The 134,258-nt window shown below is 42.4% G+C and overlaps 1 protein-coding gene across 2 annotated transcripts; it reads left to right on the top strand.

Moving 5' to 3' along the window:
- The first annotated feature begins 17,987 nt into the window (after nucleotides 1–17,987).
- On the top strand, nucleotides 17,988–108,024 carry zfp64 (zinc finger protein 64 homolog (mouse)). Of its 2 annotated transcripts, XM_078555355.1 has the most exons (6): nucleotides 17,988–18,103; nucleotides 41,330–41,563; nucleotides 76,626–76,796; nucleotides 88,045–88,107; nucleotides 93,738–93,989; nucleotides 104,564–108,024. In XM_078555355.1, the coding sequence occupies exons 1-6, from the start codon at nucleotides 18,061–18,063 to the stop codon at nucleotides 106,186–106,188; spliced, it is 2,388 nt and encodes a 795-aa protein (XP_078411481.1). In that variant the 5' UTR covers nucleotides 17,988–18,060; the 3' UTR covers nucleotides 106,189–108,024. The 2 variants fall into 2 exon arrangements, with proteins under 2 accessions (XP_078411481.1, XP_078411482.1); XM_078555356.1 differs by lacking the exon at nucleotides 41,330–41,563 and having other exon boundaries at nucleotides 18,019–18,103.
- The last annotated feature ends 26,234 nt before the right edge of the window (nucleotides 108,025–134,258 follow it).

Genomic DNA, 134,258 nt, shown 5'->3' with positions numbered 1-134,258 from the left:
CTCTCGCCGTGTCTTCACGAATCATTTGTACAAATGTCAGCAGAATGGAAATATTAAAGACCGATCTACGATCAGAAAACTGCGAGAGCTGTAAATCTAGTTAAACACATGAGTTCCAGCTATGTTTTTTTTTAAATATATCAAAATAAGATAATGTCACTTTAGCATAGTTCAATACTCTCAGATTTGAGGCAGACAAACTCCACAGCGGGAATTGTCCACATAATCTAGACTGGCACTTCAGTAGACGGCTGACGAACTGCTGCTCTGTTGAAGGTGTCGCCTTTTGGAAGACACATTAAACAAAAGCCCCAGCCAGTTATTCAGCTGGATACAAAAGATCCCACGGCACAGTTCCAAGAAGAATGACGATTAGAGTGGTGAAGTGACGCCGGAGTTGGAGTTATCTTTCCTTCAAGCAGCACCTCCAGAACAGATGAACTGGTCACTGATCTCCCTGTTGTTTGTGGGATGCTTACTGCGGACAAGATGCTGCAGCAGTTGTTTCAACTTATTACGAGTAGTTGAGTTCTGGATGTGAGAGGTGCTTTGTAAATGAATTGCCTTCCTTCAAAATGAGTCGGATTTACACGTTTTTACACATTTGATTACCTTGTTTCTCTCTTTTCCTTCCGCTTGCTATTGTTTCCTTTGCTTTCTCTCCATATTTGCTTCTAATGCTACGATCAGTTTGTCATAGCAACGGAAACGTGAGCTTCCTTCTCCAATCTCCCCAAAAGCCGTATTGTAGACCTGTCCAGTCAGCTGGGGCTGTGAATCTATTTCTTCATATGTGCGTGTTTGGGGGGATGGGGGTTGCAGGGTGAAGACAGTAAAGGTAACCTAAGGTCTACTTCTACCCATTAGAATCAGATAACTGAGGACCTCATTTTAATCTCACCGGACCTTTATTACTTGAGGTACTCTAAGCGTGAGCGCCGTTTATCACATTGACACGTCTTTCATCTCCTGATCATACTATAGGGACTTCTCATGCCTGTCTCATATTTTATTCTGTTTCGCAAAATAGTTTTTTATGCCTTGGTTTGGCAGGATTACTCTTAGCATGTAACTGTAAGAATAATTATGTTTGAATAGATAGAAATAAAATGCAGCACATTTTAGAAATGGGTGTAAATAAATCCATTTATTGAGAAGCCTTGTCTATAGCATGTAGCACACATTGATTTTTTATGTGACAGATTAAATGTAGTCTCCCCTCCGAGTCAGAAGGTTGCAGGTTCAAATTCCAGTTTTGGAATTGAGCACAAAAATCAATGCTGACATTCCAGTGCAGTACTGAAGAAGTGCTGCACTGTTGAAGGTGCCATCTTTCAGATGAGACATTAAACTGAGGCCTCCCTCTGCCCTTTTAGGTGGACATAAAAAATCTCATAGTGCAACTTTAAAGAAGAATAGGAGTCATCTGTGGTATCTTGGCCGATATTTATTCCTCAATAAACACTTCCTTGCAAGGTCATTGGATTGTGATCAGAATCAGGAAACTTTGCTGATTTTTTTTCCTCTCTAGTTCAGGTATATTGAGACTATCTATAGTCTTCCTACAACTCAGTTAACTGAACAGGAACTGGAACAAATCTGGGACCTGCCTTAGAATGTATAGGTCTGTATCGCAGTGGATGATATATATGGTCAGGTAACATCCAGAGAATTCTTTTGAGAGTAAAAGTAATGAGGAAGGTAAGATTTCAGGATAAGTATAAACATATTGAGGGCTAAATTGGGGTGCGTAAGTGCTCATTTTTAAGTACTATGTGGCCATCTGGTGCTTGTTAACAAAGTCCAAGGTGCATTGTGCATACTTCCAAAGGAACTTCACAGGATGCCATTTTGGTAAAGGGTTTGCAAAAATGCACCTAATGACCACCAGCAGCATGTAAAACAGGCAGATTATGACACAAATCAATGTGCAAGGCTGATTTCACACCAGTGCTGCCATGTTACTGCACACATCAGTCAATGCCCTGGCTTAACATTGCACAACTAGGCACAATATTTAATGGAATGAAAGACACCCCCACCAACTCTATTTAAAAAGATTATGAACTACTTACAGGTTAGTGGCTGGTGTATTTCTTCTTGCTGCTGACCCAATTGCAAGTGTTTACGGGAAGCTTTGCTATGCTTGTCAGCGGTGCTATTTTCAGATGAGATGGGTGGTTAAAAGATCCAATGGCACTATTTTGATGAAGAGCAGGGGAGTTATCCCCATGTCCTGGCCAATATTTGTCCCTTAATTAACATCACCAAAAACAGATTACCTGGTCATTGCCACATTACTGTTTGTGGGAGCTTGCTGTGTGCAATTTGGCTGCCATGTTTCCTGTATTACAACAGTGACTACACTTCAAAAGTACTTTATTGACTGTAAGTGCTTTCTGATGTTTGGTGGTCATGAAAACCACTATATAAATGCAGATCTTTCTTTCTTTCTTCACTTGGTTAAAGTTTGAATACCCTGCAGGGAGCAGTCAGACTGGTGCTGAAACACTTTTTTGGTCATTTAAAACCTTGCGCTGAAACAAGTTGCTTCCAGACAAGGGTGGCCTGATAGGGCATTCCCTGGGAATTGATCATGACTGGGAAAATGAAGAGAGGTCACACAGAGCAGGAAAAACTGCTAGGAGATGCAGGAGGAGGAGGAGGGTAGATCTCTCAACAGGAGCTCATAACCACTGAGTCTTTCAGGAACAATTTCTTTATTTCAATTTTAGCAAATGGATTCAATTTATTTGCCTCACAAAAGAGGTTGTGATTGAAATCTGTCAAGCCACAACAGCAACTTCAAAGCAGGGAAAGAACAACTTTGCCTGTGACTGTCAAGATGACCATGGCTCTTTTGTGCATCTGGCTCCTTCCAGGCTGTTGCTACAGAAATACGCAATATTTCGCAGTAGTACACATAAGGGAGCTCACGAAAACTCTCTATACACAGAGAAACAATTTCATCGCATTCACTCTTGCCAGAGACAAGCAGGTGGAATGAGCACAAGGGTTTGCATGGATTGTAGGTTTCCCTAGAACGCAGGATGCCATCAACTACACGCACATTATTTTGCAAGCACCTCAAGTAAGCTTGGTCTTTTTCATGAACTAAAAGGGATTTCACTCCTTTGATGTATAGCTGTTTATGATCATAGGCAGCTCCTTATGCAGATGCATGCCTGTTATCCTGGCTGCAGCTGTGATTCCTTCATTCTGTGGAAATTACCTTTGCTGGCTGTATTTGACTCAGAATATCAAGTCAAAGGCTGGCCACTGGTGACAAGGGTTATCCACTCATGACATGGCTTATGACTCTGTTCTCCCTGTTCTGGAACCCATGTACATGCATGCATCAGGCTTACAATGAGAGTCATGTTGCCACATGGATTATCATAGAATATAACATCAGTGTCTCAAGCAATGCCTTTGTTGCCTGGACCACTCTGGAAGATCCCTGCAGGACACAGCATAATGGGTATCAATATTTAAAATAGTATGCTGTACAACCTCATCATTATGAGAGAAAAATCCTTGCTACCAACTATCTGTTGAGGAGCAGGAGCACAAGGAAGATGAGGAGTAGGAAGGGGAAGAAGTGGAAGTACAATAGGAAGTAAAGGAACAGGAAGAGGAGAAGAGACTATAGTGAATACAGTTCCATTCTGTCCACGTTCTACATGATAAAGTCATTCATGAGCAATGCTGGTAACTCAACCACACATCCCCATTTACCAACAGTTCCACATTTCTTACTATTCCTCTATCAATGAACATCACATCATCCTTCTTGCAACAATACAAAAATAAACACCATCAGAAACTGCACTTTGCAATCCAACTTTGTAAATTCAGTCATTACATAATGTATATAAAATTAAACTTACCACCCTTGTGCATTCCTTTAGTGCCTCTCTTTTGTGGGCCTTTACCTATCTTAGTTCTCCTACAAGATGCTTACCCAATGATTGCACCATGGCTGGTGGAAGGCTGCTGACCTTTAATGAGGGCATTGTAAATGGCTTTAAAGGATGAGCTTGAACAGCTCTCTGCCTAGAAGACTGGACTCAGACGACATTATCTTGGTCTGGGCTACAGCAATCTGGGCTGGCTAACTGACAGGCAACAGCAAGGGCATTGAAAGAGTGGTAAGGATGGGAACAGAAATGCTGTCATCCTGAGATAGGACAACAGATTTGTGTTCCATGGAGCCACAACCAATCTCCTGAGATGGTGGCTAAGCAATCCTACTGACCAATTGGAGAAGAGATTGATTGACCACTGTGACATCCTGGATTCCCCTTTGAACAATCCTGAGCCAGAATTGCCAAGGTCTGAGCTTCTAGTGCAGCATTCAGACCCTCGATGGAAACTTTTTGTGCTGCAATGGAGGCTGTGACATTGACCATCAGATGGACATCACAATGGGTCCCACAGCCATGCTGATGAAGATGACCACCAATTTTATTTGGAAAGAATGGGCACCAAGCTGTGCACCAAACTAAGTAAGAAGTTGATGGACTCCTCCATGCTCCTTGACATTGTAGTCAGTCTTTCCAGCAGACTTTCCAGTGCATCAAGTATTTGTTTATATACATCCATCAGTCTCTTTCTATAAACTGGCCAATCAAAGCTGTCATTTGAGTCCTCTGAAGCAGAACAAGTGTATGACCTTGCCCTCTGGTGAGTTGGCCCCTGTGCTATCGTTTCCCCCAGGTGTGGCACCAATACACTTGTGCTGGTGTCTCACCACATGCAGATTCCTCCTCTCTCTTAGCCTGTAAAATAAATGCAATGCCAGTCTCTGTGCTGGTGGCTTTGAGGGTAAAATCGAGTGACAGTGTCCCTTCATCTTCACTATCTTCTCCCTCTTTCTCCTCTGACTGGTAAGGTTCCGATTCATCAGTACCTGAAATGAAAAGAAAAAGGCTAGGGTTGTGGTAAGAGGAAAGTAGAAAGTAAGAATATGTGCTTACACAATTTGTAGCTTGTGAATCTCAAGGTATTGAGGGATCAGAGAAAAGTGGAAGAAAGGAGGATGATTTGGTATGTGGATAGCCTCAATGTTGGTCCCTCAAGCTCTGCCAATGGCCACAGACTTATTAATGCCTTTTCTCATGATGGCCAGCACTGTCTCCTCCATGGGAGTTAAAACATGTCCTCCTTCCGTTCTTTCCTGCTGTCTCCTGTTACACACCACTGTCTTCTGGATTTCAGTGAATGTCCTGAAATATGGTTGAATGATGTAGCTGTCATGGCTGAACAACTGCCAGTGTGTGTGAGCTGTGTGTTGTGGGTGAGATGTTTGTAATAGTGCTAAGCATGTGAGGTGAGGTATTGAATGGTGTGGAATTAAAGGATTGAATATTGATCATTAGAGATTGTTGGTAGATGGCTGAATGGAGTATGGTGAATTGGATTAATGTAGTAGCTCCAATGGTGGGATATGTCATTTGAAGATTGAACTCCATCATCTTGACAACTCATGTCAGATTGCTAAGCTTCATCCTGCACTGTTTCCATGTTCTTGAAGCTACACTCCTGATATTGAATTCCACCATTACTTTTCCAGACTGCCATCTGACCTTATGTCTGGAGCTCCTATTTACCTGCAGAAACAGCATTTCTCTCTTCTCCATGTCTTGCAGCAAGACCTCCAGTGCATTGTCAGAAACCCTGAGTGGCACAGTCTCTCACATTTTCCAGCATTCTTCAAAGTATCATAGTACCGATTCAAAACAAAGACAAAAATACCTGGAAAAACTCAGCAGGTCTGGCAGCATCTGCAGAGAGGAACACAGTTAATGTTTTGAGTCCGTATGACTCTTCAACAGAACTAAGTAAAAATAGAAGAGAGGTGAAATATAAGCTGGTTTAAGTGGGGTGGGGGGGGGTGGGGTGGAGAGCGGTGGTGGGACAGGTAGAGCTGGATAGAGGACCAGTGATAGGTGGAGATAACCAAAAGATGTCCCACCTGTCCCACCACCCCCCCTTAAACTAGCTTATATTTCAACTCTCTTCTATTTTTACTTAGTTCTGTTGAAGAGTCATATGGACTCGAAACGTTAACTGTGTTCCTCTCCACAGATGCTGCCAGACCTGCTGAGTTTTTCCAGGTATTTTTGTTTTTGTTTTGAATTTCCAGCATCCGCAGTTTTTTGCTTTTATCATAGTACCGATTCACTTGTCTAAACACTTGCACCCCTTCTTGCAGCTACACTGCGCCTCTCATTTAAGAGGTGCAGGCTGTGTTTAAGTAGCGCTAACCACTTACGAAACCAGGCCATCTGTTGATATATGCAGCCAATGAACAGTGTACATGGTACTGGCTGCACAAAGCAATCAATTAAAACAGCAGGTAATATGAATTTAACATGCAGCACACTGAATGAGCTTGGGTTAATTATGTTTTGTGATTCTCGCAATCATTTTTGGAGGTTATCCAATTTAACCCCCATTACATTTTAGTTGCACTTTCTCATAAAAGTGCCTAGAGAACATGTTGATTTGTAAAGTAATTAATTCAATGGTATGTTGGTTACTAAATGACAACAAAAATCCATATGACACTTGTGTGCTTTGACCCTTTACCTGTGGTAAGACAAAATGGATTAACAGGTTTAGGAGACGTTCAGTCAGGTCAAAACAGAGTCACTGAGTTCTTTCCAGTAAATTCTACTATCAGGAAATGTCTTTGCCAAGAGAGGTTTGTGAAACTAGTGCCAGCGTCATTACCAAAGACATAATGAACCAGATTGCCCTCCGCAGCCTAGACTTGTTCTATTTACCCACCAAATGCAATCAAAAGAATCTGATCTTTAGATTTGATCTACTACCTGCCAGTGAGTTATAAATCCCTGACCCTGGTGTATTCACACACATTAAAAAAGCTCCTGGTGAACTGAATTTCTACTTTTTTTCCCTCTTTAGTGCTGTGTCAGAAATATGATAAATAATTCAAAGACTTTGAGCTGAACTTTCAATGGCCTGTTGAGTGAGTTTGGGTGCAGGTGAGACTGGAAAATCAAACACATGGATGTTGTGACTGGTTCCTGACCCGTCACTAATGCAGTTAAATTTCAAAGGGAGAGCGGAAGGGGGGATCCAGCAATCTCCGGCAATCCGCACACCTCCGAATAATTGCTCATTGAGCTTGTTGTAGAACTCTTTCAGTATGGGGAGACAGTGGTGTAGTGATAAATGTCACTGGGCTAATAATTCAGAGGCCCAGGCTCTGGGGACATGGATTCAAATCCCACCATGGCAGCTGGCAGAATTTGAATTCAATTAATAAGTCTAATACACTAATGTCCTTTAGGGAAGGAAATCTGCCATCTGCCTTACCTGGTATGACTTACATGCCACTCCAGATGGCCAGCAAAGGAGGGTCTGACTCTGAGACATGCTTGGGCTTATCTGTCGGGAACACAGCAGAAAGCCATTAGTGCCATGACTGCAGTGTGAAAATTTGTGTAAAAGGGGAGAGTAAAATGCAATTGCTCATGCAGTGTTACAGAGTTACAATCGCTAGAGCTGCGAGGCTTGGTTTTGTGAGGAGAGATTGTTTGGACTCTTGAAAGGAATGTGAGACTGCTGGCACCCAAAACCACATATAGCCATGTGTGCTTGGTTTGCCTTGCTGGAGCTCTTCTCCCAGCTGGAGAGAAGAGTACTGCTCTCTTCTCTGCCACAGCCTCAATAAAGACCTCAAGTGAGGGAATCAGAAAAATGTGGGTCTGCCCAGGGACTGCTGCTCAAACCACTGCTGGCCCTCGGCCCTCGGCCCTCTGCCCTCTCTGCTCATTCGTTCCTAAATGCAATGGCTGTCGTTTGGCATTTAAATCATCCATCCATTCGTAGTTCCCGCCTCCTGGCCGTGCCCGACACCCGTAATTGGACAGTGAATTGGGTCAAGACCAATTAGTGCATGACACTCTGAAAATTGTGAAGCTGACATTGAAGTAGTGCTGGGTTGGGACCCGGAAATGTTCTGGGCATTAAGTTCCTGACCACAAATTGAAAATTTGGCCCTTGGGATTTGACAATGCTTAAGATATATTCATTAAAAAAGATGATTCAATGACCTCATTCAGTTTATACTGATAATCACACAACAGAATGCCTGCAAATTACACAAGAGCTATTAGGAAACTACAAGAACATAACAAACACATAATTACCCACAAAATTTACCCTACAGCAACTTACATTTATATAATACATTTTCATAATGGAATATTCCAAGGCGCTTTATAGGAGGGGGTGTTGACACTGAATAGCAAGTGTTTTGGAAGCTAGGGGAGCTGCCTGCGAGGATGTAAATATGTAAAAAGGTAAATTTTGTGGAGGGGTTTGAAAGTTAAGACAGAAGTTGCAATGGATAAGGAAAATTTGAGAGTGCTGGTGCCCTTCACTGTGGTGGAATGAAGGAAGAGGGAGTATGTGAGCCAGATTTGAAAGAGTGGAGGAAGTATGGTGGGATGTAGGGCTGCAGAATATTGCAGTATTAGACAAGAATGAGACCAAGAAGGGGTTTGAAAACCAGGAGAAAGATTTTGTAATTGATATAATACAGTACAAGCATTCAGTAGAGCCAGTGGGAATGGTGTGGTGCAGGGTTTTGTGGTGGATAGGATGAAATTTAGAGGTATTCAACAGGTGACCATGCTGGTTAAACAGGGAATTGTCGATGAAGTGAGACCACCCTTAATAACTCCATTCTATTATTACCACACTATCAAACATCCCATTCCTCCCCAAGTTCCTTGAATACATTGTTACTACCCAGTCCTTTTTTCTTCATTCATTCATGGGATGTGGGGATCGCTGGCAAGGCCAGTATTTATTGCCTGTCCCTAACTTCCCATGGGCAGGTGGTGGGGACTCACCTTCTTGTACCACTGCACGCCATGTGCTTTAGATAGGCCAGTGCCATTGGCTAGGGAGTTCCAGAATTTTGATCCAAAGATGATGAGGATGGTGTGTGATTTGGAGGGGAACTTGCTGGTTGTGGTGTTCCCATGTAGACTTGGGATATGCTGTCGAAGAAACCTAATCGAGTTGCTGTAGTCTACCTTGTATATGGTACACACTACAGCCATGGTGCAGTGGCGGTGAAAGCAGTAAATGGTTAAAGTTTGGCAATGCGTGAGATACAACCATTAAGAAAGATGATTCAATGGCCTTATTTAGTTTAAACAAATAATCGCATAAAGGAATGCTTACAAATTACACAAAATACTAGGAAGTTACGAAACACATATAATGAATGCATAACTACCCATAAAACTTACCCTGCAGCAACTTACATTTATAAATCTAGTTTCATAATGGAATATTCCAAGGCACTTTACAGGAGGGGAAGTGGATGCCAAACAGCAAGTGTTTTAGAAGTTAGAGGAACCTCCTGAAAAGATGTAAATATGTAAAAAGGTAAATTTTGTAATGGGGTTTGAAAGTTAAGACAGAGGTTGCAGGGCTTAAGAAGAAATTTTGAGAGCACTGGTGCCCTTCACTGATGGTGAAATGAAGGAAGAGGCGTGGCATGAGCCAGATTTGAAAGAGCAGAGGAAGTATGGTGGGATGTAGGGCTGGAGAATATTGCAGTATTAGACTAGAATAAGACCACAAAGGGATTTGAAAACCAGGAGCAATATCTTGAAGTTGATACAATACAGTACAAGAATTCAGTGGAGGCTAATGGGAATGATGGTGTGGTGCAGGATTTTGTGGTGGATAGGATAAAATCTTGAGATATTCAACAGGTGACCATGTTGGTTAAATAGGAAACTGTAGATGAAGTGAGACCACCCTTGATCACTCCATTCTCATACTATCATCCTATCGAACATCCTTTTCCTCTCCAAGTTCTTTGAATACATTATTACTACCAGGCTCTTTTTTCTGCATTCATTCATGGGATGTGAGTGTGGCTGGCAAGACCAGCATTTATTACCCATCCTTAATTACCCCTGAGCAGGTGTTGATTAGGCCCTTGCTTGAACTGCTGCAATCCATATGGCAAAAGTTGTTACGATCAGATAAAGAGCATCGAACAGCTCCCCTCTTTGCCCTTTCCTTGTCTGACTGCAGCGTTTTTTTTGATTGAAAAGGATATACTTGCTAATTCTTTGGGTACTTAACTGTTTACATGCTGTGATCATAAAAGAACCAATAGGACAGGTTATCTTGAGTTTAACAAAGAAAGAGGTTAGCTTTATTATACTTAAATGATCTAAGTAAAATCATAAAATACATTTCAACTTTTGTACACACGCGCACACACACACACACACACACACACACTTGAAGTTTACACACATAAACATGGATTACAGAGTGGGGAAGGAAAAGTTGGCTAAATTAGAATCCATAAAAGAAGTAAAAGAGTATTCATAGAGTCATAGAGGTCTACAGGGCAGAAAAAGACCGTTCGGCCCATCAAGTCTACGCCGGTCAAGCGAGTACCTAACTATTCTAATCCCATTTTCCAGCACCAGGCCCATAGCCTTGTATGCCATGGCATCGCAAGTGCACATCCAAATACTTCTTAAATGTTATGAGGGTTTCTGCCTCTACCGCCCTTTCAGGCAGTGAGTTCCAGATTCCCACCACCCTCTGGGTGAAAAAATTCTTCCTCACATCCCCTCTAAACCTCCTACCCCTTACCTTAAATCTATGCCCCCTGGTTATTAATCCCTCCGCCAAGCGGAAAAGTTCCTTCCTGTCTACCCTATCTATGCCCCTCATAATTTTATACACCTCAATCATGCCCCCCCCCCTCAATCTCCTCTGCTCCAGGGAAAATAACCCCAGTCTATCCAATCTCTCCTCATAACTAAAACTCTCTAGCCCAGCGTTAGGGGGAAATTAAAAATGCTAAAAGAAAATACAGTAAGAATTTACTGAAAACCCCTAAAATCTCCATGCAGACATGGCTGCTAAATATATTAAAAGTTGAAGATTACCAGATGAACATTGCATAGCCTTGAGAGCCTGATTGGGGACACAAGCAGGACATAAATCAGATTAAGTGTACCCCCCTCTCACATAGGGAAGGGGCAGATGGTTTTAGCTTAGATATGGGAGGACATACAATAGACAAAGAGGGGGCTTTGATGAAACACAGAAAGACTTGAGCTGTGAGAACCAAGGTCTTTGCGTGCGTGTTTTAATTTTGATTGGATAATATAATTATGTATACCTCCTTTAGAATAATTGGTAAGCAAAATCACATGTTTATGTACTCAATAGGATAGAGTTAGCATGGGACCGGTGTGTCGGTTACCGATTGGATGTATTCAAATGCACTCAAATGTATTATGATAAGAAAAAGTACAAAAGTAATGAAATATAATCATTCTGGGAGCTGGGTCTTCATTCTTAGGAATGATTGTGGCTCCCTTGCATATGCTTGAATAAAACGGGTTAAAGGAAGCCTGAGTCTCTGTGGTCGCGGTGTGATCGGAGAGTATAACTTTTCCTCTTCAGCTAGCCTATGTGATAGTTGCGGGATTGGAGGGTGTACCCTTCTTCACCAGACAACATCCTGGTAAATCTCCTCTGCACTGTCTCTATGCAATCACGTCCTTCCTATAATGCGGAGTCCAGAACTGCACAAATACTCTAGCTGCAGCCTAACCAACATTTTATACAGTTCCAGCATGACCTCCCTGCTCTTATATTTTATGCCTCGACTAAAAAAGGTAAGTATCCCATATGCCTTCTTAACCAGTTCTACCTGTCCCGCTACCTTAAGGGACCGGTGGACATGCACACTATGGTCCCTCTGATCTTCGGTACTTCCCAGGGTCCTACCATTCATCGTGTATTCCCGTGCCTTGTTTGTCCTGCCCAAGTGCATCACTTCACACTTATCTGGATTAAATTCCATTTGCCACTGATCAGCCCATCTGACCAGCCCGCTTATGTCCTCCTGTAATCTAAGGCTATCCTCCTCACTATTTACCACCATTATTCCTGTCATCCGCGAATTTACTGATCAATTCTCCTACATTCAAGTCTAAATCGTTTATCTGTACCACAAACAACAAGGGACCCAACAATGATCCCTGTGGAACCCTACTGGAGACAGGCATCCAGTCACAAAAACACCCCTCAACCAATTCTGGATCCAATTTGCCAAATTGCCTTGGATCCTAAGGGCTTTTACCTTCATTATCAGTCTCCCATGCGGGACCTTATCAAAAGCCTTGCTGAAGTCCAAGTAGACTACGTCAAATGCATTGCCCTCATCTACACACTTGGTCACTTCTTTGAAAAATTCAATCAAATTGGTCAGACATGACCTACCCTTAACAAAACCATGCTGACTGTCCTTGATTAATCCCTGCCTCTCCAAGTGTGGATTAATTCTGTGCCTCAGAATTGCTTCCAATAGTTTCCCCACCACTGAGGTTAGACTGACTGGCCGCTAGTTCCCTGGTTTATCCCTTCCTCCCTTCTTGAATAACAGTATCACATTGGCTGTCCTCCAGTCCTCTGGCACCTCTCCTGTGGCCAGAGAGGTATTGAAAATTATTGCCAGCACCCCTGCTATCTCTTCCCTTGCCTCACTCAACAACCTGGGATACATTTCATCTGGGCCTGGAGATTTATCTACTTTTAAGCCTGCCAGACCACTTAGAACCTCCTCCCTTTCTATGCTAATTTCTTTAATTATATCACAGTCCTTCTGCCTGATTTCCATACCCACGTCGTCCCTCTCACTTGTGAACACCGACACAAAGTATTCATTTAGAACCCTACCTATGTCTTCCGGCTCCACACACAAATTACCACTATGGTCCTTAATGGGCCCTACTCTTTTCCTCATTATCCTCTTACTCTTAATGTACTTGTAAAATAAGTTTGGATTTTCCTTTATTTTACCTATCAATGATTTTTCATGCCCCCTTTTTGCTCTCCTAACTTCCTTTTCAAATTCCCCCTTACACATTCTATTCTCCTCTAGGGCTTCTGCTGTTTTGAGCCCTCGGTATCTGCTATAAGCCTCCCTTTTTCTCTTTATCCAATCCTGTATATCCCTCGACATCCAGGGTTCCCTGGATTTGTCTTTACTGGAATATGTTGACCCTGTACTCTCCCTATTTCCTTCTTGAATGAGCCCCACTGCTCTGACGCAGATTTACCTAAAAGTGGCTGCTCCCAGTCCACTCTGGTCAAATCATATCTGATTTTATTAAAATCAGCCTTCCCCCAATTTAGAACTCTGATTTCTGGCCCATCCTTGTCTTCTTCCATAACAACCTTGAATCTAATGGAGTTATGATCACTATCTGCAAAATGCTCTCCCACTGATACCTCTACCACTTGCCCAGCTTCAATCCCTGAAATTAAGTCCAGGACCGCCCCGTCTCTTGTAGGACCTTCTACGTACTGGCTTAAAAATCTCTCCTGGATGCATTTTAAGAATTCCACTCCCCCTAAACCTATCACACTATGACTAACCCAGTTAATGTTGGGGAAGTTGAAATCCCCCACTATTACTACCCTATTATGTTCAGTCTGTAGTTTGGTGACTCGGCTGGCTTCAGGCTGAATTCGATGCTCTTGATGCTTTGATTTAAAGATGTAGATGACTGAGTTGGTTGTTCTTTGGAGACGACAGTGTTGGATTGGGTTCTTTTAAATCTGCAGCAGGATGTCCCTGGATGTTCACAGTCAGCATATAGGGCTTGGAGTTTACCAGGTAGGTTGGTGGGACCCCACTTAGATCTTCTCTCTAAGCTGCTTGTCCTCAGTTCTGCTGAGAAAACATGTGCTTAAAACATACAAAGAGTTGTCTTGTTATGTGACTTTCTTTCTCCAACTGCCAGGGGGATTTTAAAAAAGACATTATTTATGTATTCCAAAGCTCATGGTAAAAGCAAAATACTACGGATGCTGGAAATCTGAAACAGAAACAGAAAATGCTGGAAAAACTCAGTAGGTCTAACAGCATCTGTGGAGAGAAAAACAGAGTTAACAGGCGGGATTTTCCGTACCCACCTGCTGCCGGGATCTTCCAGTCCCGCTGCAAGTCAATGGACTTCTGGCTGGGGTGCCACCTCGCCCGCGGCGAGTCCCATAGAACCATAGAACACTACAGCACAGAAGACAAGCCATTCGGCCCTTCTAGTCTGTGCCGAAATATTATTCCGCTAATCCCATTGACCTGCACCCAGTCCATAACCCTCCAGACCTCTCCCATCCATGTATCTATCCAATTTATTCTTAAAACTTGAGAGCCCACATTTACCACGTCAGATGGCAGCTCGTTCCACACTCTCACCACTCTCTGAGTGAAGAAGTTCCCGCTAATGTTCCCCCTAAACCTTTCCCCTTTCTCCCTAAAGCCATGTCCTCTTGTGTTTATCTCTCCTAATCTAAGTGGAAAGAGCCTACTCGCATGTGATGGGGCCGGAAAAATCCCGGCCAATGTTTCGAGTCCGTATGACTCTCCAGATGCTGTTAGACCTGCTGAGCTTTTCCAACATTTTCTATTTTTGTTTCATTAGCTCATGTCTAGAAGCTGACTCAGCCAGTGTCCCATTGTCCAAGCGCTTAGTCTTAATGGTCCAACTCCAACAGTTGAATACCTCAGGTGATTGCCATAGATGCTTTGAGAAGTGGGCAGGAGAAGTGAGTCCTTCATACACCCTGAAGTCATTGTCTTTGATGAGTTTTGAAGACAAGACTGACTCCACACCAGTGAATTGGAACATGAAACATATAGTCATGCAAATTGGGGTTAGCCACCTTGGGGTGTGAGTTCAAGTCTCTTTCGTTGCTGGGTTTTTAAAAATTCTGTTTTTAAAAGTTCATGTTTCCAGCCAGTGGATTAAAAATCATTGGTCAGGACTTTCTTGTCGCACCTGCATCGGGAATCATTGTGGGTGGGACAGAAAATTTGATGGACCAGCCAAAGGTCCATTGGGACTGGAAGATCCCAGCCATTATTTGATGTAAAACACATCTTCATGACAAGGTACTCCCAAAATGCAATTATTTAGGGAGGTTCAGGAGTTTGGCTCAGCTATGATGAAGGAATTATGATATATTTCTAAGTCAGGATGGTGTGTGACTTGGAGGGGAACTTGCAAGTGGTGCTGATCCCACGCATCTGTTGGTGGTAAAGATTATGGCTTTGGAAGATGCTGTCAAAGAATCCTTGGTAAGTTCTTGCAGTGCATCTGGCAGAGAGTACAGACTGCAGCCACGGTGTGCCGGTGGTGGAGGAAATGATTGTCTAAAGTGGTGGATTGCGTGCCAATCAAATAGGGCGCTTTATCCTGGATGGTGTCAAGTTTTTTGAGGGTTGTTGGAACTGCACTTATTCAGGCAAGTGAAAAGTATTCCATCACTCTCCTAACTTGTACATTGTAGGTGTTGAAATGTCTTTGGGGGGTCAGGAGATGAGTCACTTGCCACAGAATATTCAGCCTCTGACTTGCTGTTGTAGCCATGGTATTTGTATGCCGGTCCAGTTAAGGTTCCGGTCATTGATTACCCCATTGTTGGGGAATTCAGTGATGGTAATGCTGTTGAATGTCAATGGTGGTAATTATATTCTCTGTTGTTGGAAACGGTCATCACTTGGCACTTGTGTAGCATGTGTGTTATTTTTGTTTACCAGCCAAAGCCTGAATATCATCCAGGTGTTGCTACATCCGGGCAGGGACTGCTTCATTTTCTGAGAAGTTCCGAATGGAACAGAACACTGTGCAATCACCAGCAAACATCTCAACTTCTGACCCTCTGTTGGAAGGTCATTGGTAAAGCAGCTGAAGTTGATTGTGCCTAGGGGACTGCCCTGGGGAGCTCCTGCAGTGACGTCCTGGAACAGGGAAGATTGGTCTCCAACAACCACAACCATCTTCCTTTATGCTAGATATACTTTTAGTCAGTGCAGAATTTTTCCCTGCTCCCCATTGACTTTAATTTTACAAGGGCTCCTTGATGTCACACTTGGTCAAATGCTGCCTTGATGTCAAGGGCAGTCACTCTCACCTCACCTTTTGAATTCAGCTATTTCATGTTTGGATTAAGGCTGTAATGAGTTCTGGAGCCAAGTGGTTCTGGCTGAACCCAAACTCAGTACCACTGAATAGGTTATTGGTGAGTAAATGCTGCTTGATAGCACTGTTGATAATACCCTCCATCACTTTGCTGATGATTGAGAGTAGACTAAGAGGGCGGTACTTGGGCAGATTGAGTTTGACCTGCTTTTTATGGAAAATCCCACTTTCCTATTTTCACTTCTCCCACAATTCTCCATTTGAATCCTTCCAGACTAATTTCTCCCTGCTCTAATGCATGGAGACTATCCGGGTCAAAGTTACCAGCAGTGATAGCAATCTTAGACATTATCAATACCTGAATTCTCTGCAAATGATGATCGTTCAATGTTCCTTCACTATCTCTTTTCCATGGTCAAACATGGGGCACTACTCTTGCCTGGTTGCACTGTTACCTATCCCAATGTAGCTAGTAAATCTGCAGCAACGAGCTGCTCTTCCCATCTCTACATGGTCACATCTGGAGTACACAAAACTCCGACCTTGGTCCTCATCTTTTCTTCTTCTACATTTCCTCTTAACAATATTATTTGTAGACACGAGTCAGTTTTTCATCCAACTTCACCTCTTCACCGTCACCCAGTTCTTCTTCTAGTTGAATATTGGGAAGAAAAAACTATCCTTATTCAGCTCTGCACAACAACTTTGCCCCAGTAGCATCTGCTCTCTCAATTGAACTAGACTTTTGTAACCTTGGTCCTCTTTGACCCTGAACTGAACTTCAAAGCCCACTGATCCTTCACCAAGCAGGCTTACTTTCACTATCAGAGCATTGCCTGTCTCTTCCCTTACCTCACTCACTCAGCCCTTTATCCATTATTTTATTATTGAATTCTTCAAACTCTAATGGCTCCAACACTCTATTGCCCACATTTTATTGTCTACTTGTTCAGTGATTGCTGACTTCCATTGGCTATCTGAACCTTAAAGTACCAAATCTAAATCATCATTCTCATTCATAAGTCCATGGCATCCATGGCCTTCCCCTACCACTACCCGCACCCCCGCCTCCCCACACCACCCCCAAAACCCACATTCCTCTGGAACCAATTCCAGTACAGAGCCTATAGCCACCTTGGTTCCATTTTTTTGCAACTCTTCCCTCCCTTAATTCCCTTTGCTTTGCTACTTCTCCTTTTGCCTTTAACAGCCTTTTCAATACCTACCTGTTCAACCATTAATTCTGAATCTTGTATTCTTGCTCAGTATTTATTCCTTCCCTGTGAAATGCAATGAAGCATTTTTCAATACTAAACTTATTTTGTATTTGCAGTTTATTGTTAAGAGATTGAAAGGAGTTTCATTGTTGTTTAAGGTGCAAAAAATATGGCACTTTGGCATTAGGGCCACTATCCCCCCCAGCTTAAAAAATGAAAGTAGAAACCTCTTTTTATTTTTAACAACAACGTTCTTACATACATTCCTGGTCAAAATCTGGAACTTAAACCAAAACCTGATAAGGAACCTCAATATTAGGAACAGTCTAGGTTCCTGAAAGTTTGAGAAATCATTTTCTTTTAAAATTGCATTTGTTTGTTCAACAATTTGCAGATAATTGTTTAAAGGATTGCAACTGGAGTACGTATACAAAGAAATGTATGAAATTGTACAATAGACATGTTATATATATTTTAAAAATTGGAATAAATTTAACGTAGAAAATCCAACAACAAAAAGAGTTGTGGTGACAGGGAAATTAGTTTAAAAAAAAACATTAGGTCCATATAATTTCTGCAGGTTAAAGGATATGCTATAACTATATCCCTTTGGCTCCCTTTGCCTATACTGGGATTCTCCAAACCCAGGGCCAGGCGGAAGTGTTGTACAGCCGCTTCCGCCGCGCTCAGGCGCCAGCCCGGACTTACTATCAACCCCTCATCTTGTTTGTTTGTAAATAATATTTATTTTGGGAGTGGGGTTGGGTTTGGGAGAGAGGTCGGGCCCCGGTTCTGTTTCCTTCTCCCTAGCCGGCCGTGCCATGAACGCGGGCGGACAGAGCGACGCTTTCACCCCGGTGCCGTGTGAGTATGCAGCAATCTTGTTATGCAGGGGTTGGGGCGGCGGAGGGGCCTGGGCCCAGAGCTGCGCTGCTGCATGAGCCGCCAGGGCAGCCCCGGAACCTGGCTAGTGAACACCCGGGAGCCTGGCTATGGCGGGGTGGGGTAGACACAATACTCAGGTTCCAGGGCTTTCAGTGTATGTGATATACAAAGTCAGGGGCTCTCCAAATTCATTCATCATCTGAATTAGAGGGAAATTAGGGCTTGCCAGGTTGGTGCATTTAAAAATGAAGCCCTAGAATTAATGGTAACCATTTAGCAACTTGCAGTTAGTGCACTTGAAGCACTTAAAAAGTGAGACATTAAAATGTTTCAAATTAAAAGGTGCACAGTGGTGTTAGAATGATTTCAGCCACTCTTCAGACCCATCCTGTCTTGAAAGAAAAGTTAAGACCACAAAATTCAATTGCATAGCGCTGCAGGAGCTGTTTTAGGTTCAGAATGATGTCCCCCACCATGTAGATGCACTTTTGGTGCAGCTGCCATTTTGAGTAGGTCATTAGTGCAGGCACTGGGAGCATGTGCCAGGAGTATGCAGATTGTGACCTGTCATCATGTAACACTAATTTGACTCTAGCCTGAATTTATGCCCTGCATGCTTCAGCTAATGCCCTCTTAACCTCGCGCAGCTGAACATACCTTCAAGCAGCACGAAGGACACCTCCACCAGTGCTATTTTAAGGGATCATCGTCAACAACTTTTGGTTAGTTGTTGATGAATTTCTGCTAGCTCTTGTTGTAAGTTTATACTGCTACTTAAAGTTGGTGAAGTTGACAGGATGTGGACTGTCACATGGTGAAGGCATTGGTTCTCACTTCAAGGATTCCGCTTAGCTTACTTTTCCCCAGTCATTGGGTGCTGTAGTTTCTATTCTCCTCAGTCTGCAGCATGGTGAAGAATGAGTGGAGGTGACCCAGAAGAGGACAAGCTGCATAAAGAGGGAGAAAGAAGGGGAAGGTCACTCAGTGGGGGCCATATCCATCCAGGATCTTCAGGGAGCACTTCTCATATCACTACTTCAGTGAGGAATGACATGTGCGACCTCTGTTGCTAATTACTAAATCAGACCGCTTCTTGCAGGCAGATCCACAGTCTCAGAGTAGGGCGAGGACATTACTAGTGGCTGTAGAGGCAGCAAAGTCCTTGAAGCTCTTTGTGTCATGCTCCTTACATGCTGGAGCAGGCAACATTTTGATATTTACTGTGCACTGCTGTACAGGAGAAGTCCCTGACTGTGCAAAGAGAATGGAATTAATTGCATTCTCTCTTTCCCAGAAGCGCATAGCTTCACCAGGATAGTGGTCTTCCTCATGCTGCAGGATGCCATTGATGCATGTTGCTTTGCAGACTTGGCATGCAAATTAAGAGATGTATCACAACCGCAAAAAGTTCCATTCTCTTAATGTCCAGCTGGTGTGCTCACTGAATCATGCAACTCAATGCTCCGAGCAGCAGTCATGACACCTTTATTCTACACCAATCCGTTGTACCATCAGCATTTCAGCCACCATGAGAAACCAGAGGGTAGCTACTATGCAATAAGGGCTATCTGCTGGGAGAGTGGCTCATGACTCTGGTGTACAACCCATGCAGACATGGGCAGCATGTGTATAACAAGAGCCATGCTGCCACACAAAATGTAATTGAGCAGACAATTGGGGTGCTTAAGCAATGCCTTCCGTTTCCTGGGCCATTCAGTAGGAACCCTACAGAACTTTCCAGGGTATGTGTTACAATTTGTCGTGGTCATCAGTATCCTGCACAACTTGGCCACCATCAGGGCATAGCCCTTACCACTAGATATACTGCAAGCAGTTGAGGAGAAGAAAACAGAAGAGGCAACCAATACAGCCCCTTTCCAGCTGAGCTGTCAGTGATCAGCTCATCTAACTTTCGTACCAGTGAACGCAATCCGACTTCCCCGTTCAGCACCAATCACACACCTTCCCTCCGATACTTTCCCTCCGATACTGACCATCAGAGTGTCCTCTTGGCCATAATGCCGAAATAAAAACCACTACAAAACAAACATTCCAAACTGACTTTATTGTTCAAACCATTTGATATTCATTTCAAAACTCAACTAATCACCCTTGTGCGTTCCCTTGGTTCCTGTCTTTTTTGTGCCTTTGCGTGTCCTGGTGCTTCTACACAGCTATCCTAGTGACAGCAGCATGGCTGGTGGAAGGCTGCTGACTTTCACTGGAGGAGATTGCAGATAGTGTTGCGGAATGACCTCACAGATCTAGGCCCCCCCAGCTTTGGACTGCACTATCATAGGATGGGTGGCAGCTGGCTGGCTGGCTGACGAGTGGCTGTGGTGGGAGGATAAACACTGTCATCGTGAGAGAGGACAGTTGGTCTGTGCTCTTTGGAGTCATTGCCACTCCCCCAGGGTGGCACCTCAGCAATCCTAGCTATGTGTTGGAGGGGAGATTGCTGGACTCCTGAGAGAGCTTGCCAAGGCCTTTTCAGCACTGATCTATGATGGCAGCTGTCTGAACATTCGTAACAGCAAGCTGAACTTGTAGGACTTCAGTTTGAGCATCGGCCGTTGTACTTGTATGTTGGATGGTTTCTGCTTGTGCAATGGAATTTAGACATCAGCCATTAGCGAGCAAGTGCTCTCAATGAGATGGCTACCACTTTTACACTGGAAAGGATGGGCTTCAAAGCCCATGCACAAGGTTGGTGCCAGACCCTTCCACGCTTGACAGTGACCACAGGTTCTCTGGAAGGCTGCCATTTCAACAAGCATTTGTGTGTGCGTACCCATCAGTCTTTTGCTGTATGCTGTCACTTCAAAGTCTTCCTCCGAGTGCTGTGCAATGGAACTCCTGTGTGGTTTCCCCCTCTGGCAAGCTGGCACCTGTGCTACCCTTGTCCCTTGCCCTGGCTGCAGGCTGCTCCTGCCCAGTGTCTCACCACATGCAGAGCTCTCTAATGTACCCTCTACTGTAGACAAAGTCAGAATCTGAGCTGGTGGCTGCGAATTTGATAGTGAGCAATGGTGTTTCTTTTTCATCATATCTTTCAGCTCTTTCTCTTTCACCACTGCTGCACTGGGGTGGCAGTTCTAGGGTAGGTGGAAAGAAAAAGGCAAAAGAGTGGAGGAGGTGGGGAGAGGAAACCAAGAGATACATGTTTAGACCATCTGCAGCTTGTAAATCAGAGGAGACTGTAGGGTGCGGAGGAATTGGCATATCAGGAGGAGGATTAGGTAAGAGCATACCATGCTTCAATGCTTTCATCCTCCATTGGTCATGGACTCGGTCATGGACTCAGTCATGGCTGCTCCGATGGTGGCGACCACCATCTCCTCCATTGGGGTGAGGATATGCAGCCATCTGTCCTCCACTGGTTAAGTGCTTCTGCTGTCAGCGGTTGTGCGCCACCTTGTCATGCAAGTAGAAGGGAACTGTTCACTGAGGATGATGTGCCAGTCATGGTTGAATAACCAACAGTGTGAAAACTGAGAGATGTGGGTGTGAGGCTTGTAGCAGGGCTATGTATGTGAGGATGTGGTGAAGCTATCAGTCATGTTTGTTCGAGATTATTGGTAGGTGAATAATGCATTGAGCAAAGTGTGAGGCCAGTGGTACTGTTAGTGAAATATGGCATTTGAAGATGCATCCTTTGACCTTGAACATTCATCTGAGGTCATTAAACTTCTTGCAGCACTGCATTCAGGTACAGTGGGTTATACTCCTGGCACTGACTGATACCTAACTGCCGCCACCACCTTCACAGTGTCTGTCCTATGGACCTCCTGATCCCCCTCGCCCTTGGGATAGAGTTCCTTTCTCCTCCTGTCCACCAGCACTAATGCCTCCAATACTGCATTGGAGAACCTTGGAGCCCACTCTCTTCCTTGTTGCACCATAGAAATTGCAGAGGCACTGGCCATAATTTTCCAAACTCCCTTAGACTCGGGTAATGCCAGAGGTCTGGAGAATTGCAAATCTTACACCCATGTTTTAAAAAGGGTGTAAAGGTAAGCCCAGCAACTACTGGCCAGTCAGTTTATCTTCATCAGTGGGGAAATGTATCGAAACAATAATTCTGGAAAAAATTAATAGTCACATGGACAACTGCGGATTAATTAAGAAAAGCCAGCACTGATTTGTTAAGGAAAAATCATGTGTAACTAACTTGAGTTTTTTGATGAAGTACCAGAGAGGGTTGATGAGGGCAGTGCTGTTGATGTAGTGTATATGAACTTCCAAAATGCGTTTGTTACAGTGCCGCACAACAGACTTGTGAGCAAAGTTAGAGCTCATGGAATAAAAGGAACAGTAGCAATATGGATACAAAATTAGCTGAATGACAGGAAACAGAGAAGTGGTTAATAGGTGTTTTTCGGGCTGGAGGAAGGTTTGTAGTGGAGCTCTCTAGGGAACCTTGCTCTTCCTGAAATATCTTAATGATCTAGACCTTGGGGAACAGGGCACAAGTTCAAAAATTGCAGATGATACAAAACTTGGAAGCATTGTGAACTGTGAGGAGCATGGTGTAGAACTTCAAAAAGACATAGAAAAATTGGTGGAATATGTGGACAACTGGCAGATGAAGGTCAATGTGGAGAAATGTGAAATGATTAATTTTGATAGTATGAAATAAAGAGTACAATACTAAAGATGGTGCAGGAGCAGAGGGACCTGGGTGTCTCTATGCATAGGACAGTGAAGGTGGCAGGACAGATTGAGAGAGTTTTTAAAAAACATACAGCATCCTAGGTTTTATTAACAGGGACATAAGAGTTGAAGAGCAAGGTTGTGTTGAATTTGTATATAAGACTTGTATAAGTCCGGACTCAGCTGGAGTATTGTGTCCAGTTCTGGGTGCCGTTCTTTCGGAAGGTTGGGAAAGCATTGGAGAATGGCTCCAGGGATGAGGAGTGTCAGTTAGGAAGATAGATTGGAGAATTTGGGACTGTTTTCCTTGGAGAAGAGAAGGCTGAGAGGAGATTTGATAGAGGTATTGAAAATCATGAGGGGTCTGGACAGAATAGATAGGGAGAAATTGTTCCCACTTGTGAAAGGATCGAGAATGAGAGGGCACAGATTTAAAGTAAATGACAAGCAAAAGCGACACGAGGAAAAACTTTATCACGTAACGTGTGGTTAAGGTCTGGAATGCATGGTCTGAGAGTGTGGTGGAGGCAGGTTCAATCGAGGCATCCAAAAGGGAATTAGACTGTAATCTGAAAAGGAAGAACTTGCAGGGTTATGGGGAGAAGATGGGGAAATGGCAGGAGGTGGGTTGCTCATTCGGAGAGCTGGTGCAGACACGATGAGTCAAATGGCCTCCTCCTTTGGTGTAATGGTTCTGTAACAGTTGGTCTTTCTGCTTAGATGCCCTTGCACAAAGAGTTCCAGCACTTGCTGCAGTCAAAGTACATTTCCCCTGTAAGAGGTGCAGGTTGGCTTTAATTAATGCAGGCTAGCATGAATTCCTTTTCTAAAATTCATTTTATGGGATGTGGGCATTGCTGGCTGGGCCATCATTTATTGCCCATCCCTAATTGCCCTTGAGAAGGTGGTGGTGAGCTGCCTTCTTGAGCCATTATAGTCCATGTGGTGTAAGTACACCTACATTGCTGTTAGGGAGGGAGTTCCAGGATTTTGACCCAGTGACAGTGAAGGAACAGCAATATAGTTCTAAGTCAGGATGGTGAGTGGCTTGGAGGGGAACTTCCAGGTGATGGTGTTCCCATGTGTCTGCTGCCTTTGTCCTTCTAGATAGTAGCAGTCGTGGATTTGGAAGGTGCTAAGGAGCCTTGGTGAATTCCTGCAGTGCATCTTGTAGATGATACACACTGCTGCTACTGTGTGTTGGTGGTGGAGGGAATGAATGTTTGTGATGAGGTATCAATCAAGCGGGCTGCTTTGTCTTGGATGGTGTCAATCTTCTTTAGTGTTGTTGGAGCTGTACTCATCCAGGCAAATGGAGAGTATTCCATTACACTCCTGACTTGTGTCTCGTAGATGGTGTACAGTCTTTGGGGAATTAGGAGGTGAGTTACTCGCCATAGGATTCCTAGCCTTTGACCTGGTCTTGTAGCCACAGTATTTATATGGCTGGTGCAGTTCCGTTCCTGGTTAATGGTAACTCCCAGGATGTTGATAGTGGGGGATTCAACAATAGTAATGGCAATGAATGTCAAGGGGCGATGGTTATATTCTCTCTTGTTGGAGATGGTCATTGCCTGGCACTTGTGTGGCATGAATGTTACATGTCACTTGTCAGACCAAGCCTGAATATTGTCCAGGTCTTGCTGCATTTGGACATGGGCTGCTTCAGTATCTGAAGAGTTGCGAATGGTGCTGAACATGGTGCAATCATCAGCAAACATCCCCGTTTCTGACCTTATGATGGAAGGAATGTCATTGATAAAGCAGCTGAAGGTGGCTGGGCCGAGGACACAATCCTGAGTAACTCCTGCAGTGATGTCCTGGAACTGAGATGATTGACCTCCAACAAAGACAACTATCTTCCTTTGTGCTAGGTATGACTCCAGCTTATGGACTTTTCCCCCTGATTCCCACGACTTCAGTTTTGCTAGGGCTCCTTGATGCTACACTTGGGTCAAATGCTGCCTGGATGTCAATGGCAGTCACTCTCATCTCACCTCTAGAGTTTAGCTCTTTTGTCCATATTTGAACCAAGGCTGTAATGTGGTCAAGAGCTGAATGGCCCTGGCGGAACCCAAACTGAGCGTCAGTGAGCAGGTTATTGCTAAGCAAGTGTCACTTGAAAGCACTTCCATCACTCTACTGATGTTGGACAGTAGACTGATGGGGCGGTAATTGGCCGAGTTGGATTTGTCCTGCTTTTTGTGTGCAGGACATAGCTGGGCAGTTTTTCACATTGCTGGGCAGATGCCAGTGTTGTTGCTGTACTGGAACAGCTTGGCTAGAGGCATGGCAAATAATGACGCACAAGCCTTCAGTACTATTGCCGGAATATTGTCAGGGTCCATAGCCTTTGCATTACCCACTGCCTTCAGCTGTTTCTTGATATCATGTGGAGCGAATTGAATTGGCTGAAGACTGGCATCTGTGATGCTGGGGACTTCCAGAGGAGGCCGAGATGGATCATCCACTTGGCGCTGGTGCTAGCCTCTCGTGATTTTTCCCCTCCTGCTCAGGAGTGCAAGCAGTCAACAGCGCCCTTCAAGCTGACTGTTGTTGAATGGGCAACAAAGAAGCTTGCATACCACTTGCTTTGGAAGCAACACACGCACGTTAGTCACACATCATGATCCCTGCACCCATTTTTGGGCCTTGACCAATTTCACAACCTAAGAATTTAAGTTTTACACAATCAGATGTCCGTTTACTTTTGGCATTGACATGTCAACATTTCAGAAAGTTTTAGAAAAGTTTCTTGGAGCTTACATGAATTGTCATATGACAATGTACTCATTCAGTGAAACAACAGGACTGCCTAGTGGACAGACAGGTGAGTAATTATCATGAGCTTACAAGTGAACAAACCAATCTCCTGCTTGCTCAGCGAGAAGCTGTACTGTTAATTGTGCTATTGCACCAAATGGGAGGTTCCAGGTTCTAATCTTATGGCCTATTTTGAGTTAGCTGATAATTTGGGTATTAGAATTGGCCTCAATGTCTTCAAACTTTAGATGGGGAACTTTAGCCTCATTTTTCCTCTTGCAAGAAAAAGCAAGAGACCCTTGCATTTATATAGTGCCTTTCATAACTTCAGGATAACCCATGCACTTTAAAGTGATTTAAGTAATTTTGACGTGCAGTCACTCGTAATGTAGGAAATGCAGCAGGCAATTTGCACACAACAAACTACCAAAAACAGTAATTAAATAAATGATCTGCTTTAATTGTTGGTTAAGGGGTAAATATTAGCTGGGACACTGCGCTTGGAATAGTGCTGTGGAAGCTTGTGCATCCACCTAAGGAGGCAGAAGGGGCCTTGGTTTCATCCAAAAATGATACTCCTGACAGTACAGCACTCCCTTTGTGCCAAAACGAAATGTCAGTCTGGATTATGTGATCAAGTCTCTGGAACTTGAACCCATAACCTCTTGATCCAGCAGCGAGAGTGCTATCAGTGAGCCAAGGCTGATCACTATCCAATATCGTGTTGTAACATCTTTATGGTGTTTTGGAAAACTACAGTAGGATCACCACCATTTGGTTTGTTCATATGTTGCTGAATTTTGAATTAGAGCCAAGTGAACCAGTTTATGGAAAGCCTTGGCACACCATGTACTTTAAACTGAGACAATGAGAGTCAGTTGTCTTATCGCAAGCCCATTAAGCCAGGGTAGCCTCTAATATTTTGAGAATAGCAGATGTGCAATTCAGGGGTGCATTCCTGAACATAAGATGCTTGGACTACTTATTGGACTGAACAGCACTGCTATACCTAAGAGAATGTATGAAAAGCTTATAACACTTGCCCCCACCCCAAGAAAAATTGGTCATTCTTCAAATAATATCACCATATTATAAGTTTAGCCCTGACTGCAATACAAAAGTTGAGTTTAGTTTTAATTTCAACTGTTCAACCAGGGGCAGAATTTTCACCTCAGTGGGTGGGCACACGCCTGACCTGCTTGAGTGTGAAATGACGCGCGTTGACGTGGGGCGAGCGCCCCGACGTCAATGTGCAGTCGTGTGATAGTTCGGCCGGTGGCCGCGCACGGGAATCAGCAGCGTGCCTGCCGACAACTTAAAAGGCCTGTTAAGGCCATTAATGTATCAATTAAGTTAAATTTTTCACTGCCCGTCCAACCTTATGGTTGGCAGGCAGGCGAAAAGACCAAGCGGCCTTTGCATTTTTTTTGGAAGCCTCATCCACGGACGAGATGAGGTTTCCAACATCAAATAAAAATAAAATTTTTTAAATTTCATTTATAACATGTGACACAGTCACATGAGGGGACATGTTTTTTTAACATTTTTCAAATCTTTATTTTTTATTTGAAAACCCTTCATCTCCCTGAGGTATCTCTGTGCCTCAGGGAGATTCTCAAGTGCACGCATGCGCAAAGTTCACACTTGCCCTGCTCGCCCTCCTCCCCCTCCCCCAACATGGGATGTGAGCGTCGCTGGCTAGGCCAGCATTTCTTGCCCATCCCTAATTGCCCTTGAGAAGGTGGTGGTGAGCTGCCTTCTCGAACTGCTGCAGTCCATATGGTGTAGGTGTACCCACAGTGCTATTAGGGAGGGAGTTCCAGGATTTTGACCCAGCGACAGTGAAGGAATAGTGACATACTTTCAAGTCAGGATGATGAGTGGCTTGGAGGGGAACTTCCAGGTGGTGGTGTTCCCATGTTTCTGCTGCCCTTGTCCTTCTAGATGGTAGTGGTTGTAGGTTTGGGAGGTGCTGTCTAAGGAGCCTTGGTGAGTATCTGCAGTGCATCTTGTAGATGCTACACACTGCAGCCACTGTGTTGGTGGTGGAGGGAATGAATGTTTGTGGATGGGGTGCCCATCAGGTGGGGTGCTTCGTCCTGAATGGTGTCAAGCTGCTTTAGTGTTGTTGGAGTTGCACTCATCCAGGCTGTTACGACTGGTCCAGGGCGAGGACCCCCAAATTGTTAACTTCCCGAATGGGACCCCAATTTTGTTATGCTCCCGGGTGAGGAGGAATGAGCTGACTCCCTTTCTTTTATTCCACGCCCTTGGTTGGTCACAACAAAGTTAATTTAAAAGGGATCCCTTCCCTTGTGGATAACTTTTCCCAGTCCAAATGTATTTATGTTTTAGAGGGAGCCAATTTAACCGGGCTTTCTTGAGTCAAAGAAAGAGTAAGTTTACTGGTTATTGAAAACCCGAGAAAAAAATAATAAAAACGCACACACATACACACAGTTCAGAAGTGAGAAGTTGAGTCCAAAAATAAAAGTTAAAAAAGATATACGAATCATTCTTTGGCTTATCCGTCAGTAGTCGATGGTGAAACGTTGCAGCCATTAAGTTGGGTTATTCCTGTAGAGCTGACTTTGGCATTTGAGCAATTGGTTTGGAGACACTTGGTTCTGCAGGCTAGCTGACGGAACTGTCTTATTTCCTTTTTGACTGTGGCTTTGCCGACGTGCCTCCAGCAACAGAGAGAGAGACTTTTACCTGCAAGCTTCTGGGATGCCTAGTTGATGCTCTTCTGCTGTGACCCTCATAGCGCACCAGAGCTAGAGCACACAGATCAGGTTTGAGGCTGGCTTTTTAACCCCTTTTCTTGTGTATCCCTGGAAGGGAAAAACAAAATTTATTTTGCCCAGAATCTGCTTTCTTTCAAGTCAGATGATTTCCACATTCAGATATAACTCAACAGGCGATGGTTTCTGCTGAGATGTGGTAATCAGTCTCCATTGTCTCCGCAACCACAGGAGATTAAAGTTCAGTATTTTGCATTGCATCTCTTCCTTTCAAGTGTCTCTGTCTGAAGTAGGCCTTGACACCTTTTTGGTGTGATATTCCATCTTCTCTCTGGGCTAGTCGGTCAAGTATAATTCACATAGGAATTTTCCAGAAAGTGAATACATTCTCAGCCAGCTTTTGCTTGTATGTCTTTTTAAAAAAACTTGTGTCTTCCTTGACAAGTTCAGTATGCCCCTAAGTAAGTTTGGGGCTGTGATCCTCTCATGGCAAGTCAAGTGGAGAGTATTCCATCACACTCCTGACTTGTGCTTTGCAGATGGTGGACAGGCTTTGGGGAGTCAGGGGGTGAGTTACTCACCACAGGATTCCTAGCCTCTGACCTGACTGTGTGTAGGAGAGGATAATTAAAGTTGTAATTCTCTTAATTAATGCTCTCTTTTTTGGTGAGCAGTGGCATTAATTCCATGTTATTTAAGAAGGACCAATTTAAATGTGCTAGGATTCAAATTATGCAATTAAATTGTAATGATTAGGTAGAGTTAAGCAAAATATTTATATTGGCTACTTTTGCCCACAGTTCATCTTGGGACTAGACATCTCAGTGGTTGTCTTCTGCTGATGTACTCCTTTATTTTTGACATAAATCTGCCACCAAAACAATGATTTATGTATGTAAAGAAAGAGACTTATCATGAGTAATGAAAAGTAGCCTCAACTGCTAATGTAATTATTTTCTGCATGCATTAAAGTCTTCCCGTCCAATGGAAAATATTTTTAGCAGTTCACATATTGTACTTTTATCAACTAGCTGCCTGTTGTTTTAAATCTATAGCACCAAAATTATCAATATGCTCCATAAATGCAAGTAGGTATAACTGGCAGATTAAATTCAATTCAGCTTAGTACAAAGTGTTGAACGTTGGCAGAGAAAGGGGGAGACATACTTACCCAGTAAATGATGTCAGAGTAAGTGGGCAAAGTTGCCCCACAAATGGAGTGTTCAAGTGGGTTGTAGGAGATAACAGAGGGAGAGAGGAAGGGTGAGGGCATGAAAGGATTTAATCATGAGAATTTTAAGAAAACCAGTAGAGCTTACTTTTAAAGATTAAATAACAACAAAAAATGCTGGAAATGGCCAGCAGCATCTCTGTGCAGAGAGAAACAGAATTAAAAGGCAGAATTTTGCCCTCATCGGGTGGGCACAGCGGGCAGAACCCCAGGAGTGGTCGCGAAGCCGACTGCTGCCCGTGACTGAGCCTCGACATTGATTTCACGCTTGCTGGCCAATTAACAGCCAGCCAGCCTGAAATGCGTGCTGCAGCTCTTAGTGCTGCCAGGGTGGGGGCGGGAGGGGCGCGAGCACGGAAGTGTGCACATGTGCGGGGGTGCATGCAGTAAAAGCTCCCTGCAGCACAGAGCTGTCTCAGGGAGCTGAATGTTTTTAACAATAAAAACAAACATATTAAAAATAATGAAAACATGTCCCCGCTCATGTTTAATCACTGGTCGAAACCTCATCTCGCCTGTGGATGAGGTTTTGCCAAAAATGCAAAGGCCGCTTGGCCTTTTTGCTCGCCCGCCAACCGAACGGTTGGATGGGCAGTGAAAAATTCGAGTCAGTTGGGTCTTAAGGGCCTTAATAGGCTGCTTAATTAATGTAGGCCGCGGCTCCAACTCCTGTGTGCGCCCGCCGACTGAAATATTGCGCGAGTGCGCAATGACATCAGGATGCACGCCCGACATCATCGTGCATCATTTTACTTGTTCACGAGAGCTCGTTGGGCGGGCGTGTGCCTGACGAGTGGAAAATTCTGGCCAAAGTTTCAGTTTGATGATCTTTAATCGTCGACCTGAAAACTTAACTCTGTTTTTATTTGTAGATGATGCCTGATCTGCTGAGCATTTTCTGTTTTATTGCAGATTTCCAGCATCCGCAATGTTTTGTATTAATTTTAAGGCTGCTACGCTGAAGCTGTGTACTGCTCTGGTCAGGCAACAATTTGAGTACTGTGTTCAAGCCTGGTCATCTAGACACAAGCGAAAAACCCATGGTCTGGAAGTGGTGCAGAGATGGGCCATTAGGCTGATTCTTAATATCCAAGTACTGAATGATGAGGAAAAATTAGAAAATTGCAAACTCAAAAGGGCCAAATTTTCATGCTTCTGTCTGTGGAGCTGGTGACATCTAAAAACACCGAGCAAGACACAATACCAGGATTCCTGCCCCCATTTCCGTCTTGTGGGAATTTTATGGTCCCAGGATAAACAAGTCCACACATAGTGATCCCGGCCTTACCTAATCCGTTGCAAGATGGGCATTTTAGACCACCCACTACATCCATGGAGTCAGACCTGTTTCGTTAGGATACATAGTTCATGGCACTTCAGAATCATGAACCATGGGGGAAGTCTGTTGTGGAGTTGGGAACCTTCTTACAGTTAAGTTTAAAAGGTCTTGCCAACTTTAACTGTCATTAATTATTTGCTGTATGTTAAATTAATTATGTTTTTAATGCAATGTTTGATCATAAGCCTCTGCCCTTAAAAGGTAAATGACCACTAAATTGATCAACATTGTGTAAGTGTTCACATGCATTAGAGTACTTAATCTAATGGATAAAGTCCTCTTCTGCATTCAGCATTATGGAGAATCTGACTTTAATGTGTCATCTGGATGCTATGCTTTCATCTTCAGATTGATTTACAGTCCAGAGAACCTTTGAAGCACTCTTCCAGTACCCAACATGGGCAGAACTCATGAGCCCTATAATAAGACTGGGTAGTCTTTGAAATGCTCATGAAACTGTCAAAATAAACGTCCATTCAAACTCCCCTTGGAAAAAATGGCATAATCCTATTAAATGCTCATAAAACTATCAAAATAAACAAACAGGTATTAAAAAAACACTTCAAAGAAGCAACAGCATCGGGACATTGCCTGAGTTGCAATTCTGCCTCACGTATGAAAAAGGGGGCAAGTGAGAGGGAATGTTTTAGAAGTAAATAAGATATTAAGTGAGATTGAAAAGGTGAACCTGAAAATTGTTTTAAGTTGACTGCAGAAAAAGGGGACGTGGGTACAAACTGACAAAAAGCAAGTTTAGTGTTCAAGTGAAGAAGTCACTCCTTCACAAAACTAAGCTATTAATGCCTTGAGTGGTTGATTGGATTGGATTGTGGAGTTAAAAACACTGGAATAATTTGAGAGACATTTTGGTACAATGGGACAACTGGAGGCTTAGATGGAAAGTTGAATGAGCTGTGTCAAATAATCACTCTCAGTTGCACAGAGGGTGTTGTATGCAAGCACATGTAAACCACTGGGGTCATCATGCCTTTGTCTTCCAAAAGACTTTGTACAGATTGGATCAATAGGGCCTGTTCTCAGTATATTATCTTGTGAAGCAGCTAAATCTATCTGTATGTGCTACCCAGCCAATAGCTTCATCTTCAACAGAACAATCAAAATTAAAAATGTATTAAATCACTGTTAAAAGAAACAGCAAATTCATCAAGACTATACGAATCCCTGGGGTAAAATTTCAATTTGCTGCCTGTGCATAAAATTGGCATTGCAGATTAGCCACTTGTTCTGTCTCCTGCCTGATTTTCATTTAAATCTCTGTGCTCAGGCAGCAAATTGAAAACCTACCCCAGAGATTCCTATTGTCTTGATGTATCCACAGTTCACACTGCCAATGATTTTATAGATGTGTAATTTTATGTTATTTTGAAGATGAATTTATTTGTCAGATCAAGATTTTATGTTTATAGGCTGATTTTTCTGGGAGTTGTGCTTACAATGCATAGTAGCTTGATCAGCATTTTTTTGAAAAAGCTGGGTTAAAGTCCTATTATAAAATATAACTCATGCTTTCAGCACTCGTCATCCTTCCGTTAATATGCGCACTTCTGGTCTTGCATCTTGAGATAAAAGCAATTACATGCTTGGAGCTAAATTCATGCCAGTCCCGTGTCCTGCTGCATGAGTCTTCATGTCTCATAAGATCTATATTCAGTGCAGTATTTGAGCTGTTAATTGTTTTAAAAGTGCTTGTCTACTTTTGTTGGTTGTCTGATTTGGGATATATAAAGATGAAATATTAAGCTGCGGTTCCATATGCTGTGCTGGGGTTGGTTTAGGTGTATATTAAGGACCATGTAAAGCAAAGCAATGTATACTCTTGATGATCTTTCCCTAAATTCCTCCCTTAACCAATATCACCAAAAAAGAGGTTACTTATAGCTGTTTGTGGAACTTTTGGCATAGGGTTATTTAAAGTGAGTTTAAGAGAAGTAATTTTTGTGTGAAATGTTTTATGATGCAGCACTTTGATATGAAAGCTATTGTATAGCTCCAGAACCTTTTCCTTTTTTCCTTTGCACATCCACACAATTGAACTTTAAATCCAGAAAAAGGATGCCAGCCCACTAACTCTTGAAAAGCACACTAACAACCATCCCATGTTACATGGAGAAACCCCTAAGGAAGATTAATGGCTCCCTCTGCAGTTAGAATAGGGACTTGCATAATAATAATAGTGTGGAACCAGTGAAAAACTCAAGAGAAATTAGTTAAGATACAAGGTGCCACATGTGGTGTAGAGTGGAGTCCATTTCACATTTACTGTGATAGCAAAGTGACAGTTAGTTTCATTTATTTTTATTATTTTATACCTCCACTAGTAGCATGGCCATAATTAAAAGTGCTTATAGAAGGAAAAAAGTGTGGGCAGTATCAAAGTTTTTAAAGAAAGTTCTTCCCTCCATTCCTGAAAGCAGTGACTTTATTGGATATGGCTCCACTGTGGCTGCCAGCCTTTCAGTACCTTGTCCAAATTATCATGTCTTTACCTAAACAGTGAACATCAGAGTATTTGACTGGGCAGCTGAACATTATCTTGTTTTTTCTCAAAGCCCGCAAATCCAGTAGGATTCGCTAGCTAGTGTTAGTGACTGGGAACCTGGTTAATTTCTCCCACCCCAAGATAACTGGTCCAGAGTGACAGAGCCCACGTAGTTGAGTCAGGATGGGCTTAGAATCAAACATAACACCTCTGGTCTGTTTGGTTTAGTGCACAAGAAGTTTTGTGTACATACCTATTGTGGAACATTAGAATTATCTTCCTTCTGTATTATTGTTACATAAACTGCACAACAGATGACACACATTGTGAAGAACAACAATGAAGATTGCTCATTCCCATATTTTCTGAGAATATGTTTGAGAATTATGATGAGAATATTACAACTTTTTCATTTTCAAACATAATTTTACAATGAACTCTTACATGGGTATCTAAACTGTGGCATATGGATTAAAAGCCTCCCTGAACCAAGACAATCTAAGCCCAGACATTACATCCTTTTTTCTTTCATGGGATGTAAGTGTTGCTGGCATGGCCAGCATTTGTTGCCCATCCACAATTGGCGTTTTACTGAGTGTAGGCCATTTCAGGGGGCAGTTAAGTGTTAATCACATTACTGCGGTTCTGGAGTCACGTGTAGGCCAGACCAGGTAAGGATGACAGATTTCCTTCCCTAAAGGACATTAGTGGACTAGGTGGGTTTTTATGACAATCAATAATGGTTTCATGGTCATCATTACTGAGAATAGCTTTTAATTCTAGATTTATTAATTGAATTTAAATTCCACCAGTTGCCATTGTGGGATTTGAACCCATGACCCCAGAGGATTAGCTTGGGACTCTGGATTACTAGTCCAGTAACATTATTACTACACCACCGTCTCCCCCAAATCCTATTGTGATATATGTATTATATTTAAGTATGCAGTACTTGAATTTTGGGGAGGAGGAGGTTTGGAAAGGCTTTTATCTAGAGCTAATGTCTCACTGATGGATAAGTCATAACTTGGAGCACTAAGGTCTGACAATTTATTAGGAGACCTATTAGAGAGACCTTCTAACAAACTTACTTGGATCCATTCAGGGAGATAATGAGTGGTGTTAACAGTTGAAATTCTGTGTGTGCAATGTATTTGGAATTCAGCAAAACTTCTGATACTGAAACACCTGAGCAATTAGCCCACAGTAGAAAGGCACGAACAGAAGGCAAGCTTCTGAGGTAGATTGATAATTGGCCGAACAGGAGGAAATTAAATGATGACATATGTGAAGCTGCATTGATATTGTAAGGTTACACAAGCAGGGTGCCTTGGGGGTTCAGTGGATTGTTGCTTACAGTTGACATCAATGTTTCCGAGATGATGACAATGGCTGCACTCCAGGAAAGTACTTCATTGGCTGTAAAGCACTTCGGAATATCTTGTGAAAGGTGCTATATAAATGCAAGTTTTAAAATAAAAGGTGTGGCTATGAGTACCTGCATGGGCCCCAGCTATGCCTGTCTCTTTATGGGGTATGTGGAACATTCCTTGTTCCAGTCCTACTCCGGCCCCCTCTCACAACTCTTTCTCCGGTACATCGATGATTACTTCGGTGCTGCTTCATGCTCTCGTCTGGACCTGGAAAAATTTATTAATTTTGCTTCCAATTTCCACCTCTCCATCATTTTCACATGGTCCATCTCTGACACTTCCCTTCCCTTCCTTGACCTCTCTGTCTCAATTTCTGGTGATAGACTGTCCACCAATATCCATTACGAGCCTACCGACTCCCATAGCTACCTCGACTACAGCTCCTCACACCCCGCTTCCTGTAAGGACTCCATCCCATTCTCTCAGTTTTTTCGCCTCCGTCGCATCTGTTCTGATGATGCCACTTTCAAAAACAGTTCCTCTGACATGTCCTCCTTCTTCCTTAACCGAGGTTTTCCACCCACGGTGGTTGACAGGGCCCTCAACCCTGTCCGGCCCATCTCCCGCGCGTCCGCCCTCACACTACCTTCTCCCTCCAGAAACATGATAGGGTCCCCCTTGTCCTCACTTATCACCCCACCAGCCTCCGCATTCAAAGGATCATCCTCCGCCATTTCCGCCAACTCCAGCATGATGCCACCACCAAACACATCTTCCATTCACCCCCCCTGGCATCATTCCGTAGGGATCGTTCCCTCCGTGACACCCTGGTCCACTCCTCCATCACCCCCTACACCTCAACCCCCTCCCATGGCACCTTCCCATGCAACCACAGAAGATGCAACACCTCACCTGCCCCTTCACTTCCCCTCTCCTCACCGTCCAAGGGCCCAAGCATTCATTTCAAGTGAAGCAGCATTTCACTTGCACTTCCCTCAACTTAGTCTACTGCATTCGTTGCTCCCAATGCAGTTTCCTCTACATTGGAGAGACCAAACGCAGACTAGGTGACCGCTTTGCAGAACACCTTCGGTCTGTCCGCAAGCATTACCCAGACCTCCCTGTCGCTTGCCATTTCAACACTCCACCCTGCTCTTCATGCCCACATGTCTGTCCTTGGCTTGCTGCATTGTTCCAGTGAAGCAAACTGGAGGAACAGCACCTCATCTTCTGACTAGGCACTTTACAGCCTTCCGGACTGAATATTGAGTTCAATAATTTTAGATCATGAACTCTCTCCTCCATCCACACCCCCTTTCCGATTTTCCCCCTCCTTTTTGTTTTTTCCAATAATTTATATAGATTTTTCTTTTCTCACCTATTTTCATTATTTTTTAAATGTGTTTCCATCCATTGTTTTATCTCTACCTTTTAGCCTTTATCGATTCCTTCACCCCACCCCACCCCCACTAGGGCTATCTGTACCTTGCTCGTGATAAAAACATAAAACTACTGCGGATGCTGGAAATCCAAAACAAAAACAGAATTACCTGGAAAAACTCAGCAGGTCTGGCAGCATCGGCGGAGAAGAAAAGAGTCGACGTTTTGAGTCCTCATGACCCTTCAACAGAACCTGCTGAGTTTTTCCAGGTAATTCTGTTTTTGTACCTTGCTCATCCTGCTTTCTACCCTTAATTAGCACATTCCTTTAGATAATATCACCACCTTCAACATCTCTTTGTCCTTTTGTCTGTGACATCTTTTGGTTATCTCCACCTATCACTGGCCCTCTATCCAGCTCTTCTTGTCCCAACACCGCCCCCCCCTTAAACCAGCTTATATTTCACCCCTTTTCTATTTTTCCTTAGTTCTGTTGAAGAGTCATGTGGACTCGAAACGTTAACTGTGCTCCTCTCCACAGATGCTGCCTGACCTGCTGAGTTTTTCCAGGTATTTTTGTTTTTGTTTTTAAATTTCAAGTTGTGGACAGAAAGTAAATTCCTGAGTTTCTGCTTTGAGTTGAGGGGGAAAGAGTGTTTTTAAAAATGTTACATTGGGTAGAAATTCATCCTGTTAGATAACATACAAAGGACTGTATTGCTTGGGCCACCTGCCAAACTGAAGTCAATGGAACTGAATATCGGTGGGAAGTATAACAGGCAGCCTATGCGATGCCATCAGTTTTGCATTGCTAACCAATACAATTTGCTACATCACGTTCTCTGTCCTTCTTATTTCTCACCATTGAAGCAATTTTTTTTACCTTATCCACTATGTCACAATTGGAGATGTAGAACAAAAAAATATTGATTAACTGCCACTTTGCTACCATGGCAAATGTAATCCACTCTGTAGCAAAATCTTGTATTTGAACTCACTGCTCCATCTATGGGTTTTTCACTGGTGCCACATTAATACAGTACTCCAAGTTTCGTGCACAAGTACCTGTTCTAACATCCAGAAATAGTCTTTAGCGTTCCCCAGATATCTCTATCATGTCACCTACAGAGTTTTATATCTGCCATTAAATTGGGGGTGTTTCAACAATGAGGACGAAATAAAGCATATAGAAATGGACCTGGAAGGTGGACAGATATCTGGGAAATAGCATTTTATGTGGACAAAAGAAAGATAATGAGACTAAGAAAGAGAAATAAACATTGGGAATATAAATTAGATAGCTTTAATCTACAGTTTGTAGGTGGAGGAGAGGGATATGGAGGTTTGGTTGGATGCTCATAGAAACCAAAAGCTCAGTTTAAAAAAAAAGCAGACTACAACTTGGGAGGAATTGAGTGCAAATCTCAGAAAGTAATAACAAATTCATACAAGACAATGCCCTGGCCACACCTTGAGTACTGCATGCACTTCTGATTGCCTTAACAAAATCCAGATGTTGGAGGTGGTGCAGAATATGTATACTACTTGCATATTGTTAACTGAATGCTAGATGGTCCCCAGATGTTGCAAGAACATGCCATGGTCTGTCTTGTATTGCTTTTGTTTTTTTAATGGAATATTCTGGAGGGTTTGGAAATATAATCAGCTAGCTGTCACCACAACAGTTTGAGCATTTATTCAGATGTCGCGCAGAAAAAGCAACCAAACTGTTGTCTAGCTTAGGGTGGTCTGAGCTATGAGGAGAGATTGAATACTCAGGATTTGTTTACTGTGAAGATGAGTAGGCACAGGGAGATGTTATTTTATTGTATTCAAATGTTCACTACCCTTACGGGAATATATAAATTGAATCCCAATATGATGCTTCTTGAGGTTTAGAGACACAGGCTTAGGCTGGAAAGCGAGTTGTACAGAAAACTGAGATTGAATTACTTTATACCAAATCTGAGTAAACACTCAAATTGGTGAATATATGAAATGGACTGGCTATGGAGCGAGTTAGTGGAAGCATTACAGAGAGAACTGGATAAATATTTGAAGAAGCTGGCGCTAAAGAAATATTTGTTCTTGACACCAGCCAGATGGATTGCAGTTTATTCTGGTCCTGTGCTTTCAATATTCCCGTGTAAATTGAGATATTTGCAAATTAATGGGATTATTGATTTAATTTTTTTATGTGGACTCAAATTTCCGTGGCGCCTTTTTTTGTGACTCAGAAAGAGAAAAAAAACTTGGGCACTGTGTTCTCAGCTTTCAGAGGCATATTTGATTGGATGAAGATCCAGGAGTTAAAGCTTGAGTATGCACAAGGCGGAGGGAAATATGAAATGATGAATACTCTTATATCTTTACGTGAAAGTGAAAGCCAAGTGAAATATGCATACACATGAGGGCTTGCTTATTAACAGATGGAATTAAAACTGGTACTTTTTTTATGTGCAATGTAACTCCTTGATGCAAGAATTTCACCAGCATCTCTCAGAATGCTGGTCACGCTGAGTTGGAGGATATGCTGTTTCATAACACTGGGGTTGTTGTAAAAAAAAATTATTAAGCGAAAAGTGTTACAAGAAGCTAGCCTGATTATCAAAGGAAGCACATGTCATACATAAGATTTTTTAATACATTCACAGTTTTAACCCTAAGGATTTAATTTAATTGTCACAAATAAATTTTCAATGTTTTCCTAGTTCAAGGTTGAGTAAATTTGTTGGGTTAAAGTGTTGAACCAGCTACAGCTCTGATTTTAATTTCCACATGTGCCATACAAAAGTTTAATACATAAGGTAGGTTCATGAGGTTGGGGTTAATATATCAGCATGGATAGAGAATTGGTTAACAGACAGGAAGCAAAGAGTATGCATAATGGGGCATTTTCAAGTTGGCAGGCGAGAACTAGTGGAGTGCTGCAAGGATTATTGCTGGGGTCTCAGATACTTACAATCTATATTAATGACTTAGCTGAAAAGACAGAGAATAATGTATCTCTGTTTACTGATGATACAAAGCTAACTGGGAATGCAAGCTGTGAGGACACAAAGATGCTGCAAAGAGATATAGATAGGTTAAGGAGTGGGGAACAAAGTGACAGAAGATCATATTGGAACAGGCTCTACGGGCCATATGGTGTACTCCTGTTCCTATTTCTTATGTTCTTATGATTTACAAGGATAATGCCAGAACTCGGAGAACATACTCATCAGGAAAGGTTCAGCAGGATGGGACTCTTTTCTTTGGAAAAGCCAAGGCAGAGGGGTGACCTGATAGATGTCTTTGGGATTATGAAAGGGTTTGACAATAAATCTAATAGGGAATTCAGGAAAAGCTGCTTTACCCAGAGTAGTTAGAGTGTGGAACTCACTACAGGGAAAAGTTAAGGCGAATAGAGTGGATGCATTTAATGGGAAGCTAGGTAAGCAGATGAGAGGAAAAAGGAATAAAAGGATATGTTAATAGGGTCAGATGAAGAGTGGTGGGAGTAGGATTCTGTGGATCATGAATGACCTGTTTCTATGCTATAAGCTATATGCGGTCAATTTTAACCCCCAAAGAATGGGTGGGTGGTGTCAGATGAAATGCTAAATTTATAAGATCTCAACCCCCTGCCCACCTCCGCTTCTATTAAATCTGGAAAAGGGGCAGGTAGCCAACCCGGGGTATAATTTAACTATTTTAATAAGGCTGACAGCCTCAGGTTTAATCTGTTTTACAGATTAAACCCGTTTTACAAATTTTACAGATTTAATCTGGCTGACCAGGTTTTTCGGCTTCTGGAAACTCAGGAGCTCATGGGAAGTGAACACAGCTTTGGGGAGAAGGTTAACTGCCCTTTACAATACTGCCTGTGGGCCAGGAGGACAGAAGAGCTCCCCCTTGCTTAGGGGATCTGACCTCCCTCCCTCCTCCAAACTCGCACCAGCAGCTGCAAGCTCCTTACCTGCGGCGGTGGCCTACTCTGGAATGTTCCCTGCTTGACTAGAAGCCGAGCCTGTCAATTAGACTGATTCTGGCTGGAGATCCTGTTTGTATGCTGTGGAGTTAAAACTTCATAGCATGTGGGGAAATGCAGCCTGACCAATATTCCATCCCTCAGCTCACCAAACCCATCCCTGTCAATATTGGGACCCAAATAGTTCTATAGAGTGAAATGTAACCCAGCTCTCTAATATGTGCAAGTTGCAGTTCCAAATAATACAACATGCTTATTGGGTAGTGTATTCCCTTGGAACATCCTGTGATGTGTTTGCATTGGTAAACCAGAGGTTTATATCTATTTGACCTTAATAAGTTAGCATAATCTTTGTAAATTGCTAGAAACATCATTTTATCAAGTGTAAGTGGAGATATGCAACACCATGCTTGCTGATGCATAAAATAATCATGGAAGTAACTAAAAAAGTATATTTTGAAAATTTCTTTCAAAAGTTAATGACTAAACTTACCCAATTTACAAAGTAAATGTACTGTTTGATTGCACACAGCTATACAGAGAATGAAGATCCAAGGGTTAATTCTTGGTGTGTACTGATGGAGCTGGAAAGTCCAAAGTCAGTGTCTGGAATTCCCTTTCTAAACTTTTCTGCCTTCTGCTCTTCCTTTAAGACCTTCATTTAACTCCAGTTTTTTGACCAAGCTTTTGGCTAGCCGTCCTGATATCTCCTTCTTTGGCTCAATGTCCATTTTTTTCCCATTGCATCTCCTTGGGACAGCTCTCTTATATTAAAGGCACTATATAAATGCAAGTTATTGTTAATCTCAAACAGTTTGGCAATATGAGGACCGTAGTTAATCTCAGCATCCTTAGGCTAAAGATGGTAAAAGACACTGAGTTCCAGTGTCTCTTAATCCCATTAGGAAGCATGTGTGTCTAGATGTTGATTGAGAACAGGATTAGTCTTGGCTGTGTTGCATTGAATGATTAAATAGTCTGCAAGCAGTCACTGTGGAGTGATATCACAAGAAGTGTTGACGCCTCAAAGAGAAAAGGGTTGTCAAACCTGTTCATTTCATAAGTTCTATATTATACATCGTATTGTGTACTGTATTAAAGAATTCTCTGAGGAAACGTTCTGCACAAACACTTCCAGTATTCAAGATTGCTGCTTCCCAGCTTTCTACCAGGCATAGAGGAAAGCAGCTTTATAAAAGAGGAGACAAAAATTGTCCTTTGTTATGCTGTGCTCTAATTTCTTTCTGTGTAGTTTCTCCAGGGGCCACGGTGTTGGTAGAAGTAAGTGCAGATATCCACATCTGCGGTATCTGCAAACAACAGTACAACACTCTAGATACTTTTGTAGCTCACAAGCAAAATGGCTGCCATCTTGGGACGACTGCAGGCACCAGTTCCGTTCAGTTTGTGGCAGAGGCAACAACACCGGCAACCCAGACGCAGACTGCTACAAGTATGATCACCGCACAGACACAGACCATTTCAGGTATGGGGGGAGACTGGCGGACCTTTTTAGTGCATTTATTTGACTTATTAGAAGAAAAGTGATAGCCTGGTGATTGTTACTAAAACAATATTATCAGTGTGTCTGAAGTACAGTCACTGCTGTAGGCTGAACTGTTATTACATAACTGTGTGAATCTAAGAAGGAAATTAGTTAAACTAATAAAGGTCAGTTTTCCATGTAAATTAAAGTAAGGGCGCAAGGTTAATACAGTATCTAGATTTTCTTAATTGCATAATCAACCTGAAAAATTACTTTGTTACTTGATCTGTCACATTTGGGGGATGAAATTAACTTCTTAAAGGGAGGTTATTGGAAAGGAAAAATAGATTTTGAAACCCAAGCTTTTCCACATAATGTCTAGAATCACATCTTAAAATATCTCAGCCTTAGAATAAGAATTCTGGTTTTATGGTTTATATTGGTGTTTTCATTTTGTGATTATACATAAAGTATAAAACAGTTAATATTTGTTGCCTTAAATTACTGCTTAAAGTGACAGGGAGGTGCAGCTCCAGTGGCAGGCAAGAAGGCCAGCACAGCTTCATCCCTTTGCAGCAGTGATAGATTGAGTGCAATCTGCAAGTATTTTGATGTGGCTCTGGTTACCTGGAATGAGCTGACAGGAAGAAGCTACGTGTTATATACTCTAAATCAAGTTCCTGTTACACAACAGATGTAGAACAATAGAGCTCTGGCTGTGAGTTTCAAAACAGTAACTAATTTAAATACTTTGAGGTCCTAAACTGCAATATCAAGGAACGCCCTGAGACTGCATTACAACAGTAAACTCACTGGAAGTAATTTGTTATTCTCTGTATTTTACTTTTGTTATCCTAATTGAGAGAATCACACAGAATCACAGTGCAGAAGAGGCCCTTCGACCCATCGAATCTGCACCGACATGTGAGAAACACCTGACCTACCTACCTAATCCCATTTACCAGCACTTGGCCCATAGCCTTGAATGTTATGACGTGCCAAGTGCTCATCCAGATACTTTTTAAAAGATGTGAGGCAACCCGCCTCCACCACCCTCCCAGGCAGTGCATTCCAGACCGTCACCCACCCTCTGGGTAAAAAAGTTTTTCCTCACATCCCCCCCTAAACCTCCTGCCCCTCACCTTGAACTTATGTCCCCTTGTGACTGACCCTTCAACTAAGGGGAACAGCTGCTCCTTATCCACCCTGTCCATGCCCCTGATAATCTTGTACACTTCGATCAGGTCACCCCTCAGTCATCTCTGCTCCAAGGAAAACAACCCAAGTCTATCCAACCTCTCTTCATAACTTAAATGTTTCATCCCAGGCAACATCCTGGTGAATCTCCTCTGCACCCCCTCCAGTGCAATCACATCCTTCCTATAATGTGGCGACCAGAACTGCACACGGTACACCAGCTGTGGCCTTACCAAGGTTCTATACAACTCCAACATGACCTCCCTATTTTAGTAATCTATGCCTCGATTGATAAAGGCAAGTGTCCCATATGTCTTTTTCACCACCCTACTAAAATGCCCTTCTGCCTTCAGAGATCTATGGAGACACACGCCAAGGTCTCTTTGTTCCTCAGAACTTCCTAGTGTCATGCCATTCATTGAATACTTCCTTGTCAAATTACTCCTTCCAAAGTGTATCACTCACACTTTTCAGGGTTAAATTCCATCTGCCACTTATCTGCCCATTTGACCATTCTGTCTATATCTTCCTGTAGCCCAAGACACTCAGCCTCACTGTTAACCACCCGGCCAATCTTTGTGTCATCTGCAAACTTACTAATCCTTCCCCCCACATAGCCACCTATGTCATTTATATAAATGACAAATAATAGGGGACCCAGCACAGATCCCTGTGGTACGTCACTGGACACTGGCTTCCAGTCACTAAAGCATCCTTCTGTCATCACCCTCTGTCTCCTACAACAAAGCCAATTTTGAATCCGCCTTATCAAATTACCCTGTATCCCATGTGCATTTGCCTTCTTTATAAGTCTCCCATGTGGGACCTTGTCAAAGGCTTTGCTGAAATCCACATAAACTACACCAACTGCACTACCCTTATCTACACACCTGATCACCTCCTCAAAAAATTCAATCAAATTTGTTAGGCATGACCTCCCTCTGACAAACCCATGCTGACTATCTCTGATCAAACCTTGCCTCTCCAAGTGGAAATAGATTCTCTCCTTCAGAATTTTCTCCAATAGTTTCCCTACCACTGATGTGAGACTCACTGGCCTGCAGTTCCCTGGATTTTCTCTACAACCCTTCTTAAAGAGCGGAACCACATTAGCTATTCTCCAGTCCTCTGGCACCTCCCCCGTGGCCAGAGAGAAATAAAAAATTTGGGTTAGAGCCCCTGCGATCTCCTCCCTTGCCTCCCTCAGCAGTCTGGGACACAAATCATCTGGACCTGGAGATTTGTCCACTTTTAAGCCTGCCAACACCTCCAATACTTTGTCACTCCCTATATCAATTTGCTTAAGAACCTCACAGTCTCTCTCCCCGAGTTCGATATCTTCATCCTCATTCTCTTGGGTGAAGATGGATGTGAAGTATTCATTCAACACTCTAGCGACGTCCTCTGGCTCCACCCACGAGGAATGACGGTCATCAAAATAGTGGTGATGTAGGTGAAAAAAAGGTTGTCTGATAACTCAGTGATTATATGTACTACATTATGCAAAGCATATAGCCAAGAAAGTTTAATTTCTAGTCACAGCTGAGTTAGCTGATCTTGGCTAACACAGCAGTTGGGGTACTATCTTTGGCCTCAACACTTCTGGGTTGGTGAGATTGGAAATTCAGCCAGGATTCCCTTTCCTGATTGGTTGCTCTGGTGGAATGTATATAGGTAAATATTGATGAAGGCAAGATTGACACAGTAACTCACTGGGCAGTGTACTTACCTAGTCAGCCATTAAGAAACCAACTGGAGAATGTTTGATGGGGATAGGAGTGATGCCATGTTTATTCAAGCACTTTCAGAACAAATGCAACATAAATCTCTCTGTACTCTGCCCTCTTAACATACCTTTCTTTGAAAATCACCTCATTCCACCAGTGTGAATTTTTCAGTTTCCATCACCAATTATTGTTGTGTGTTCTGGGTGAGGGTAGCGCTCATCAAGAATCTTCTGTTTATTTTCCCACTGAGAGTTGCCTCTCATAGCTGTCTCTGTAGAAAACTGGTATGTGGTCACTTTTACCAGTAGCATTGGGGGAGGAGTGATCTGGAGCCAAGATATGAGTATAGAATCATAAAATGATCACAACAAGAAGGAGGCCATTTGGCTTGTCGTGTCCATGCTGGCTGTCTGCAAGAGAAACTCTACTATACCCACTCCCCTGCCTTTCCCTGTAGCCCTGTCAATTTTTCTCTTCAGGTGCTTATCCAAATTCCTTTTGAAAGCCAAAATTGAATTTGACTCCACACATTCTCAGGCAATGCATTCCAGATCCTAATGTCGTCCTCCTCCTCCTTCAGGTACCATGCCCTCTAAGAGGGCATTGGCAACCCTAGACTTCCATTGGATTGGTCCATGATTATGCTTGGCAAAGTACTCCAGTGGTTTGCCGTTGCCTTCTGCAGTATGGCTGACCAGGAAACTCTCCCACTCTTACCCCCTGCCATAAGGCACATTGGAAGGATTTACAGGCTAATAATCGACTTGAGATTCTAGCCACTTGCATGAAAATTTTTTTGCTCATTTCGTCATTGCTTCTTTTGCCAATTGCCTGTGTCCTCTGATTCTTGATTATTTCATCAATGGGAACAATTTCTTCCCATCTCCTCTGTCCAGACCTCTCAATTTTAAACGCCTTCATCAAATTTCCCCTCAATCATCTCTAATCAAAGGAGAAAAGCAAAATACTGCAGATGCTGGAAAAACTCAGCAGCCCTGACAGCATCTGTGGAGAGGAAGACAGTTAATGTTTCGAGTCCGTATGACTCTTCATCAGAACTGAAGCCTTCTGCAGTATGGCTGACCAGGAAACTCTCCCACTCTTACCCCCTGCCATAAGGTGCATTGGAAGGATTTACAGGCTAATAATCGACTTCAGATTCAAGCCACTTGCATGAAAATTTTTTTGCTCATTTCGTCTTTGCTTCTTTTGCCAATTGCCTTACATCAGTGTCCTGTGATTCTCGATCATTCCATCAATGGGAACAATTTCTTCCTATCTTCTCTGTCTTCCTCTCCACAGATGCTGTCAGACTTGCTGAGTTTTTCCAGCAATTTTTGTTTTTGTTTCTAATCTAAGGAGAACCGCCCCAGTTTCTCCAATTTATCCATATATCTGTAGTTCCTCATCCCTGGAACCATTCTTGTATAACGTTTCTGCACCCACTCTAATGCCTTCACATGCTTCCTAAGTATGGCACCCAGAATTGAACACATACTTGAGTTGAGGCTGAACCTGTGTTTTATGAAGGTTCATCATAACTTCCTTTTGTACTTTGTGCCTCTATTTATAAATCCTGGGATCCGATATGCCTTTTTAACCGCTTTCTCATCCTGCCCTGCCACCTTCACTGATTTGTGTACATGTACCCAACGTGTCTCAGTTCCTGCACCCCATTTAGAATTGTACCCTTTAGATTATATTACCTCTCCTCGTTCTTCCTACAAAAATGTATCACTTCACACTTCTCTGAACTAAATTTCATCTGCCATGTGACCGCCCATTCTACCAGCCTGTCTATCTCTTCTTGAAGTCTATCACTATCCTCTCCACAGTTTAAAATACTTCAAAGTTTGTGTCATTCGCAAATTTTTGAAATGATGCCCTGTATATCCAAGTCTAGATCATTAATATATATCAAGAAAAGCAGTGATCCCAGTATTGAACCCTAAGGAACCCAACTGCATAATTTCCTCTAGCCTGGGAAACAACTGTTCACCACTACCCTCTGTTTCCTGTCACTCAGTCAACTTTGTATCCAGGCTGTCACTGTCCATTCTATTCCATGAGCTTCAACTTTGTTGACAAACCTATATGGGGCACCTTTATCAAACACCTTTTGGAAGTCCATGTATGCCATGGCAACCATATTACCTACATCAGCCCTCTCTATTGCTGATAGTAAGCTGTACTACAGTTCTGGGTGACATATAATTTGAATAGTCACATTATTGGGTGTTTGCCAAAATATTAAAAAAAAAATCAGACGATGTAACTTGCATTGTATTTGCATTCTTGACATTAATATATTATCTGGTAGTATGACTAATGCACACAGTATGTATTTAGAAAATGATGACTCTGTTGCATGATTACCGAGCAGTAGCCTCATTGAGAGGTTATACTCAATGGAGTTTAGAAGGATGAGGGGGGGATCTGATTGAAACTTACAGAATACTGAAAGGCCTGGATAGAGTGGACGTGGGGAAGATGTTTCCATTAGTAGGAGAGACTAGGACCCGAGGGCACAGCCTCAGAGTAAAGGGAAGACCTTTTAGAACAGCGATGAGGAGAAACTTCTTTAGCCAGAGAATGGTGAATCTATGGAATTCATTGCCACAGAAGGCTGTGGAGGCCAGGTCATTGAGTGTATTTAAGACCGAGATAGATAGGTTCTTGATTGGTAGGGGGATCAAAGGTTACGGGGAGAAGGCGGGAGAATGGGGTTGAGAAACTTATCAACCGTGATTGAATGATGGAGCAGACTCGATGGGCCGAATGGCCTAATTTCTGCTCCTATGTCTTATGGTCTTACCTCATCTAGGTGAAAACAAAACTCCTGCCCTTTACAACTGTCATTAGATCTTGGAAATCCAAGAACTACCTTTTAATTGCTCATTTTTTATATAGAAACACACTGGGAATTGGAATATTATCCCATTTTCTGCCATCTCTTTGCTAGAAAGAAGGTGTCATGTTTGGCATCAGTGGCCATAACAACTCGTGCAATTGATTAACACAGATCCAAAATCAAAGGTAATGATTGTGACATAGTTATTGCAGAAGGTTAAGCATGCAGAAATTTCTGTTATGCGTTAAAATGGTGTATTTCTAACCATTTGGTGTTATTACATAGTATATGTTGATGTGAAATATCACAAATATTTTGCCTGAATAATAGACATTTGAGACTATTTCTAAAACAAATCTAATCCAGTGAGTGAGTTGGTGTCATGAAGCAGGTGCCAGTTGAGTGGTTAACTGCTATTTTGCTGGGTTAGATTACAGCCTTGAAATCCCTTCTTGGTATCTGTTAACATCTATAAGTTACTGTTTTCATTTTATGTTGTGGATTATTATGTGTTTGCCATTTTTTTGTGACATTTAACACCGAGCAAGTGGGTCTTGGTAGAATTTGTTAATAGTGCTCTTTCTGTTGTTGAAAATTCGTTCTACAGCCCTTCGAGTCTGCTCTGCCATTCAATGAGATCATGGCTGATCTGATCCTGAACTCTGATCTGATCTCTGATCTGATCTGATCCTCAACTCCACTTTCTTGCCTTTTCCCCATAACCCTTGATTCCCTTACTGATTAAAAATCTGTCTGTCTCAGCCTTGAATATACTTAACGACCCAGCCTCTACAGCCCTCTGCGGGTAAAGAATTCCACAGATTCACTACCATCTGAGAGAAGAAATTCCTCCTCATCTTTGTCGTAAATGGGTGATCCCTTACTCTGAGATTATGCCCCCTGGTCCTAGACTCTCCCACACGGGAAAACAATGTCTCCGCATCTACCCTATCAAGTTCCCTAAGAATCTTGTACGTTTCAATAAGATCGCCTCTCATTCTTCTAAACTCCAACGAGTACAGGCCCAACCTACTCAACCTCTCCTCAAAAGAAAACCCCTCCATATCCAGGATCAACCTAGTGAACCTTCTCTGAACTGCCTCCAATGCTAGTATATCTTTCCTTAGATAATGGGACCAAAGCTGTTCACGGTATTCTAGGTGTGGTCTAACTAGTGCCTTGTATAGTTTTAGCAAGACTTACCTATTTTTATACCCCATTCCCTTATAAATAAAAGCCAACATTCCATTTGCCTTCCCTATTACCTGCTGAACTTGTATGCTACCTATTTGTGATTCATGCATGAGGACCCCCAAATCCCTCTGTGCTGCAGCTTTCTGCAGTCTTTCTCCATTTAAATAATATTATCCTCTATTCTTCCTGCCAAAGTGCATAACCTCACGTTTTCCCACAGGTTTGACTGTTGCCCTTACCTGTGATTTAAAATCTAGCAAAATAAAAGCCTCATTCATATTTTCATCTTCCTCAGTTAAGATTTCTCCCGTGCTAATTGACTCAAAATATAATTGCAGCACAAATAAAATGCTGCTCATGTACGTAAACATTTATTTTAATATTATGCTTTGTAGGCTTGACATTGCATAACAAAGTATTCCTTTGAGAGGCAGTATTGTACCACTTTGTGCAATTTGCCGATATAATGATCCTGCATGTAATCAGCCAATTTATTTAATTTGAAAGTGATTCATTTATTTTATGTGCTGGCAAATTGGCACTCTATATAAATATGCACTTAAACAGAAAAAGTCGTTTTTGATCAAATTAACATTGTTAATGGTACAGATGACATTAATTCCATAATGCTAACACTGAGTAGTGTTAGAATCATTTGCTGTGCATCCCGTCCCCATCTCCCATAGATTAATGAGTTGCCAGAGCTACAACCAAAGTGAAGGCCCTTTTTTATGCTGTGGTAGTAGCACCAGGTTCCCTAATTGTAGGTTTTGTACAGCCAAATGCAAAACCCCTGAAACTAACTAAGACCAACATCTTGGTGGACCCACTAAAAACAGATCTTTCCAGCAGCCAGTATTAGTGAGTCCGAGCTGTTGAACATTAGGGTTATGTATTTGCAGCTCCCAACGTATTGCTTTCCACAGTGAGAATTTCTCTGTTACAACTATTTATGTTAACTAGAGTAAAAAGGAGAAGCTCAGGATGGGTGGGGGTGGGGGAAGAATGCGGAGGGGTAGTGGGGTGCAAAGCTATGATGCAGGAGGAAGGGTCTCCACAAGCCACTTTTATTGGCTCCAGCAGAATTGTTTCACTGTGTTAGAACAACACCAACTCAAATTCATGTGCTGCTATTGCAGAGCTTCCTAGAGTCACAAACCAAACCAGAGCCCAGATTGGGAGAGAGATGGAGCTTGCCAAAAGTGGCATTGAAAGGGGAGCCTGACCATAACTTGTACGTGCTGGAGGATTCTCGCTGTGGTTACAGAGTGAATAGCAATGCTTTGTAAGATCATTAGTAGTTCCAGGAAGGATATGGTGGCCTTCTACCTATTGCTATCAGTTATATATTGACCATCGGTGAATTACTGTTGACCCTTACAGTCATGTTTAACCAATTTATTAGAGTTCTTTGAAGGAGTAACATGTGCTGTGGATAAAGAGGAGCCTGTAGGTGTACTGTATTTGGATTTCCAGAAGGCATTTGATAAGATGCCACATCAAAAGTTATTGGGGAAAATAAAAGCTCATGGTGTAGCAGGTAACATATTAGTCTTGATAGAGGATTGGCTGACTAGCAGAAAAAAAGAGTACGCATAAATGGGCCTTTGTCTGATTGGCAGGATGTGACTAATGTGGTCCCACAGGGGTCTCAACATTTTACAATTTACATCAATGACTTAGATGAGGGGAGCAAAGGCATGGTAGCTAAATTTGCAGGCGACACAAAGGTAGGTAGGAAAGTAGTTTGTGAAGAAGACATAAGTAGTTTGCAGACATAGAGTCATAGAGGTCTGCAGCACAGAAAAAGGCCCTTTGGCCCATCAAGTCCACACTGGTCAAACAAGTACCTAACTATTCTAGTTATTGATCCCTCCACCAAGGGGAAAAGTTCCTTCCTGTCTACCCTATCTATGCCCCTCATAATTTTATACACCTCAATCACGTTCCACCTCAATCTTCTCTGCTCCAGGGAAAATAATCCCAGTCTATCCAATCTCCCCTCACAACTAAAACTCTCCAGTCTAGGCAACATCCTGGTAAATCTCCTCTGCACTCTCTCTAGAGCAATCACATCCTCCCTAAAATGCAGATTCCAGAACTGCACGCAATACTCTAGCTGTGGCCTAACCAGCGTTTTATACAGTTCCAACATACCCTCCCTGCTATTACATTCTATGCCTCGGCTAATAAAGGCAAGTATCCCATATGCCTGCTTAACCACCTTATCTACCTGTCCCGCTACCTTAAAGGACCGGTGGACATGTACACCAAGGTCCCTCTGATCCTCGGTACTTCCCAGGGTCCTACCATTCATCGTGTATTCCCAGATAGAGATAAGTTGAGTGAGTGGGCAAACATTTTTGCCTAAGGCGTAAAGCCTTTCTGTCATTACAAAAATTCTGACTTAGGGGCAGAATTTTCCATTCCAGGACTGAGTGAGCAGAGCAGGGCTGTAAAGAGCGAGACTTCAGTGAGCAGAGCAGGGCTGTAAAGAGCAAGACTTCAGTGAGCAGAGCAGGGCTGTAAAGAGCAAGACTTCAGTGAGCAGAGCAGGGCTGTAAAGAGCGAGACTTCAGTGAGCAGAGCAGGGCTGTAAAGAGCGAGACTTCAGTGAGCAGAGCAGGGCTGTAAAGAGCGAGACTTCAGTGAGCAGAGCAGGGCTGTAAAGAGCGAGACTTCAGTGAGCAGAGCAGGGCTGTAAAGAGCAAGCCTTCAGTGAGCAGAGCGGAGCTTAAATTTAAGGAAATAGTCTTTTAATTAAAAGCAAACAAAAAGTATGGCAAGGGAGCTCAGTCCTGTGTATTGTATGGCCTGCTGCACGTGGGAATTCTTAGACACCCCTTGCAGTCTGGATGACCACATGTGCAGGAAGTGCCACCGGCTTGACCAACTTGAGCAACAGGTTTCAGAGCTTGAGCATCAGCTGGAGACACAACAGTGCCTCTGCGAGGCTGAGGCTTACGTGGATAGCACGTTTTTAGATGTGGTCACTCCGTAGCTTAACGAAGTGCAGTCAGAGAGGGAATGAGTGACCACCAGTCAGAAGAAGGGAGGCAGGCAGGTAGTCAGGAAAGCCCCAAAGTGCATCTCACCTCAAAAACCGTTTTCCTTTGTTGGAAAACAATGAGGGTGAAGGTTCCTCTGGAGAGTACAGCCAGAGCCAAGTTCACGGAACTGTGGGTGGCTCAGCTGCATGAGGGGGGAGGAGTAAGAGTGCAAGAACAATGGTGGTATGAATCTCAATAGTGAGGGGTGCAGACATGCGCTTCTGCAGCCGTAGATGTGACTCCAGTGATGGTGTGTTGCCTCTTGGTGCCAGGGTCAAAGATGTCACAGAATGGCTGCAGGGCATTCTGAAGGGGGAGGGCACAGTCAGAGGTTGTGGTTCAAATTTGTACCAATGACATAGGTAGAAAGAGGGATGAGGCCCTGCAACTACTGCAACAAGAATTTAGGTAGCTAGATAGCAGATTAAAAAGCAGGACCTCAAAGGTTGTAACCTCTATGCCATGTGCTAGTGAGCATAGGAATAGGAGGATAGTGAGGATGAATGCATGGCTGAAGAGATGGTGCAAGAGGGAGGGCTTTAGTTTCCTGGATCACTGGGTCTGCGAAGGTGGGGCCTGTACAAGTCGGACGGGTTGCACCTGAACTGGAATGGGACCAAAGCCTTGTGGGGAGGTTTGCTAGTGCTGTTGTGGGGTGAGGTTTAAACTAATTTGACAGGAGGATGGGATACAGAGTGGAGGTACAGTAGGGTGTGATGCACAGCCAATTATAGAAGAGAAACTAAGTCAATCTGCAGGCAGAGCAAATATAGACCTGTTAAGGCACAAGGGAATAATGCGAGGCTGGATTGCATCTATTTTAATGCAATGAGTCTTACAAGTAAGGCAGATGAGTTGAGGGCATTGATTTAACACATAAGAATATGATATTGTTGCTATCACAGAGACATGGTTGAGGAAAGGGCAGGACTGGCAGCTCAATATTCCAGGGTATAGAATTTTCAGGCATGACAGGGGGGTGTAACCTTGAGGTGTAATCAGAGGAACCTTGGTGTGCATGTCCATAGATCCCTGAAGGCAGCAGCACAGGTAGATAAGGTGGTTAAGAAGGCATATGGGATACTTGCCTTTATTAGCCGAAGCATAGAATATAAGAGCAGGGAGGTTATGTTGGAGCTGGAAATAACGCTAGTTGGCCACAGCTGGAGTACTGTGTGCAGTTCTGGTCGCCACACTATAGAAAGGATGCGATTGCACTAGAGAGGGTGCAGAGGAGATTCACCAGGATGTTGCCTGGGCTGGAGTGTTTCAGCTCTGAAGAGAGACTGGATAGGCTAAGGTTGTTTTCATTAGAGCAGAGAAGTCGGAGGGGGGACCTGATAGAGGTATATAAAATTATGAGGGGCATAGATGGGAAGAAACTTTTCCCTTTAGCGGAGGAGTCAATAACCAGGGAACATAGATTTAAGGTAAGGGGCAGGAGGTTTAGAGGGGATTTGAGGAAAACGCAGAGGGTGGCTGGAATCTGGAACACACTGCCTGAGGGGGTGGTAGAGACATGAACTCTCACGACATTTAAGAATAATTTAGATGAATACTTGAAACATCATAGTGTACAGGGCTATGGGCCAAGTGTTGGAAAGTGGGATTAGAACAGATAGGTGCTTGATGGCCGGCATGGACACGATGGGCCGAAGGGCTTGTTTCTGTGCTGTATAACTCTTTGACTCTATGACTCTATTTGACAGACAGAGTATAATGTGGGAAAATGGGAAGTTGTTCGCTTTGGCAGGAAGAATAAAAAAGCAGAGTATCACTTAAACAGGGAACAACTGCAGAATTCAGAGGTGCAGAGGGATCTAGGTGTTCTCGTGCAGTTTACTTTTATTCACTTACAGGATGTAGGCATTGCTGGCTGGCCCAGCATTTATTGGCCATCCCTCGATGCCCTTGAGAAGGTGGTGGTGAGCTGCCTTCTTGAACAGCTGCAGTCCATGTGGTGTAGGAAGGGAGTTCCAGGATTTTGACCCAGTGACTGAAAGAATGGCGATATATTTACAAGTCAGGATGGTGAGTGACCTGGAAAGGGATTTCCAGGTGGTGGTGTTTCCATCTATTTGTTGCCCTTGTCCTTCTAGATGGTAGTGGGTTTGGAAGGTGCTGTTGAAGGAGCCTCGGTGAATCCCTGCAGTGCACCTTGTAGATGGCACACACTGCTGCTGCTGTGCATTGGTGTTGGAGGGAATGAATGTTTGTGGATGTGGTACCAATCGAGCGGGCTGCTTTGTCCTGGACATTGTCAAGTTTTTTGAGTGTTGTTGGAGCTGCACTGATCCAGGCAAGTGGAGAGTATTCCTGACTTGTGCCTTGTAGATGGTGGACAGGGTTTGGGGAGTCAGGAGGTGAGTTACTCGTCACAGGGTTCCTAGCCCCTGATCTGCTCTTATAGCCACAGTATTTATATGGCTAGTCCAGTTCAGTTTCTGGTCAATGGTAACCGCCAGGATGTTGATAGTGGAGGATTCAGTGATGATAATGCTATTGAACATCAAGGGGCGATGGTTAGATTCTCTCTTGTTAGAGATGGTCATTTCCTGGCACTTGTGTGATGTGAATGTTACTTGCCACTTGTCAGACCAAGCCTGGATATTGTCCAGGTTTTGCTGCATTTGGACATGGACTGTTTCAGTATCTGAGGAGTCGCAAATGGTGCAAATTGTGCAATCATCAGGGAATATCCCCACTTCTGACCTTATGATGGAAGGAGGGTCATTGATGAAGCAGCTGAAGATGGTTGGGCCGAGGATACCATCCTGAGGAGCTCCTGCAATGATGTCCTGGAGATGAGACGACTGACCTCCAACAACCATAACCATCTTCCTTTGTGCTAGGTATGACTCCAACCCAGCGGAGAGTTTTCCCCCTGATTCCCATTGACTCCAGTTTTGCTAGGGCTCCTTGATGCTACACTCTGTCAAATGCTGCCTTGATGTCAAAGGCAGTCACTCTCACTTCACCTCTGGAGTTCAGCTCTTTTGTCCATGTTTGAACCAAGGCTGTAATGAGGTCAGAAGCTGAGTGACTCTGATGGAACTCAAACTGGGCGTCAGTGAGCAGGCTATTGCTAAGCAAGTGCCGCTTGATAGCACTGTCGATGACCCCATTCCATTACCTTACTGATGATTGAGAGTAGACTGATGCAGGGGTAATTGTCCGGGATGGATTTGTCCTGCTTGTTGTGTACAGGACATAGCTGGGCAATTTTCCATATAGCCGGGTAGATGCCAGTGTTGTAGCTGTACAGGTACGGCTTGGCTAGGTGCAGGGCAAATTCTGGAGCACAAGTCTTCAGTACTATTGCTGGAATATTGTCAGGGCCCATAGCCTTTGCAGTATCCAGTGCCTTCAGCCATTTCTTGATATCATGTGGAGTGAATTGAATTGGCTGAAGACTGGCATCTGTGATGCTGAGGACCTCCGGAGGAGGAGGCCAAGATGGATCATTCACTTGGCACTTCTGGCTGAAGATTGTAGCAAATGCTTCAGCCTTATCTTTTCACTGATGTGCTGGGCTCCTCCACCATTGAGGATGGGGATATTTGTGGAGCCGCCTCCTCCAGTGAGTTGTTTAATTGTCCACCACCATTCACGACTGGATGTGGCAGGACTGCAGAGCTTAGATTTGATCCGTTGGCTGTGAGATTGCTTAGCCCTGTCTATCACTTGGTGCTTATGCTGTTTGGCATGCAGGTAATCCTGTGTTATAGCTTCTGCAGGTCGACACCTCATTTTTTAGGTATTCCTAGTGCTGCTCCTGGCATGCCTTCCTGCACTCTTCATTGAACCAGGGTTGATCGCCTGGCTTGGTAGTGGTAGAGTGGGGGATCTGCCAGGCCTTGAGGTTACAAATTGCGTTTGAGTACAATTCTGCTGCTGCTGATGTCCACAGCGCCTCATGGATGCCCAGTCTTGTGTTGCTAGATCTGTTTGAAATCTATCCCATTTAGCACAGTGGTAGTGCCACACAACACGATGGAGGGTATCCTCAATGAGAAGGCAGGACTTCTCCACAACAACTGTGTGCGGTGGTCACTCCTACTGATACTGTCATGGACAGATGCATCTGTGGCAGGCAGGGTGGTGAGGATGAGGTCAAGTATGTTTTTCCCTCCTATTGGTTCCTTCACCACCTGCCGCAGACCCAGCCTCGGCCAGCTTGGCCAGTAGTGGTGCTACCGAGCCACTCTTGGTGATGGACTTTGAAGTCCCGCACAAAGAGTACATTCTGTGCCCTTGCCACCCTCAGTGCTTCCTCCAAGTGGTGTTCAACATGGAGGAGCACAGATTCATCAGCTGAGGGAGGGCTGTACGTGGTAATCAGCAGGAGGTTTCCTTGCCCATGTTTGACCTGATGCCACGAGACTTCATGGGATCCGGAGTCGATGTTGAGGACTCCCAGGGCCACTCTCTCCTGACTATATACCACTGTGCGGCACCTCTGCTGGGCCTATCCTGCTGGTCGGTCATATCCAGGATGGTGATGGGACATGCCTGGGACATTATCTGTAGGGTACGAGTCTGTGAGGATGACTGTGTCAGGCTGTTGCTTGACTAGTCTGTGAGACAGCACTCCCAATTTTGGCCCTAGTCCCCTGATGTTAGTGAGGAGGACTTTGCAGGGTCGACAGGGCCTGTGCCTAGGTCAATGCCAGGTGGTCGGTCTGGCTTCATTTCGTTTTTGTGACTTTGTAGCGGTTTGTTACAACTGAGTGGCTTGCTAGGCCATTTCAGAGGGCTTTTAAGAGTCAGACACATTGCTGTGGGTCTGGAGTCACGTGCAGGCCAGACCAGGTAAGGACGACAGATTTCCTTCCCTAAAGGATATTAGTGAACCAAGTGAGTGGCAATACCAACCGGCCATTGCCTCCCCAATAGTCACAAAATGTTTGTATGGAGCTACAGCAGGTAATCAAGAAGGTTAATTGAATGTTTTCCTTTATTTCGAAAGGAATTGAACATAAATTAAGGATGTTATGTTTCAGTTATACGGGGCACTGGTGAGACTGCATCTTGAATAGTGTGTAGTTTTGGCCTCCTTGTTTAAGGAAGGATGTAAATACGTTGGAGGCAGTTCAGACGAGTTTTGCTAGATTGATACCTGGAATGCGCAGGTTGTCTTATGAGGAAAGGTTGGTCAGGTTGGGCTTGTTTCCACTGCAATTTAGAAGAGTGAGGGATGACTTGATTGAAGTATACAAGACCCTGAATAGTCTTGACAAGGTAGACGTGGTAGATCTGTTTGAAATCTTGTGGGTGATTCCATGACTAGGGGTCACTGTTTTAAAAAGGGGTTGCCCTTTTAGGACATAGATGAGGAAAAATTTTTTCTGAGGGCTGTGCGACTTTGGAACTCTGCCCCAGAAGGCAGTGGAAGCGAGGTCACTGAATATTTTTAAGGCAGAGGTGAATAGAGTCTTGTTAGGCAAGGAAACCAAAGGTTATCTGGGGTAGATGGGAATTTAATGAGGGTTTCATCAGCTTAGATGGGTGAAGTTGGGTGATGTTATGGAGGTGGAAATAGGCACGAGTATGAGAAACACTGCTGGTACAAACCACACTGCGAATTATTGTAAATACAATGAGAAGTTAAAGACTGATGATATAATGGCCCAGTTTTTACAGTCAGCGACAAAAGTGAAGGTGCTCACTTCTGACTTCAAAGAAAGCTGCCCACAAAGATATGGCAAGCTCTATGGCATGGATTTCACATTTCCTGGCATTGATTTCAATCTGGTGCCAGCTATAGGGGATTCCTGGTGTTCAGCACCAGTGATTTGATCAAGCAGGCTACAGAGCCAATCACATTGAATAATTCTTACAGGTGGGAAACCAGAATTTTATCATTAATTTTTTAATATGGTTTTACAGAAAGCAAAATAATGATTGAGTCATACACAAAGTAGAGGTTGAACAACAAATTGTGCTAAGAATTACACTGATGACCAATTTAAGATTATCAGTCAGACTCAGTGTGGCTCACCTGCACATGCTAGAAGCTGCTTATATTCACACACAGGGCCCTGTCCTTTGCATACAGAAGGAATATGTCCACACATTGCGCTTTTTTTGAACTAAACAGAAGCTTGGAGGACAGCCATTTCATGGGTCATTCTCCATTGCAATGTCTTGACCAATCAGAGTTGACTTGCCTGGTTTGAATTTAACCAAAAGCTTGGCAGTTAATTGTTCCCTGGTGCATTCTCCATGGTAATATCTCTGCGAATCAGAGTCCACTTGCCAACCAATCAGCACTCTCTTCTCATGCAGTATAATTCGTTGTTCCCTTTACAATTGGTATACTTGCGAATCTGTCCTGATGGATGCAAGACGAAAAGCTTCAACAGCATGTCTCTTTTTTTCAGCAATACTCAAGTTCTGTACTAACATACAAAAGCAGAAAATGCTGAAAATACTCAGCAGGTCAGACAGCATTTGTGGAGAGAGAAACAGAGTTGATGTTTCAGGTCTATGACCTTTCATCAGAACATAGACTTGAAATGTTAACTCTGTTTCTCTCTTTGCAGATGCAGCAGCTGAATGTTTCCAGCATTTTCTGTTTTTATTTCAGTCTTGCGGCATCTGCAGTATTTTGCTTTTGTATTGTTTTTTCACTTGCATGGCCAGGCAAAGTAAGCCTTTTTAAATCTGAGTTGCTGTTTATAATGTTAGCTGTAAAGTTCTTATGTTTGTTTCCTAGCTGGTTTCATTTACAGTTCTCATTGTGCTGTAATTTCTGCTGCTTTGCATCACTTTTTATTCAGATTTTAAGACTATTACCACACTTCTCCTGCAACAATCTTGTTTGCAGTTACAATGGCAGTGATGCACAATCCTTGACAACCCATCCAAGGAATTCTGTGCATTCTCACTTTATGAAGGGCTTTTGTTCATCCACTGACACCTAATGGCAGACAGGCCTTGTACTGTACCTCCTGGCCTATGGTCAGCTACATCCTGTTCTACCATTGACGCCTTCATTTGCTCTTCCTCTCTTGAACTGTGAATTATGCTTTGCGTATGTTTTCATTAAATTCTCTAAGTGCTTTGTCTCTGATGTTGTCTGTGTCAAGCATTGTGTGTGATAAGTATGCTGTGCAGTGTTAAGTTTGTTGGGCCTGTCGAAGCTGCCATCTCACCTTTGGGAACACTTATAAAAGGAGAAAGGTGAAAATACACTTCTGTCTTACTGAATGTTGTTAATTTAGGATTATTAACTGATACCTTCCCAGGTTCAATGGCATCAATCACTCCTTTAAGTGGCTTTCATCTTTTGTGGTAGTTGTCTTGCACTGCTCTTTATCTACTTTATGGTTATGTAACCAAGGGATGTAATGAGGATCTGGACTTGTGTCTTTTGTGCATATATTTCTTCAGTTTGTCCAAAGGTGAACTGTGCAAGCACTTGGTGAGATGAGAGTTGATATAAATTGTTAAGCAGCTTTATTTCCTATTAGAAAACAACACTTGTATTTGGATTGACACGTTTCCATTAATACAAATACTGGTAGCTTTTGCATGATATAAAAATAGTGAAGATACTGTCCTACCCTATTTCAGTGGGTCATCTTGCTTAACTTAGAAGATCATTTTCTGACTTTCTTTCCACTGTATTCCATCCTCTTGCAACTTTTTGTTGCCTGCACGGCACTGTTTCCACTAAAACCATCCTTCGGATTTGATGGTGTTTTTGTGTTTCTGGTCACCTTCATTCAGAAATCTGAATGCACAAGTAGCAGGCCTTCCAGTTCGATCTTCCGGAAGGCGTCCAACTAGGAAACTCACCGTGATCGCCCTCTTCCACCTCAAACAGCCTCAGAAAATCCTTCACCTATATTTCCAGCTGGACAGAGCCAGTAAGAAATCAAGAACTTTCCAATACAATGAACCTGAGGTGTTTATTGATTACTAGTTGAAGGTAACAAATTGCCTATTATTTGGCAGTCTCAGAGTGCTCTCATTAGCACTTTTCTACTTACTGTCTTAATCACAACCCTACCTTTCTTTTATTTACAGGGATATATCAAGTCTTACAACACGTTATATATAGTGTCTCTTTTTCCTAAATCTTTTAGGTGGATAAATGGTCAAAAAGCCCCAACTGTGACATTAAATGAATGAGTAAGGGAAACAAGGGCCCCAACATTCACGGGGAAGGAGTGGGTCAGCCTGTACTTGTAGGATGTAGCTAGAGAGTGGAGTGGAGAGGTGGGAGGGAGAGATAATGAAGGCGGGGAGGTGATAGCGGGGGCTGGGGGTGATGCAAGATTGGATCAAGGAGTGGGGGAAGGAGACCAGTCATGGGGAGAGAAACAGGTTTGCTTGGGGGCAGGGGGAAGCACTGCTGCTCCTCTTGTACTAGTAATGGTGGAACAGAAGTAGCCTGCTGGTGTAGTCATTCTTATTTTAGGTATGGACAGCAGCCAGTTTGCACATAACAGCAGCCCTTGAATAACAATGATCAGTTAATCTATTTTGGGTGGTTGTGGTTTAACAGTTGAATGTTGGCGAAGAGATCTGGAGAAATTTCCTGCCTTTTTCATTCCTTTATATCCAGCGGAAAAAGCAGATGTGACTTTGTATGGGAAATCATTGGCATGGACTTGCGTTGTACAATTCCATGGCACAGCATATTGAAACATCAATACAAGTACTGCCATAGCATTTTGTTTAATGTTTGTTAGCATATTTGGTGGCTGTAGTGTATCAAAAAAAAAGTTAAAACTTTTCCCTGATGGCACAGCAGGTAAAGACACTGCTAATAAGAACACAAGGGAAAACAAGTAGGAGTGGGCCAAATGGCACATCGAGCTGCTCTGCCATTCCGTAAGATCATGGCTAAAATTCAACATCAACTCCACTTTGCTAACCTATTCCCTCATCCCTTAGTGCCCAAAAATCAATCACTTTCAATCTTGAATTTGCCGATTCTCTGGGCATCTGGAGCCCTTTGGGGTAGAGAGTTCCAAAGATTTGCAATGCTCTGAGAAAGGGCTTGGGAGATGAGTGACGAGAGGCAGGAAGAAACCTATGGCACGAGAGAATTTTGAGTTGCAGGTTCATGGAGGTAAGCCACAAACTGGAGAGGCAGCGACCGGGAGAGTTGGGAAGCAGGAGAGACGGTACCAAAATGGCGCCGCACAGGTCACACTACCTGGTGCAAAACAGCATTAAAAGAAAACTCCTGATGTTAAACACGAATACCAACCCATTAACTGACCGACATATGGAAGCGGCTTAAAACAAGGGTGACTTAAAGCAAGGACTCACTGTATTAGGCAGTCATCCATTCTCACACTTGAAGAATGGCTCCTTGCATGAGTTTGCTGGAACTGTAGCCTAGCCAAAATTGCTGTCTTCAGGAGACACCAGGAGAAAAAGGTGAGGGAAAGTTTATTACTATTATGATAACACCACATGAGTATAAAGTAAATTACTCTAAACATTGACAATGTCTTGCATTTCTGTAGCGGTCCTTGTTCAGCGAGAGAGCTCTGAGCACATGACAGGCAGCAGGTAAATGAGTGGTGGCCACCAAGCATTTGAAAGAAATTGAAAAAGGTGTGGTTCATTGGAAGCATGCTCAAGGCGAGGAATGTTTTTTGAGCCAGGTATTGAGTTGGCTGGCAGAACAGAAGCCAGAGCAGAAGGTCATAGTGCTGGAGGAGGGACAGGAGTGCGGAAGGGACAATGATGTTTAATAAACAAGTTCTCTTCCATGATTTTACCAAAAGAGGTGGCTGTGCTTTTGGTCTCAGGTTTCCACTCCTTGTTTGCTGGCTAAATTATTTACTAGGTGCTGGACATAGCTAATCCTGGAATTGATGTTTGTTTTCTTGTCAGTGATCCTTAACAAGACAGTTTCTTCTTTTTTTTGCTGGTAAGTTTATTGCTTGGTTCCTGGTTTTAATGTTTACAAAATCAGTTCACATTAATCACAAGTTAACGTTGTTTCGGACTGTTTCGGAAATGGATTTTAGTACCAAGGTATTGTTTTCCATTAAGCTGACTGAATATACATTTGACCCTTGGGGCCCATGTCATGCATGCAAGATAAACAGAATGGTGAAGGTTGATTAGTTTGCGAAAACCCATAATGCGAGTCTGAACATCTGTACCTGAAGTCCTGAACTTCCTAAATCTTAAACCTATGGTGTCAGATATTTAATTTAGAGCATGAAGCCAAGTTTCTATTAAATACAAGTACAGATGATTTATTATTACACTTTTTTTCAAGAACACAACAAAATGATAAAATGGGCATCTGGTCAGGTGATCACAGGGATTCAGAAAACTTTTCATAGACATTGGCATTAGCACATCCATATGTCATTCAACAGAAAACAGTTTAATGAATTTACCTCATGAGTGACCTCACCCTTCATGAGTAAGTTGATCACTCAGAGAATAATCCTTCATTTGACTAACTTTAGCCTTCGGACAAGAGACAAAATTGGGAAAATATTTTGAAACCTACAGTCTACATTTCTGATAGTTATGTGATATTTTCTTAAGTGAGAAAAGGAGCTATGTACATTTTTTGCATCCTATATCCAATTTTGTCATGATTCTTAATTTATCAAAATGAAGTGATGTGGTAATGAAATAAATGCAGTGTAAAAGAAGAGCAATAATTTTACACATTAAAGCTTGGTAAATCATTACATTCAAACACTTCTTATCAAATGGGTAGACCACTGATTTATTTTCACAGTTGACCTCAGCATCCCTAGGCCAGTGAGGGAACAAACCAGGCAAGGTTTGTTCTTGGTCTCTATCCAGCAAGCCTGCTACAAGTATACTATTGTTAACTGTACTTGAGGACAGGATCAGGCTCAACTGTGAAGTTTAGTGTGGCTGTTATACTTTAAGACTCTCAGCCTAGGCGTATGTATAAGGAATGACCTCCTAGGTGAGAGTTGTTGGTAACTATAGAATGATAACCCAGTGTGAGTTATTACTTTGAGGAATGGGGGTAAAATAGAGAACAATGGGGGTGGTGATGCAAGGAACTGCTAAAATAAGAAAGATAGGGACAATTTTCTTAATATATACAAATACACACATATAAAAGCAATGGAACTGACTAAATATGTTCAAGGGTTTAGTGTACTTTGAGGATTTGGATAATTTGCACAAATGATTGATTTCAAGCTCATAGCTCTCCAAAATACTTGTAACACATTTTCAGCCATCTGCAAATGCCATTTCTATCCGCAGTGACTTTATTGGTCCTGAAGCATACATTAAAGTAAGGCTAAAAGCAAAAAACTGCAGATGCTGGAAATCCAAAACAAAAACAAAAATACCTGGAAAAACTCAGCAGGTCTGACAGCATCTGCGGAGAGGAATACAGTTAACGTTTCGAGTCCAAATGACTCTTCATCAGAACTAAGGAAAAATAGAAACGAGGTAAAATATAAGCTGGTTTAAGGGGGGTGGTGGGATAGGTAGAGTCGGATAGAGGGCCAGAGATAGTTGGAGATTGCCAAAAGATGTCATAGACAAAAGGACAAAGAGGTGTTGACGGTGGTAATATTAGCTAAGGTATGAGCTAATGGTGACGTTAAAGGTAGAAAGCAGGACGAGCAAGGTACAGATAGCCCTAGTGGGGGTGGGGTGGGGGGAAGGGATCGAAATAGGCTAAAAGGTAGAGATAAAACAATGGATGGAAATGCATTTAAAAATAATGGAAATAGGTGGGAAAAGAAAAATATATATAAATTATTGGAGAAAGGGGGTGGGGATGGAGGAGAGATTTCATGATCTAAAGTTGTTGAACTCAATATTCAGTCCGGAATGTATTTCCATCCATTGTTTTATTTCTACCTTTTAGCCTATTTTGATCCCTTCCCTCCACCCCACCCCCACTAGGGCTATCTGTACCTTAACAAAAACAGAATTACCTGGAAAAACTCAGCAGGTCTGGCAGCATCGGTGGAGAAGAAAAGAGTTGACGTTTCGAGTCCTCATGACCCTTCAGCCTAAAATTAAAAAAACGTTCCTTAGCACTTGAGAGAAAGAGAAAAAGTTTCTTGTTGAGGTGTCGGATGAGACGAAGAATAAAATGAAACTGGGGGCACGCGCAGCTTTGAAAAAGGGTGCGGCGGTGCTGCTGGAGGGAAAGGTCGAGTGTGTTCATATGGCGGCGCATGGCACTGAGTGTGGTGTACCTTGCTCGTCCTGCTTTCTACCCTTAATGTCACCATTAGTACATATCTTAGCTAATATCACCACCATCAGCACTTCTTTCTCCTTTTGTCTATGACATTTTTTTGGCAATCTCCACCTATCAATGGCCCTCTATCCAGCTCTACCTGTCCCACCCCGCCTTAAACCAGCTTATATTGCACCTCTTTTCTATTTTTCCTTAGTTCTGATGAAGAGTCATTCGGACTTGAAACGTTAACATTAAAGCAAGGCTTCTGCTTTTGCTTCTTCTGAAGACTGTAGGTTTATTGCAATATCCTGTATAGAACTCAGCTATTTCACCTTGAAGAACTGTGCTAAGTTATCTGACCTTACAAAGCCATCAGATGGCGAATATCAAATACAGAGCCATTTACAGAGACTCGGGGAAACACTTGAGATACAACAGGTTTGTGCTTGAACAAGAGAGGGGAAAAATCAGTTAAGCTTCCATCTCCTGATTGTGATCCAGTGATTATTGCTGGAAAATGTGTACATTTCTGCTCATCAAGTGAGGATAGGATTGTAATTAGGTATGATCATCCATTAAGGTTGAATAGCTTATTGACGTTCGATGTCTAAGCTGATGCAGGAATAATAAGCATTTGCGAGACATTATCATTGCCTGTGGAACCATAGCTGAGCATGTCTCATTGCCTTCAGAAAGAGAGAGAGGATTGAAAGGAAAGCAGGAAGAAAGAAAGGGAAGATCACTTGATGACACACATTTTTAGGTAATCTTATCCAGGTCTATTATGTGAACAATTAATTACACATCTGATGTGTTTGATGTAAGAAATTAATGTTTGGTTAGGAGAAAACGTAGAGAATCCCTGATGAACCTGACATTTGTTCCATATATTGTAAACCACAAAATGTCCCCTTGTCATTCAGTTTGGTTTGATTTGATTTGGGAGAGTCTCTGTAAATGGCTCTGTATTTGATATTCACCATCTGATGGCTTTGTATCTAATAATGCATTGTGCTCCATTATCATGTTAATCAACGAAAGTAGATTTGAGGTTTGGAAACAGCTCCATTATATAAAACATTCTAATCAGAGTTCAGTAACATTCTGATAAGATTGCTTTTGTTTTGCAGAATATACAGTTGAGCTTGAAAGAAATGATCTCAGCAGAGATATGAGCTTTTTCAGCAGAATCTAGGGGCAGCTTCACCTGGTAGCAACAAGACGGCACCAGGAGTCTAGACATAGATACTTGCTAAATTTATACTGAACGATGTGTTTTATATGTTTGGCATTGCTACAAAGAAGGAATCGATTCTAATCTATGGTGCATACTATGTAAAGAGAATGTGTAGTTTTTATCATTTGTATATAAACAAAATGTAATATTCAATGCAGATAAACACAAGATGCTGCATAATAGTAGGAGAAATAAATGCCACACTATACGATAGATGGTGAAAAAATAGCTAACAAAGGATCTGGATATGGTAGTAGATTTGATGCGTAATAGAATGAGTGATGTGGTCCTAGCACCTAGCATCTGGTGCATTGAAAGTGCCAAAGGATTTAGGGGACTTGACTATTGAGTGTTCGCTGCCCAAAAAGTGCTCTTATTTTTTTTGGGGACCTCCTATCAATATCCTGGGGTTACCATTGACCAGAAACTGAACTGAACCAGCCATAAAAATACTGTGACTACAAGAGCAGCTCGGAGGCTGGGAATTCTGCAGAGAGTAACTCACCTCCTGACTCCCCAAAACCTGTCCTCCATCTACAAGGCACAAGCCAAGAGTGTGCTGAAATACTTTCCATTTGGCTGGATGAGTGCAGTTCCAACAACACTCAAGAAGCTTGACACCATTCAAGACAAAGCAGCTTGCTTCTTTGGCATACCATGTACCTACCAGCTTAAACATTCACTCCTTCCACTACTGCATACAGTGGCAGCAGTGTGTACCATGTACAAGATGCATTGCAGCAACTCACCAAATCTACTTTCATTGATTAACATGATAATGGAGCACAATGCATTATTAGATAGGCTCCTTAGAGAGCATCTTCCTGCAACCTATACCATCTAGAAGGACATGGGCAGCAGATACATGGGAATACCACTACCTGCAAGTTCCCCTCCACACACCATCCTGACTTGGAACTATATCACTGTTCCTTCACTGTTGTTGGGTCCAAATCCTGGAACTCCCTCCCTAACAGTACTGTGGGTGTACCAATACCACATCGATTGAAGTGGTTCAAGAAGGCAGCTCATCACCACCTTCTCAAGGGCAATTATGGATGGGCAACACATGCTGGCTTAGCCAGTGACCTCCAAATCTTGTGAATGAATAAAAACATGCTTGGAGACAGACCTCTTTTTAAAAAAGTTTTGGTCACTGAAGACCAAAGACGTAAAGAGTGGGTGACCCTATTGCAAGGAATGAATCATGCGACACAAAAATGTGCATTTTTCTATGTCGGATTCCCATCATTGGGAATTAGCATTGAGAAACTGCAGTGTTGCTCAAGTGTTCTTGTTATATCATGGGATGGACACCCAATTTAAAGAAACAGTGTCCTTGACAAGTCTTGTGCAATGTTGGTGTGCAGGCTGCTAGTATGCTAGACATGTTCTGGCTGGCTTGGCTTAACTGAACAGTACCAATATCTGGTGCAGACTAGGCTTCAGGTTTCCAACCTTGATAATATGGGGCCCCTGCACAGTGTACTTTGAATGTCTGCTATTGCATTATCACCACCACTGTGTTAAATGAATGTGGATTAATAATAAAGTGAATATAATGCTTAATTATATTGCAAGGTCACTGGAGTGGAAATTTGGAAATGCCAGACTGAGATGTACAATAAGATAAAAGCAAAAAGCAAAATACTGCGGATGTTGGAAATCTGAAAAAAGAACAGAAAATGCTGGAAAAACTCAGCAGGTCTGACAGCATCTGTGGAGAGAGAAACAGAGTTGATGTTTTGAGTCCGTATGCCCCTTCTTCAGAGCTACAGAGAAGTAGAAATGTGATGAAATTTATACTGTTTAAGGGGGGGTGGAGCAGGTGAAACTGGATAGAAGGCCAGTGATAGGTGGGGGCAAAGGAAGAGATTGGCAAAGATGTTAGTGTCAATCAAGGACCAAGGGTCAATCAAAGATGTTAATCAAGGGCCATCTGTTACTTGTTCATGTTCTTTTCAGAGTGCTTACCCTTGTCCTGCTATTATCACATTCTGCTTTCTTACCTTAATGCCACTATCTGCACCTTTTTTAACCCTTGCCACTACCATTAACACTCCCTTTGCCCTTTGTTTATGACATCTTTGTCAATCTCTCCTTTGCCCCCAACTATCGTTGCCCTTCTATCCAGCTTCACTTGCTCCACCCCCCTTAAACAGTATAAATTTCATCACATTTCTACTTCTCTGTAGCTCTGAAGAAGGGTCATACAGACTCGAAACGTCAACTCTGTTTCTCTCTCCACAGATGCTGTCAGACCTGTTAAGACTGTACAATGATCTGTCAGATTTCAGCTTGAGCACTGTTTTCATTTTTAGTCATGACGATATAAAGGAGACTTTCAGGTCATTAAGGTGATGCTGATGGAAGCCACATTACTGATTACTGGGTGGTTTAAAGCAACTAAACTTACAACTTAGCTTGTGGAGTCACAACATTATCATCTCTGCTGGTCGACTCTCAGACTTGCAGTCCCGCTCAAATCACTCAACTCCTAGACTCCCATGCTCAGTCTCCCGCAGGCTGCCTTAGAAATCTGGGACAAAAGGTGTTCTTTAAGGGATGCGGGGCTCACAGTCAAAATATGGGACATTCCCTTAAATTACGGGACAGTTGGTTACCTTGACTGGAAAAATGGTTATGCTAGGCGAGCTTAGGATGGATATTGGCAAAAATTCGCATAAAACATGATCAGTCCTTTGGCCTTCATGAGAAGGAATTGAAGACCAAAGCCTTAAACTCATTTGGGAGACAGTTAAAGGAAGAAGAAAAAAACCTGCCTTGATATCGTGCCTTTTATGAGCTAGTGATGTCCCAAAGTGCTTTAAAGCCAAGAAGTGGAGTAGTGTGTGTTATCTACAAGATGCACTGCAGGAACTTACCAAGGTTCCTTGGACAGTGCTTTCCAAACTCTCAACCGCCATCATCTAGAAGGACAAGGGCAGCAGACACATGGGAACGCCACCACCTGGAAGTTCCCCTCCAAGCCACTCACCATCTTGGCTTGGAAATATATCGCCGTTCCTTCACTGTCGCTGGGTCAAAATCCTGGAGCTCCCTCCCTAACAGCACTGTGGGTGTACCTACACCACATGGACTGCAGTGGCTCAAGAAGGCAGCTCACCACCACCTTCTCAAGGGCAATTAGGGATGGGCAATAAATGCTGGCCTAACCAGCGATGCCCACTGTATGATCACAGAATTACTACAGCTCAGAAGGAGTCCATTCAGCCAGTTGTCTCTGTGCTCGCTCTCTGAAAGAGCAATTCACCTAAGTGCCACTCCCCCGCCATCTCATCATAGTCCTGCACATTCTTCCTTTTCAGATAATAATCCACTTCCCTTTTGAATGCCTCCACCACACTCTCAGACAGTGCATTCCAGACCTTAACCACTTGCTGTGTGAAAACGTTTCTCCCTGTGTTGCCGTTGCTTCTTTTGCCAAAGACGTTAAATCTGTGCCCAGAAGCTCTCCAATCTGTCTACATAACTGAATTTCTTCATCCCTGGAACTACTTTTTTGAATGTTTTCGTCACTCAGTGTAAGTGTGACACCCAGAACAGGATGCAATCCTTGAGTTGAGGTCATACCAGTGTTTTATACAAGTTTAACTTAACTTACTTGCCTTTGTACTCTATGCTTCTATTAATAAAGTCTAGGATACTGTATGCTTTATTAGCCACTCTCTCAACCTGTCCTGCCACCTTCAATGACTTATGCGCATATATATATACGCCAGGCCCCTCTGCTCCTGTGCCCCCTTTAGAATTGTACCCTTTATTTTATGTTGTGTCTCCCTGTTCTTCCTATCAAAATGAATCACTTCACGCTTCTCTACATTAAATTTCATCTGCTACTTTTCTGCCCATTCCATCAACTATGTCCTTTTGAAGTTCTACACTATCCTCCTCACAGTTTGCAATACTTACAAGTTTTGGATCATCCACAAATTGTGTCTCTACACCAAGATCCAGGCAATCAATATATATCAGGAAGAGCAAGGGTCCTAACACTGACCTTGGGGTACTCCAGTACAAACCTTCCTCCAGTCCAAAGAAATCCTTTAACCACTGCTCTGTTTCCTGTCACTCAACCAATTTTTTATCCATGTTGCTACAATCTCCCTTTTGTTTCTTGAGCTATAACTTTTCTGACTAGTCTGCCGTGTGGTACTATATCAAATGCCTTTTGGAAGTCCATGTAAACCAAATCAACAGCATTGCCCTCATCAATCCTCCCTGTCATCAAAAAACTCCAAGTTTGCCCTTAAGAAATCCATGCTGGCTTTCCTTAATTAACCTGCATTTGTCCTTGTGACTATTAATTTTTTCTTGAATTATTGTCTCCTGAAGCTTCCCCACCACTGAGATCAAACTGACTGGCCTGTAGTTGCTAGACTTATCTTTACACCCTTGAGTCCAAAGAAGACTGGAAGATTATGACCATTAATTTCCACACTCTGTACCCTTGGATGTGTCTCATCTGGTCCTAGTGTCTTCTCAACGTGTATGGACAGTCTATCCAGTACCTCATTATCAATGTTAAACCCTTCAAGTGTTTTAATTACCTCCTCTTTCACCACGAGCTGTGCATCTTCTTCCTTGGTAAAGATAGGTGCAAGTATTCATTTAATATAAAATGAACAAAAATAAAAATACCTGGAAAAACTCAGCAGGTCTGACAGCACCTGCGGAGAGGAACACAGTTAACGTTTCGAGTCCGTATGACTCTTCAACAGAACTAAGGAAAAATAGAAAAAGGTGAAATATAAGCTGGTTTAAGGGTGGGGTGGGACAGGTAGAGCTGGATAGAGGGCCAGTGATAGGTGGAGATAGTCAAAAGATGTCATAGACAAAAGGACAGAGAGGTGTTGAAGGTGGTGATATTATCTAAGTAATGTGCTAATAGGTGACATTAAGGGTAGAAAGCAGGACAAGCAAGGTACAGATAGCCCTATTCATTTAATACTTCAGCTATGCTCCATGCATAAATCTCATTTTTGGTCCTTCATCAGCCCCACTCCTCTTACCACCCTGTTACTATTTATGTGGCTGTAGAAGACTTGGGATTACCTTTTGTAGGAAAATGTGGCAGCAAATTTGGCACAACAAGCTCCCACAATCAGCAATTAAATAAACAACCATACAATAAAAAGTGACTTTGTTGTCCTTGACACTTCTTGACTTTGACAGTTTTTAATCCATGATGACACTCCTCACTATTTTTGTAATCTCTCCAGCTCTGCATTTCAATTTTCTCACCCCTATCATTGGCAGCCAAACCTTCAACTGTCTAGGTGCCACTTAGGAATTTCTCCTTAAACCCCTCCATTGTCTAAGTCACTCTTTTTAAGAAACTGCAAAAATTCCACATCTGTCATCAAACTGCTGGGCATCCACCCTACCGTCTCCTTCAACTAGATGTATATTTTTTTCATGGCCCTGAGTCATATTGGGATATTTTTTTCCATTAAAGACATTAGAAAAAGCAAGTTGCTGTTATCATTTATCCTGAGTAGGTGACTCACAGACCTGTAAAAATCTAGCTTTTTTTGGTTTGTGCTGATTTAGTTAATCTCAACCAGGAGATTACAAATAGCATTATGTAACCCTTGGTTTCACAGTGAAAAGCTACCCAAGGGTCTAGGTACATATCACTGTTGAATAGTCCTGCTGGAACAGGTTTACAGTGGGTGTCAAAACAGGCTAGTTTGTGATGCTCTTATGACACAATGTTGTTGAGACTCACATGTGAATGAATAATGGGTGAGGCGTTTAGCCAGTGTCTGTGAAACTGTATCCTAGCAAGTATTCAAGCAAGGTGAAGAGGCAGAGAGGGGAAAGGAATTGGTGAGCAGACCAGAAAGGAAAACAAAACAGAATTACCTGGAAAAACTCAGCAGGTCCGGCAGCATCGGAAAGATGTTTCGACTTCACCGTTCATTTACATGCTTCAGCAAATATAACTCTCGACAAGTAGTCCCTTAGCAACCAAACTACTAACAATAAAGAGGTAATTTGAAATTAAAGCAGTCCCACAAAATCAAATTGAGAGCCAAATTGGCTGCCACATTTACAACCATGACAACTGACACAAAAGGATTTTTTTTCTTTGCTGCTTTGAGGTCGTCATGCTTCTTAATATGTAATTGAATCAGGTTATTTTAATCCAGAGTAGGTTTGTCTCATTTTTTGAATGTTTTTCTGACACTTTCTAATTTAGAAAGTGTAAGCTTCTAGCGCTCTTGGCTTTGAGAGGAATTGTTGGAGGTGCTGTACCTTCGATCTGATATTAAACCAAGCTTTCTTTTACTGGCTCGGGTGAACGTAAGAGATTGTATATCATTATTCAAAGAAGAACGGAGTTTTTTTATTATTCAGTTGTAGGAAGAGGGTGTTGCTGGCAAGGTCAGCATTTACCGCCCATCATAATTGCTCTTGAAGGTGGTGGTGTGCTACTGCCTTCTTGAATTCCTGCAGTTGGTGAGATGAAAGTACTCCTGCTGGGTAGGGGGTCCCAGGATTTTGGCCCAGTTGTGATGAAGGAAGGGCAATGTATTTTCAGGTAGGGATGGTGTGTGACTTAGAGGTGGTGATGCTCCCATGCACCTGCTGCCCTTGTCCTAATAAAAATGTAGAAAAAAAAAGCAGGAGTAGGCCATTCACCCCTTCGAGTCTGCTCCGCCATTCAATATGATCATGGCTGATCCTCCAACTCAATGCCATACTCCTCTCTCCTCATACCCCTTGACACCTTTAAAGTCTAGATATCTATCTATTTCCTCCTTAAATATATTCAGTGACTTGGCGTCCAAGCCTTCTGTGGTAGAGAATTCCACAGGTTCACTACCCGCTGTATGAAGTAGTTTCTCTTCATCTCAGTCTTAAATGGCCTACCCTGTATCCTGACACTGTGGCCCTTGTTTTAGACCCCTCAGCCATCCCTGTATCCAGTTTGACCAGCCCTGTCTGAATTTTATACAGTTCAGTGAAATCCCTTCTCATTCTTCTAAACTCCATTGAATGCAGGCCTAGTCGACTCAATCTGTCCTCATATGACAATCCTGCCATTAGTCTGGTGAGCCATTAGTCTGATGAACCTTCGCTGCATTCTATGGCAAGTACATCCTTTCTTAGGTAAGGAGACCAAAACTGCGCACACTACTCCAGGTGTGGTCTCGCCAAGGCCCTGTCCAGCTGCAGTAAAGACATCCTTGCTCCTGTACTCAAGTCCTCTTGCAATGAAGGCTAACATACCATTTGCTGCCTTAACTGCTTGCTGCACTTGCATGCTTGCTTTCAGTGATTGGTGTACAAAAACAACCAGGTCCCCTTGCACATCAACATTTCCCAATCTATCACCATTTAAATAATACTCTATCATTTTTTTTCCCTACCGATGTGGGTAACTTCACACTTATCCACGTTATGCGGCATCTGCCATGTATTTGTGCACTCAACTTGTCTAAATCATCTTGAAGCCCCTTAACATCCTCTTCACCACTCGCATTCCCACCAAGCTCTGTATTGTCAGCAAACTTGGAAATATTACATTTGGTTCCCTCATCCAAATTATTGATATATGTGAATAGCTGGGGCACAAGCACTGATCCCTGCAGTATCCCACTAGTCACCACCTACCACTCTGAAAAATACCCATTTATTCCTACTCTGTTTTCTCTCTGCTAACCAATTCTCAATCCATGCCAATATATTACCGCCCCCCAATCCCATGTGCTTTAATTTTGCACACTAGCCTCTTTTGTGGGACTTTATAAAAAGCTTTCTAAAAATCCAAATGCACCACACCACTGGTCCTTCCTTATCTATTCTGCTAGTTACATCCTCAAAAAAATTCCAGTAGGTTTGTCAAACTTGATTTCCCTTTCGTAAATCCGTGTTGACTTTGTCTAATCCTATTGATGTTTTCTAAGTGTCCTGTTATCACATCCTTTATAATAGACTCTAGCATTTTCCCTAAGACTGGTATAATTCCTTGTTTTATCCCTCCCTCATTTTTTTAAATAGTGGGATTACATTTGCCACCTCTAATCCACCAGGCCTGTTCTAGAATCTACACAATTTTGGAAGATGACAACTAACCCATCCTTTAATTCCAAGGCCACCTCCTTTAATACCCTAGGATGTAGATTATCAGGCCCTGGGGATTTCAGTTTTCAATCCCATTAATTTCTCCAGCACTTTTTTAGTAATACTAATTTCCTTCAATTCCTCCTTGTCACTAGACCTTTGCTCCTTAGCATTTCTAGGAAGTTATTTGTGTTTTCCTCCGTGAAGACAGAACTGAAGTAGCTATTTAATGGCTCTGCCAATTCCTTGTTTTCTATTATAAATTCTCATGTTTCAGACAGTAAGGGACCTACATTTGCCTTCACTAATTTTTTACATTTTACACACTTATAAAAGCGTTACAGTCTGCTTTTGTGTTCCTTGCAAGATTACTCTCACTCTATTTTTCCCCTCTTAATCAATCTCTTGGTCCTCCTTTGCTGGATTCTAAACTGCTCCCAATCCTCAGGCTTGCTACTTTTTCTAGCAGCTTTATGTGACTCCTCTTTGGATCTGGGATACCACCCTTAATTTCTTTTGTGAACCATGGTTGGGCCACTTTTCCTGTTGTGTTTTTGTGCCAGAAAGGAATGTATAACTGTTGCAATGCATACATTTGTTCCTTAAATATTAGCCATTGCCTATCCACTGTCATGTCTTTTAATGAAATCCCCCAATCTATCTTAGCCAACTCACATCTCATACCTTTGTAGTTTCCCTTGTTTAGACGTAGGACCATTATGATCCCCAGCTGAGGTTCCCCTGGAATCCAGCTTGATAGATCCTAACTTTTATTTATTTGCTTAGATACATGGAGAGTAGCTAATGAACAGAGTCACAGGAGTCAGCTGATTAACTTTTTACAAAAGAATAAAACATTTATTCAACAAGAAAAGATGAACTACATTACAATATCCCTTCAGCCACGCCTATACCTTTACAGATATGTACAGATTTGTAAGGATAACATAAGTCATAAAAGCTATCTTATAATTTAATGTACACAGTAAGCACCCAGTCCATGTAAACCTATGGCACCTTGTGGTCAGACACACCACACTCTGACCTCAAGTGACAGATGCCATCTCTACCAGATGCTATGGATCTCTCCTCAACTCCCCGCTGATGCTTGTCACACCGTAAGCCAACCAGTCTCACTGAATTCTGTCCTTCACATGAGGGTTTCCAATCTCCACTCTCTAAGACCTCACCCTGGAATCTTCACCCAAACTGAGGTTTTGTCTCGGATACCTTCTGCAAGGGTTTGCCTGCATGGTTTTGAATTCCCCTTCTGATGTTCCTCTTCCCTGGGTCACAACATGCATTCAAGCTGTTTTCCATGCACTCTGTCTCAGCTGTCAACAGTACACCACTGCTTCACATGCCCATAGCAAAGATTACAAACCTTTAGCTGTCTCTTTGGACCTTCTTGCAAGCTGTTCTTGCTTTAAATCTGCTTTCTGTAGCTTTTGTCTCTTTAAATATGAAGCTTGGAGCCTCTCTGCCCCTCACTCTTAACTTCACTTAACAGGACCTTTTCCCAGGTTCCTGTCCTTCCTTTGACTACAACGTCTTTGGACTTTCCCCTCTTCCACTCCCTTGGAATTTTGGGTTTTTTCTTTAGCTTGGGACTTCTACCTGTCCCCCATGCTCCAGTCTCTCCTGGCAGCAACTCCAAAACCAGCTGAATTCCAACAGCTTCCAAATCAAACTGCTGTCAGTCTCCTTTGTGTATGTCTGTGGGAGGAACCTGCCTATCTGACCCCCTGTTGCTAGGCAACAGCACTGTTTTTCTACTGTGTGTTTACTTTTACCTTATAGCAGTCGTAAACTCCTCATTAGAAATGCAAGCAGCCTTTTAAAGTGAAACTAAAGCTCCATTTGACCCCTCTTAACACACAGATACAGAAATACAAATCAAACTTAAACTTTAAAGCTAAAACTCATTCCTAACACCCAGAAATACCAATACAATTTAGTTAAACTACCTCTGTTTCCTAACAAGGACCCTAGTTTCAGATCGGACTGCTTCAATTTCCATCCTAATGCAGAATTCTATCATGTTATGGTCACTGTTCCCTAAAGGACCCTGCACAACAAAATTATTAATTAACCCCTTCTCATTGCATAATACCAAATCTAGGATAGCCTGTTCCCTATTTGGTTCCTCGACATACTGGTCTAAAAAACCATCTTGTACATGCTCTAGGAATTCATTCACCACAGTATTGTTGCTAATTAGGTTTGCCCAGTCTATGTGTATATTAAAGTCATCCATAATTACTGTAGCACCCTTGTTACATGCATCTCTAATTTCCTGATTAATGCCATCCCCTACTTTACCACTACTGTTTGGAGGCCTATAGACAACTCTATATTTTCTGCCCCATGTTGCTTAGAAGCTCCATCCAGGCTGATTCTACATTTAGATTTTCTAGGCGAATTTTCTCTCTCACTATTGCACTGATTTCATCCTTAGCTAACAGTGCCACTCTGCCTCATTTTCCTTTTTGTCTGTCCATCCTAAATATTGAGTACCCTTAGATATTCAGTTCCCAGCCTTGGTCACGCTGCGGCCATATCTCCATAATCACAATTATTATCATACCTGTTTACATCTATTTGCGTTGTTAGTCCATCTACCTTATTACAAAAGGTCCATGGGTTCAGATACAATGCCTTTAGACTTTTTAGTATTTTTACACTTTTTTTGTACTATGGCCCTATTGCTGCTAGTCTTTGTTTCTTCTGTCTTCCACTTTTACTTTATACTTTTGTCTTTCGTTCCTATCTTAGTTTCCCTCTTTTGTGTCTCCCTACTCAGGTTCCTATCCCAATGCATCAGGAATCTAAATCCATCCCTACTACACCATCTCTCTAGCCATTCATTCATCTGGTCTATTCTCCTATTCCTGATCTCGCTAGCATGTGGCAGTGGGAGTAATCTTGAGATTACTACTTTTGAGATCCTGCTTTTTAATTAATTTCTCTACTCTCTATATTCTGCTTTCAGGACCTTGTCCCTCTTTTTACCTGTGTTGTTGGTACTGATGTGGATCACGACCCCTGGCTGTTCACCCTCTCACTTAAGAATGTCCTACAGCTGCTCAGTGACACTCTTGACCCTGGCACCAGGGAGGCAACATACCACCCTGGTGTCATGCCTGAGGCCACAGAAACATCTTCCTGTTCCCCTTATGATAGAATCCCCTATCACTATTGCTGTCCCACTTTTTCTTTTTCTCTCCCATATGCTGTGTAGCTGAGCCAGCTGTGATGTCACGAACTTAGCTTTTGCTGCATTCCCTTGAGTAACCATCTCCCCCCAGCAGTACCCAAAACAAAAAATCTGTTAGAGAGCGAGATGGACCTAGTGGACTCCTACACTACCTACCTAGTGTTTTTACTCTGTCTGGCGGTCACCCGTTCCCTTTCTGCCTGTGCACTCTTTACCTGCGGTGTGACCACTTCACTGTAAGTGCTATCTACAAAAAAATTAAAGGAATGCAGAACAGTTATTTGTGCAACAAATTAATATTACTTCTGTTTGTACAGTTCCCAGCCGGTTGTCAGAATTTGGTTTTGAACAAGGATATCAGACTTATCTACCCAGTACCAGCAGTGCAGGTCAAGTTTCTGATCTATCCCTGGGACCCACCAGATCAACTCCAAAAAAATCAAAATCAAATTCAACATCACAAAAGAAACTAACATGCTGCTATCCAGGTATGTGTAGAACTCCTCAAATGGTTAGTCATCTTCAAGAGCTCTTGTAGTACTCAGGACTTGTATAATTCCAGTTCTGCGGATAAAATAATGGGAGCTAACTGAAAACTTGATTTTGATGCTGGCTGCGTGGCTAAAATCTTCACCCCTGTGAAATTAAGAAATCTCTACACATCACAATGCAACTTTGCAGCTTGTTCAACACAAGATTAAGAAATAGAAGCTGTACAATGATAGTTGATGGAAAGTAATTCTGCCCAAATCTGTACACATTGATGAATGAGGTGGGATGTGTCTTTTTAAATTTAGTTTTTGTGTCTACAGTTCTAGATTTATGGCTGGGACCAGTGTCCTGGCGAATCGAATAACTAGGTCTGTAGAGAGGGCTTTAAACTAAATGGAGCAGGGGAGGGTTCTGGATAGGGGAAGAGGGGGAAAAATGGTAAAAAGGCAAAATTAATGGTTCTTTACATAAATGCATGTAGTATTCAGAACAAAATAAATGAATTAACAGCACAAATGGAGATTAATGGGTATGATCTTATAGCCATTACGGAGACATGGCTACAAGGAGATCAGAGCTCGGAACTAAATATTCAGGGGTATGTGACTTTTTGAAAGAACAGGCAGGAAGGAAAGAGTAGTGGGGTAGCTTTGTTAGTATGAGATGGAATAAGTATGATAGCAAGAAATGATCTTGGATTGGAAGATGTGGAATCCATATGGGTGGAGGTGAGAAATAACAAGGGGAAGAAGACACTGGTGGGAGTAGTCTGTTGGCCCCCTGACAGTAGTTATGCTGTAAGACAGAGACTAAATCAGGAGATAATGAGGGCATGTGAAAAAGGCAGCATGTTAATCATGGGTGACTTTAATCTTCATGTAGATTGGGAAAATCAAATTGGCAGAGGTAGCCATGAGCAAGAATTCATAAACTGTATTCGGGACTGTTTCCTAGAACAATATGTTGTGGATCCAACCAGGGATCAGGCTATTTTGGACCTGGTAATTTGTAATGAGGCAGGTTTAATAAGTGATCCTGGAAGAAAAGATCCCCTAGGAAACAGTGACCATAACATGGTGGAAGTTAGCACTCAGCTTGAGGATGAGAAACTTAGTTCGGAAACAACTGTGCTAAACTTAAATAAGGGTAATTACAAAGGAATGAGGGTAGAGTTGAGTGGAGTGGACTGGGAAAAGAGTTTAGCAGAGAAGACAGTTGATGAACAATGGCAGACGTTTAAGAAAATGGTTCATGACTCGCAACAAAGATATATCCCAGTGAGGAAGAAGGATTGTAGGAAAGAGATAAACCAATCATGGTTAACCAAGGAAGTTAAGGATAGTATCAAAGTGAAAGAAAAAACATACAATGTGGCAAAGATTAGTGGTAAGCCAGAGGATTGGGAAAGTTTTAAAAAACAACAGAAGATGACTAAAAAAATAATGAGGGAGAATATAAACTTTGAGGGTAAACTAGCAAATAATATAAAAATGGACAGTGAGACCTTCTTTAAATATATAAAAAGGAAGAGAGAGGCCATAGTCAATATAGGCCCCTTAGAGAATGAGGCTGGGGAAATAATAATGAGGAACCAGGAAAAGGCAGAGGAGTTGAATAAATACTTTGCATCAGTCTTCATGGTGGAAGGCACTAATAGCAAACCAAAAATACTAAATAATCATGGGGCAAAAGTGGGGGGGGGAGGAAGTAAATACAATAACTATCACTGGAGAAAAAGTACTAGGGAAACTAATGGGGCAAAGGCCAATAAGTCACCTGGACCTGATGGGTTGCATCCTAGGATATTAAAGGAAGTAGCTGCAGAGATAGTGGATACACTGGTAGTAATCTTCCAAGAATCCTTAGATTCTGGAAAAGTCCCAGAGGATTGGAAAACACTCTTATTCAAAAAGGGAGGGAGATAAAATACAGGTAACTATAGGCCAGTAAGCTTAACATCTGTCAGTGGGAAAATGTTAGAGTCTATTATAAAGGAGGTAATAGCAGAGCATTTAGAAATGCATACTATAATCAAGCAGAATCAGCATGACTTCATGAAGGGGAAATCATGCCTGACAAATTTATTAGAATTCCTTGAGGAGGTAGCAACCAGGAAAGATAATGGGGAACTAGTAGATGTAATATATTTGAATTTCCAAAAGGCTTTCGATAAGGTTCCACACATAAGGCTACTTAATAAGATAATAGCCCATGGTGTTGGGGGTAGTATATTAGCATGGATAGAGGACTGGCTAACTAATAGAAAACAGAGAGTTGGGATACAGGGGGCATTTTCAGGATGGCAGCTTGTAACTAGTGGAGTGCCACAGGGGTCAGTGCTGGGGCCACAATTATTTACAATATATATTAATGACTTGGATGAGGGAAATGAATGTACTATCGCCAAGTTTGCAGATGACACAAAAGTAGGTGGGAAGACAAGTGGTGAGGATGACACAAGGAGTCTACAGAGGGATATAGACAGGTAAGTGAGTGGGCAAAAATGTGGCAGGTGGAATATAATGTGGGAAAATGTGAGATTATGAACTTTGACAGGAAGAATAGAGGAGCTGAATATTACTTAAATGGGGAAAGACTGAAGAAAGCTGCAGTGCAGAGAGATTTGGGAGTCTTTGTGCATGAATCACAAAAAGCTAGCATACAAGTTCAGCAGGTAATAGGTAAGGCAAATGGAATGTTGGCCTTTATTTCAAAGGGAGTGGAGTATAAAAATAGGGAAGTTTTGCTAAAACTATGCAAGGCACTAGTTAGACCACACCTAGAATACTGTGAACAGTTTTGGTCCCCTTATCTAAGGAAAGATATACTGGCATTGGAGGCAGTGCAGAGAAGGTTCACAAGGCTAATCCTGGGGATGGAGGGATTTTCTTATGAGGAGAGGTTGAGTAGGTTGGGCCTGTACTTGTTGGGAGTTTAGAAGAATGAAGGGTGACCTTACTGAAACATATAAGATTCTTAGGGGGCTTGACAGGATAGATGCTGAGAGATTGTTTCCCCTTGTGGGAGAGCCTAGGACCAGAGGGCATAATCTCAGAGTAAGGGGGTGCCCACTTAAAACAGAGATGAGCAGCAATTTCTTCTCTCAGAGGGTAGTCAATCTGTGAAATTCTTTTCCACAGAGGGCTGTAGAACCTGTGTCCTTTAGTATATTGAAGGCTGAGATAGACAGATTTTTAATCAGTAAAGGAATCATGGGATATGGGGAAAAACAGGAAAGTGGAGTTGAGGATTATCAGATCAGCCATCATCTGAATGGCGGAGCAGACTCGATGCGCTGAATGCCTTACTTCTGCGCCTAGGTTTTATGGTCTAGTCTATCTACCTCTGCCTCAAAGATATTCAAGGATTCTGCCTCAACCATCTTTTGAGGAAGAGAATTCCAAAACCACACAACTCAGAGAAAAAAATGTCCTTATTTCTGTCCTAAATGGGCAACCCCTTATTTTTAAACAGTCCAATCTAGTTCTAGATTCTCCCACATGAGGAAACATCCTCTCCACATCCACCCTCTCAAGTCCCTTCAGTGTCTTATGTGTTTCAATCAAGTCACCTCTTACTCTTCTAAACTCCAGCGGATACAAACCTAACCTGTCCAGCAACCTGCCCATTCCACGTATTAATTTAGTAAACTTTCTCTGAACTGCTTCAAATGCAATTTCATCTTTCCTTAAATAAGGAGACCAATACTGTACACAGCAGTCCAGATGTGGCCTCATCAATGTCCTGTTTAGCTGAAGCATAGCCTCCCTACTCTTGTATTCAATTCCCCTTGCAGTAAATGATAACATTCTATTAGCTTCGCTAATTACTTGCTACACCTGCGTACTAAACTTTTGCGATTCATGCACTAGGGTACCCAGATCCCTATGCATCTGCAATCTTGCACTGTTTAGATAATATGCCTCTTTTTTTTATTCGTCCTGCCAAAATGGACAACCTCACATTTTCCCACATTATACTCCATTTGCCAGATCTTTGCCCACTCACTTGACCTATCTATATCCTTTTGTAGCCTCCTTATATCCTCTTCACAACGTACTTTCCTACTTATCTTTTTGCCATCAGCAAATTTAGCAATCATACCGTTGGTCCCTTCATCCAAATCATTTATATAAATTGCAAAGAGTTGAGGCCCCAGCCCTGATCCTTGTGGCAAACCATTCGGCACATCTTGCCAACCAGAAAATGACCCATTTATGCTTACTTTCTGTTTCCTGTTAGCTAGCCAATCTCCTATCTATGCTAATATATTACCCCTTACATCATGAACTTTTAGCTTCTGCAATGGGGTTCAGTTAGCTCAGTTGACTTGATAGCTGGTTTGTGGTGCAGAGTGACGCCAACAGCATGGGTTCAATTCCTGTACCGGCTGAGGTCATCCATGAAGGCCCAGCAGTCTCAACCTCTCCCCTCGCCTGAGGTGTACTGACCCTCTGGCTAAACTCACCACCAGTCGTCACACTCTAATGAGAGAGCAGCCTATGGTCCTCTGGCACTACGGCGACTTTCAGTTAGGGCAGGACTTTGAGTTTGGCGTGCGAGCACGGTTGGCAGGCCCGAGAGCGGCCAGGAAATGGGCCTCCACCCACAATCAGTCCCCTCCATGATTTTACGCTGTGATGTGTGAAAGGTGTGCAGAAATGCTCAGCACTGCAAGTGGGAGTGAGAGGAAGGCAAACGCTGAAGTCGGCACGGGGGAGCGCCCACAGAAAGCTCCCTGAAGGCAGAGAGCTGCCTCAAGAGTGCTGAAGAATTCAAAAGCCATAAATAAAGATTTTCAAATGCCGGAAAAAAAAAATGTCCATGCATCAGGATCAGTCACCTGAACATATGGCTGATGTAAATTCTGTCAAAGTTTTTATTTTTAAAAAATTAATATCAGAAACCTCACCCCGCCCTTGAATGAGGTTTCCTCAAAAAGGTAAAGGCTACCTGGCCGATTCGCCCGTCCGCCAACCATAACGTTGGACAGGCAACAAAAAATCACAGTCGACTACTACATTAGTGGCCTTAATAGGCCAGCAGTGCGCCCACCGACTGAAATATTGTGTGAATGCGCGATGACGCCGAGATGCTCGCCCGATGTCATCATATGCTATTTCTCGCTCGAGCGGGTCGGGCACGAGCCCGCACGCCGAGCAAAAAATTCTGCCCTTAGTTCCTGCAATAAACTTTGATGAGGTACCTTATCAAATGCCCTCTGAAAATCTAAGTACAGTACACCTACCGGTTCCCCTTTGTCCACAGCACCTGTTGCTCCTTCAAAAAACTCTAATAAATTGGTTAACATGATTTCACTTTCACAAAACCATGTTGACTCTGCCTGTTTATCTTAAATTTATCTAAGTGCCCTATTATAACACCTTTAATAATAGCTTCTAATATTTTCCCTATGATAGATGTTAAAGCTAACTGGCCGATAGTTTCCTGTTTTCTGTCTCCCTCCCTTTTTGAATAAAGGAGTTACATTTGCTATTTTCCAGTTTAATGGAACATTCCCTGAATCTAGTGAATTTTCAAAAATTAAAATCAACATATCAACTATCTCACTAGCCACTTCTTTTAAGACCCTAGGATGAAAACCATTAGGACCCGGGGACTTGTCAACCCGCAGTTCCAACAATTTGCTAAGCACCACTTGCCTGGTGATTGTAATTTTCATGAGTTCCTCCCTCCCTTCCAATTCCTGATTTACAGCTATTTCTGGGATGTTACTTGCATCCTCCATAGTGAAGACCAATTCAAAATACCTGTTCAATTCATCTACCATCTCCTTATTTTCCATTATTAAATCCCAGACTCGCTTTCTATAGGACCAACGCTCACTTTGTTAACTCTATTTTCTTTTTTAAATATCTATAGAAACTCTTACTATCTGTCTTTATATTTTTAGCTAGTTTTCTCTTGTACTCTAATTTCCCCCCATATTAATCTTTTGGCCATTCTTGCTGTTTTTTATATTTTGTCCAGTAGAACCATAGAAAAGTTACAGTGCAGAGAGAGGCCATTCAGCCCACCATGTCTGCGTTGACCATAAAAAGAGGAAAAAGAAACTAGCCACTCATTTTTAATCCCACTTTCCAGCACCTGGTCCATAACCTTGCAGGTTACAGCACTTCAAGTGCATATCCAGGTACCTTTTAAATGAGTTGAGTGTTTCAACCTCAATCACCAATTTAGGCAGTGAATTCCAGACACCCACCACCCTCTGGGTAAAACGCTTTTCCTCATATCCCCTCTAATCCTTCTACCAATCACCTTAAATCTATGCCCCCTGGTAATTGACCCCTCAGCTAAGGGAAACAGTTCTTTCCTGCCTACCCTATCTAGGCCCCCCCATAATTTTGTACACCTGGATTAAGTCACCCCTCAGCCTCCTCTGTTCTAAGGAAAACATTTCAAGCCTATCCAATCTTTCTTTATAGCTGTAGTTTTCAAGCCCTGGCAACATTCTTGTAAATCTCCTCTGTACTCTCTCCAGAGCAATTATGTCCTTCACACAAAGAGCAATTATGTCCTGTACACAAAATTCCAGCTGTGGCCTGACCAGCGTTTTGTACAGTTTCAGCATTGCATCCCTGCTTTTGTATTCAATATCCCAACCAATAAATGATAGCATTCCATATGCCATCTTTTACCACCTTATCCACCTGTCCTGCCACCTTCAGGGACCTGTGGACATGCACTTCAAGGTCTCTCACTTCCTCAACCCCTCTCAATATCCTCCCATTTATTGAGTATTCCTTTGCTTTGTTTGCCCTCCCCAAATGCATTACCTCACACTTCTCTGGATTGAATTCCATTTTGCCACTTCTTCGTCCACTCAACCAAGCCATTGATATCATTCTGTAGTTGACAGTTATCCTCTTCACTATCAACTCTGTGGCTAATTTTTGTGTCATCCACAAATTTCCCAATCATGCTTCCCACATTTAAGTCCAACTCATTAATGTATATGATAAACAACAAGGCCCCAATGCTGAGCCTTGTGGAAGGCCACTGGAATCCGCTTTCCACTCCAAAAACATCCATTGATCATTACCGTTTGGTTCAGGTCACCGAGCCAATTTTGGATCCAACTCGCCACCTTTCCCTGTAAACCCTGAGATCTCACTTTTCTGACCAGTCTGCCATGTAGGACCTTGTCAAATGCCTTACTAAAGTCCATGTAGACAACATCCATTGCACTACCCTTATCAATCCCCCTAGTCACTTACTCAAAAGATTCTGTGAATTTAGTACGCTCTTTATGCTTTGCCCCCTCCTCCAAGTCATAAGAAATAGGAGCAGGAGTAGGCCATTTATCCCCGCAAGCCTGCCCCACCATTCAATAAGATCATGGCTGATCTGCCCCAGGCCTCAATTCTTCTTTCACACCAGCTCCTCATAGCCTTCAACCCCTGATATATTAAAAATCTATCTACCTCTTTAAATACTTTCAGAGATCTAGCCTCTCACAACTCTCTGGGATAGAGAATTCCAGACATTCACTACCCTCTGAGAGAAGAAATTCCTTCGCATCTCAGTTTTAAATGAGTATCCCCTTATTCTGTAACTATGTCCCCTAGTTCGAGATTCTCCCACTAGTGGAAACATCTCAACATCTACCCTGTCAAGCCCCCTCAGAATTTTGTACATTTCAATAAGATCACCTCTCATTCAATAAATAAATGCCTAACCTGTTTCGCCGTTCTTGATAAATCAACCCCTTCATCCCAGGATCAGCCTAGTGAATCTCTTTTGAACTGCCTCCAATGCCAGTATATCCTTTCTTAAATACGTGGGCCAAAACTGTACACAGTACTCCAGGTGCAGTCTCACCAACACCCTGCACAGTTGTAACAAGACTTCTCTATTTTTAAACTCTAACCCCTTAGCAATACAGACCAAAATTCCATTCACCTTCTTAATTACTTGCTACACCTGTATGCTAACCTTTTGTGTTTCATGCACAAGAACACCCAGATCTCTCTCTGCTGCACTTTTTTGGAGTGTCTCTCCATTTAAATAATAGTCTGCCTTTTGATTTTTCCTACCAAGGTGCATGACTTCACACTTCCCTACATTAAACTCCATCTGCTAAGTTTTTGCCCATTCATTCAACCTGTCTCTCTCCCCTTGCATGTTCCTTATGTCCTCATCACAACATGCCCTCCCACCTATTTTTGTATCATTAGAAGATTTGGATACATTATGCTCTGCCCCCTCCTCTAAGTCATTATTATAGATAGCAAATAATTGAGGCCCAAGGAATGATCCTTGTGGCACTCCATTAGTTATGTCTTTCCAACCTGAAAAGGACCCATTAATCCCAACTCTCTGTTTTCTGTGAGTTAACTAATTCTCAATCCATGCTAATACATTATCCCAATATGTGAGCTCTTATCTTGTGCAATAACCTTTTATGTGGCACCTTATTGAATGCCTTCTGGAAACCCAAATACGCTACATCTACCAGTTCCCCTTTATCAACTCTGCTTGTTGTTTCCTCAAAGAGCTCTAGCAAATTTGTCAAACATGATTTCCTTTTCACAAAACCATATTTGACTCTGTTTGATTGTGTTAAGCTTTTCTAAATGCCCTGCTATTTCTCGCTTAATGATGGACTCTAGCATTTTCCCAACGACAGATGTTAGGCTGACTGGCCTATAGTTTCCTGCTTTTTGTCTCCCTCCATTCTTGAACAGGGGCGTCACATTAGTGATTTTCCAATCAGCTGGGACCCTCCCGGAGTCAGTGAGTTCTGGAATATTTCGACCGATGCCTCCACTATATCTGTGGCCACTTCCTTTAAAACCCTTGAATGCAGGCCATCAGGTCCTGGAGACTTGTCTTTAGCCCCATTAGATTGGATACTCTCCACGACCGCCTTTGTTAACCACGGCTGGTTCATCCTTCTCATTGAGTCCTTCTTTTTGACCGGGATAAATTTTTGCTGAGCATTATGAAATATCTGCTTAAATGTCTGCCACTGCTCATCCACTGACCTTCCCCTTAGTCTATTTTCCCAGCTTACTTTAGACAATTCTTTCTTCATACCTCTGTAACTGTCCTTATTTAAGTTGAGGACACTGGTTTGAGATCCGAGTTGCTTGCCCTCAAGCTGAGTTTGAAATTCTACCATTTTGTGATCGCTACCTCCTAAAGGATCCTTAGCTACGAGATCTCTTATTAATCCTACCTCATTACACATTCCAAAATCTAAAATAGCCTGTTCCGGGTAGGTTCTGCAACATATTGCTCTAAGAAACAATCCCTGATGCACTCTACAAATTGTCTTCCATGTTACCCCTCCCAATCTGATTTGTCCAATCAATATGCAGATTAAAATCACCCATGACAATTGTAGTGCCCTTCTCACACGCCTCCATTATTTCCCAATTTATACTTTGTTCTACAGTGAGGCAATTCTTTGGGGGGCCTGTAGACGACTCCCACCTGTGACTTCTTCCCCTTGCTATTCCTTATTTCCACCCAAACTGATTCCATATCACGATCTATTGTACCTATATCACTACTCACCACTGCACTGATACCTTCTTTTATTAACAAAGCTACCCCACCTCCTTTTCATTTTTGCCTATTTCTCCGAAACATCGACTACCCTTGAATATTGAGTTCCTAGTCTTGATCACCCTGCAACCACGTCTCTGTAACAGCTATCAAGTCATATCCATTTATTTCTATTTGTGCCGTCAACTTATCTCTCTTGTTACAAATGCTGTGTGTATTCAGATAAAGAGCCTTAAGCTTTGACTTTTTACTATTATTACTCATTCTGTTTCTAATTTCTGCTGCAGTCTTCTGCTGTACTCTTCTGCTTATATTTTCTGCCCCTTCCTGTCACACTTTGATTATTGTTCGCCTCTTCGTGACCCTGAACCTCTGCTTTCTCGTTTATTTTTGATTTTCTAAACTTCCGTTCAATTGAACCCTCCCCCTCCAAATAATTAGCTTAACGCCCTATCTACAACCCTAGTTACACGATTCGACAGCAAGACACAATCTTCCCCTAACAAAACCATGCTCTGTTCAATCCGTCCCTTTCTATGTGCCAAACTTATGACCAAAAACACTCCAGAGTATTTAGACACTTTGCAATAGAAAAAGCTCCAAAGAAATTATTTTATCTGCAATCAGTATACCTCACCCTTTAAATGATGCTACTACAAGGCCCATCTTGCAGCTTCATACTAGTTTTTTTGTTGGGTTAACCATGCAGACACTGCCTAGACATTCACTGTCTAAATTTGGGATCCTGGTATCAAATGCAACAGATCTGGCTGTGTGCTATCAGGATCAGGCCAAATCAGTGTCGTTGATGCACTTGGAACTCTGCTCCTGGGTGACGGAGGTAGGCGTCTGTAGTGCTGCTCAAAATAGTGCTACGACAACCAATTTCTATCACTAGTTTCTTTTATGCTGAAGTTCTGTAACAACAGATTCTTGTCACTGGAATTTGATGTAATGAGGTTGAGTGTGCATTAATGTTTATAGAAAGAAGATCTGTTTGTGTATATTGTGACCACTGGTGTAATTTGAGGAGCACCACTGCCCCTATAGGAAATTGAGGAAATCATATTTTCAATTTTCTTTTCACCATAAGAATTTACAGAGGATGATGGCCTCTGCCACTGAATGAATTCCTGCACGACTTCTGCAACACTTTAGGCTGTCTGACGTGACCATCAATATTCGAGGCATAATTCACCAAAGAGTTGCTTTTTGCTTTTTTGCCGCTTCTGAAGGCACAGCTTCTTGTTGGGGTACACTTTCACAGGGATCAGCAGCCACTAGCCTCCCCACATGGTCATTCATTTTATGTGAGCAGGAGATTTTACTGTAAGATGCATCACAACCAATTCAGATCCTATCCTCAATTGTTGTCTACATGTGTTCTTTCTGGGTAGGTGGGTGGTTGACTGGGGCCTGACTCAAGGCAGCAATCAAAAATGAGAACATCAGCTAACTTTTTTATCCCACTCTCAACTGCCTTGGGGCACTGAGGCCCGTTGTCTTCTCCCTGTTGCTGCCTGGGCTGAGATTGGTTAACTCCATCTGATCACAAATGAAACACAAGGTTTTTTGGTATATAGAGCTTAGAACCACACCAAACAACACTTAGCTGCTGAATCGTCAGGGGAGCCTGAGAGGATTGTTTCATGTGATGTAGAAAAGATGTACACCCTACAAAAATACTATGTTTCTTTTCTTTGCCACTAGGTTGTGTATTTAAAACATCCCATGGAAATAAAGATTTAGATCGACATTTAAGAACTCACACGGGTAAGACCAATGTGTAGTAGTACTACTACCTAAATGCTCACAAATTTAAATATGTTTTGTGATTTTCTTTTCAGGCCAAATCCAACTGGTAAGTAATAAAAATCTGCAGTTTTATTATCAGCCTTTAATTTGAGGCTGTATATAGGAAAAGGGGGAATAAGTTTCAAAGTTCACTGTTGATTCTGCCAATACTTGACTTTCCAAATAAAAATTAGAAACCCTTCTCTGTCAGCTACAATATCTGCATTTCTATACACTACAGCAGTGTTTATGGCCCCTCTGTGTCCTCCCCTGCAGATGTTGACTCAGGTTGAAAAACCATCTCATAAGCTCTGCCAACCCTTGCTGACCATTGTTAATGCTTGACCTTAGACAATGATTGTTGGTAGGTTGTTCAGCTACTGGGGTCTATCATGACTGATCTTGCTCTGTTCTCACTTAGCATTCACCAATTTTCATTTTGCAGAAGATGTCACTGAACCACAGTCATGATTGGGAACCCATCTGACTGTCATATCCCTGGATCAAGAGCACTGAAGTCAATTGTAGGACTCTTACCTACATATCAGATAGAATCAGCTAACTAAACACTAGCTAGAAATCAAACTGGGGATCCTCAGGTTTAAATGACTGAGAAACTTGTCACCTTTACTATCTGTGAATCAGTGGAGCCAAAATTCATGGTTTTAGCTAGAAGGTGGGGATATTCTTCCTAATGACATTATATCCCTTACTCCATTTTGTCATTTTTGTTGGTCATCTGAGAGTGGGAGTAGGTTACCAAAAGTGAGGTGGTTTTGCAGTGATGTGCATTCCTGATTTTTCCACATGAAATTTTGATGCAGTTACCCCCACACTATCCAGGAAAGTCCTCTCCCTTCAAGCATCTGTGCACTGCCCTCAGGGGAGCAGGTCAATGTGTGAATTTGCAGTAATAAGGGGGGAATTTGAACATGTTCGGTTTGTACTTGCTGCAGCTCTACCCGGCCCTGATGGAATGGCCATTTAACTATTCCATGCGTGGGAGGAGGGAGTGGATGATTCATGCATGAGATCATTTTTCTTTTGCATTTGCTTATTTCTTATTTTCAAAAAGTTGCTGGATCGTTCTTTCGAACTTATTGCAGATTATGCTCTTAATACTCAAAGTGACTGCTATTGCATTCTTACCGGCATATTTTCCAAATCAGAAATCAGTTGCTACAGCCAAGATGAAAATAGCCTTGAATGCAATAAAGGAACATCTGTAATTATGGGTGACTTTAATATGCATATAGATTGGGCAAATCAAATTAGTAACAATACCATAGAGGAGGAATTCCTGGAGTGTATACAGGATGTTTTTCTGGACCAATACATTAAGGAACCAACTAGAGAACAGGCCATCCTAGACTGAGTATTGTGTAATGAGAAAGGAATAATTGGCAATCTAGTTGTGCGAGGCCCCTTGGAGGTGAACGACCATAATATGATAGAATTCTTCATCAAGATGGAGAGTGACATAAAGATAAAAACAAAAAGCTAAAAGCTACTGCGGATGCTGGAAATCCAAAACAAAAACAGAATTACCTGGAAAAACTCAGCAGGTCTGGCAGCATCGGCGGAGAAGAAATCAGTTAACGTTTCGAGCCTTCATGGCCCTTCGGCAGAGCTGAAGCATAGTTAGAAGAAGGGAGAAATATAAATTGGTTTAAGGTGGTGGTGGGGGGGTGGGGTGGGGGGAGAGAGAGACATTGAGGGTGTGGTGATTGTGGAGATGAGCAGATGTGTTTGGTGGTGGCATCATGCTGGAGTTGGCGGAAATGGCGGAGGATGATCCTTTGAATGCGGAGGCTGGTGGGGTGATAAGTGAGGACAAGGGGGACCCTATCATGTTTCTGGGAAGGAGGAGAAGGCGTGAGGGAGGATGCGCGGGATATGGGCCGGACACAGTTGAGGGCCCTGTCAACGACCGGGCATCCTCCCTCACGCCTTCTCCTCCTTCCCAGAAACATGATAGGGTCTCCCTTGTCCTCACTTATCACCCCACCAGCCTCCGCATTCAAAGGATCATCCTCCGCCATTTCCGCCAACTCCAGCATGATGCCACCACCAAACACATCTTCCCTTCACCCCCCCTGACGGCATTCCATAGGGATCGTTCCCTCCGGGACACCCTGGTCCACTCCTCCATCACCCCCTACTCCTCAACCCCCACTTATGGCACCTCCCCATGCCCACGCAGAAGATGCAACACCTGCCCCTTCACTTCCTCTCTCCTCACCGTCCAAGGGCCCAAACACTCCTTTCAAGTGAAGCAGCATTTCACTTGCATTTCCCCTAACTTAGTCTACTGCATTCGTTGCTCCCAATGCGGTCTCCTCTACATTGGAGAGACCAAACGCAAACTGGGCGACCGTTTTGCGGAACACCTGCGGTCTGTCCACAAGAAAGACCCAAACCTCCCTGTCGCTTGCCATTTTAACACTCCACCCTGTTCTCTTGCCCACATGTCTGTCCTTGGCTTGCTGCATTGTTCCAGTGAAGCCCAACGCAAACTGGAGGAACAGCACCTCATCTTCCGACTAGGCACTTTACAGCCTTCCGGGCTGAATATTGAATTCAACAACTTTAGATCTTAAACTCCCCCTCCCCCCATCCCCACCCCGTTTCTTCACCCCCACCTCCCCCCCCTGCTTTTTTTTCAATAATTTATATAGATTCTTCTTTCCCCACCTATTTCCATTATTTTTAAATCTAAAACTAAAACCTTGTTAGCCTTTCCACCCCACCCCCACTAGAGCTGTACTTTGAATATCCTGTCCTCCATTCTTAATTAGCACTTTTCTCAGACAAAACACCTCTTTGACCCTTTTGTCTGTGACATCTTTTAATTATCTGCTCATCTCCACAATCACCACACCCTCAATGTCTCTCTCTCCCCCCACCCCCCCCACCTTAAACCAATTTATATTTCTCCCTTCTTCTAACTATGCTTCAGTTCTGCCGAAGGGCTATGAAGGCTCGAAACGTTAACTGATTTCTTCTCTGCCGATGCTGCCAGACCTGCTGAGTTTTTCCAGGTAATTCTGTTTTTGTTTTGGAGAGTGACATAGTTGATTCTGAGACTAGGGCCCTGAATCTTAATAAAGGAAACTACGATGGTATGAGGTGCGAGTTGGCTATGATGGATTGGGAAAGGTTACTTAAATGGATGACAGTGGATAGGCAATGGCAAACATTCAAAGAGCACATGGGTGAACTGCAACAATTGTTTATTCCTGTCTGGTGCAAAAGTAAAACGGGAAAGGTGGCCAAACCATGGCTTACAAAGGAAATTAGAGATAGTATTAGATGGAAGGAAGAGGCATACAATTGGCCAGAAAAAGCAACAGCCCTGAGGATTGGGAGCAGTTTAGAATTCAGCAAAGGAGGACCAAGGGATTGATTAAGAAGAGGAAAATAGAGTATGAGAGTAAGCTTGCGGGGAACATAAAAACTGACTGTAAAAGTTGCTATAGGTATGTGAAGAGAAAAAGATTGGTGAAGACAAATGTAGGTCCCTTACAGTCAGAAACAGGGAATTTATAATGGGGAACAAAGAAATGGCTGACCAACTAAATACATACTTTGGTTCTGTCTTCACAAAGGAGGACACAAATAACATACCAGAGATGTTGGGAACACAGGGTTTAGTGAGGGGAAGGAACTGAAAGAAATCAGTATTAGTAGGGAAATGGTGTTGGGGAAATTGATGGGATTGAAGGCCGATAAATCCCCAGGGCCTGATAATCTACATCCCAGAGTACTTAAGGAAGTGTCCCTAGAAATAGTGGATGCATTGGTGGTCATCTTCTGAGATTCTATGGACTCTGGAACACTTCCTACAGATTGGAGGGTAGCTAATGTAACCCCACTATTTAAAAAGGGAGTTAGAGAGAAAACAGGGAATTATAGACCAGTCAGCCTGACATCAGTAGTGGGGAAAATTCTAGAGCCCATTATAAAAGATTTAGTACCTGAGCACATGGAAAACAGTGGCAGAATCGGACAGAGTCAGCATGGATTTATGAAAGGGAAATCATGCTTGACAAATCGACTGGAATTTTTCGAGGTTGTAACTAGTAGAGTTGATGAGCGGGAGCCAGTGGATGTGGTTTATTTGGACTTTCAGAAGGCTTTCGACAAAGTCCCACATAAGAGATTAGCATGTAAAATTAAAGCGCATGGGATTGGGGGTAGTGTATTGAGATGGATAGAAAACTGGTTGGCAGACAGGAAATAAAGAGTAGGAATAAACGGGCCTTTTTCTGAATGGCAGGCAGTGACTAGTGGGGTACCGCAGGGATTGGTGCTGGGACCCCAGTTATTCACAATATATATTAATGATTTAGATGAGGGAACTAAAAGTAATGTCTCCAAATTTGCAGATGACACAAAGCTGGATGGGAGGGTGAGCTGTGAGGAGGATGCAGAGATGCTTCATTGTGATTTGGACAAGCTGAGTGAGTGGGCAAATGCATGGCAGATGCAGTATAATGTGGATAAATGTGAGGTTATCCACTTTGGTGGCAAAAACAGGAAGGCAGATTATTATCTGAATGGCTATAAATTGAGAGAGGGGAATGTGCAATGAGACTGGGTGTTCTCGTACACCAGTCGTTGAAGGTAAGCATGCAGGTGCAGCAGGTGGTAAAGAAGGCAAATGGTATGTTGGCCTTTGTAGCCAGAGCATTCGAGTACAGGAGCAGGGACGTCTTGCTGCAATTGTACGGGGCCTTGGTGAGACCACACCTGGAATATTGTGTGCAGTTTTGGTCTCCTTATCTGAGGAAGGATGTACTTGCTACAGAGGGGAGTGCAACGAAGGTTTACCCGACTGATTCCTGGGATGGCGGGACTGACATATGAGGAGAGATTGAGTCGGTTAGGATTATATTCGCTGGAGTTCAGAAGAATGAGGGGGGATCTCATAGAAACCTATAAAATTCTAACAGGACTAGACAGGGTAGATGCAGGAAGGATGTTCCCGATGGTGGGGGAGCCCAGAACTAGGGTCACAGTCTGAGGATACGGGGTAGACCATTTAGGACTGAGATGAGGAGAAATTTCTTCACCCAGCGAGTGGTGAGCCTGTGGAATTCGATACCACAGAAAGTAGTTGAGGCCAGAACATTGTATGTTTTCAAGAAGGATTTAGATATAGCTCTTGGGAGGTATATCTATAGCTATAGTGAAAGGGATCAAAAGATATGGGGAGAAAGCGGGAGCAGGCTATTGAGTTGGATGATCAGCCATGATCATAATGAATGGTGGAGCAGGCTCAAAGGGCCGACTGGCCTACCCTGCTCCTAGTTTCTATGAATACTCCGCCCCTTTCAACCAGTTCCCTCAAGTTCCCATTGTGCATTGATTGTCTCAAACTGTGCCCTAAGCCTGAATAGTTAATTAGTGGTCATATATATCATCAATTCTGACTTGATTCTAATAGTTACTTGAATGTTTACCTCAACCCAAGAGAAATGACTTTGCTGCAATTCAAGTAGCACACATTTATATAGGAAAATGCTAGGTCAGAAAAGACCAGTAGTGCAGTCTATCTGCACAGGCTTATATTTTTTTCAGGGTGTTTGAACTGTGCTGTTTTGTAGGTGAAAAACCCTTCAAATGTGACATTTGCAACAAGAGGTTCAGTCGTCTGGATAAGCTGAAGATGCACAATCGTTCGCACACTGGAGAGAAACCACATAAATGCCAGCACTGTAACTATGCAGCAGCAGACAGCAGCAGCTTGAAGAAGCACCTCAGGATCCATTCTGATGAGCGTCCATTTAAATGTCAGATATGCCCTTATGCTAGCCACAGCTCTAGCCAGCTCATTATTCATCTCCGTTCTCATACTGGTAAGACTGCTTACTCAGGGTGCAAATCAGATTGAAATGGCATGCATAAAGAGGTTGTTATGAATTGAATGAAGGTATAGTAAAGCAGCTTGTTACAGAAACTTAGTTGCCCAGTGATTCAAACATGCACTTTGAAGCTTGTCACATCCTAACACTCCAGAACATTCATCAAATACATGCAATGAGTTTTATTATTTCCTGTCTAGTTTTTAGGAAAGGCACCCCACCTGAGAGAAAATAATGCGCTAACAACCTAGCTGAGTTATTTTGAATGGTTTCACTTGGATGCAGATGGGACTAAAAGGTTAGACCAGAAGTAACACACTCGATCTGATTCATCAAAAAATTTAGGTGCATCTGCTTCAGATGGTTCAGAGCCATCGTCACCAACTCATTTTACATGGTGGGCCTGATGCAATATCCTGATACTTGGCATAGGCCACATTCAGCAAAAGTTATTAAAATAGATAAAGATAAACCATATTGTTATTAATTTTCATTTAGGTTTTATTTGCTTCTACTGCTGACACCTCTTAACTTGAACCATTGCATTAACATTTGGAGAAATTGACTGGGCTGAGGCTATTTTGAGGCTCTGCCTTTTTCCACATCTTAGCCTTATAAACATCTGTAGATCATGAGCTCTGAAAAGTCTCCTTTCCATGCTGAAATGCCCAAGCTTCTTCAGTCTTATCTCAAACACCTGATAGTGGAGATCAACCTCTTTCCATGGCAGCCAGAACTGGATGCAGTATTCAAAGTGTCAGCTGTGGCTCAGTCCATAGCACCCTCACCTTTGAATCAGAAGGTTGTGGGTTCATGTCCCACTCCTGGAAACCAAGAACTGTGATTGTACTCAAAAGAGTTGCAATCTGTGACTGTTGATAACTCGAAAAAAAAAATAAGGGTTCATCTTTAACTCCTCTGACTTACATTTTACCATTTTGGCTACATAGTTTCATCATCTTGTTAACTTTATTGATTGCTGCTCTGCATTGGTTGATCATGTTTACTGTTAGGTTTATTCAGGTTCACCGTTAACTATTTCAACACTATTCACATTAAATTGTGTGCCACTTTTTTTCCCTTAATGTGCGGTACTTTGATTTCTCTGCATTAAATTTTGTGTGTCATTCTTGTGTTCACTTACATATCTTTGTCCAGCTCATTTTGGAATTTCTGAGCTGCTTCTTCTGGCAGTATTGTTTCTCCTAGTTTGGTATCTTCTGTAAATCTAACCATTTTCTACTGACTTTGATGAGGTAGTTCATATAAATTACAAACCACAGTGGTTACAGTACTGAGTCTTGAGACAAACTGCTCTTTGTTTCCCCCACTTTGACATAACTCCTTCAACACGTACTTATCATTTCCTCAGCTTTAACCAGGGTTTACTCTGAATACTTCAAGTGGCCCTCAATTTAAGCGGCCAGCACTTCTGTCAGAAACAAGTAGGATCATCATAATTCAGTGCAAGTGGGGTTTAAAGATGTCATTTAGATTCCTGTATAATTTTGGTGCAATCAGTCAAGGAGCTCACTGATTTCTCAAACCACCCACTACTCAGCAGGATACAGCCTGACCAGTATTCTGGAACCAATAGAAAATCATTCATTTGGCATCTATTTGGGCAGCAAGATGAGCATAATTGCTTTCCCTTCACTTCACTGCTAATATTTCCCTTTTCGATGATGCTCTTTTACTTACTTTCTCAAATCATTTCTTTTTCTCCTTTTCATGACTCTGCTTTCCTGTTTTCTACATTTGAACCACCTCTTGCAATGCCTCATTTAAAATTCTCATCTTTGTGTTCAAATCCCTCTGAGGCCTCACCCCTCTCTCCCTCTGTAACCTCCTCAAGTCCTACAACAAACCTCTGCATTCTTAGGATTCTGGCCTGTTGCGTATCCTTGATTTCCATTGTCCCACCATTGGTGCCCTTGCCTTCAGCTGCCGAGGCCCCAGGTTCTGGAATTCCCTCCCTAAACCTCTCCACCTCTCTACACCCCACTCCCTTCTCCTTTAAGACCCTCCTTGAAACCTGCACCTTTGACTTAAGATTTTGGTCACTAACTAATGTCATGCCCAGTAAAGGCATGTCCTATTCATAACTTTAAATGTGGACTGCATTCAGTATCTAATTTTCTGGAACTGCTTTTCTTTTAAAAATGGACAGTAAACACCTCTGAGGTGCTGTGAACCACAACTCTTCAAGCCCAACTCTATGAAAATTGCAGAGGACTAGGATATGCTTATCCACACAATGGAGCAGGCCAGGTCGACAGTGCCGGGTGCCGGTTCACAATCCAAACTGGCCTGTACCCTTAAAGGGTAGTCCTGACAATTGGAAAAGCTGTGAGTGGGGTCAGGAAATCTTGAATCGGATCCTAACCCCATTTTCACCCCTTCACAGAATCTCCTCAACTCCATGAAAAATTAGCACCTAGTGTTTTGAGGTGAATGCATGAGTAAATAATCCCCTTTATTTAAACCTATGAAAGCTTGCTGCTGATTGTTTAAAAATTGGCCACACACTCGGGTTGAGAAACATACACACCTTCATTTCCAAAATTATACGGATTATGGACAGTGAGGGAAAGGGTATATGGATTTCAGTGTTTCTCCCGACCCTGTCCATAACACTTAAATTTTTGTGTCAGCCATGGCTCAGTTGGTAGCAGACTTGCCTCTGAATCACGAGGTTCCAGATTCATGTTCTGCTCTAGGTTTGAGCACAAAAATCAAGGTTGTCACACCAGTGCAGCACTGAGGGAGCATTGCACTGTTGGAGGTGCCGTCTTTCGAATGAGAAGTTAAACCAAGCCTGCTTGGGTGGAAGGAAAAGATCCAATGGTACTATTTCGAAGAAGAGCAAGGGAGTTATCTCCAGGGAGTTATCCTGGCCAATATTTATTCCTCAGTCAACATCACAACAAACAGATTATCTGACCACTATCACATTGCTATTTGTGGGAGTTTGCCACACTTCCTTCATTACAACAGTGACTACGTTTCAAAAAGTACTTTATTGGCTATAAAGCGCTTTGAGACATCTGGTGGTCTCAAAAAAGTGCTCTATAAATGCAAGTCTTTCTTTCATCAATCCTAATATCTGCCTTAATATCTATTCGTGGATCAATGTCAAATTTTGTTTGATAATGCTATGTGAAGTGCCTTGGAATGTTTTGCTATGTTAAAGGTGCTATATTAGTGCAGATGGTAGTTGTTTACTCTTATAAATGTTAATGATTCATCTACACCATTTCTCACTCTAAATCAAATTATAAACTGATGTAATGATTGGAGCATGATACTGCGTAATGCACAATACATTGGACCAGATTTTACTGTTGAAATAATAGTGAGGCTAAGGATTCTCTGCGTCATTTGTGCATAAATAATTCAGCAGGTTCAGGAACAGATGTAGTTAAGTGCTAATATGCAAGTATTGCTGTCCAAGTTGTATCCCTTTGCCATTAATTTTGACAAAATGGTATGTCATTGTCTGCCTCATCATTGAAATGCATTGAATGTCATGAAGTTGCTGTCTTGTGCAATGCTACAGAAAGTTAAGTTCGGTCATTTCAGACATGAGTACCCTTTTTTCAACTTGATAATTGTTCAGCACTACCAATCAGCCTCTCTGAAAATTAACTATTACAAGTGAGAAGTCTCATCCTTTCATGATTAATTGTTGAAGAATTTAAAGATGTTGAATTTAGAAGGTAAATGTAGTTTCCCTTTCTGTCACATTCTTTCTGCCTCTTAATCCAATCTTTCTTTCCATCTCTATTTTTTGTTCTATACTTGATCTAACATTGAATTCACCCACTCTATATACACTTCCTTCTCAGTCCTTGTGCTGTTAATTTCACAACCCTTTGATCTAATTGGTTAAGGAGGTACACCGTTGGTTGCCCTGTTCACTTGGGCTTTGGATGCCCTTTGTACTTCACTGCCCTACTATCAGCTTGCACTTTCAGTGACTTAGTGGAAAAGATGGACTGAGCTGAACGGTGCAGGAGAAAGTCTGAAGTGGGAGATGCTGTTAGATGCTTTTCTGCTGCGAAATCTTCCTCATTATTCGCTTGCTGAAATGTAGATCTATCCCTTTAAGGCTGTAAAGTTTAAATTTAAGTAAGCACAGCTTAAGGTCAGTCAGAGTTCGTTGGTTTGATGAAGGAAGTTTATAGGTTGGAAGGTGCTTAGCAATTTCTGGCTTCAGTTGTTTAAAATGTGGAATTTACCACTTTTTTTTATGTAGTTTTAACACTTTGAAGTGTGATGTATGAAAGACAGTCTCAAATTTGTTGTACAGATGTGAATAATGGCAGTTCCATAAAGAGGTGAGTTACAAATCATGTGTCATATAAAAACTGGAATGAAACCAGTATAATGTGACACCTAGTAGCTTAGCAAACCTGTCCTTGGAATCTAGGACAGGCTTCAGACACCCCAGATTTAACCTGGGGCCTATACCAAGTAAGCTAATTGCAGCTGAAGCTGTGAAAAGGGGTACAATTAGCTTCAGGACTCCTGGGAGGGTTCCATACAGGGTTCCAGTTCCTGATTTCTATCAAGTGGCAACTGCAGGAAGTGTACATTTTTGTGAGATGAGGGTGGGAAACGGGCTTGGCTGAGAGGCCTCACAGTCACGTGGTCTGCCAACATTTGTTAAAGCTCACGTGTGAATAAATAGCTGTTTGTATGAAGGATATCCTGTGTATAATGCTGTGTTACAGCAAAGTATCAGTACCTCCAGGAGGTGAAGGCAAAGAAAGAATTAAAAAGCATAAGAACCTCCTGGGGGTTAAATTTTCCCTGTACATTAGTACACACACCTGAGTATCTAGGGGATTGAAATGTTGTGATTTGCCATTGAGTGTATGTTAACTTTTGCCCATGGGCTAAGTTGAGTAATGAGTTCTATAATGCACTTGTAACACAAACCTTTTTTGCTTGTTAAAGAGTTATTAATGAGAAACTTGCAAATTCATGCAGGATTCACTTTGTTCCCATATCATTTACAGTTTTCAGTGTGAGAAGTTAAAGTTTAATTTGAGGTGCTAGTAGAATGCCAGTGGTGAGCATAGAGGGGTGGTTTTGCTCAAAGGAGAAGCTCTTTAGTGAACTTTGCATGTAAAATCTGTCAATGCTCAAACCGTAAGCGGAGCCAGAGGGGCAATAACAGGATGAGATAATGATCTGAGATGCTCAAGGACCTAGACTTGTAACCCTTCCTATTACATGATGTAGCACAAGTACTTGATTGTTGCCCCTCCCTGGATCTGACCAAGGGACAATATATGAAGAAGCTGGGCTTTGTCAGACACGTATTAGCACCTTGAAGTAACCCGACCGTCTAGGATAATGTCAGTGCATGTGAAAATAGCTGTAATGCTGCACTTCTGATTATGCATAGCATAAATTGGACAATTTGCAGGTTGCCAGTGCATCACAAAAGGAACAGAATTCCTTCCCTACACATCAAATTCGATAATAACATGCCACACTATTTAGAGACCAAATTTGATCAGTTGTGTTGCATTCTCCACATATAAGGTGCCATGTCTGGAGATGCAGGCAGTATCTTGCCTTTTATCAACAGGAGTCATTTCTTCCTATTGTATGGATGGTTTCTGGGAGATGTGGGCTATCTACTCCATAATGTGGCTGATCATATTTTTGCTGAACCTCCATAAGAATGGGCCTAAAACAAAGCACATTTGGAAGGAAAAAATGTAACAGCAGATCTTTGCCCTGCTAAAACATTCCCAATGGTTTGACCATATGGTGGTGCCTTGTGGAATGAGCTGGAGAGAGCTAGTTGCAAATGTTACACAGTGATGTCATTGAAAGGCAGACACACATTTGATGCAAACAAGCTGCAGCAAGGTTCCCCACTGCTTGTGCCTACCTGAAGCCCCTGCATCAAGCCAGCCAATGATCTTATCAACTGATCAGACATTTTTCTTTTCTTGAGACCTACGTATGGCCTTTTCCCTGCGTTGTTTTGCAACACAACTAAGTATTGTTTACCAATTATTATTCACTGAATAACTTGGTTTTTACTTTAAAGTTTACAGCAATATTTGTTCATGTTCAATATATGCTGGTATTACTATGAAAATCCATTTGTGAACTACATTTATTGCAATTACTCCTTGTGTTTTGTGAGCTAATGATTAGTGTTATTTTTAATGCATTATTCCATGTCATGACCTATTGAAAGTAGTATATATGAAGCATTCTTTTGAGATGTCTTGATAGGGTTGCCAACTTGGGCTGGACATATTCCGGGAAACATTGGTGGAAGCGACGGCATAGAAAGCAAGGGTGAATTTCTCATCCATCCCCCCATCTCACTCCACTGCCCTCGGCTGCTCTCCCAGATTCAGGTTTTTTATATTTATTTCTCTTTTTGATTTCCCTTATCCCCCGCAGCAACCATGTCAGGGTCTTTTAAATATTTAATTCTGGCTTCCAACATGACTTGTGTTCAATATTCCAAGATTAGAAGGAAACAAATGAAACAGCACTGATCTGACTGAGTTAATCATGTATCAAATTTTGCAACAACTGCAACTGATGCGATGCTAAACTTAATAAAAGTCCTCGGACTGCCCTCCCAATTCAATGATTTGAATAATTTAACCAACGCCTGCTCTCAGCATGGTTACAGAGAGCTCAGTCCGTTTATCTCACCTTCGACAAATGTAGTCGAACTGAGATGGATTTGAACTGTTGATCTTTAACTATTTAAATCTCATACCCATACTTACGGTACAAACTGCCAGAGCCACGCTCCACCCGAACATCATTTTCAGAACCCGGACGTGTTCAGCCCATGAACCAAGTCTGCAGAGCAACAATGGCTCAGAACTGAGGTTCTGTCCTGTCAGCCTACCCTGGGTCTGTCTCTGTAAGCGAGCTTGCTCATTCTTGCTGTGCAACCTTGAATTTTGGTCACATTTACAGATCTGAGATTTCCTAAGCACCGAGTGAGGTGAGTTATATTGTTTTAGAAATGTGTGTCTTTCCCAAGGTAATGTAGGAAACAATCCTATCAACTCTGATTTAAGTTTATGTGATCAATTTGTTCATTCTTCTCCTGGCGACAGGTGCAAGGAGGGATAAAAGCGAACCCTTTACCTTTTAAAATCTCCCGGATTGCTTTTATAAGCCACGGGGAGGTTGATGGCAAATCCGGTAGTGTCGTGGCCATTTTGGGAGTGTTGGTAACCCTATATTCTAGGAACCTGTTTGGAATATCAGTGTATGCCCCCATTACTGTCTACATGTTATAAGTGTGCTAGGAATAGCCTATACAGTTCCTGCTATCTGGGGCTTGCATTGCCTGAAATATCTTTCTTGTAAATTGCAAAAGCTGGCAAAAGACTGAGACTGTGACTTGAGCTACACATCACTGTGTGTCTTACTCCTGCTGCTATTGGAGGCCCAGATCAAACTTGAGCCCTTGGTCTTTCTATGCAGAGTCTATTGCTGCAAAATCTCTGAACTCATCCTTCGTGAGTCTGTGGCATGTTTCCATGCTGGCCTATTTCATTTCCTGGGCTGTGGATCTCAATTTCCTAATGTAAGCTTGAGAAATTTTGCAGCTGTGTTTATTGCCTATATAGTTGTTCTGTAGTTGTCATGCTATGCACATTGTTACTGCAGGTGAATTTTTGGCATTCTGCAGTTTGGGCAACCTTTGCTAACCAATATTGCTTGATTGGATGGTAGATCTAAGTTCAATACAGACAATGAGGTATCAATGAGGCAGGTTCCTTCATTTCACCGATAAACTTCTAAGACCTTACTCATGAAGCAACTTAACAGGGCCCACAAAACATGCTGCATGGCCACACAACAAAGATGGTCTTCATCCATCACCTGTCCCTTTTTCTATCATCGGCGATTCGTACTTGCGTCATCCAATGCTATAATACTTCCCAAATTGTCTGTGTGTCTGAACTGCCTCGACTTTGACGGATATTGGTGGTAGAATGCTGAGGTGAGAGTGACAGCCCGGGTTCCTCCTCCTGTGTTTATTATCTTCCAGTTTAAAAAGAAATGACATGGGGTGAGTAAATGGACATTGTTATCCATTTGTTGCAATAACAGCATTGATGGTTTAGAACTTTGAAAATACTGCAGTTAGATTGAAGGGGAAAAGAGACTGAACAGCACATTGGAACTTTTGATAATCAGCATTTTGCAATTCTGGTCAAAGCTACTTTGCAATTCAGCTATCCTCCTGACTGGAACTTTGCTCAGAATGTGTCCTCCATTTTTAAATATGCCATAGGTGAGCTACTTAGAATGAGCACAATTAGCTGCAGTCATGTTATTCCCCCTTCGCCACCCTGCCCACTACTGATACCACGCCTCCAATCCCCACCCCCACAGTTTTCTCCCCTTTTTGCTGATCTTTGCAAGGGTACCTTGCCCAAGCAACTATCCTTTGTGTCAGGCCATGGACAAGTTATTTGACTATAGTGGGCATCCCAACCTAGCACTATCCTATCCTCAGCATCCGTATCTTGATACTGACCACGTTTTCAATCTGAACCCCCAGATCTTCTGACTCAGTATCACACTGGGTAGGGCACTTAACAGTAAGGCATTGGAGCACTTTAATTGTAAATTACTCTGCACTGATAAACGTAGAACTCAGTTAGGATGTCAATTGTATTGTGAGCACTTGCTGGCAGTTCTGAAAAGCCACACAAGAAGCAAATAATTATACTGCAGATATGAGATTACGTTGTTCAAAGCAGCAGACTATGTTTGCACAGGAGCAACACATGCTGAAGGCAGTTTGAGTGAAATGCCAGGGCATATGCCTCCACTTGTTACTTATACAATGTAAAATATTTTAGACAAGGTCCCAAACTGTTTATGTGCAAAGCCACAGCTGGAGTTTGTCAGCTCAGGCGGAATGTGACGCTGCTACTGTATCATAATGAGGACCCATGTGCCCAAACTTCAAGCACACTTGCAAATTATATTGCAGGTATCTAATAATGAGGCAATTAGTTTAGTTGCACATCAGAATCATAATAGAATCCATTAATTGATTAAATAAATGTGAATATTATCAGTTTCTATTGAGTGCGTTGTGTTCTCTCAGGATTAGCAGGAATTCATCTGACAAAATTAAAGATGAATAGGATTTACATAACAACAATAAAAAAAGAAAGGAAAATATATCCTGAAAAAACTGATGTTGTACTTAGTATAAAACAATGATGAGCAAAAGCTACTTAAAACATCCAGCACTCCTGTAACTAAGTATTGTATTTCATTTTTAACAGATATGAATGCACTCAATATCTGCTGCACGAGGCCTATTATATGTGCAACAGACATTTGCTCAGATGTAAATTCACCTTTTAAAAGCAGGAAAACAGCTTTTTGTAGCTATTGTTCTATGTTATCTATTGATTCTAAAAGTATAAAATCTATTCATTTGCATTAAAATTGTGTTCATAGCTAACCTCTCCTGTTCTTGCTGCTATGTACTCTCATATTTCTCATCTTTGCTTTTTATTTTTTTGTGTGGTTTCTTTGCATATGTGCTGAGATATCCCACCTTGTTGTTCCCTTAACCAGAAAGTGTACGTAAATTACCACCCCTGTCTGTTCCATTATCAATGCGAATCCAACCATTTTTTCAAGGCTTAAGATATAATGTTCATCATTCACCAACTCTTACAGGGACCTGTGCTGATTTCCTGCTGTGGGCATTTGGACTCAGCTTGTACAGCATACAATTTGATTTCATTAGGACTGTTAACATTTGCGATACAACATGCATGAAACAAAAAGAGAAGAAATAACATTCCTTGGTTTTGAAATATATTATTGGTCCAGAATAATAATTCTATTGGTCACATCCAATCTTAATGCTAATGAAAATTGATTGAAAGAAATAAACCTTTTCTTCGTCAATGAGCTCTGAGTAGAATCTAAAATTGGGAAAATGGGGAAAATAATTCAAAGCAAAACATCTCTCACAGAAAGACTGCCACAAACCCTGTATAACAAAATAACTTAGCTTGCCAGTGCTGAGTAATGCACTTGTAAGCAATGAACCTGAACGACTTTAGAATGATTATTCAGTCTGTATAGTAACTGTAATAAAAATAAATTGCATTTATATATCACCTTTAACATAAACTGTTCCAAGACGCTCCAAAGGGCGTTAAAAATAACATTTGACACCAAACCACATAAGATGACCAAAAGTTTGGTCAAAGACCTAAGTTCTAAGGAGTATCTTAAAGGAGGAAGGCAAGGTAGAGAGGTGAAGAAGTTTCCAGAGAGAATCCCAGAGCTTAAAGCCTTGCCAGCTAAAGGTGGAGTTACCAGTGTGTAGTGATTAAAATTGGGGATGCGCAAGAGGCCAGAATTAGAGGAGGGCAGAAATTTCTGGAGGATTTTGGGGCTGGAGGAGGTTAGAAAGATTGGAAGGGGTGAGGCCATGGTGGAATTTGAAAGCAAGGATGAGAATTTCAATTGTAAAATGTATCAATTTTAATCTGTATTTACAATTTTTTTCTCCTCAGGTGATGCTCCTTTCCAATGTCAGTTGTGTGATGCCAAATTTAAAATCAACTCAGACCTAAAGAGACACATGCGCATCCATTCTGGTGAAAAACCCTACCAATGTGGCTTCTGTGATTACCGCTGTGCTATGAAGGGCAACCTTCGATCTCACATCCGTGTAAAGCACAGCATGGAGAACACTTTCAAGTGTCCACAGTGCGACTTCCAATGTGGGAACAAATCAACGCTGCGACAGCATACGAGGACCCATCAACCAGATAAGCCGATAAAATGCTTGCAGTGCAACTACTCCTGTGCTAGTAAAGGATCTTTGAAGGTACATGAAAGAATTCATTCTGAGGATCGACCTTTCAGGTGCAAATTTTGCTCCTTTGATTCAAAACAACGTAGCAACCTTCTTATGCACCTAAAAAAACATCATATAAGTAAGGAAAAGTTGAATGCAGGGAAGAAAGACGTTGATGGGCAAAAGCAAGGCAGTTCACGTTTAGTGGTCAAACTGGATGCCAAAAAGCCTTTCAGATGTGATATGTGTGAAGCAAGTTTTGTTAGAGAAGATTCACTCCGCAGCCATAAGAATCAACACCGTGATTTGTCCCACAGCAGTGATAACAGTGCACTAGCAGTTTTACAGCTGCAGATGCATCATGGGAACCAAACCAATGTTCCTTCTGTGTCTAATCTTCAACCAAGATCAGTCACATCCTTTAGCAAAGGAGAGGTGAAGATTATAGTTAGTCACCAATTGAATCCAGCCGACAGCATTGTTCAAGCAGCAACAAATGAAGATCATACAATAAGAGATACTGTGGTATCTGATTCAAGCCATCAGAACAGGGATGATGTAACCTCTAGTAACCAGTTGCAACTGTTACAGCAGGTCAGTTTGATTGCTCCAACCCAACAAACAATATCACAGAATGAAGCTGAAACTAACTCATCTTTAGAGCAGGAAGCCACTTTACTTAGCTCTATCGATTCGAGTGCTACTGACAGTCTCCATCAGGCGCTAATGCAAACCACAGCTGTTGCTAACCAAGCATCTTCAAACAGCCAGTCATTCATCACTGCTTCTACAATCAACTGCTCGGACCTGGATGGCTTAAATGCCCTTATTCAAGAGGAAAGCAGGGAAGTCACTGTAGTTAGTGATGCTAGCCAGACTGTTGCAACCTCCTCCTCCTCCTCATCCTCAGCATCGCCCATCTTCTCTTCCCCATCTCCTCAGTTGCAGGCACCTAAACAAACTTATCCAATTGTTCCAGCAGGGGCTCCATCCAGTGTTACCTGCTCAGTATTACAGATTCCATCTCATAATTCTTCAGCTACAGGATTTCCCTCACAGTCTGAGGAAACAAACAGTCTTTTGGTATCCAGCATTGGCATTAGCACTTCAGGAGTGATTATACAGAGTCTTCCAATGGTTGTTTCAACAGCGCAGCAACAACAAACTGATGATCCGCTCTCTGAGCGGGCTTTCTACTCTGATTCCAGTGCTCCCACAACCTTAGTGCTACAGGATACTTCACAGCTTTCTGACAGACAAACAATGCACCTTACCTCTGGTGGAGACAGCACACAATCTTCCTGTTCTGTAACTGAAACCCAAGAGTGGACAATGTGAACTTATTATCTTGTCGATCTGGATTCTGAATGTGATTCTGATTGACTGAAATGCAGTGATGAAGCAGAATCTAATGTTTGTGAGTTCTGTAGACAGCTTTGGAATTTTATTTGGGCATGATTGTCTTACATAGTAGATCATTAAGATGAAATTATTGCAAGAAAACTTATTTCATTCATAGCCATCTGTGATTTTGAACTAGCTTCATAGCTTTGGTGATAGTTAACAGAGATCAGATTTCAGCCTGAACCTTAATTAATGTTTGAAAATGTTAACCACTGTGTGCTTGGGTGCTTCAACATCTTAAGTACCTTATGGTAAAGGTACATTGCAAACAATTATTAGTGAATCACATCCTGAACTATGAAGAATCTCTCTTGGTTTTCCAATGATTGAATAGCTCATTGTTGAAACAAACCATTCTGATTGGGGGAAGGAGGAAGATGGAGTGTGGGACAACAGAGTTGTGATTTTAGTTTGTATGGAGTCATCTGGGCTTGATTGAATCAGCAACTTTGGACTCTAGAAGAGTTCTGATCCAGATTGCTATCTTCAGGTAAGGTTATGTGTGTGGCTATCACTGGTGTCATTACTTTATGCATACGAGGAACACAAAAAGTTAGCCTGCAGGTTCAGCAGACAAATAAGAAGGAAAGTGGCATGTTGGCTTTTATTGCAAGGGGATTGGAGTACAAGAATAAGGGAACCTTGCTACAATTGTGCAGGGCTTTGATGAGACCACATCTGGAGTACAGTGCACAGTTTCGGTCTCCATATCTAAGGAAGGATATACTTGGCTTGGAAGTGGCACAGTGAAGGTTTACTAGTTTGGTCCCTGGGATGAGAGGGTTGCCCTATGATGAGAGGTTGAGTAAATAGGGTCTGTACCCTCTGGAGTTTAGAAGAATGAGAGATTATCTCATTGAAACATACAAGATTCTAGAGGGCTGAAGAATCTAGAAGATGAGGTCACAGCCTCAGGGTAAAGGGTTGATCATTTAGGACTGAGAAGAAGAGAAATTTCTTCACTCAGAGGGTTGTGAACTTTGGGAATTGTTCACCCCAGAGGTTTCTGAATGCTCTGCTGTTGAGTATATGTAAGACTGGGATGGACAGATTTTTGATCTCTCAGAGAATCAGGGGATATGGGGAGCTGTCAGGGAAGTGAAGTTGAGGTGGAAGATCAGCCATGATCATATTGAGTGGTGAAGCAGGCATGAGGGACCAAATGGTCTACTGCTCCTATTTCTTATGTTCTTATGAACTTACAGCCATGGGCTGATGATGTTTACTGTCTAGGCTCACAGATGCAGAATGGTCATGTAGGCAAAGAACTGTAGATTGGTCTTCATCTGGCATGAGTTAGTTGCATTAGAAGGGGAAAGAGATTTACGGAAGAACAACAGTAGTCTTTGTTGGATCTTATTAGATTGGCTTATCTGACATTCGACGGGCTGCACCAGAGTAAGCAGTACAAACTATATCACCTGGAGGGAAGCAGCATTGAAGTATGAAGGGGAAAAGGATGTAATGTATCCCCTAAATGATGTATTTCAATCTTTAACTGAATTGAAGAATACAGTTGCCCACAATCATTCTCTAGTTATCTAATCCAGTAAATTATAGCAACCAAATATTTGACTGTCCTCGAGACAAGAGATCAAGTATTGAATTGATTAATAAGCTGGTCTCAAAATCAGTAAGCCTAACCAATTAACGTTGTAATTTAATTGAGGAGCATCTTGTATATTTTTAAGCTGGCATTTTGTATAATTTCTATGAGCAAATCAGCAGAACAGCACAGACAATAAAAGTTAACTAATAAAAGAAATATAATCTTGTGGGTCTTGCCTTATCACTTAAGCATTCTTCCAAAATTAAGAGGTTCACCATAGTCATCATGAAGCGTTTTATCAAATACCAGTGAAGAGGGAAAAGAAACAAACCCCAATGACCAGCTAGGATTGATCACTAAAGGTATGTCATATTCATAACTTTAGACATGGACTGCAATCTGTATAGAATTTTCTGGAACTGCCCTTTTGTAAAAAAAAAACATTAAAAGGCTGCTAAGATGGCGGCCAAGGGTCAGGTGACATTTGAGTTTATGCATAGTCTCAGAAACATCTCAAGTCTCCGGAAAGTTCTGAATTGAATGACCATGGCCTCCCTTGAATGGTCATACCATGGCGAAAACCGTTTGGGGAATTCACACCTCTTATTGTTTATGGACTTATCCGAAACTCCAAATCAATGGACCCCCAGACCTACTGCTTCTGAGCTCCAAAGAGAGCTCCAGAAACTGGTTAAATCATAAGTAGGTGCGATTTGCCACCATCCATTCCCCCACTGTGGCACAATGGCTTCAAACTTCAAATTGTTTTGGGTGGATAATAGAAGTATTAATCATGTGCTCACCAATCCTTCTTACTCTAAGCACCAAGGACAAACCAGTCAGTCTGCAAACAACACAGCAAGAAACAGCAGCAGCAAAGGCAGCAACACCCATGCTTTTAAACTAGAGACTGCAACATCATAAGGTAAGCCAGGAGAGGGGACTTCATAGTCTTCTCCTTTTCCTGAGAGAAGCAGGAGGAGTGGGAGCTGGGTTTCCAGGCATGTAGGATTCCCAGTGTTGCATGGTGCCATCGGCGGCTCACATTTGGCTTTGCAGTTCCCACATATTAACGTGGACATGTACTGCAACGACAAGCGCTATCACTCCATGAAAGTGCAGCTGATGTGCAACAATGTACAGATAAATCTGGTGAATGTCCATTATCTTGGCAGAAGCAATGCTTTTGTCCTGCTCTAGTCAGCCCTAGTCTTTCAACCACCATGACAAACCAAGTGCTGGTTGCTTGGTGGCAAGGGCTCACTCTACACCTGGATTTTGACTCCCCGCTGCCACATAGCCATGTCTGGTCAACACACCTACAATGAGAGTCATGCTGCCACCAGGGACATCATGGAGGAAATCATTGGTGTTCTGAAACAACAGTTCCTCTGCCTGGATCACTTGGGGGAGCCCAGAGGATTCCCTGGGGCATGTTTCCAAATTTGGGGTGGTGCGCTGTGTCCTTCGCAACCTTGCTCTAATGGAGGCACAACCTTTGCCACCAGACCTTTGGAGGGAACTTCGGGAAGAGGTGAAGGAGGGAGAAAGTGTCTGGGACCTCTTTGCTCTGTGTGGGCTATCTGTGACTAGCTGTTCAGATTCTGAAATCTCATCATAAAGCAATTAAATCATGCGTCTAATGAATCTTTTAAAGATTGTTACAGAAGTACAGCAAACAAAATATAAGTTGATGACATCAGCATTAACAACATCACTAGTATTATGAAAATTTGCCAGGCCAGCAGCTTGCCACCTACCACATAAATATATTAGGAAGCAGATCTCATCAGAGGGCCGCATGAAGTTTGCTGATCTCAGCTGACCAACTGTGCAAACGCTGCAGGCTGTATTTTCCTATCACCGTAGAGACGGGTTTGGAAGCAGGGATTGCCCCAATGTTCTCCTGCCTCTGGCGACTTTCCTAGGGGCAGGCTGCCATAGGAATTAGCCGTCTGCTGCACGGCAGTGGGTCGGCAATAAAACCCAATGAAGGACCATTTTCCCACAGCGCTGCAATTTTCCCAGCATTGCATAGGCCCCCCCTGCTGTGTTGGGAGCTCAGCTACACTTTGGTAGTGGCCTCTCACCAGGAGGCTGGTGGGCTGAATTAAGTGGCAGTATCGGAAGGCCACAATGCACTCAGGAGCAAATGCAGGCACTCCTATGGAGGGGACAACCCTCCACCCTGAGGCTCCTCACTGTACTTTGACATTTTTTCATCACTGAAGAGGGAGGCCTTTGTAATTGTCTCCATTTTGAGAACCCCTCCTCCTGATGCACCACCTCTTCTGGTAGGACTTCCACCTGGTCATTGCTAAAGGCCCTCCTACTGGGCCTCCCGCATTGGGAATCAATTTCCTGTCCTTAATTGGATGGCAAACGCAGAGGCAGCCAATTAGGGGCCCACATAAAGTTGCGCTGATGGACACCTTGATGGCAAGTGTGGGCTTGGACTCGCATATGGTCCCGATGTCTGCTTCCTGACTCCCATGGGAAAGTTCATCCCTACAACTATGCTCAGTTTCCCCTAGGGTACGAGATGACTAATAAGATGAACCATGAGACCTACTAATGAGCACCATCAAGTGAACTTTATTGGAAAATTGGCACATCAGCATTGGATGAAACTGGGATTGGAATCAGCTGCTATAAGCAAGCTTCTACCATTCACTTACTGGCCTCACAAGTGAAGAGAGGATCACAATATTTGTAGAGTTATACCCTAGCATCAGTTACTGTCTTAAGAGGAGGAAGGCAAAAAAAATTCAAAATCAAGACAAAGATGAACCTCACTGCAATGCCCTGTTATACAGCTTGAACGATAGGTTAGTAGAGTGTAGACTGAGGTCGTTCAGCCCCTCAGCCCTTTCAAAGAGCAATCCAGTTTGCCTGACTTCCCCATACACCTGCAATTTTTTGCTCCTTCAAGTATTCATCCAATTCTCTTGAAGGCCTATAGCCACTCGTTGCATAAAGAAATTTTCCTCTTGTTGCTTCTGCAAATCAATTGTCCCACTTTGAAGTATGGTCTTTTCCAAAAAGAACAATTCTAACCTCCTTTACTTTCATTTCAGAACCGATAATAGGAATCATTTTTGTTGCTCAGCTCTGTGCCCTCTGAAGGGCAAGAATATCAGGATAGGTGTCACTTCACTGCATTTTATAGCAGTAATATAACCTGATTTAATTTGTACTCTATCAGTCTGCTAGTTTCACTGCAACGAAGCACTGGGCTGATGATTTTATAGATTTATCTGCAGCAGCTTTGTCTTGATCAGTACATTTTAGGTAAATTCATTTAATGCACACCGTCTTTTGGTCCTTGCTCCAAGATAATTAATTTTCACTTGTCTTATATTATACTACATTTGGCTAAAAGGATCTAATTGTCCCTGAATCTGGTTAAATTGTTCTTCATCAGTTGTCCTTCCTTGTGGTGCAATGGGTAGCGTCCATACTTCTGACTCAGAAGCTCTAGGTTCAAGTCCCACTCCAGGACTTGATGGCCAAGGAAGGTGTGTTCATAACATGGCCAAAGAGGTTGAGTATCAACTTGTAAATCCTTCCAATATATGCCAGCGGCAGACAGTAACAGTGGGAGAGGATCCTGGTCAGCCAAGTGATGGAAAGAAATTGGAACCTCTAACACCACTATTCATAGCTCCAGACTACAACATGCACGTAAAAGTGCCACAGCAACCTGAACTCCTTGGGTGCTTGTTGCCTCAGATGGCTGGACGGCCAACGTGGATCAGATTGGCACCAACAGCATGGGATTCGATCCCTGTGCTGGCTGAGGTGGATTCAGGGCCTGTCTCCTTGCCCTACCCATGGTGGAGATCGTGGTGCTGTGGGTCGGACCTGCATCTGGGCAGAAAACTCGAGAAAAAGATGTTGTCCTTCCTTCCATTTTGGTATCCTTTGCACACCTGAAAATTGTGCTAATGTTAGCTTTGTATGAATCATTCCTGAATATTAAGATTTATAGGTTCCAAATCAGACTTCTATGCAGAACCAACTTCCTGTACATTCTGAGTCCCACAAATGTTCATACTGCTATACTTTGGTGTCATGCTACTGTGTCATGTGGGGTTTTCCAGGTGAAACAGTAACATGCATGTTCTATAGCCCTGTGGTAACATGCAAATAGTTCTTCCAGTGTTCTCTAGCTGTAACCTGATGACTGACACCAGCACTCCTATACTAATACTTCATCTTTGGTTTCGAAGGATAACCTGGTGGACCACAAACCTTAGCTGCTTTTAGAAATTGTTCAATATGTGCACTGATGAAAACTGCCTTACATTAGAAATTATGTTGCCCTTTTACCTGGATCCTGGTGCACTGGAGCAGTCTCACCTGCGAATGGGCCTATGATCTCTGCAGTTTAAAAAATGAGAGGTGGTCTCATTGAAACAGAATTCTTAGAGAACTTGACAAAATAGATGCTGAGAGGCTGCTTCCCCAGCTGCAGAGTCTAGAACTGTGGGTCACAGTCTCAGGATAAGGATCCTGCCATTTCCAACTGAAATGAGAAATTTATTTGCTCAGAGGGTTGTGAATCTTCGTAATTCTCCATCTCAGAGGCTTGTGAATCTTCGTAATTCTCCACCTCAGAGGCTTGTGAATCTTCGTAATTTTCCACCTCAGAGGGTTGTGAATCCTCGTAATTCTCCACCTCAGAGGCTTGTGAATTTTCGTAATTCTGCACCTCAGAGGGTTGTGAATCCTCGTAATTCTCCACCTCAGAGGCTTGTGAATCCTCGTAATTCTCCACCTCAGAGGCTTGTGAATCTTCGTAATTCTCCACCTCAGAGGCTTGTGAATCTTCGTAATTCTCCACCTCAGAGGCTTGTGAATCTTTGGAATTCTCCACCTCAGAGGCTTGTGAATCCTCGTAATTCTCCACCTCAGAGGCTTGTGAATCTTTGGAATTCTCCACCTCAGAGGCTTGTGAATCTTCGTAATTCTCCACCTCAGAGGCTTGTGAATCTTCGGAATTCTCCACCTCAGAGGGTTGGAGGTGCTCAGTCACTGAGTGTCTTCGGAACTGAGATTGATAAATTTTTGGGTGTAATGGAAATCAAGGGGTATAGGAACAGGGTGGGAATGTAAAAGATCAGTCACAGTTTTATCGAATGGCAGAACAGGTTCGGAGGGCTGAGAAACAATTTATATGTTTTGTACATGTGGGGCAGGCTTGATAGACCAATTGTTTTTTTTTCTTGCCTGTCGTTTTCAGATATTTCATATTATTAGGCTTTGCTTGTGAATGATGTAAAATGATTGTAAAAGATAAAGCGAAAGCACTTACATTATTCCCTGAAATTACCAGAGTACATTGTCATCAAAGGATTGACAACATGTTACATATAGCATGCATTTAATAGTAGACTTTGTCAGTTTTATAGTGATATACACTTATGATTGCAAAGGGTATACCAATTATGATATAACTCAGATAAAGGACCTGTTTGCTACCTTTGTAGACCACACCAAGGTGTTCAATACAGTCAACCAGGATGGATTTTGGAAGACACTATCTAGATTGGGGTGCCCTCCAAGGTTCTGCACCATTCTCCATTGACTGCACAAAGACAGGAAAGGTCAGGTCAAGCAGAATGCAACCCTTTCAGACAGTTTCCCTATCTCCAATGGTGTTAAATAAGTATGTGATCTGACACCGACCCTTTTCTCCACTTTCTTCTGTATGATGCTTCAAGAGGCAAAGGCAGTTGACAGAGGGCATATACATCAACTGAACAGATAGCAGTTTCCTCAACCTGCGACAACTGCAGGCAAGTATCAAAACCACAAAAGAATTTATCAAGGAACTTCTTTTTGCTGACAATTTTACCCTTCTGGGGCACACAGAGCAGGTGATGCTGCTCTTGTAAACAGCAAGTGCCTTTGGCATTAATATTAATCTAAATAAAACAGAAGTGCCACACCAACCATAGCCACAAGGAAACTACAATCCACTGCAGATCAGCACTGATAGCAGCTATCTCAATACAATAGAACAGTTTACCTATCTCGGTTGTACTATCTTAAATGATGCCATTATTAATAAGGACATTGACAATTTACTATCCAAGGTAAATAGCTTCTTGGTTACTTGCCAAAGTGTGTCTGGTGAAACCATTCACCACACATCTCTACCAAAACTCAGGAATAGAGCAGTTGGCATCATCACCCTCCGGTATGGGTCAGAATGGGCTCTGTATAGAAAACAAATGCAACTGCTGGAGCGCTTCTATCAACACTTTTTTTTCGATCCATCATGAACGTCAGATGGCAGCACTACATCACAAACAATGAAGCCCTCAAAAGAGCCAAAATACCCAACATAGAATGCATTTTCTTAGAATGCCAATTGTGCTGGACAGAGCGTGTGTCGTGCATGGAAGATTCCAGAATGCCAAAAATGGTGCTTTATGATGATCTATGCTCTGGTAAATGAGATCGGTGTGCACCTTGCAAATGCTTCAAAGACAGCTCTCTCTAATTGACATTAACCAATGAACATGGGAGCAGGAGACTGCCGAACTTGACAGCTGGCAGACAACAACTAGGAAAGCTACCTACAAGTTTGAAACAATCAGATGCAGGGCTGCTAAAGAAAGGCACAGAAGTCTGCTTATACCAGAGCCCCTCTAAACCAGGAGTTCCTTGTCTTCCAACTGCTCAAGAGCCTGCAGATCAAGAATTGCCCTCCTCAGTCACCAACAATCATGCCAACTACCACAGAGATAAGCCTTTCCACGATCTTAACCTGTGAAGAATCTGTTATCACCATCGGACAAAAGAGGCAGCATCATATCCCAAGATATTCTTCAGAAGCTGGTAGCAAACACTAACAAAATGGCTTTGGAGTTGCAGATATTTTCGTGCATTCTGAATAAGTTCTCTACAGCACTGCTATCTAGTTGCAGCTTTGTTATTCCCATGCTTTATCAAACATTTGTTAGGGAACCTTTGCCGAATTAGTATTATTTCCAGATTCCATTGTAATCCATTTGCAGATGTATTTTCTTTTAAACTTGTTTGGGTAGAAGTAAGTAAGACACTTGTAATACAGTCTTACATCTTACTCATTCTGAATGAATAAGGCTTTAATTTGAATTTTGATTATTTTAAAATATGAGGCATGAAATTAAGTTGCTGAGATACTGCACCTTAAATTCTTCCCAGACTTTCCCAGAATAAAACTTTACCAGCATGGGCAGGCAGCCATGTACAGTTCCAGTAAGACAGTTTTATGGGTCATTTAACTGACTCATACATTTTGAGATTTATGCAACTCTAACTGACAGACATAACTGGAGGTTAAAAGCTTTACAGTCAGTTTGGCCTAACCTGCATAATATTAACTATTTAGGGATAACAGTAACATTTTTCTACCAGTATTAATAAATAATGTGATTGTTACTCTGATATATTAAAGGCTGATATCAACAGCAAAGAAAATGTTAACCCTTTTACAATAGAATGTGCAAATCCCTTGTGGTAATATTGAATTATCAAAGCTTACAACACTGAAGGACGCCATGCAACCCATTATCTCTGTGCTTGCTCAATGCTAGAGCAATCCAAAACTAATCCCATGACTTCCATGTTCTCTCTGGAGAGCTCTGTATCTCTCTCTGCTTCAAATAGCATGGAACCGTACAATCTTACAGGACAGAAAGAGGCCAGTCAGCCCATTGTGCTAGCTGATTGAAAGTGAAATATGAACCCATATTTCCTTTAAAAGGAACAGTGCTTTCTGTCCCTCTTTACAGAGAGAATTGTTGCTCTCTGGAAGAGGTTGCCTGTACATGTTAGGGAGTGTGAACTCCCTGCAGACCTCAAAGAGAGCTGGGTGAGTGGAAAGACATTTTAAATTATGGCAGGCAGGTGGGTGAACTGGGACTAGTGACATCAGTGACCACGATCTCCTGAAGCTTGATTGATTGCTGTCAGGGATCAAACAGGGATGTCTCAAAAGTTTGATCCTAATAAACTAGCCTATATTTTTTTCTCCTTTTTTGTTTCTTCCAGGAGAATGTGTGACTGGGGGAAAGTGATGGAGGGAGGGTGTTGTGGGGTGCTGATGAGGTTAGGGTGATGGACCAGTTTGTCTTCTCTTTGTCTTTTTGCATGTTTCTATTTCAGCGACTCCCTGTGGCAAAGCATACATACTCCAAAAATCCTCTTGCCTCTCTCTTCGTTCTCAGTCATAATTTTAGGCTGATGACCTCTCTTCACTGACTCCCAGTACAACTGCTGAATTTGTTTCCTCTGGGAAGTTTCAGGCAATTATGTGCTCTCTATGACCTTAATGTCCTTTCTATAATGTGGCACTCAAAATTGCACACTGCATTCTAATTTTGGCCTAACCATTGTTTTGCATAAATTGATCATAACATTTTTTTTGTTGTCATGCTTTTGTGCATAATATTACATAAATCATTGCATTGTAAAAATGCTGTCTGGCTGCTTACTAAAAATAAAGCATCCGATGCTGAAAGCAGGAAGATTCCACGTCCAGTGCCTGTCCAGAGATAGTGAATCAGGTGCTGATCTTGGCTGAAGTCGCGATATGGGTGCAACAGTTGGATCCAGCAGCTCTGGGTTAGGAAGCAGCTAACTGGCCAGCTTACTATGTAGTAGTTCCAGTTGGAAGTTGGGAGGATGGATGTTGAGTATGGACTCTATCGGATTTGGCTGTAATGTCTTTCACTGTTGACAAGCTTGTTGACACTGTGAGACCTCATATTTGGATAGCAGCAACTTGGGCTTGTTACCATATACACATATAGAACTATGTCCATAAGGGAGTCAATGCCTTCAGAACTGAAAAGTAGAGCAACGTGGGGAGGAGAACATTTCCTGTGCCTTTTCTAGGTGCTCTCCCTCTTCAGAAAGACCATGATTCCCTTTTATCCTGTGTGGTTTGTTGAAATTAATGAAAAGGAATGTCAGGCAGTTTCTTTAGCAGATGTCCGCTCTGCAATGATCAATTTTATTCTCTGTGCTATCTTGAAAATTATGACCAATATGTATATTTTAAAAGACTTAACAGCGCTATCAGCTGTTTATAAAATTAGCTCAAGCAACAGATGCCAGATGAGACTCAAAGAATTTTACGAAGCCCAGATCTTAAGATTGCAGAGGTAGCTTTTTTTTACTGCTGGTGTCAGTCCCTGCCAATTTACCTTGTCCAGCTGCCTCAATAGTGCTGACCCTACAAAATAAATAATTGGATTATTTGAGGAAAAGGCAATGATTTTATGGCCTGCGAGAAAATTCACGGACATGAAAATAGTGCTGTTCATCAATCTGTCACAGCCAGTGATATGTGCAGCAACCCCTTTTTTCTGTCTTGAGCCTGAGTTCACTAGTAAACTCGAATTGCACGCATTCTTATAAACTTGTTAGTTGATGCTCACTATCAATAGTGGAGAGAGACCAAGATAAGAACAAACTGGGATTGTTTATTGCAACAGAAGGCAGAGCACTAAATCCTTGCATGTTCCCACAACCACCTCCAGCTCTAGGCTTCCGGTTAACCAGTAGCCCGCGCTGAACAGTGGTTGGTTAGTACTGTCACATGGTTAGTCCACTTGCATTCTCTTTAAGGTCAATGGTACTCCACTTTACCACATCCCTCACCCTTTACTTAAAAAATACAGTTGACAAACTTAATAACGTGAACTATTTACACTAATAACTATTTACAAATCAAGTCTCTCAGGAGGCTCCCTCGGACGTGTTGATCATCTCAGTTCAACAACCTCAGCTGGTTTTTCCGAGACCTCCTTCCCACTAGGTTCCTCAGTGGAAATTAGCAGCTTTGCCTCCTCAACCCCCTCGGGTCCCACAGGCCCCCACGGTGCTTCCAAATCACATGGCCTGTCCCCTACATGTGACACCGACTCAAGCGTAGATGAAGACTGAATTTCTTCTTGTGGGACTGGTGTTCTTTTGCGGAGATGATCCACGTGTCATCTAATTATTGGCCGTTTACCAATACATTACAGGAGTGGGAGGGGGGGGTTCCTGTTACTGTACTCACCTCACCTAACAGCCAATTGGGCCCATCTCCAAAGCTCCTCGCGATCTCCCACCATGAAAGTCCTTTCGCGACCATGACTATTGTGCTTGGTTTTCTGCGCCTCTTGGCTTTTCTTCACCCTCCTCTCTAAAGTCGGCCGGATAAGGGTCAGGTGGGTGCGGAGATGTCTCTTCATTAGTAGTTCTGCAGGGGCGATGCCACTTGTGTGTGGTGTGGTCCGGTATGTGAACGAGAACTGGGACAATTTCGTGCCGATGGAATCCCCTTCCATCTTTTTCATCCCAGATTTAAAGGTTTGGACTGCCCTCTCAGCCATGCCGTTCGATGCTGGGTGGTAGGGTAAGGTTTTGATATGGGTAATGCCATTAAGGGTCGTGAACCTGTGGAACTCCCCGCTGGTAAAAACGGTCCTGTTGTCGGACACGAGGATCTCCGGCAACCCATACACTGCAAAACTCTGCTGCAAACGGTCTATGGTGGCTGCAAACGGTCTATGGTGGCAGCCGAAGTTGGCGACCGGACTTCATAGACATCCATCCATTTGGAGTGGGAGTCAATCAGTAAAATGAACATTGTGCCCAAGAAGGGTCCCGCGTAATCGATGTGGAGGCGCACCCATGGCTGCCCCGGCCATTCCCATTGGCACAATGGAGCCAAGTGGGGGAGCTTTTGTACCTGCTGGCATTGAGGACAGCTTTTGACCAAGGCTTTGCTATTCACGTCCATGCTTGGCCACCACAAATAGCTGCATGTGAGCCTCTTCATTCTGCTAATGCCCAGGTGAGCGCTATGTAGCTCAGCTAATAATAGCCTTTGCCCCCTCTGGCACGATAACCCTTGCTCCCCAGAGTAATATGATGCTGTCCTGACTGGAGAATTCACGTTTGGGATCAGAATAGGGCTTCATCTCCTCTGATTTAGATCCACCTGACTAACCATTCAAGACCTGCTCCCAGACGTTAGACAATAGTGGGTCCTGGGTTGCTCACTCACAGATTTGGCTGGTCTGAACAGGGGGAGGAATCCAGAAAATTTAGCACTAAGACCAGTTCCTGGGGAATCGGAGCCTCCCTGTTATTAGCTGGCTTAGTGCATCGTCATGTGCGATTTGAGTTCCCGAACAGTGAACAGAAGTGTATTCGTAGGCAGCTAATATTAGTGCCCAACCGTTAACTATTTAAAAGTGACCTACACTAATAAATGAAAACCATTCTCAATATCTTTCTGAGCAACCTAGAATCATAAATGCAAGAAATGATCATCTTCCCAAGTTCCATGCCATGTTACAATGCTATGTTCTGGCACAGCCACTGTTAAATGCTGAGTGGCTCAAATCCCAAAAGGAAACTTGAAACAACTGCCACAACTTGTTTTGTAATTTGTATAAATTTCGAGATGCGTGCCTTGAATTCAGTAGTAATAAGACCACCAAGTCTTTTAGGTTTCTTACCAGACTAAATTACACCTTTATTAATAGAAAAATTAATTTTAAACACATACATAGATCTACAAATTACTGCTATGATAACTTCAAATCCCCTAATTAATCTAACTCCCAGTTAGACTTTTGTTAAGGCAACAATAAGACATAGAAGTTTTAAAAGACTCAGGCAAAGAGACATGATACCCCGAACAATCAAATTCAAAGTGACTTCAGTTCACCTTAACTTCAGTTCTTTGTAGACAGCAGCATGAGGTGTAGATGCTGAAGGCTTTTCGCACTTGTTAGATCTTAACATGCCCATCCTTATACACAGCCTTTGCTCCTTTATACATATTCTCCCCTCAAATTCCCATGGTTTCACTATGTCTTTGGATTTTACTACCCTAATCATAGAAATCTCTCATTGTACCAATTTTATCAGTAATCTTTGGGGAAAAAAACACAGTTTCTGAACGTCATCTAGCTAGGTGACACGTTTCACCCCGCCTTTGAAAACAATCCAGTCTAGTTTATTTAAAAAGGCAAATGCCCTTTTACACCTTACATTCTAAACTTCCCCCATGTTTACCTACTTAACATTTCAAAACCATCTCATCGTCTAAAACATCAAAGCCTTCAGACCAGCTGCCTTTAATCCAATTAAGTCTCACACAGGCACACATAGACACAGATACCACTATTTTACAATAAATTCCAATAACATTATTATCTCTTCCTGACAGCTACAATTCAGGTTGCAAATTCTAATGAACTCTTGCAAGCAATATCTTGAACCAATTGCAAGATATAGTATGATCAGAGCCCACTGGGTGGTGCCAGTGAGCAGCTTCAAACTTCAGGTGGTGAAAAGCAGCTGAGAATTTCCACTGAAAATGATGGAAATCTTTCAACATGCAGAATAGGAAGTAATAACTCACAACATTGCATTCATTGTAAGATAACTAATTTATCTAGTTTTAATGTGGTTATATTTTGTCTCCTGCATTGGTTTAATACTTTGATCTCTGTTTATGATGCATAGGCAGAATGGTCACTGTTATATTAATTTGCCATTATTAGCTGGCTGGATTGCAGACTCCATCTGGCTTTCCCCAGACAGCAAATTCCTGATTTCCGCTGAATTATTTTTATGTTTCTCCAGCAGAAAGCGGGGAAAGTTCAAGAAACAGTTCATCTTGATTACTCTGGCAAATAATAGAGCAACCTTGATGGTGGTGGTCCCAAGATCTCGCCAAATATCGAATGATAGTGTTTGATGTAGATGGAGATTTGTGGGGAACTCAAGGTAGAATGAAAATAAATTTAAAATAATTTAACATTGTATGGTAAGTATAATTATTATTGTGCCCTTTATACAAACTAAACAATCTACACATTTTATCTATCTGAAAAATTCTTGCAGTAGTTCCAGGCAATGCACATTACAGAAAACTAATTCAAGTTATGAATCCACTTATCATTCATGTTAGTATGCTGCCCCAAGCAATGCTGACCTTGCTGGATAAGCAACATATACTGGTAACTTAAAGGAACAGTCTCTCCTTTTCAAATTTCTCCTTGTCGCAGGCTGGGACTCCTGCAGTAGTTTCATTTTATTAATTCACAGGATGTGGGTGTCGCTGACTATACAAGAATTTAGTGCCCACCCCTAATTACCCTTGAGAAAGTGGTTGCAAGCCACCTTCTCCAACTGCTCCAGTCCATCTGATGAAGGTACACACACAGTGCTTTTATGAAGGGAATTCCAAGATTTTGACCTGACAACAGTGAAAGAACGGTGATATGTTTCCAAGTCAGGACGGTGTGTTGCTTGGAAGGGAACTTACAGTTGGTGGTCTTCCCACGGTGCCGCTAGCCTTGTCCTTGTAGGCAGCAGAGGCTGTGGGTATTGGAAGGTACTGTCGTGGGTGTCTTGGTGAGTTGCTGCTGTGCATCTTATAGACGGTACACACTTTTGCCATTGTGTGTCAGTGGGAGTAAACGTTTAAGATGGTGGATAGGTTGCCAATCAAGTGGACTACTTTATCCTGGATGTATTGAGCTTCTTGAGTTGCTTCTTGCATCCAGGCAAGTGGAGAGTGTTCCATCATGCTCTTAACTTGAATCTTGTAGATGGTGGGCAGGCTTTGGAGAGACAGGAGATGAGATATTTGCTACGGAATTCCCAGCCTTTGACCTCCTCTTGTGGCCACAGTATTTTCACAGCTAGTCTAGTTAAGTTTCTGGTCAATGGTGATTCCCCCGGATCTTGATAGCAGGTGATTCAGTGATGGCAATGGTGTTGAATGGTAGGCAGAGGTGTTAGACTCTCACATGTTGGAGATGGTCATTGCCAGACACTGGAGTGTTGTGAATTCATAATCTTGGTAGTTTGCCCAAGTAATCATTTTCATTTGTGGCCCCAAACTTTGAGTGTTGGTAAATACTTCTTCCTTGGAGAGCGGGGCATCAGAGAAGAATTTGATCCAATTAAATCCACTTGACCTATACATAGAACACTTTCCATAAATGGGTCACTAAGTAGTGATCAGGGGCTGATACATTAGCTACATTTTCCTCCCCCTCCTTTCCTCATCCCTCCATGAATGTCAAAGCCAGTTATCGAAACCCTTCTCTCACATATGTTGAATTAGGCTAGCTCAACATAGATCCGGAATGTACTCCATACAACTCATTATAGCATTGCATATACCAACTGAGCCATTTGGGACACACTCCACACTAATATTCATAAAAGTTCCCTTCTGGTACTACAAATTCAACAAAACAGACACAGTGTGAGTGTGTGACACTCCCACCTGATCAACCGTTCCAAGACCTTAAATAAAGATTGAACCTCTTTTGAATTATAAAAAAAAGTTGTGCATAAGTAAATATTATAGCTAACATTTTGAAACTTTTCCAAGTATATTTTTCAACAGAAAGTGCCAGCAGTGATTCAAACCCAATCTACAATCAGCCCTGGTGGCATCACACAAGCTGTCCCATGCTCTGCGACACTCAAAATGGCAGGTCTGCTAAGGTGAGGAAAATATCTCTATCATTAATTTGTAAATCATCAAATAGTAAGCCAATGCATCATTTAAATTGCATTGTATTAATCACTTTTAATCGTGTAACCATGCTTTTATTTCATTCAGGTCAATGACTGTAAGCTGGTTATGGTGGAGTCCTTTGGGCAGGGTTTGTCTCACGGACGGAAGAAGATGGAGCTACGGAGAAGAGTATTGGCTGAACACATCGCTGAGGCTCACACCAAGCTTTGTAAAAAATAAAGATAGTTTCAATTAAACAGACACGCGCACACACACACCAAGGCAGGTCCCTGAGGTTGTGGTTTGCAACAGACACTTTGTCTACAGAAACTGAACTAGACAATGGCCATTTGGGAATTTGTGAATGGCCTTTTTCTTGTCCCAAGATACTGTGATCACACTCATCGTTGGCATGAACCTGGAGACACCCCCCTGCTGAGGGTAGGATATGACAATGTAGAGTGGTCCCAGATGGCCAGGGTGAGGTTAATAATCCAATCGGATGGTCCGATTTAAGGCTTTGCCTTATATGCCATGGGCCAGGATCAGGAAGGAGTATAAAGAAACAGCCCTCAGGAACTTTGTTCCTGCAGTCTGTAGATTGGCCTGGTCAGCCATTCTGAAGTCGCACTTGAAGATCGGTTGAAGGACTGACCACCTGATATGCACCTAGTTCATGGGATTCCTAAGCAACCAGTGGCATTATGAACATATACTATTGCCTAGAGATTTAATAGAGGTGTTTAACATATAGTGAAACAGTATCCCAAGTTGTTGTGTGGTATTGATATCAAGAGTAGAGACAAGAACTTTTACACCAGAGAGGGGGGCCTTACAAGTAATTGCAGCCATGTTCACATTGACAGTTCACTTCCAAGTGACAATGGAAGTAACTCTAGTGCTTAGGAGATTATGATGGAGTGTTAATACTAAAAGTGTCAGCACTTTGCAAGCATTACTGTAACAAACAAAAAATAATCTGTTTGCTCATCTGTGAGTTCGCAAAGACACAAAGGTTGGCCTAATTATCAAAATTCTGTCAATGTCACAACAGCAGCACGTTGACAACCTTCAATAGCTCAACAATAATTTCCTGACAGCCTCTATTGTCAAGAGTGTCCCAAAACATGGTACAAAAATGGGGGCAGAACAAAAGTATGAGTAGATTGATAAGTAGGTTTAGTGCAGGGTAGGATACGGGTGGAAGAGGAGTTCTAGAGAAATTTGAATTGATTACCATTGGCAAAGGTTGTACAAAATTGACCAAGGTGTAGATTCAAGACAGGAGAGCAAAATAGTAATATGAGAAATGAGGGTCAGAGAATGGCAGGAAGGGACAGAGAGATAAAACCTAAGAATCAATCAACAGTCAAGGCTAGATGTTACAAAGGTAACAAGAAGGCAAAACTGAAGGCTCTATATCTGAATGTACGTTGCATTCGTAACAAAGTAAATGAATTGATGGCCCACATCAAAGTAAATAAATATGATCTGATAACAATTATGGAGATGTGGCTGTAGGACGACAAAGATTGGGTCCTTAATATTGAGGGGTACATGACATTCAAGAAGAATAGGAAGCTAAGTAAAGGTGGAGGGGTAGCACTGTTAATCAAAGTGGGCATTGGTGCAATAGTTAGGCATGACCTTAGTTCAGGAGATCAGGATGTAGAATCGATTTGGGTGGAGGTGAGGAATAGGGGAAACAAGTCATTAGTGGGAATGGTCTGCAGGCCCCCTAACAGTAGCCACAGTGTAGGACAAAGTATTCAAGAGAAAATACTGTGTGCTTGTGATAAAGGGACGGCAATAATCAATTGGTGATTTTAATCTACACATAAACTGGAAAAATCAGATTGGTAGTAGTAGCCTGGATGAGGAGTTCTTAGAATGCTTTCGAAATAGTCTCTTAGAGCAGCTTAGAGTTCTCTGGAACCAACCAGAGAGCAGGTTATATTAGACTTGGTATTGTGTAACGTGACAGGATTAATTAATGACTTCAAAGTAAAAGCACCCCTAGGTAGCAGCGACCACAATATGATTGAATTTTACATCCAGTTTGAAAGGGACAAGAGGTCTAAGACTAGTATCTTAAATTTAAATAAGAGCAGCTATGGGGGATGAAAGCTGAGCTAGCTTAAGTGAATTGGCAAATTAGGCGAAAGGATAGATTAATAGAGAAGCAGTAGCAAATATTTAAGGGGATATTTCAGAATAAGTACATTCCTATTATAAAGAAAAATTCTAAGGGAGGACCCACCATCCGTGGTTAACTAAAGAAGTTAAGGAAAGCATCAAACTTAAGGAAAAAGCATACAACCCCGCGAAGATGAGTGACAGGGCAGATGATTGGACAGAATATAAAGAATGGCAGAAAATGAATAAAAGATTAACCAGGAGAAAGAAATTAGAGTATGAGAGGAAGCTAGCTAGAAATGTAAAAATGGAGAGCAAGAGTTTCTACAGGTATTTAAAATGGAAAAGAGTAAGTTAAGTGAGTGTTGGTCCTTTAGAGAGTGACAGCGGGGAGTTAAGAGTAGATAATTAGGAAATGGTGGAAGAAATGAATAAATATTTTGCTTCTGTATTCACTATAGATGATACAAAAACATTCCAGTAATAGCTGCAAATCAGGAGGTGAAAGGGAGAGAGGAACTTGGTGAAATTGAAATCACTAGGGAAACGGTACTGAGCAAATTGATGGAGCTGTGGGCTGGCAAGTCTCCGGGTCCTGATGACTACACCCTAGGGTCTTAAAAGAGGAAGCTAATGAGGTAGTCGATGCGTTGTTGTTAATTGTCCAAAATTCGCTAGATTTTGGAAAGAATCTACTGCAATCAGACTGGAAATTAGCAAATATAACCCCTCTATTCAAGAAAGGAGGGAGGCAGAAAACAAGAAACTATAGGCCAGTTAACTTGATGGTATGTCGAGGGGAAGCTGTTAGAATTGATCATTAAGGAGGCTGGGCACTTAGAAGAGCTCAAGGCAATCGGAAAGACTCAGCATGGTTTTGTGAAAGGAAAATCATGTCTAACCAATTTATTGGAAATTTTTTAATGAGTAACATGCACAGTGGGTAAAGGAGAGCCTGTTGACGTCGTATACTTGGACTTCCAGAAGGCATTTGATAAGGTGCCACATCAAAGGTTATTACGGAAAATAAAAGTACATGGTGTCAGGGGTAACATATTAGCATGGATAGAAGATTGGCTGGCTGGCAGAAAGCAGGACTACGCATAAATGGGTCTTTTTCGGATTGGCAGGATGTGATGAGTGTAGTCCCACGGTCTGTACTGGAGCCTCAACTTTTTACGACTTACATCAATGACTTAGATGAGGGGAGTGAAGACATGGTAAATTTGCAGATGACACAAAGATAGGTAGGAAAGTATGTTGTGAAGAGAACATGAGGAGGCTGCAGATGAATATGGATAGGTTGAGCGAGTGGGCAAAGATCTGGCAAATGGAGTTTAATGTGGGAAAGTGTGAAGTTGTTCACTTTGACAGAAATAACAAAAAGCAGAGCATTAGTTAAATGGAAAACAGCTGCATAATTCTGAGGTGCAGAAGGATCTAGGTGTTCTAGTTCATGAGTCACAAAAAGTTGGTATGCAGGTGCAGCAGGTAATTAAGAAGGCTAATGGAATGCTATCCTTTATTATGAGAGGGATTAAACATAAAAGTAAGGATGTTATGCTTCAGTTATACAGGGCATTGGTGAGACCGCACCTCAAATACTGTGGACAGTTTTGGTTTCCTTATTTAAAGAAGGATGTAAATACATTGGAGGCGGTTCAAAGGAGGTTTACTAGATTGATACCTGGAATGAGTGGGTTGTCTTATGAGGAAAGGTTGGACAGACTGGCCTTGTTTCCACTGGAGTTTAGAAGAGTGAGGGGTGATTTGATTGACGTGTACAAGATCCTGAACGGCTTTGACAAGGTGGACGTTGAAAAGATGTTTCATCTTGTGGGTGAGCCCAGAACCGGAGGCACTGTTTTAAAATTAGGGGTCACCCTTTTAGGACAGAGATGAGGAGAAATTTTTTCTTTCAGAGGATTGTGTGACTTTGGAACTCTCTGCCTCTCTGGTGGTGGAAGCGGGGTCATTGAATATTTTTAAGGCAGAGGTAGATAGATTCTTGTTAGGCAAGGGGATCAAATGTTATCGGGGTTAGATGGCAATGTGGAAATTGAAACAGAAGAAGATCTTATTGAAAGGCAGAGCAGGCGCAAGGGACTGAATTCCTGTTCCTATTTCTTATGTTCTTAATATCATGTAGAAATCCCAGGTTCAAGCCTAGGCTGAGTTAACTGATTTCAGTTGTTGGGATGATGCAATTGGTCTCAGTATCCCTGGACTAGAGCAGGGAGAAATCTAATCCTGACTGTTACAGAGGAAATGCGTTTAAACATCAAGTTTGGCTGTCACTGCTCACTGTCAAGGACCACATATGAAGAATGGCCACTTGTGCAAAGATATAATAATTAAGAGATCTAGGACAGAGAGGGGGATAAACTGTTTTCGGGAGGGTTGTTAAGTTGTGGAATGCATGATCGGATTTAGTGATTGAAAAACACCATAGGCAAGAATCTCTTCAGAGTTACTTGTGCTCCACCACTGTAACTTCACTGCAGATGTGGCAGTAACCCTGTTTATGTGTATGCAGACTTTCCACCACACTTCCAGTAAAGTTATAGCAGCTGAAATTCACAGACCACGTCACTTAGAAATAGACTAGATAGGTGGTTGAAGGAAAGGGGAATAAAGAGAGAAGAGGACTGGGTGGTCACATGGGATTCAGGATAGTAAACACCAACACAGACTGGCTGAACTGAAACTGGGCTCTGTGTTGTAACCTCTATGTAATTCTATGGAAATAACAGAGGATTATCACTACCTATGGAACTGTATCCCAGTGAGAGTATCGGCAGCTTCAGGAGAGGAGGGAGAAAACTAGGGAATGAAACAAACAAAGCAGGAACACAATGATTACAGTATTTCATTTTTTGAAAAATCTCATGCAATCAATTTTATTTCAACAAGCAAGCAGTGAGATTTCTGCTGTTAACACTTCTTGTAAAATTGTGTACGAGTTTTTTTTGAAATAGGAAACTAAAACACAAGTGTTAATATTAATAGAATGAATATAAATATACATTGAGTTCCTAAGGCACTGTAGAAATGTCAGTTGTGATGTGCTGCAAAGATAAGGCTGTGGCTAGAACATAATGGCTATATTTATAAAGAATATATTTATATATAAGGAAGGTAGCATGCATGTATTCTACCTGGTGGGCCTACTAACATCAGTCAAAGAAGATTAATGTTCCTTGATAATCACAACTGTTAAAAGCATCTTGCTGTAGAATTACTCCCTGATCACTTTGTTTGCTTTTTCAGTCATGACATTTCCTAACACACTCCTTGAAAAAAATGTAAACCCAGATACCCACTTCCTTTCTTGTAACACAGTCCTTTGGTCAGTGATTGCAAAGTGCAAAATTCAGAGTTAGCAAATTACCTTCCAGCAGCACTTTTCTCTGTGTTTTATAATTACACACCCTCACACTTTAGCATGAAAGCTTTGGCCTGGAGAAAATGGAAACACTTGGTCAGCTCAAGAATTCTATTTGATCAGAGATATTGTATCTTGCTATGTTTTTCTAAAAGTTGTGTCGCCTTCCTGTTTAACCTTTCAAAGACCAGGTCCCCCATAACTCATTGAGTTTGTCTAATGAATAGCTCCACCCACAGAGACTGGGAAGCTTTAACCACCAACTGGTACTAATTTCAGCTGGGGGAAGTTCAGCTTGCTACAATTGGCCATAGTATCTCAGGGAAGATTTGAATTTCTGATCAGTATCAATGGGCCCCCTCCACCAATGGAAAATGCACATCAGATGAAAATAGGATTTATCTGAGCTAGTAGGAGATGGAGTCAAATCCTTTTCTCTTAATCTTGAGTGCAATTAGCATTTTCAACATAAAACTACGTTCATCTCCCAAACCTGATTGATGGCTTTTTTCTTTCTCTGAGTCACAGAGTGTATATGAAGGAATTGTGAATTGTTTGCCATTGAGACCGGCAAATTACCATGCCCAGCTGGCAAAATTCACTGTAAAGGCTCAACATGAAGTATAGCCATTTAGTCGGAATAACAGAGGGCAGTTGGTGCTTGTTGAACAACATCCCAACAACAGGCAGAACCTGCAGGTGAGGACAGGAGAAGAATTAGAAGGGGGAAAAAATCAGCAAAAGCTGCCAAACATCAAGACAGTGGACCATAGCCCTGAATTACTAAAGGACATATTGGACTTTTAAGTAAGACGTGTTTTTTTTTCAAAACAGGACATACAAACAAAAGCTGGCTTAGACTGTAAAGTAACCAATTGTTGGAAAATTCCTATGTGGATTACATGTGAACAACTAGTCCAGAAAATGGAATGTTGCATGTAAAAAGGCTTACTTCAGACAGAGACACTTCAAAGGAAAAGATGCAATGCAAAAACTAAACTGTAGTCTCCTGTGGTTGCGGAGATAATGAAGGCTGATTACCATCTTAGCAGAAACCATCCCCTGTGAGTTATCTCTCAGACTGTGGACATGATGTGAGTTGAAAAGAAATCAGATCTAGATGAAAGACATGTTTCTTATTTTCCCTTCTAGGGAATTCACAGGAAAAGGGTTAAAAGACAACTGCAACCCTGGTCTCTGTGTGCTAGTTTTGGTGTTCCAGGCCTGGTGTGTGAAGGTGTGCTATGAAGGTCATAGCTAAAGAATAACAACTAGGCACCCCTGCACTTGCAGATAAAAATATCCACTATCTCTGATTGCTGGAAGCAACTCACAAGTCAGCAAAGCGACATTTGAAAAGGAAACAGGACAACTCCTTTCAGCTAACCTGCAGAACCAAGAATCTCCAAACCAACTGTTCAACCGCCAAAGTCAGCTCTACCAGAATCATCCAACTTACACGGACCAGCCAAAGACTGATTTGTATATTTTTTAAACTTTTATATCTGGACTCACTTTTTATTTCTAATCTGTGTGTATATATGTGTTGCGTTCTTTATTATTTTTTTTCTCACGTTTTAGTAACTAATAAACTCATCCTTTCTTTACCTCAAGAAAGTCTGGTTAAATTGGCTCCTTTTAAAACATAAATACATTTTGACTGGGAAAAGGTATGCACGAGGGAAGGGATCCTTTTTAAATTAACCTTGTTGCAACCAACTGAGGGGGTTAATTAAAGAAAGGGAGCCAGTTCATCCCTCCCTACCCGGGAGCATAACAATTTGGGGGAACCTCACCTGGGGATTGGTCGTAACACAGAATAGTATTATGCATTTTAATAAGCTTATTCGTAACATTCAACATCAGAAATGGACAGAACATTGTTAGTTTTGATGGTAAATGTACTAACATGTTGACTGTTCTTTGTGATTCACATCTGTCATGAGCAGCCATCATAGTGTAGATTTTCCAATTGGATTATTTTAACACAAATGGTAACCCAATTAAATGCAATGCCACTGTCAGTCAGAAAATCTACACTTGTAACTCAAAGGAAATTTGACTTGAGCTTCTGACAACAGTTCCCGAGCTCCTGACATTTATGCTACTTTGTTAATTTTTTTTTTTATTCATCCATGGGATGTGAGCATTGTTGGCTGGGCCAGCATTTATTACTCATCCCTAATTTCCCTTGAGAAGATGGTGGTGAGCTGCCTTCTTGAACTGCTACAGTCCATGTGGTGTAGGTACACCCACAGTGCTTTTAGGAAGGGAGTTCCCGGATTTTGACCCAGCGACAGTAAAAGAACCGTGATATATTTTCAAGTCAGGATGGTGAGTGGTTTAGAGGGGAACTTCCAGGTGGTGGTGTTCTCAACTATCTGCTTCCCTTGCATTTCTAGATGGTCATGGTTGCGAGTTTGGTAGGTGCTGTCTAAGGAGCCTTGGTGAGTTCTTGCAGTGTATCTTGCAGATGGTACACACTGCTGTTACTGTGCGTCGGTGGTGGAGGGAGTGAATTTTTGTGGATGGGGTGCCAATCAAGTGGGCTGCTTTATACTGAATGGTGTCAAGCTTCTTGAGTGTTGTTGGAGCTGCACTCATCCAGGCAAATGGAGAGTATTCCATCACACTCCTGACTTGTGCTTGTGTAGATGGTGGACAGGCTTTGCAGAGGCAGAAGGTGAGTTACTCGCCACAGGATCCTTAGCCTTTGACCTGCTCTTGTAGCTACAGTATTTATATGGCTAGTCTAGTTCAGACCTGGATACAGTGCAGGAAGAAGATAATGATCTCGCACAAATGGTCAGGTGAATGCATCTTCAATCAATGGCATATCCTGCCAACTGCACTAGTAGCATCACAGACTGCTCAATGCACCACAGCACTCACCTACCAACATTCTCTGTCAAGCAAGACTCATATCTAACATTTGTACCTTTATCTCAACCTCACATACTTAGGACTGCCGGAAACCTCACATCCACATCTCACAGCATACCCACACTTATTCAACCATGACAAGCATATCAGGCAAACACATTGCACCCCACTCACTGGATGGAATTTAATACCCTTCTCTGTGGCAAGTTTGGAGGCAGGAGGCATTTAATGTGGCAGGAGGGTGGTGGATGGGGACCCATCACCTTCCCACCACAACCCCAATGAAATCTGGGTGGGAATGCTTGTAGTCTTCCCAACCCACTCCCTATTGAAGCCCTTAATTTGGCAATTAATGCCCACTTAAGGGCCTCATCCTGCCGCCGCTGGTATTCACCCTGGTGTGTTTGCTTGCAGGCTTTCAGGAGGGGTCCCTTGTTGCCAAGCTTTCAGTGCCTGACCAAGGGACCCAGCATTGAAAAGGGGGGAGCCCGATGAGGCCACCCCTCTCCTCCATGACTCCTACCTCGTGAACCCCCCTCCTGCCATCACTCATGTGCCTTGGTCCATGGTAATCCTAAGCCTCAGGTAGGTGTAGTGCAGATGGCAGCCACTGCTTTCACAGTGGTGCTGCTGAGCAATGAAGAGCTGCTGGTCTCTGATTGACCAGCAGCTCTTGGCTGCAGGACTTGCACCCAGGGTCTTTGATCCTGAAGAAAGTCTGCTGCTGCATTGTTAAGCACCCGATTGGCACTAAATGCAGTAGGCCTTCCCGAAAAGAGGTGCTTTGGGGTTCTCACTGGTCCTCCAGCTTGTTTGCAAGACCCTGTCACCTCCATCAAATACCGTCCATTGATACATTTTGCTCTCTTGCAGGATGAGGTGGCATAGAACCACAGGTAGCAACCTAACCTGGGGGCAGATAGGCACCATTCCATATCCTTACCCCCATTGAGGAGACTGTGCTCATCATTAATGGAGTAGCCAAGACTGGGGTCATGGCCAGCAGTGGGGCTGAAACCATTGAGGACGACAGTATGTTCCTACCTAATCCACCTTCTCACATCCCATTTCTCCCTCATCTCACAATCTCTTCTGATTTACAAGCTGCAGATTACATGAGCATATGCCCACTGCTTTACCTGCCCCCGTACCACACACCCCCCACCTTTAACTGACTCAACCCTCCCATTTCCTTTTTCCTGTCCCTTTCCTTTCCGATATTCAAAAACTGCCACTCGGCCAGGCAGTGGCATGGGACCGTGAAGTTCAAGAAGACCAGGAGGCTGATAATGATGAAACACTATCACGTGATTGCAAACTCATAGATACAGGCACTGTGTATACTATGGAGGATCTATACGTGGTGAGTCACTATGATGAGGTGCACAAGTGGCCTACAACCAGGGCAGGGGGAAAGGGTCATGCTGATGCTTTTCCAGAATGGAAGTGGTGGCCAACTCCATGCTGACATCAAATCAGCATTACAGCTGACTGGTGTCACAGTCTGTCTACTCTGCATACTTCTTGTGCGTGCTCTGAATGCTTGTACTAATGCCCTCACCAAAATGGCATCTGACATGATCCAAATTGAACGTGTGCATGCCATTTTGCACTGAAAAACAACACCTGTAGCTATGGCATTGCATAACTAAACTTTGCAGCCACTGGCTCTTGCTCCAGTAATTATTTCACACTTGTCTATATTAAAATACATCTGTTACCTGTTTGCTCGAAGGTTTGTTTCTGAATCTGCTTGAATTGTTCCTCATTGCCTTTCCTTTTGGAAGCCTTTGTAAACATGGAGATGTTGCTTATGTTATCTTTGTCAGAGTGTGCACGCATTTTGGTACCAATACTGTACCTGTAGTGCCAAAACTATGGGTGCTACAGAGCTGAATTTTACAGTTGATACTCAACATCCAGACCCTTTCCAACTGGGTCTGCTGGATTGGAGTCAAGACTGGAATCTAGACTGACTTTTCCCTGCCCAGTACATGAATACTGTTTTTCGGTTTCAGTTCTTCAGTATTATAAGGCACTAGTTGCACTTTTTAAAAGAATATATCGAATCCATACTTTATTTCCTCCATCATTCATTTCCTAAACAGTCAATAACTGTTTCCTATCCCACGGCAAAAATGGCTGTGTGTGTGTGCTGTATAGTGTAGTGTTGGCTTTAGGGCTGGACCCCAGCTATTCACAATCTATATCAATGATTTGGATATGGAGGTCAAATGTAATTTTCCGAGTTTGCTGATGACACAAAAGGAGGACGCAAAGAGGCTTTGAGAGACAGGTCTTAGGGGAGTTAATCGCTGCAGAACTAACAGCCTCTGACCTGCTGTTGAAGCCACAGTATTTATATGGCTAGTCCAGTTCAGTTTCTGCTCAATGGTAACCCCCAGTATGTTGATAGTGGGGGATTCAGCGATTGTAATGCCATTGAATGTCAAGGGGAGGTGGTTGGATTCTCTCTTGATTGAGACAGTCATTGCCAGGCACTTGTGTGGTACGAATGTAACTTGCTGCTTATCAGCCCAAGCCAGAATGTTGTCCAGGTCTTGCTGCATATAGGCATGGACTGTTTCAGTACCTGAGGAGTTGTGAATGGTGCTGAACATTGCGCAATCATCAGCAAACATCCCTACTTCTGACCTACAATGAAGGGAAGGTCATTGATGAAACAACTGAAGATGGTTGGGCCTAGATTACTGCCCTGAGGAATTCCTGCAGTGATGCCCTGGAACTGAGATGACTGACCTCCAACAACCATAACTGTCTTCCTTTGTGCTATGTATGACTCCAATCAATGGAGAGTTTTCCCCCGATTCCTATTGACTTCAGTTTTGCTAGGGCTCCTTGATGTCACACTCGATCAAATTCTACCTTGAGGTCAAGGCAGTCACTCTCATCTCTTCTCTTGAGTTCAGCTCTTTTGTGCATATTTGGACCAAGGCTGTAGTGAGGTCAGGAGCTGAGTGGCACTGCTGGAACTCAAACTGAGCAACAGTGAGCAGGTTATTGCTGAGTAAGTGTCACTTAATAGCACTGTCAATAACCCATTCCATCACTTTACTGATGATCGAGAGTAGACTGATGGGGCAGTAATTGGCCGGGTTGGATTTGTCCTGCTTTTTGTGTATAGGACACACCTGGGCAATTTTCCACATTTCGGGTAGATGCCAGTGTTGGAGCTGTACTGGAACAGTTTGGCTAAGGACACACCTATTTCTGGAGCACAAGTCTTCAGTACTATCGCCGGAATTTTGTCAAGGCCCATAGCTGTTGCAGTACCCAATGCCTTCAGCTGTATATTGATATCACATGGAATGAATTGAATTGGCTGAAGACTAACATCTGTAATGCTGAGGATCTCAGGAGGAGAATGAGATGGATCATCCACTTGGCTGAAGCTTGTTGCAAATGCTTCAGCCTTGTCTTTTGCACTGATGTGCTGGGCTCCCCTATCATTGAGGATGGGGATAGTTGTGGAACCTCCTCCTCCAGTG

This window comes from Cetorhinus maximus, chromosome 13, assembly GCF_964194155.1.
Source record: "Cetorhinus maximus chromosome 13, sCetMax3.hap1.1, whole genome shotgun sequence".
NCBI lineage: Eukaryota > Metazoa > Chordata > Chondrichthyes > Lamniformes > Cetorhinidae > Cetorhinus > Cetorhinus maximus.
Note: the sequence above shows the minus strand (reverse complement) of the source record. Positions and strands in the feature narration are given on the sequence as shown.

Bases quoted from the DNA above. Each gene is read 5' to 3' on its own strand.
- zfp64 (XM_078555355.1), top strand. From the start codon at position 18,061: ATGAACGCGGGCGGACAGAGCGACGCTTTCACCCCGGTGCCGT. The intron at 41,564-76,625 runs GTATGGGGGGAG...CTGTTTGTACAG, and splicing joins ACAGACACAGACCATTTCAG to TTCCCAGCCGGTTGTCAGAA. The intron at 76,797-88,044 runs GTATGTGTAGAA...CTTTGCCACTAG, and splicing joins ACTAACATGCTGCTATCCAG to GTTGTGTATTTAAAACATCC.